Here is a 144179-nt window from a genome sequence, read left to right as displayed (position 1 = left end):
AGTGTAGACACACAAAAATAGTAATATTACAATATAGTTTGCAGGACAAATCTGCAGTCATTGAGAGAAAAATGTGTAAAAATGCCATCCAATATACATGTTAATGTGCAGGAATTTTTCATGTTTACTTTTCTAGTTTTACGTGCATTTAATGCATTGCATAACATGGTATTATTGATCCTTGGATTCATGCTGAGTAACACATATATCAAAAGAAAAAATACTGCACAGCACAAAATATAAAACAGATTGAAGAGTGGCTTCAAACCAGGGACTTGTGTTGTTGTGACACAGGTGCACCAGCGCGTTAGTGCACTATTAAGGATAACAATGATGTTTCGTTACCTTTACGTACAAGTATTTAGGTCATGTACATTTGTGTGTGTTTGTGTGTGTGTGTATAAACGACTGTTATCAGTAACAGCTCAGTGGTGTGTTGGTCGTGCACCTGCCTCACAAAAAATAAGTCTGCTGTTCAAAGCTACGGGTGGGTAGAGTTCAAGTTCTGGGTTACTACTGCATTCCATTGTAGGGCTGAAGGAATTTTTCTGCAAGGACATTATCTGTTTTTCTACAGATTATTTTCCCCAGTCACATTTACAGCCAGATTAAAAATAATCTCACAATCAGACAGTGTTAAAAAATAACAACTTTCTATAATAATCGATAATTGATCAAAGGAATGTAGGTAATGAATGGCATTGTAACTTGTAAACACAGTGGTAGTTCTTCTTACACAAAAAAAGAAACATGAGATTACAGTTTACAGGACAGAGCTGCACTATTTTTATCCAGATTAAAAAAGAATCCCACAAGAAGATACTGATAGATGTTGGCCGTCTGCAATATTTAACAACTGAATAAAAAATATATCAATTCTAACAGTTGTTGGTGGAGTGATGGCGTGGGTGTAGATGGAGGAAGGGTAGCTTCTAAGCAACAATTTCTTATGTATGCCACATCCTGCTACTTGTAACAAAAGAAAATTATAAATTTTACATTACTCTCTACTACCCCTCCCCCCCATTTTTAAAACATATTAAAACTAATTTATTGTAAGAATACAATGATACTTCTCATATATGCTCAAAGCAACATAATATAGTTGAGAAAAGGCTAAAAACCAAAAATTTAGAACAAAATGTTTTTAAAAAATTGCAGTATCTTTATATTACACTGTACATACATACTTAACATACTTCATACTTTAAATACTTTATTGTGATTTTTAAAGGTGCACACGTAGTTGAGTGCTATTTTTATTATTTTTGTACATTTTTTTGTAAATTCTGGGTTCCATTGATGTATTCAAATTAAATGCAATTTTAGTATCTGAAACAATATACACTGTTTCAACAATTTATTTGAAAAAACATTGTTTACAATTTTTATATTTTACCATATAACTACAGTTCACATTTTCAAGATATTTTTAAATTTTTATCATCTTTATTTTATTTATTTATTTACTTACTTTAGCAAAATGAGGGCGGTTGGGGGTTCGGTATATTAATAATGAGTGTCAGCTTTGTCAAACATCATGTCAGTCAGTCTCACGGCACGCCAACACGCCAATTACACATGTAAGAACATTAGACTCAGGGCAAGAGGCACAAGCACATGTCGAGAACAGAGATAGAAACATTCTTAGACAAAGAGGTTCGAGGTATGAATGTTGACAAGAGCAGACAGACAGACAGACAGATTGAAACTCCACTGTTTTGACTACAAAAGTGACATACTGTGGTGTACTCATGTTTGGAAGAACAGACTGAAGTGCGTCATTGTCTTGGTCAGCGGTTACAAAAGTCTGACTCAGAACTCCGAGGTGAAGTTTTGACGGTACCAAATTATTTTTGGAGATTTGTTTTCAACTCTTCCAAAATACTTCTTCTGGCTGACTGCCGTTTGTCGAGTAGTTGTCTCCTAACATGATAAATGTGTCACATATAAACCCACACAGTAGTCTTTTATTTTTTATTTTCCTCTGGAGAAAGATCTTACAACTGAATATGGGGGGAGTTTCAGAAACAAAATAAAACTGTTTCTTGAAACAGTCTAAGAAAATGTTGGAAAGTCAAACTTATCCATGTGGTGTGAAACGCAGAGACGAGGACATTAAAAGTCAAACTGGGATTTTTTTACTTTTAATGAAATACTTTTTTGATCCTTTGCAGTAAACTCTGCATTATCTCAGTGTGTAATGCTTCTATTGCATCACGCATTATCACAAATCAACAAGTGAAATTTTGTGCAAATCCAGAATGGGATCTCGATCTGTTATTATACATTATACATACATTATTATTATTATTCTTTGAAGAAATAGTTTCAAAGCTACAGTCGTGTTGTAATTATGGGGGGATTTAATGTTTTATCATTATTTCACATTTATTTATTTGCGGCTTCGCTAAAAAAAGCAGATGGATTTATGGGAGATAAGTTGGACTATAAACATATAGACCGGGATCCAAGTCCAGGTGTGTGCTTCAGGCTCCCTGTCTGTGTCCTCCGACAAAACACTTAGTCAGCATTGTGCCAGTCCACCCAGCTGTAAATGGGTACCAGTCTTGGATCAGGAAGCATCGTGCGATGGACTGGTGACCCCCCCCCCAGGGGGAGTCGGAGACTCTCATCCACTTCACTCTACAGTATCCGGGGATAAGAACAAGAGCAACAACGGGTTTTGGCGCCTTATAGGACTTATTCGATGTCTTGTACTTTCAGAATGCTAAAATTCAGAATGCTAAACTATTTTCTGGTCAAATTTTCGTGTTTTTTTTTTTGTTTGTTTGTTTTTATCTTGCTATTACTAACCCTACTCCTTCCCCTAACCATAACCCCCCCCCCCCCCCCCCCCCCCCCTGCATCTCTTTTAATTTTGTGCACCCATCACGGAATGTACATATTAGAATAAATTCATGCTCCTGTTACAAAAATTTGGCACTGTTCGTAACAATATCACGAACCAATAGATTAATGTATATTTTGTGATGTTGAATCGTGACATGCCGTTAGATATGGTAGGATTTCGTAGCAAATCCAAAGCAGGTGAGCGGCCTTATGAAATCATTTTGTGGGCCAAATCTAGCACTCAGGCCAACAGTTTGAAACCCCTGTTTCATTTTCAACCTGGTCTCACGGCAAGTTGTGATTCAGCAGCACAAAATATACATTAATCTATTGGTTCGTGATATTGTGACGAAAAGCACCCCATTTTCATCACGGCAGCACGAAGTTTATTCGAATTCATTCCGTGATGGCTGCACGAAATTAAAAGTGAACCGGGGGTGGAGTGGGGGAGCTGTGATGCCTGCTACTATAATCTACTTTAATCTGCTACTGGTATAATCTGCTTGATGAAATAACTTTAACTGTATTGTGGAGAATGTGCGTAAGAAAAGTAAGAACACACAGACATTTCTGCAAACTATTGTGCAATAAGATTAATGCTCATTAAACATATTTCCTTCCAAAACTTAAAAAAGACATAATGAAGTAAACAACAACAACGAAAAGTAATCTGAGAAAGAAACAAATGAGTCGATGCTGACTTGATGTGAGACTTTAATGAGCTGAATTGTCTTCCTCTGTAAATAGTGTCTCTCTGTAGGGCATTGCGTTGGCCTGCGGATAGTTCCTGGCATGTCTGTGAAGTGTGGCGGTGCCCTGTGGGGACGGGAACGCGCACACCAGCCCCACCGGCGCCCCCCTCGCAACAGCTGCCGTGCTGCGGGAGGCAGCCGTACCCCTCGCTGATCAAATCTTGTCCGTCACATTTCCCCTAATTAACAGGCATCTGCTTCCCTCCGTGTTCCCGACACGGCCACACACTTTCCCTCTGTACTTCCAATCATCTGATCACTGACCTTTAACCCCTCCATCCCAACTTCCTAAAAGAAGCGTCGACCCACCGGATGTGTCCCAGCAGAGGTAACATGAGGGCACGCAAACAAACAAACAAATGGAGCTGCAGAACAAACACACTTTTCTACCTTATGACTGCTGTTATTTCTTTAAAATTAATTGAAAGTGTGGAATAAAACAGCCTCACCCATGCTTGTTTTTTTTTTCCCTTCAGCTTCATTTTCCACTCAGCTTTCTGAGGCGGTTTTTATTTCTGAGAACAACCTGATAATTCACACAAAGATGTAAAATCTGAATCTTCACTTTCAGAAACCTGCAGAACACAGAACTAAAAAAAAAAAAATCTTACTCTGAAATGTTATTTATTTTTCCTGCCTTGGTTGAAGGAGGATGTCTTTGGTTTTGATGACTCAAAAAAAAAAAAAAAAAAAAAAAAAAAAAAATGTTTGAGTCAAATTACAAATAAGGAAATCTGAAAGAGTCGGAGGCACAAAGTGTCAAGGTTTTTTTTGTTTGTTTTTTTTTTTAGTTGAGATGTGAATTCAATTTGTAAGAAACTTTACAAAACAAACTGAGCCTATCCTATTCCAATAAATGTTGGGTACAGATAAAGGGGTGGAGTCAGGACACTTTAAGCAAATTTAAAATTGCAGTGTTGGTGTTATAAAATTGTATTTCAAAACCTTCATGTTGCACCTAATATATATATATATATATATATATATATATATATATATATATATATATATATATATATATATATATATATATAATTTTTTTTTTTACAAATCATCCTGAAAAGTTTGAGTGCGACTCAGAATAATGATATTTTATGCTGGGGGGGAACTCTGCATAAAAGGGTGGCACAAGAAAATAAATAAACTTAAAATGGTGAGATTGTGCATTTAAGTGACTGTTCATTTTTCCAACAGTTTAGGTCTAAAGTGGAACAGAAACCTGTCAATTTGGGAGAGGACTGGCAGAAAATAGGAGCTAAGAAATGTAAAACATATACCCCCATATCCCCAGAAAAAAAAAATCAAAAAAATATATGCTAATTTCCATTCATCTCAGTATGAATCTTTAATAAAAGCTGGAATAGAAACCCTAAAATTTTGGGGAGTTTTTGCAAAAAGAAGGGGAGGTGCTTGAAAAGTAACACGTTTTTGAAAGAGTATCCAAATGCGACCAGTTGGAGTCAAATATGGTGATAAGTTTGGATCCAACGTGGAATCAAATTCATTCATTTTGTGGGGGAAGTTCTGCAAAAAGGAGCCAAGCTTGGTTACGCAAAAATGTAGTTGAGAGGTCAAGTTAAAACACAAAACTGAAAAGGTAGTGACACTCGCACTGTAAAAAAAAAAAAGTAAATAAAATAACTTGGATTTGTTTTTTTCTGTATAATATACAAAAAATATTCCTGGATTTTATAAATTCTTAAAGTTTCAATACAATTAACATAGATTGTGAATATACACAGTTTTTAAGAGCTGACATAATGTGAATTTCTCCACTGTGACATCAATAAAGTCTTATCTCTTATCTAATGTGAAAGTTATTTTATGTTGTTGTTTTACAGTATTTATATGGCACAACAGCTGCTGGATTATCCTATGTATTTTTACTTTTATTTTTCTGTGCAGTCTTAATTAACTTCCTGATTTGTGACCTGACCGCATTAAGGCTTCGGGTAAAATCCTGCACTCTGAGTGCTCATTTAGTTCTTATACCTGCTCCAAAGAAAGCCTCCGCTCATCTCATTTCGGAAAAGCTGTCTCTCGGTAATGATTGTCTTGTCACTGAGAGGAATGATGAAATTAAAGCGCGCTCTAAAAACCTGGATTAGCACGAGTCACTCCAAGCCCACAGCCAGCCGACGGCGCGTCTCTGTCAGGAGATGTCTCGTCTGCAAGGTTATGTGGAACGAGGTGGGGTTAGGTGTTATGGAAGAGGCCAGAGGCTGCTGATGCTGATGCTGATGATGATGCCGAGGAAGGTGTGTGTGTGTGTGCGTGCATGCATGCGTGCGTGCTCATGTGCATGCATTCCGTCATTCACAGTGCAGAAGCACCTGAAAAGGCACCAGCTGGCAATGTGAGAGGTGCGCTCTAATTTAGAATGCATCTCATTAGGAGGAAGCCGTAGCCTGTCACTGTAATGACACAGTCTGAATTAATCATTTTTCCTCAAAACTCTCCCGAAATGCTGAACTGTTTCTTTCAATAAAGATACTTGGAAAGAATTACAGTTAATAGCCATGGTTTTTATCCTTTAAAAACAATTTAAAGGAGTGTTTCTGTCAGGTTTGCTGTTGGAGTTTGACCTTGAATTATGTGCATTTCTGCTGAATGGAGATTGAAGGCTTTTTGTTTGTTTGTTGCCATTGTTTAAAACCCATTTCCCATTTGCAGGGAGAAATATACTTAAGAGAAGTGTTTATTCATTTGTAGATGTGGCTCCACCGCCAAGGAGAGAAGACTTGATGGAAGCTCAGATTCATTAAAACTTAATTAATATGCATCATTATGTAAATGAGGGAGCAGTTAATGAGTTTTTAAAAGAAGCATTCCTTAATTAGTTCACTTTTAATGGCATCATCATTTATCTTTTTCTTCTTTGAAGCAGAATGACGCGCTGGATGCAGAGCCACTCTAAAATGCTAATCTACGTTTTATCATCTTATTTTTCTGATTTCCACGCGATAGCCGCGACATCTCCGAATCTTGTCGCTAATGAGGGACGTTTACCTTTTTAATGTCAGATATTTCACTTTAAGACAATGTTCTTAAAAAATAAAATAAAAAAAGTGGGTGAAGGAGAATGACAGAGTATTCATTTCATATCCTGAAAATGAAAATTAAAAATTGTAGCGCTTGTGAGATGATAAATACAGCAGTCTTCCCACTTGTTTTTTTTTTTTTTTTTTTTTTTTTTTTTGCGTGGGGGGGTATATTTCAACAGTTCCATTTCCCAGAGAACAACACTGGCAGGGTGTCAAAAGACTTGACAAAAACCCCGAGACGTCTGACAGCGTCACACTTCGGGATAATTGGTTCCCGGCATTTCCTGCAGAAAGCGACCCAACTTCCTTTACAGAGGTCCCAAATAAAACTTTCTTCAGTGTTGCACCTTTAACAGCACTTTATTATTATTATTATTCACTGTTATTCACCTCACACTTCTGTTTCACCCAAAACCTAACCAGAGCAGGAAGCTCTCTCTATTTCTCTCTCTTTCTTTTCTTGTCAGATTTCAGTCAACATCACATCTTGATGTGCACAGAAGCGTGACTCCATCAGGTTGATGTGCGTTGATCGCATTTGAACACTTTAAAAGGTCTCCAATCAAACTGATGATTATTAATTGAACTTTTCGTGGAGATGATCAGGGAAGACATTTGATTTGTACATTGATGAGCTCAGTCTGGTTCTGCCAACGCGTCCTTGCATCTTCTCTGGTGATTAACCCAGACTGGCATTCTATAGATCACACACCCAGGTTGAGCAGAGCCTTCAGCCACATTCATCTCTCCTCGCACTCAAAGCGTTAGACCGTGTATGTGATTTATTTTGGCTTTATTGAGTTTCATTTGGGGAGCACGGTGGTTTAGTGGTTAGTACTGTTGCCTCACAGCAAGAAGTTCATGGGATTGATTCCTACCTGTGGCCTTTCTGTGTGGAGTTTGCATGTTCTCCCTGTGACCCCTGGATTAGGCTCCAGCCCCCCGTGACCCTTAATTGGAGTAAGCGGTTGAAAACGAGTGTGAGTGTGAGACATTATTAACACACTCTAATGTGAGGCGTCCAAAGATCTCAGTATCTACTGTGATGCTTTTGTTATTTTGACCTTTTGACCTCACATATTCTTCAGGTTGATCCCAACTGAGCTGAGCTTCTAAGCCCGACAGAAGTTTGAGTTTTGAAGATTAACAGGGTCGATTTAAATTTGTGGTCTTGTAAATGTACTTGTGTTTTTTTGTTTTTTTTATGTCTTGGTCTGAACTCTCTTTGGAATCCCAAAGTCTTGGTCTTGACTTGATATAGGTGGTCTTGTTGCCATGTTAGCATGCAGCCATGCAAGGCACCCAACTACACAAAGGGAGCAGCTTGGAGATTAAAGACCTCTGTCAAGTGACCTTAGTGATGTTTCCTGTCTGACCCGAGGATCCTCTGGCCACAAACCCCCCTCTCTAACCCTAACCTTCATCATCTCCCTTTAGACCATCACCTCCCCACGATGTGGACAAAAGTCTGGTCTGGGAGCATGCCAAATGCACCACACTATAGCACCCTTTAGGGTCCTGGATGGTAACCACCCAGACAGACAATTGGTCCATCTGCATCTCCCAAAAATAACCATCTACTGCAGCCAGGTGAAATGTAGGCATCCCACTGGTTTCTTCACCTGCTGGGGTCCTCAAGACTGAATCCAGATCAATGCACCACATAGCCAAAACATCATGGCTGACATTCTGAATCTCATCAGGGCTTTATGACATCATAGAGTGAGAACTCAGAGTGAGAATGAGGGGGGAAAAAGGAAGTCTTATTACTTCCACACATTTTGAGACAGATGCAGAGCAATAATATAATTTAATCCAAAAAACAAATTCTTGATTTGTAGCATCCTCAAACAAACATACAGATCAGGTGATTTAAAAAAAAAAAAAAAAAAAAAAACATGAATTGGAAAATGCAGCATGTCTGCTGACAGGTGAATGATGAACGTGTGCAAATATCACTACAAATTTTTTTCCACCCGTTTCTCTAAATATAAAATAAGGAATGTGCAGAGGTGGTTTATAAATATTCTTTCTCTTTCTTTCTTTCTTTGAAAAACTAAAAATCTTCCAGAGAATTTTGTCTTTTCATAATCGACAGTATAACAAACTTTTTGACCAGTAAAAATTTAATTAATTTGTGGATTTGTCGTAATTTCACAAAGGAAAATAAAAGACAAATAACAATCAATGAATAAGGAATATTATGATAAAACTGAAAGCTCATCCACTCAAAAGAATACAGTTGTAAAGATAAAGTATAAAACAATATACTTATGTTTAAATTTTAAATCTTAGAGCCTTTTATTTGTTTTCATTATTTTTGCAGTGTCTTAGTGGAAAACAGTTTTTTTAGCCGAAATATGATTTATTTATTTATTATTGTATAAGTGTTTTCGTAGTAATTAACAATTAATGCATAAAAATCTGACTTTAACTAAACATTTACATTCGCCGCAACAGTGAAAAATATACTATTATTATTATTATGCTATTGTTGGAATGCCTTTGTTTTGCTATTATTATCTCTCCGCTCCCTCTTCGGGATGAAATGCAGCTGTTTCTCTCATTATTTAGATGTGCATTCCTGTGGAATCAATTCTCATAGACACATATAAATTATTGTTTAACGAGAAGCTGTATCCTATAAATTATTCAAAGCACCTGGGATTACAATATGAGATCAAATGATAGGAAAGAAAGAGCACTCTGCTGGAGGCGGCCCGCACACAAGCCATCACATCGCCAGTTTGATGTTCCACACAATCTGCTTATGCAGGAATAATTGGGGGAGTAACCGTCACCATGTGTACAGACACACCGGCCACAATTTTGCGCACCATATTTGGAGAGAGGTAATTGGGCCGCCAGACATGGTCAGCAAAGTTCCCCCCCCCGACTCGTGTACATGTTTGTCCTTTGTGCCAAGAATGTTATCAAGTAAGCTCTGGAATAACAAGGACGAAATAATCAGTCTGTTCATTTTTATTCCTGCAGGAATCTTTACAAAACATGCAAAAAAAAAAAAAAAAAAATTTTGGGAGAAGCATCTTGTTTCCATCACATATGGAGAAGAACACTATAATAATGTTTTTCATAGCTACTTTTCCCGTCCGGGCGACTTTAAACTGCAGGATTCAGCAGGTGAAAATTCAGAAACAGTGGGATTTATTGGCGTCTGATGTGCTGTAAAGAGGACACTCCAGCAGATAAGCAGAAAGCAGCCACGTGGCACCTGAGTGATCGAGAGTGGGCCTTTAAATCGAGTCCTCAGTCATAAAATAAATAACATGCATGTGCCACCAAAGTGTGTGGTGGTGGGGGGGAGCCAGACAGAAGGCGACGATGTTTGCGCTCTCAGAGGAACCTGGGGCCCTGTAGGCTGTAGGCCGGAAGATGCAGGGGCATTGTGGGACTGTTAGACACATGAGGGATGCAGGTGCACCGTGAGATGAATGTGGTTTTGCTGAGTGGAGATGGGGCTGGTGGGGGGGCACACACAGATGGGTGATGTAAGTGGTGTGTGTGTGTGTGTGTGTGTGTGTGTGTGTGTGTGTGTGTGTGTGTGTGTGTGTGTGTGTGTGTGTGTGTGTGTGTGTGTGTGCATGAGTTCTGCAGAAACCTCAACCAAATAAGTTAAGAGCACACTGTGGGGTGCAAAAAATATATATCCTGCACATTCTACACATACAAATATGTCTGCTGTCTGTGATGGTGTTTTTGACGGTGTGTGACTTCATCATATGACTTCTGTGTCACTTATCATACCAATTCATACCAATCAATCACAAGTATTTTGCTGACCAATATATGCTTTCTTGGTTGTTGAGATATAATATCTATATATAAAGATATAAAGATCTTTTTTGGATCATGTTTTTCTCGACCTTTGACCAAATGACTTTAAAATCAAACCCTCTCTTGATATCTATCCAAGTAATATTCCCACCAAGTTGAATCCATCTATGCTTCTTGGTTGTTAAGATATATTTAAAAGAAAATGTTTTTTTTTTTGTTTGGTTTTTGTTGGACCATATTTTCCTTGAACTTGACCTTCGACCAAACAACTCATAGGCTTCTTGATCATATATATATATATATATATATATATATATATATATATATATACCAGGTCACTCGGAAGGAGCTCAGAGTCGAGCCGCTGCTCCTCCACGTCGAAAGGAGTCAGTTGAGGTGGCTTGGGCATCTTTTCCGGATGCCCCCTAGATGCCTCGCTGGAGAGGTGTTCCGGGCATGTCCCATTGGGAGGAGGCCCCGGGGAAGACCCAGGACACGCTGGAGGGACTACATCTCTAGGCTGGCTTGGGAACGCCTTGGGGTTCCTCCGGAGGAACTGGGGGAGGTGTGTGTGTGGATCGGGAGGTCTGGGAGGCTTTGTTTGAGCTGCTGCCCCCGCGACCCGACTCCGGATAAAGCGCAAGAATATATACACTCAACAAAAATATAAACGCAACACTTTTGGTTTTTCTCCCATTTTGTATGAGATGAACTCAAAGATCTAAAACTTTTTCCACATACACAATATCACCATTTCCCTCAAATATTGTTCACAAACCAGTCTAAATCTGTGATAGTGAGCACTTCTCCTTTGCTGAGATAATCCATCCCACCTCACAGGTGTGCCATATCAAGATGCTGATTAGACACCATGATTAGTGCACAGGTGTGCCTTAGACTGCCCACAATAAAAGGCCACTCTGAAAGGTGCAGTTTTATCACACAGCACAATGCCACAGATGTCGCAAGATTTGAGGGAGCGTGCAATTGGCATGCTGACAGCAGGAATGTCAACCAGAGCTGTTGCTCGTGTATTGAATGTTCATTTCTCTACCATAAGCCGTCTCCAAAGGCGTTTCAGAGAAGCTGGCAGTACATCCAACCAGCCTCACAACCGCAGACCACGTGTAACCACACCAGCCCAGGACCTCCACATCCAGCATGTTTACCTCCAAGATCGTCTGAGACCAGCCACTCGGACAGCTGCTGAAACAATCGGTTTGCATAACCAAAGAATTTCTGCACAAACTGTCAGAAACCTTCTCAGGGAAGCTCATCTGCATGCTTGTCGTCCTCATCGGGGTCTCGACCTGACTCCAGTTCATCGTCGTAACCGACTTGAGTGGGCAAATGCTCACATTCGCTGGCGTTTGGCACGTTGGAGAGGTGTTCTCTTCACGGATGAATCCCGGTTCACACTGTTCAGGGCAGATGGCAGACAGCGTGTGTGGCGTCGTGTGGGTGAGCGGTTTTCTGATGTCAATGTTGTGGATTGAGTGGCCAATGGTGGCGGTGGGGTTATGGTATGGGCAGGCATCTGTTATGGACGAAGAACATAGGTGCATTTTATTGATGGCATTTTGAATGCACAGAGATACCGTGACGAGATCCTGAGGCCCATTGTTGTGCCATACATCCAAGAACATCACCTCATGTTGCAGCAGGTTAATGCACGGCCCCATGTTGCAAGGATCTGTACACAATTCTTGGAAGCTGAAAATGTCCCAGTTCTTGCATGGCCGGCATACTCACCGGACATGTCACCCATTGAGCATGTTTGGGATGCTCTGGACCGGCGTATAGGACAGCGTGTACCAGTTCCTGCCAATATCCAGCAACTTCGCAAAGCCATTGAAGAGGAGTGGACCAACATTCCACAGGCCACAATTGACAACCTGATCAACACTATGCGAAGGAGATGTGTTGCACTGCATGAGGCAAATCGTGGTCACACAAGATACTGACTGGTATTCCCCCCCCCCCCCCCCCCCCCCCCAATAAAACAAAACTGCACCTTTCAGAGTGGCCTTTTATTGTGGACAGTCTAAGGCACGCCTGTGCACTAATCATGGTGTCTAATCAGCATCTTGGTATGGCACACCTGTGAGGTGGGATGGATTATCTCAGCAAAGGAGAAGTGCTCACTATCACAGATTTAGACTGGTTTGTGAACAATATTTGAGGGAAATGGTGATATTGTGTATGTGGAAAAAGTTTTAGATCTTTGAGTTCATTTCATACAAAATGGGAGCAAAACCAAAAGTGTTGCGTTTATATTTTTGTTGAGTGTATATATAATAAATAAAATTTTTGGGCCATGTTTTTCTTGACTTTTGACCAAATGACTCCACAATCTGACCATTTATTGCTATACCAAATAATAATAATATTCCCATTAGGTCTAAAACATCTAGGTTTTGTGGTTGTTAAGATCAACAATAAGTAAATACTAAATAATGTTTTTGACCATGTTTTCCTTGAACTTGACCTTAGACCAAAATACTCCAAAATCTAATCCCCTCTTGATATCTATGTAATATTCCAACCAACATTGAGCCATCTAGGCTTGTTGGTTAAGATATACCCAAAAACAAGAAAAAAAAATATAGACCATGTTTTCTTTGACCTTGACTTTGACCAAATGACTCCAAAATCTAATCATCTGTAGAAATCTATGCAAGTAATATTCCTACAAAGTTTGAAGGAAACCCATCCAGTTGTTTTTGAGTTATCTTGTCCAGAGAGTCTCTCTCACAAAACATACACATATGTAAGTAAAAACAAAAACAATACTCTGCCATTACCACTTTGCCGACATGTAGGGTAAAAAAAAAGTCAGAAACTTCAGCAAGCACAAAAACGTGCATGTCCAAAACAAGCACAAAAGATGTAAATTACATTTCCTGCAACATGCAGTAAGTTTAACAGGTGCTGCAATACCCACAGCAGGACCGCTTTCCTTTGAATCTGAGAAAGAACCCCCCCCCCCCCCCAAAAAAAGCTGGAAAAACTCAAGGAGGAAGAGGGAATAAGATGAAGGAAGGACGGGCTGTGGGGAAGGAGAAAGAAAGATAGATGGGAGCAGATTGAGAGAGCGAGAGAGTGGGAGGGAAACAGGAAGACTGAGATCATAGCGAGGGAAAAGAAGAAGAGCGAGAGATCATAACAGGCAGATATGCATTTGCACACCAGAGAGGGTACGAGGGAGTGCGGAAGACCGTGGGGGACTGTCCCCATTCCTCCACCCCACGCTGAGAGCTCCTCTCCTCGACCGTGCCACTTCCGATCAGCCACACAGACGAGCCTCAGCCCCATGACGGAGCTGAAACTGGTGGTGCCAGCAAAGGGCTGGATCCCCCCTGAATATCCTGATGGGAGAGCGAGAGAGATAGAGACAGAGATGTTTGGGTTCTCAGAAGGAATGTTCCTCTCTCTCTCTCTCTCTCTCTCTCTCTCTCTCTCTCTCTCTCTCTTATTCATTTCAATTACAAGGGCCTTGTATTCCTGCAGGGAAAGGCCACGCCGCGTGATCCGGTGTAATGCCGTGAGGATGACACGGAGGAGACGAGCCACTGCTCCGTTATCGGAATATTATTGAGCTGGGCACAAAGTCCAAAGTGAGCGTTGTTATATAAGAGGATTCCAAGGGTTCCAATAAACTGGCACTGAAACCTTTGTCCCAATTAGACTAGTGATTCCAAAAGTGTGGGTGGTGGCCCCCTGGTGGGAATAAATAAAGATGTCTTATCTTCAAATCTGTAATGTTTTAAAATGATGGAAAATATTTGATTGTTTTTAAAATGTAATCAGAAGTAATAAAACACAGCCAGAAGATCCAAAACTGCAGTGTGTAGGATTTAGTGTCACCTAGTGGTCAGGTTGCAAACTGCAATATGCCATCGCTGTCTATGATCTTGCTTCCCTTTACTTTTTTTTTGCTTCTTTGGCGACAGGGATTCATGCACCCTTGCCTTCTGTTGTGATAAGCAACATGTATGATCCTCAATGTCACAAAAATGAGGGTTCTCAAACTTGTTAGCCCGTGCTAACGATTTATAGTGAAGCAACTGCTGATTTATCCTTTTTTTTTTTTTTTTTTTTTTTTTTTTTTTTAGTTTTCTGGCTGTGATGCAAAATATGAAAGACGGGGAAGTATATCTGTTTTTGTGCCACTCTATCAACACAGTGGCCTCCATGAGGGGGTTTGCTCCTATGTAGATATGAAAGGTTCATGCTCACCTTATGAAAACACATCAGTTTCATTGTTGTTGGGCTTCTGACCAGAAGGTCCTCAGTTCAAATCCCATCAGACCCGCGAATTCTTCTGTCATATCCTTAATTGCCGATTCTTGATTGACTGGCAGCCTGCTCACAGTGTGCTTTGTCTTTCGCCCACTGACCATTGGGATAGTCTCCAACCCACCAACCACCTTTAGCCCTTAATAGGACTACAGCAGGTTCAGAAAAATGGGTGGATGGAAGAAGACTGGTGTTACTCTTTTGTTTCGAGTTGTGAAGAGATTAAAACAAATCTATCTCAAGAAGAGATAGAACGTGTGGCTTGGGATGATGTCAAAGCTTCATCTGTACTGCAAAGCATTGGTGCCAAACTCAAAAACAGCTCCAGAATGTCTTGTAAAATTGGCAACACCCCTGTTTCAGAATATAGTTCCAGAGTCTGCATCAAAAGTAACTGAACTGACTCAGCTCAAACAACAAAAAGAAAATGGCATGGGTTATATGGATCTGTTTAGAGGGTGGCGTGAACCAATCCCCAATTACTTTTCAATGTGAAAGTTTCCACGATAAGACCCCAAACCCAAAAGAATAATGTGCTCCAACCCCATTAAGAAATCAGGCATGCATTCTGCTTGAAAACAAACACGCATGCATAAATTTGCACGTATAAGCACATGCATGCACACGCTAACAGAGTGTCTATTGTAGAGCCTCTTTTGTACAAAAAAAACAACCTAAATGCAGAATCTGTCTTTATGAATAATATATTATAGTGTGATGATTAATCTCCATCTCAGCTTTAGAGGCAGAAATATTCCTCTACCTGAAATCTCTTACTTCCTATAATCTTTACTTCACTTTCAGAGGACTGTTTTGTGGTGTGACTTCCTTTTCAGTCAGAGCTCTCTTTGTGCAGGCGCAGAATGTGTTTTATTTGTATTTATGCATATGAATAGCATACGCTGAATGCCAATGATTAGATGGCTTAAGTTCCCCTTCAGAGTTCATATCCTCCATAAAACTGTCCAATTATCTGTTCATGAGCTGAGAGGTGGATATGTATGCCTGCGCCTGAAAGCATGCCCAACAGTGCCACCTAGCCTTTGAGAGCAGGGGGACACGCTTTGCAACATGCAACTTTTTTTTTTTCTGCATTCATCTCCACTCATCTTTGTGATCCATTCCAGCATTTCTTTATTGTCGAGCACACTTTTAAATACATGTGTTGCATCAACCGACGGTGAGTCATCACTTGCATTGTTTTAAATGATTGGTTTCAGCATACTGATTTGAAAACTTGTAAAATTTCAACGCATCATATAATATGCATACCTTGTCAGTAGTGCAGTATAATACCTCACTGTGAGCGAGTGAGTAATTTTTCGCTGTGTGAGTCTGAGTCTGAGCAGGGGGAGTCATTCTCTGCCTGATAACTGCCAAAATAACAGCAGATAATTAGGCCCTTTAGAGCACTGGGTGTCTCTTAACAAAGGCACCTGCGTTTCCTGTGGTGTTTGCCGTGCACCCCAAGTGATTGTCATTTTTAATCTTGCACTCCCGCTGAGACGTCTTTGGCGGTAGCCTGTTCTGTTGGGGAGGATGGAGGGGATGGGAGGAGGGAGAGGGGTGGGGGGGTCACCGAAGGGACCTGCACGCTTATGTGCATGTATGCTCGGTTGAACTGTGCATGTCGAAGCCTAAAGACTACATGTGTTTTTTTTGTTTTGTTTTTTTTTAACAAAAGGCAAACTTACAGAAAGTTGCCCGTTTATTCGGCAACCTGGATTCACATTGTAGATGTCCGAAATTCATTTTGACTTATTTATAGGGATTCGTGTTGCACAAAATTGTGCGTACTGTTGTGGTTTCACATTAAAAATCCATAATGTCTTGCAGTTATAGTGTATTTGTAGGAGCTATGCTGTTATGAGCAAAAAATTTACACCAGAAGTGTCGAGTTTAATACTTCCGTGACATATGTTACAGAAGTCTATATCTGGACTTGCTCTATGTGATCTTTGCAAAGCGTCCACACCCCCTGTGTGAGAGAGGTGTAGACACGCCCACTCTCTGAAGGGAAATGGGGCGTGGCTTGCAGCAACTCCTTTACTTTCAAGGCAACAGGCACAAAACCAAAATGTTTTTATTCTGCCTTAACACTGGGTACTTTTATGATGCATTACCTCTCATGTGGGGTGTTTTAGGTTAGATAGACTGTAATGCCTATATTTCTTTAATTAGTTTATTTATGATTGTACACCTGCCGTCCTACACTGAAAAGGGTTAGAATATGACCCCTTTAATATTAATTTGAATTATAACCTGTTCGTCATGAAAAGTGATTTAATGTATTAATTTGTGATACTGTCGTGAAATGTGACAGTATCATAAAATATTTCATGACGATATCACAAAATGTTAATGAGTGGGAGTGGCAGGGGGCACCGTTGGGGTTATGGTTATGGTTAAAAATAGTGACTGAAACTTGACTGCGTCACAAAGTGTGACACATTTCGTAACTGGGATGACAGTTCACAATATCCAGCCAAGAGTAAATGAAACAGAGATATAAAACAACATATAACTGGTATCTTTATTAGGAGTTGTTATTACATTTGTGTTTAATTCACAATTTAAAATATCTTAAATGTGCTTTTGGATATCTAAAGCTAACATATTAATAGCCAAAATGTGGTTTTAGATGTGTGACACTAGTTGAAAACATAAATTTTTATACATATTTTTCTTTTTATTTGTTAGCCACAAACTATTTTTAGATCGCAACAAATAAAAGGTGGATATCTAAAAAGGAAACTTGACCAGGCAATAGTTACTTTGGGGAAATTCTAGTAATCTTTAAGGTGATTCAAAACATATTTAGAAATTCCTAAAATGCATGTGCTAAGTTGCACCACTTTGCTGGCTAGTTTGGCGCTCATCGTTCATAGCCTGTTGCTAATTCCTTTGTGTTCAGTAGAAGATAAAAGACATATATAAAATACAAAAATATCACAATTGAAGGAAGCTCATGAATTAATTAAGCATGAGTGCTTTGAAATGTATTTTCTCAGTAGCATGCATGCTAACATTTACTGCCATCGCTAATCCATATTTACTAGAATTTCATGCTAGCGTTGTATGGGAGCGGTAGCATGACCAACTCTTATGAATGGCTAGAATTTAGATGTCCATCTGTATTCATATTTCAAGCCCAACCGATATATCGGTCGGCCAATATTATCGGCCAATATAAGCCCTTTTCAAAGTACTCACTATCGGCCGAAATTTTGCAGATAGAACGACGATAATTTCTCATAAACAGAACAGTTACTGAAATAATGTTTGTGTCGGCAATATAAAATGTCCTTGCACCATTTGTCCAGTAGATGGAGCTCTGACTCTATTCAACTGAGAGCTGCTTACACCCCTGCTTAAATGTGTTCATCACCGGCCCCGTAGTTCATCGTCACACTGCACTGATCGGCTGACAAAAGCATACAAGTAAGATTATAAGGATCTATATCCTTATCCTGAACCTATATCTAAGTTGCAGCAACAAGAGGTACAAGATCAGATGTATTCCACAACTCTTTTTAAGGATATGTATTTGCTAATTTCACAAAGGTTTAATTCTTGATTGCATTTTTTGAACTTGAAAATTCTTCTCTGTTATAAAGTTAATCAATGAGGACAAAGCTTCAACTTTTAGCTCATACCTTTTTTGTTAAGGGTCCAAAATTCATTTAAAAATAATAATAATAATATCGGCTGATTTATCAGCAAATCAGCCGATTTATCAATTATCAGCATTTTTTCTTCTAAATATCATTATTGGCATCGGCCTCAAAACATCCATATCGGTCGGGCTCTATTTATGTTTATAGAAAAAAAGATGCTGTATATTTGTAGCTTAATTGTGAGTTTGCTTGACATGAATTTATACACAGATGCATGTACAGATATGACTGGCAGCATTCCAGACTTAAATGTGCTGTAATTAGCACATGTTAAAATCTTTGCCCTTAAAACTGACCCGATAGCAGAGGTTAACGCCGGCAGTAATGAGCCGCAAAGGAAACTACTCATCTCCATTTATACGTTCTCCACTGTGGCTCGCTTGCGAGTGGACACGGAGGATGTTTGGACATATAAAGGAATGATTTTCAGTTGATGAGAGTGAAATGATTTGTTCCTAATGTCCCCACTTGTCCGACGACGATGACATAAAACACCCCCCCCCCCCCCCCCCCCCATCGCTTCCCAATAAAGAAACACAGAGCCAAATAAGCCCGTTGCAATTCCTCTCCAGCGCAGCCATCCACGTCCTGGACTGTGCCAGGTTGGGGAAATCATTGGAATTGTTTCCCCACCACCCCCTCCCAGCACACACCCCCTCCCGCCCTATCTTCATCTCCTTCTCCCCCACCTCCTCCTCTACAAAATGAGATGCCCGTGTCTGATTGCCTGAGCCAATTTGCAGACCCGTGTGGCACCCTTCCCTTCAGACCTGGGCATTGTGCCGCTCGGTCCCTGGCAAAGAGACGAGGAATTATTTTTATCCCCCAAACACGCGGATATGCACCGATGATTTCGAATGCCTGCCTTGCACATTGTCGGGGATGATTTTGGCCAGGTGCCAAACCTATTATATTGATCTCTCTTTCTCTGTATTTCAATAGCTGCAGACAATGCAGATTTACTGCAGAACATATTAGAGAAATAAAAATCAGTCTCATGCTACAAACTTGCATAAGCTGATGGTATACATACGAGGGCATGAGTCTTTTATTCAAAACTTAGGTAAGAATCAGCACCTTTTTTGCAGACATCTAAGCAAATGTCTAATTACATTCTGAAATATTCTCATCATGTCATTGAGCATTACAACAGTTGAGCCATTATTTGTTCCTGCCTGTGCTTATTGCTTTGGCATCTCGATCTTTTCCCTTGGAGTGTGCTGCTGGCATGCCAGCTCTGGCTTTGGTTAGAAACGATGAGACCTCTGATGTTTGCAGAGGTCCACACGGGAATATTCAAATGTTGAAACTGGCAGGAAACAGGCTGTCAGCTAATGAGCGTGTCTATGAGAAAATGATTTGGTTGTTTCCTGAGAGGGAAATCACAGAGAATGGCTAAATGGGAGCTATCCGAAGAGACGGCGCCGGGGCTCGGTGTGCTGCAATGAAACCGTGTTGGGAGGCCAGTGGATTGGATGAACATGGTCTGTCTGCCTCGGTGCCAATGTCATTAGCGCTGAGGACTGACTGAGAACCACCATCGCATCCCTTTTGATTGCCATTAGAGCCTGGAGCCAAACATACAAGCAAACAAAGGGCCCTGAATGCACTTGGAGTGGAGGTTATGGCTGCCGCAAGGTGGCTTCAACGGCAAAGCTCTTATTGTCTGTTAACCAGCAATTTTCAGGATGTTTGGCACCAATCAGACAAACCAAACCGTCAGCTCTGTGTGGTAATGATCTCAATATCCAACATACAAATGGGCTTTGTAGCAAAGCTCTCTTACGTGACCAAACAATATTTAATCGTGACTCAGTTTTATTCCAAAGGGGGTAATCATTACCTCTGCCAAGGAGGCTGTGATTTCACATCCATTTATCTCTCTGTCCACTAGGATTACTAAAAAAAAAAAAAAAATTCATTAAGTTTTATTGAACTTGTTGGAAGTGTTGTTTGGTGTAAGAGGACACACATACCTCTTGTATCCCATTTAGGCCAAAAGGCTAGAATAGGGATATGGAATTGCTCTCAGTTTGTGCATCAGTCACACATTATTGTGCCCATGATAACTTCATCAAAATGTATCAGATTTTCACCAGTATTCGAACTGGCAATCCTAAATGAGTGCGTCTCTGAAGTCTTCCCATTTTTGCATGATAGTGCCATTCACTTTACTGAGCATAGTATTGATAATTAAGTATTGATAAATAAGTTATTATGCCCCAACAGACATTGAGGATATTTTTAAATATTATCTGGATTTTTTTTTTAAATCATTACCTAAATCAAGCCATCGCAAAATAAACTAATAATAGAAAATGAAAGGCATTATAGGGTTCTACACACCATAATATAAATGTACAAGTAAATATACATCTGTGTGTCATTCATACCAATCAATCACTAATATTTTTCTGATTATTACATGCTTAAGACTTATATCCCACTAGGCTGCATCCTTTTTGAGATATACAAAAAACAAAAAAAACAAAAAAACAGTTATACATCTGGATTTCTCAAACAAAGCAAACATTTGTGAGAGCAACACAAGCACAAATCAATTATTGGGCAAACAAAGAAATCAAGGACAAAGTGGCTGTGAAGAATTTCCAGCAAGCGTACGAACAGAGTTATTTAGTTTCCTGTTTGTGAGGGTTTGACAGCAAGGTTGTCTGGCAGAGAGGGACAGAAAAATAGACATGAGACATTTTGATGAGTGACTGACACGAGATGAAAAAAGTGCAGGTGTTTCTTCGTCTGCTTCCATTTCTGGGTGGTTTTCAGATTGTTTTTGACTACAGCACCATGGATAGCTCCTGTTTACTAGTGCAGGGCTAAATTATTGAAACCCATAAAAGCAAACAGTCCATCGTAATTTTCGGTTTAGCCTGAGAGGTGTGAAACCTACTCCGTCTCACGATTTAGACCAAACAGAATGTCTGATCAGCTGAAAGAAGTGGTTTAACTTTTTAGCAATGTGATTTTTTTTTTTTTTTTTTTTTTTTTTTTAAGTGAGAGAGACCAGGATGGGGGTTGTCGGAATTCAAACTTGCAAGCAGCAAAGCAGGTCCAGCAAAGCAGGCTGTCATCTTTCACCTTCCTGGTCTCTCCCAAAACACAGTGTCTATAGCTTGTTCTGTCTTTTCCTGTTGGCAAGAACACAATTTTTTAAAATGGGTTGTAGGTCTCTTATTTTTGGTGTGAACCTTGGTTCAAACTTTCAGGTGTGAAAACAACCAAAGAATGATTACGCCATGGACTAAACAGGTTTTTGGTACTACTGAGAATCCAGCCGCTGCATGCTGTGACCTACACAAAAATATATGGGCAGCAATTGGCAGGTAGAGGTCAAAAATTTTAAAGAATTCAGTCATTTTGAAAGGTATATCTTATTACTTAGCTAATCATTAGAATTCCAAAATGGTATACTTTGGCCTAACTTTGCCTGAAAGTTTTGGAGTTAAGGGTAAAAACAGCAAAAATGTTGACAAAGTCTGGAGAGGAGTTAAAAATTAAAGGAAAAAACATAATGCAAAATACAGGTTGATTGAATAGGATTTGAAAAAGGAATAGTTTGCAATATCTGTTTTGCTTTGTTATCATGTTACGTGGTAAAATATGTTTTACATCGTAGAATTCAGTGGTCATAGAATCCAATAAATATTGAACTTGTTCCCCCGTTACGTTGGAGAAGAAGCATTCAAAACAGTAAAAACTATTGCTTATTTTCTCTATTAGCTCATACAGTAATTCACATCACATTTTACCAGAATTGGAGCAACTTAAAAATTTTTGCCCCTCAAGCTGACCATATTTGCTGTTTTTACCCCATAACTCCATCACTACTATATATAGACAGCCAAAACTATACCTTTTTGGAATCCTTATGATCAGACAAATATGGCATACTATTCAACATGATTGGAGCCTTTTTAGATTTTGACCATTGTGTGGTATTTCATTGAGCCCTACCTGACTACAGCAGCATCGCTGAGATGATTAGCATACATTTTTGTGTAGCGCTTGATATGCTAAGACTGGATTGGTGGTGATGTTTGTTCACCTTAGGTGGAACCAGGTCAGATCAAGCCTGGGACTCACTCACTGCAAAATCCATCACACCGCGGAGCCACCTTGGGCCCTGAGCGGAAACCACTAAGCCAGACAACCGGTTCAATTAGGTCCAAATTGGTTGCGGGTTCATGGATTAGATCTGAGATTTGAGATCATGACAGCATTGATGACATTTATGTATTTGAGGATCCTCAGGCATCACTTATACAGTTTCAGTCATTGGTTTTACACAACTATTTTTGTGAATGTTTGGGTGATTCTGTTTTTGTGCAGGATCTACTCGTCAATCCCATAAGACTCCTCTGGCAAGGGTCCCATTAGAACCCGTCTCTTGAATGTGAGACGGCTTGATGGTGCTCAGATTGAGAGAGTATTGTCAGAGGAGCTGCATGTGACTAATCAGGACTGGGCTCGGCTCCCTGCCTCCCAAACCGTATTCTGCTGATTCAAAAGGCCGCTGAGATTTGGCGGTAATGGAAAAACATGATGGGGACTATCAGAGAAAGTCAAGAAATATCTTACATGATATTGCTTGGGTTGCTTTGGTTGGTGTCCAACACAATATCAGCAGAAATCCATTATGGGATTCATTATATGATGTAGAAAAACTGATTGATCCACCTGGGTGTCAATAATCAGCTACAAACTACGTTACGAAGCAAACATAAGGGTTACTCACATCTTGTTCTTGGCTGCCATATGCTACCCATCTATCTTTCTTTCACCACCTTTTTATTTCTTCTCCTCCTTCCTCTGGGTTTCTTTGTGGTTCCTGCACATAAAATGGGGAGCAGCATTGAGGCACCAATTCAGAACTCATTTGTAGTGCTGCCGGTTCCCTACCCACTCAGCGTTTGCCGAGGGGACCCAGGGGAGCCCTATCACAGCTCTATATGCAAATGTCTTTGCACCTGGGCAACGGCGTGGGCATGCTGGGACCGCCAGCTTATTTATGTAAATTGTTGGTAGATGGTCGCAACCCAACGCAGAGCCAGCCACAGAAACCGGAGTCTGCAGGTGGCACCAAGTGGAAAAATGGGGAAAACGCTGAGGAGGTTCATCAAATGGGGGACATTTGGTAAGTCTTTCTATAATTTGAGTAACGTTTACGTGTTTGTTCCCCTACGCCTCCAGGTCCTTTGTCCAATTTCTACTAAATATGATATGATGGTCATCTCTGGTATTGCCCTTCAAGTGTTTGTTTTGGCAAAGGTCATGGTCATTGTGGGGTCAGTGGTCAAAATTTTGATTTTTCAGTCCGATGTTCACCAAACCTGGCACATGTTGGCAGGCTGTGAAATTGCCATTTTAACAAATGTCAACCATTTGGGTCAAGGTCATTGGAGTCAAAGGTCAAAATGTAGCTGTTGTTTAACCATTTTAAGTTTTGCATCAATCTTGGCATACGTGGAGGTGGGTTGGAGAATTGCCTCGGTAAGGTCAAATTTGCCACAGGTCAATCCTGAGGGTCAAGGTCATTGGTAACCTACTGTATACAGGCTCTAAGGCCCATTGCTGCTGGTGCTCACCTCCAGAGTCCATAGTGTGAAGCAGATCAGAGTCTATGACTCCTCAACTGAGGCTGGTACCCATTTACAGTAAAGTTGACTACCTACTCACTCATTGGGTTCAAATGTCAAAATGCAAGTTTTTCACTCTGATTTTGACCAGACTTGCCATACATATGGAGCTGGATTCTGGACTTACCCAGGCAAGGTCAAATTTGTCATAGGTCAGTCTTTGGGGCAAAGGTCATGTCTGCCTGTCTGTTTGTTGCCCTACCATTTATATGCTGTTTTGCTGATTTCTACCAAACGTGACATGTCAGTGAAGCTTGACCATGCAAATAGACTGGATTTTTGGAAATCACATTTGTTCAGTTTGAATATCAAAATCTTGGGTCTTTGCCAAAAAAAAATTTAAGGGCAAGTTCAAGGTCAACCTTCATTGATATTCAAATTTGATAGAAATCAGAAAAAGGGCCTAGGATGGGTAGGCCAACAAATATATCCTGTATTTATTTACAACCATTTACCATATATACAGTATATCCATAAATACAAGTTCAGCCAGAAGTCAATCATTTGGATGAAGTTTAAAGTGCCTGGGGTCAAATGTCAGCTTGCCATAGTCCTTAGTGGTATACTTGCATCTTCACATGTAGATATTTGACAAATGTGCTTTGTGTTCAAACAGCCATTGCTGAAAATCCCAAAAGTGAGACTACATGGTTGCGCAGTGTAATTGACGCTTAATAATGGAAATTCAACTTTTGCACGCATTTGTGTTTCTGTGAAGTCGAACATGATAGGAGTGCTCAAACACACACACACGCCCCACAAAGGTGTCTGTTTATTATCACAACACCACTGACAAGAGGCAATAACACTGAATGTGTTAAGGCGCTCCACAGCCAGAGAGAACAAAACCAATCTCAGCGTCTCAGCTGGCCCCGCCTCCCAACTGGGCCGCGCCGCTGTGCGAGACATCACACAGGAAAACGCTTCCTTGTCGCAAACACAACAAGCCACATTAATGTGCAAATGTATGCAAGGAAATTTCAGAAAAGCCAAAATCACCGAGCCAAACATGGTAGCTGTGCACAAATTGTTGGGATTATGAATAATTACTGCACATTCTCTGGAACTTTCCTTTCAAACAATGACTTCAGCGGTTTAATTGTAGAAAACTCAAAAGTGGCGGGCAGGAGGTAGAACTAGCAAAGCTCATTTATGTATGTTAAATTGTTGGGTAAGCATCGGTGCAGAAATCAGCATATTTGTTGTCATCGTCTCCGCCAACATTGTCTATGATGTAAAAAAAATATATATATATTGGAATAGTTACAATTTCTGACTTTACTCACTTAACAAATTCCCTCATTCTTTAAAGGTGTTGTGATCAATGCTTTGCTGATCCACTACTAACAACTTTAAATGAGTCATTGCTACAAAAAAAAAATCAAATTTATTCCCCTTTAAACCCATAACCAGATTATAGTTTGGCCAACTTGTTTGATATGTAGATGTCCATCAACCCCAGAATTGCCTTTTAAAAGGCGTATTTTGGCAAAGATCAAGGCAATTGGGAGTCAGTGGGGAAAATTTTAGTTTTTCCACCCCAATTTGGACTAAACTTTTTGCACACACACACACACGAAGGTAGATTCTGGAATTACCCAGGCGACGTCAAATTTATTAAATGGTACCCCCACATGCAGGAATTAGAAATCGTATAAACATGACCAATCAACAGAATCATTTTCTGAGAAACGCTCCTCTGTTTAACCAGCAAACTTAATTTTCCCTCTGAAATATTTCTGACTTTTATTTCACATTTTATTTCTTCTTTCATATCTCAAAAGGTCAAAATCATTTACAGTGGCTGCTTTGATTAATGAGATAAAAAATACACTGAACAGTTCATCTGAGGTCATGTCAACTTTCTGTTGGTCACATAGTCTTTGGCCTTTGATCTTAAAAGGTCAAGTTCAAGGTCATAACTATTTAACTCTTTTTTTTTTTTTCTGCTTTCTGAAGATGGCTGTCCTGTGTGCTAACCTGACCTTTGCTGTCATAAAACACAGCACGTTGTCAGATCAGCAGAGACGCCTGATAAAGTCTTCGGATGTGTTGTGCACTGTGGGACCTCCATACCCAGCCACCAGCAGCGTGTTTACAAGAATTTAAACAGTATTGGCCACTGAGGAAGGGGATCTGAGAGAGCGCCGTTCTGAGAAGCCTGAGAACGGTACACCAGCCTGATGACTGACAGCTTCGATGCTCAGGATTGAGCCTTTCACCTTCTGGATCAAAACTGCAGGACCAGAAAAGAGGCGTGAGATGCAGTTGTTAAGAATGATAGTTTACGTCTCTTTGTGGTTTGATTGAGGGTGGTAACAAACCCGGGTTTGTTACCGCCGTGACATAAGTTCCTTTTTTGTTGTTGTGTTTTTTTTAATCCAGATGAGTCCATCACAAGGAGCCGATGAAAGGCGGCTGTGGTGATACGGACCCAGAAAGAGAAAATGTCAAGGAAGCAAATGACTTAAAGAAAAGCAGAATAAAGGGAGGGGAGGGGATGAAGGAGGGCTGGGATGGCTGTTGTTATTGTGTTTGATGTAGTGCTTGACAAGAGAGGGAGAGTTTAGAGATGCTTGTGTAGTAGGAGTCAGAGGAGGAGAGGGTTCATTTAAATGCATGCTCACTCAGAAGCATGCAGAGTGTCTGTCTGCTGAGAATTCATCACGGCCTCGCTGATAAAGCCTCGCTCTCTCAGCGAGGGGAACGCAGAGACGGATCGCTCTCTCGAGGTGAGATTGCCTCGTTGTGGACGGACACTTATGTTGAAATAGTACACAAAGGCTGACTGATATTACCGTGGCACTTTTCGTCCGGTCTTTCCTCCATTCATGCAATCCGTTATTTCTTCACGTTGACCAAGAAAGTGTTCTCCGAGGACCAGAAGATGTAGATGAAAGTTTGTCAAAAAAAAAAAAAAATTCAGAAGGTTTTCAGAGAAATTTATGATTTTTCTTTTACAAATATTAACAGGATATAAAGCATTTCAGTCACTTCCATCGGCGGCTCTAATGGAGTGGGCAGATGGGGCTTGTGCCCCCAAAACTCTCAAAGGTGCCACCATAAAGTTGGTATTTTGGATTTAAAATTCTGTTTTCAGCCTAGGTTTTTCACCAAACCCATTCCCAGACTGATCTGGGCTCCATAGTACCAGTGAAACAAACTCATTTCAAGCTACATGTAACTTTAACCAGGTCTGCTCCTAATTTCCATACACGTCATGCTAAGATTATAGCCTGGCAACAATCCCAGACATGTACAGCAGGTGGCAGAGAAATTTATGGTATGTTCCAGAAGCAACATTATTTATTGATTGATTTTTATTCTATTATTATTATTATTATTTCTTGGAGACCAATAAGTGAAATTTTAGGAGTGAATGTGTCATGCTGTGTTAGCTGTCTTTTTTGTTTTAGTTTTTTCTAATTTTCCTGTCTGTAAGTTTCCTAACTGTAAAAAACAAAACAAAACCAATGCATTCATGTTTGAACAATAATTTTTATTATTATTTTTAATTTTAATCCCATTACATTTGTTCCATAAATCTGACTGATTAATTGTGTGAGATTTCCAACCATAAAATATCGCATTGATGGTGGCAAAATATTTGACCGTTTCACATTTGGTATATTACTCTGCGTCCTGACCGCTTTGCTACGCAGATGTCAATAATGGCGCTGTCAGCTGAGAGTGAGAGAAACTGGCGACACTGTTGCTACGGTAAGCTTTGCCAACTGAATTACTTACAGAAAAATAAACCGTGCAAACGATGGAATTGGATTAGAATGGGAACAACCCTGTTGTGTCTGATTTGCGGACATTAATGCTAGATTACAGTTGCAAATAGCTGTTTTACCGTTTTACCAAAACTCAGTTTGCAACTGTAAAATCCAGCATTAACGTCTGTAAATCAGACACAACAGGGTTATTCCCTAAATAACCGCTGGTTTTATTCCTATCAGTTATGATGATTTGAATTAGCATGTCTGTGCTGTGAACCTGAAGCTTAATTTAATGCAATATTTTCACATTTACCACTAAATAGTCAGATACCAACCCTGAAAAAGAAAAAAATAGTGGGGTATTTTGTGATTCATGCACCAGATAGCGTGCGATGAACTGTCATCCTGTCCAGGGTGGACACCGCTTTTCACCCAGTGGTCGCTGTGATAGGCTCTAGTCCCCCATTACCATTAATTGGAATAACTGGGTATGAAAAATGAACGAATAAAGCAGCGAGTGTTCTGATCTGATTGGTTCTGTGCACAAATGCAGGTCATTAACTTTTCAATGAATCCTGGCAGTCAAATGTACTCTGTGACAGAAAATGCAGAACTGAAATTTCCCCCGGATTTATTTATGGTGAATCGTAAAGCTGTTGTACTGTAAGAAGCGGGGCTGTAACTCTGCAGTAATGTTGTTACTGCAAATCCAAAAGTCTAGTACTGTTCAGCCCCTGAGCACTGAGCAGTTTGGGGGCTCACTGACCTTCCTGACACAAGAGCACTTCCGGGTGAGAAATCCACTTCCACTGGTGTCGTCACTGCCCTCCGTGTGTATCCACAGTGGGTGTGATTACTCTGTTGAATAAAATCAAATTTTCTTCACAAGAAAATCTATCATTCAGCACAGTCTCTTTAACAGCATACAGTCAGACAATAACACATCAATTTTTATTTGTTTGTTTGTTCGTTTTTCAGAATTGTGAAAGGATTTGTGAGTTTTCCTGTCGTGGACTCGACACTTTAACATGAAGTACGTAGACGCTGTCTGGGTCTGAACTCGTTCACATGGACCAACATAATTCAATGACGCATCATTCAGCTTTGTAGGAGCAATTAGCACTGATCTGCAAATGCAAACAGGCGAACAATGGTCTCAGGTGTTAAGTGCTGTGAACGTGTGTGTGTGTGTGTGTGTGTGTGTGTGTGTGTGTGTGTGTGTGTGTGTGTGTGTGTGTGTGTGTGTGTGTGTGTGTGTGTGTGTGTGTGTTTAGGTGCATGTGTGCAGCAATATTTTTTTATTGCATTTACAAAAGTCTGCAGAGCAGTTGCAAAGCCTGGCTTTTAAATTTTAGCTTGAATTAAATATTTTATTCTTGACATTCTCTTACTATTGTTTTCTGAATTTCATGGCTGGGACACCTAAATATACACACTACAACACACCTTAAAAGACATAAAAGCGCAACAAAAATTACAACTAAATGGGCTGATCTGTCTAAATAATCAGTTTTCTGTTTATGTTAGGTTGTTGTGACGTCATTATTCCGTGTGCGTGCCGTACGTTAGGTTGTTGATGTGACGTCATTATTCCACGTGCGTGCCGTACGTTAGGTTGTTGATGTTACTTCATTATTCCACGTGCATGCCGTACGTTGCTGCAAAAATTCTTTGAATATTTGGAGTAAAGTGTGAATTTGCCTGTGATACTGGTTATATAGTGATATTCTATTTGCAGGTGAGTTTGTCTTTAAGCTGATTCAGCAAGCGAGGGGTTTGCTTATTCTGGCAACTAACCTTTGACCCTCGGACAGAACTTTCCTTCCTGCCTGCATGCAGAATCCTCCTCACAACCACGACTAGGGTTTTTTTTTCCTCCCTAACGCTCGCTAAAATAAGTCGATCTTCCATCTGCTTCCATTTCAGTCTCCTGAAAAGTTACTGTATTTTTTTTTCTTATTTATTCATTTTTATGTTGCACACCCCCACCACCCCGGGATCTTGTGATAGACAGGGAAACTTTTTCAGAGAGTGCAGGGGGTTTGGGGCTGACGTGGTGAAGTAGGCAGCAATTAGCATTGCGCTAATGAACTCCCTCTCATTATCGGTGAATCAACAGGCCTGTGCTAATTATGGTTAGCAGGACAGACTCCTCTCTCCCACTGCGATGGGCTTCAAGGTCCCTCCAGAGCTCCAAAACACCGGATGGTCTGCCAACAGCCACAGGTGCAAAGCGCTCACTGCCAATGTTAAAAACAGAACACCACACGTGCACGCACCCAAAAGCAGAGCCTTCACAAGCACACACCCTGCCTTCCCGTGCTATAGTCATGGTGGTGCAGATGGCCTTTTTTTGTTCCATATTTGTCAAATATGATGATTTCTCACCCAGTAATGAGCACTTAGAGAGGTATGATGTAATAATGCTGAAACTCACCTGGCACAAAATGTAACTTTAACACACACAATAAGCTCCATTATTCAAATTTAATTGTGCTGATAACTAAAACAAAAAAAAATTGGATTGTTGCACAACCATGCACAACCATGCAATGCTGTATGTGTTTACCTGGTTGTCCACTAATTCTTACAACAATTATCCACCTGAAAATTTCACATGGCTCCCATTTTATCAACATATCACCCATTATTGTCACAATTTTGACTTTTGTGATATTTTTTGATTGCTGTTTTATTGTTATAATGGGTTTTATTGTTTTGTTTTGTGTTGGTTAAATTTCTATTTATTTTATTGTGTATAATTTCTAATGTTAAAGCGTTTTGAATTATGCCGTTCAGTACTAAAAAGTGCTTTATAAATGAAGTTGTTCTTGTTGTTCTTAGTTTTTAATAAAATGTGTAAATTGTGCTACATAAGTGTTTGTAGACATGTTGAAATATAAAAAAAATTGACATTTCTGTATACTAAGAGATGCCTGTATGTGGGTGTACGTCTATATGTCCCTCTCTTGCACTCTAAAAAAAAAAAAAAAAAATTAATCGCTGTCTCAACAAGAAAAAGTGATGTAACAATTTGCATAGATTTTTTTAAATTTATTTCTACTTAACTAAAGTTATTTGAACTTAACTAGAGGAGTATTGTGGCATTAACTCAGTTGAAAGTTGAAATAACTTTAAAAAAATCTATGCAAATTGTTACATCACTTTTTCTCGTCGAGACAGCAGTTCCTTTTTTAGAATATGTCCAAATGGCACCTCGGAATTGAGCCAAATTTGGAACACGTGTACTTTGACACACATGGAGTGACATAGTCTATTGAGCACTTTAGTAGTAGTAGTAGTTGTTGTAATTGTAATATTTAAGGGGAGAGACACTTTAGCGCTACAGAACTGAGCCAAATATAGCACACATACACACTGACATACATTGAGTGACACTGGATACGTTTGTAGTAGTATTAGTTAAGGGAAGAGATACTTTTGTGCTGCATCTTCATCGGCAAGTATGCTAAAAAGTTGGTGTCATACTTTTCTATTCTCTATTTTTCCTTTGAACTTTTTACCTCTTCATTTTTACAAATCGCAGTAGCATAGTAGTAGTAATAACAGCTGTCTCTTCTTGAGGCAGCTTTAGCTGCATCCTAACAGTTCTCTGGAATCCAGCATAGGTGGGAGGTGATAGCTTTGTTGGTGAAGATGAAGTTTTTGTTTCAGTCTCTGAATGAAACCCATCCTGGCACAGGTAATCGGCTAGTATGCAATAAAATACATACAGACTGACACTTAAATATTTGCTGTATAGTACCACTGCACTGCAATGTGTTTCTAAATATTAGAATTTGACATTTCAGACCCAAAAAGGCAACCATCTTGGATGGTGGCGGCCACATTGGATTTGCACTTGGCAAACATTCTTTTATAAATGAGTACCCCATATTGGGTATATGTGCCACTTTTGGTGCTTGTATAACAGTTTCGATCATCCTCCTGATGTTTTCAGTTATCTACATTGCTGGTTGCACTTCCTCTCCATTGTCACTTTGAAGACAAAGTTATAGCCCAACTAATATTTAAAAAAGTCTTTCCAGTGAGGCAATCAAACACCAAAATGGTTGTTGGTGTCAGTCTACACTTTGAGCCATAAGGGGGGACCTGGGCTTGTAAAATCCCCCCCGCCCTGGCCTCCATCCATAACTTAAGCAGAGATCAGTGGCTAACACTCTTAATCCCACGGGGGTGCTTTCTGAGCTGTAATTTAAAAATAGCGTTTTAATAACACACCGCTGCTACAGTACATTAATCTCAGAATTAATTATCTGCCCCACCCCCAGCAGCCTATTTGCTCGAAAGAGGCCCTTTGCTGCATTTCTTCTGTTTTAGTTCTATTTATTTCACAAGTGAGTGCGTAAGGAGATGCACGCCGAGTGTCTTGTGTTGAGTGCAGTAATTACGCAGTTCTGAGTGTATTACGGCCAGTATATGAAAGATAGTGAGCGAATCAGAGCTGCAGGGTGCCAAAAAAACCCCAAAAAAAACAGACTGTAAGGTGAGAAACTGAAACTGCCGTGTACCATAAAGAAGAGACGGGGACACTTGAAATAACTACAAGGACACTCAAAGTGTGTATTAGTGCAGCAGATAACTGAAATAATCCTTCGAATAGTGATGCAAGCAGCAAATTCAACACAAATACTCCCTAAACATTACTCTTTAAAACAAAACAACAACAAAAAATTGGCCACTTGAATTTTCAATAGTCGGCCACATAAGAGTCAATTGAAGAATTATGCAGGAGTCAAAATTTAAAAAATGCTCCATTCATATTTTAAGCTATACCATATTATTTGTCTGATCACAAACATTCCAAAAAGGTATAGTTTGGACTATCTATGACTGAATGTTATGGGGTAAAAACAGCAAGAATGTGACAAATGTCAATTTCAGTTTGTACAGGGGTTAAAAGTTAAAGTCGGTCAAATTTTGGTGAAAAGTGGTGCAAATTATTGCTTGAGCAAATTGGATTAATAAATGGAACAGATTAGACTGTGTTGAATGCTTTATCTCCAAAGTAAAGGTCAAAGGTCACTTTTTAATGCTTAATACTTTTAATGCTTTTTTTTTTATGCCTATTTTGACTATTATTATAGACATCCGGTGAGAGCAGCAAAGAGAATTTCATTGCACAGGGAAATACGTTTCTTACTGTACATATGACAATAAACCTTTTGAACCTTGAAACAATGTTGCTATCCTTTGGATTCTATGACGTGACATATGTTACCCCGTAACGTATCAACTAAGCACGACACATGGTGCAAACTATTCCTTTTTAAAACCCTATTCCTCTGTAAATATTCTGTTATCAGCTGCACAATCCTGGAATTTTGCTTTGAAATTAGAATTATTTATTACAAATTTGTACTGCATTTCTTACAATACAGTAGCTATAAAGTGTCAAGTCTGGTAGTGTGTGCTGGTGCCCCGCGTCGCTGCATCCACAACACCATGGAGACACCTTGGATGCTGGATGGCAACCACCACAGCCATGTGAAGCATAGGCGTCCGGGGATAAGCACGGCCCAGGATAAGTCCTGTATGTGATCTACTTTTGGGAAATTTATCAAAATCTCAAAAGCAAAAAAAAAAAAAAAAATCACCATCTCGCTATGTGAAATAAATGACCAAGAATCCACATTCTGATCAAGAAATTTTAATGTGTTGTTCCTCTTGATCAGATTGACATATTTAATCAAGTTTAATGAAGTTTCATTATTCATGGACACCCCCTCCCCCCTGAAATTCATGGACAGGATATCAAGGTGCAATCAAGGGGAGGAAGGTCTTCTGGTTGGTGGGTTCAGAGTCTCACTGCTTTTTGCAGATGATGTGGTTCTGTTGGCTTCATCAGCCTGTGACCTCCAGCACTCACTGGGTCGGTTCTCAGCTGAGTGTGGAGCGGCTGGGATGAAGATCAGCACCTCTAAGTCTCAGGTCATGGTTCTCAGCAGGAAACAGATGGACTCCGGGTTGCGAATGAGATCTTGCCCCAAGTGAAGGAGTTCAAGTACCTCGGGGTCTTGTTCACGAGTGAGGGGACAAAGGAGCATGACAGCATGGTGCAGAATCCAAATCCAAACACCAAAATGTAATGATATTTTTAAATAATACTAATAACACTGAGATTTGTGGAGGCCACGTATTGCTGTGTTAAAGAAATTTTAACACTTCACATGTAAGTGTTGTTCTGACTGAAAATCATTCGTCTAATAATTACTAATCAATTGATAACTGACATTTGTAAAATTCTTTAGTACTGCCCAATCCCCAAAATTATTAAATCATCTGGATTCTGCATCTGTATCCTGATGAAGACCAAAAAAAATAATATATTTGTCAGCTTGATTATAAATGATTATTTCAAAATGTTTTGCCTGCTAACAGATAGACAAAAGCCAGTAATCACATAACGTCTTCGGCAGAGGGACAAAAGTGAAGCGTAATCAAAATAGCTGTGGTTTGAAAAATAACTTAATGCTCATTTACAGTTTGTAGAAGAAAATGTTTTTAATTAAACGTCACTTCCAGCTACAGAAAATCAATTCCGAAGAGAAATTAAAGAGGACAACGGGACTGGAAGCCAGGCTGAAAGGCAACGCAAATATTCAAATACAATATTAAACTGTGATAAATAAAATATGAGCTTTCTTTGGCAACATAGCACTCAAGCATCAGGGGATGTGGGCACGTAATGCACGTTAATGAAACACGGGGCACCGCGTGGAAACGCCCAGCGATCATGGAAGGTGACGATCGTGTCGGTGAGCCCTCCGGCTGCACGCTGACGTGAAATCATGTTGAACACCAACAGTGATTATTAGTGCACGAGCTACCGATGTTAATAAAGAGACTCCTTCACATTGTGTTGTGCTGATTGACGGGTTGACCTCTATCGTCCGGTCTCCACAGATGACGGCGAACTCCATTCGCGAGCATCGCTTTTTGACTCCTCGGCTGAACAGTGGCAACGTGCGTGAACTCAGGTGTCTCCGGGGTCTGTGTATCAGAGATAACCTTTCTACTGAAGTGCAGTTCCAACCTCCTGACCCACACACCTTCCTGCTACCACATCAGAGGATCTGGATTGTGGTTAAACTCAGAGACATGAGACACGGTCTGAGGTTGACACGCATGATGGATGACAACGGGTTTGTCAGAGTGGATGCAATAAGAGGAGACAATGTAAAGTGTAAGCTTATATTTAAAGAGGATGAACAGAGATATAGGATCAAGGCAAATACAAATTGTCCATCGCTGGGGGACCCACTTGACCATTCGTGCAATCTCACACACACACACACACACACACACACACACACAAATCTATTGACTAATACCAGCATAATCAGCTTGAATTTCTCTAGAAAAGCACCATGCAGGCGGTGCTCCTGAGGTTGAGCCACTGCTGTGATTAACACACTTTCAGTGTCAAAGGTCGCATCCTGACAATCAGCTGTGCACAGTCTAAAGCTAGCATTTGGAGACGTGTCCACCTCTGCTTTGGTGTTTACAGGACACATAATCTAAGCATCGCAGACAATAATCTGATCTTTCCAGGATCAATAGCTACCCTGATTGCAGCACTTGAGAGACTGAGTGAGGAGTCCGAGTGTCCTGAGTCGTGTCTAAGATCCAGACCTTCAATGCTTTCCTGGACTCAGCCGTCATCTGTAGGTGACTAAACATCTGGAAATCCAGGGAAGAACATTCACATCTCCAGGTTCTCAGCCTTTGAGATCAAAAGGTGCCAGAAAAGCATTTATGGCTGCCATGTGCCTTTTATTAAGGCGTGGCTTCCCTCTGGCCACTCTACCATACAGGCCTGATTGTTGGATTGCTGCAGAGATGGTTATCCTTCTGGAAGGTTCTCTCTCCACAGAGGAAAGGCCACCTCCCTTCTACCCCGATCACTCAGTTTAGGTGTTTGGCCAGCTCTAGGAAGAGTAATGGTAGATCCAAACCTCTTCCATTTACACATGATGGAGGCCACTGTGCTAATTGGGACCTTCAAAGCAGCAGAAATGTTTCTGTACACTTCCCCAGGTTTGTGCGTTGACAATCCTGTCTCTGAGGTCTACAGACAGGATGCACCTGAGCTCAATTTTGAGCTTCATGACAGGCTGTGAATACTTATGTACATGTGATTCCTTATCGTAAATAAAAAATAAAAAATAACTTTTTTTCATGTTGTCATTATGGGCGGCACGGTGGCTTAGTGGTCAGCACTGTTGCCTCACAGCGAGAAGATCATGGGTTCAATTCCTGTGGCCTTTCTATGTGGAGTTTGCATGTTCTCCCTGTGTTTGCGTGGGTTTCCTTCGGGTGCTCCAGTTTCCTCCCACATCCAAAGACATGTGGGTTAGGTGGATTGGGATCTTTAAATTGTCCTTAGGTGTGCGTGTGGATGTGTCTGTGTTTGTTTGTCTGTCTGTTTGTGGCCCTGTGACAGACTGGCGTCCTGTCCTGGGTGTACCCCGCCTCACGCCCTATGACTGCTGGGATAGGCTCCGGCCCCCTGCGACCCTTAATTGGACTAAGTGGCAGAAGATGGATGGATGGAAGGATGTTGTCATTATGGGGTGTTGTTAGTAGAATTTTGAGGGGAAAAATGAATTTACTCCATTTTGGAATAAAGCTGTAACATAACAAAATGTGGAGAGAGTGAAGCGCTGTCAATACTTTCCAGGTGCACTGCAAGTGAAACCAATAGGTTGTCCAGCATGGTTGTTAGCAATCATATTCACACAAAAAAAATTAAAAAAAATTAAAATGTCAATCGTTGGCAACTGTTTTGAATTTGGGTTTTAAAATATGGAACCCAGAAGCCAAATTCTTCCATATGACATGTTTGATAGTAAATGTCATGGGCCATAATGTTCGCTCTTGCAGGCCACATCTGGCCTGCGGGCTGCCAGTTTGAAACCCATGTGTTTTTAAGGGCCACAAAAGAACCAAAAAAAAAAAAAAAATCTGGATTTTATTTGTTATGCAATGCTGTAGCCTTACTTTTCTTTTTTCCCTCTCGCCCTTATTAATTCTCTCACATTTTCATGTTTCAATTAACATTTGAGTTATGAAATATACAATCCAAAGCATGACAAAATGACATACATTTGTGCCGTTTGTGACACGACTGCACTCACACTTCTCTGCCTCCTACATGACATCCTATTAATGTTGTTTTTATCCAGGCAGGTGGTTGTCAGTAAAAGTCATTTTGTCAATCAGTTTTTTTTTTTTCCCCGGACTGTCTCTTTTTCAAACGAAAAAATAAGTTGCTAATTTTGTCAGTGCTCTTTCTAGACACTGCAGGTTTAATTGCTAATTGTTAACTGGGAATGAATGCATTTGCATATTAATTAGTTAGCCCATTTGCATTTTTAATTTGCTGCCTTCAAAGGGGGTGAGATAAAAGGTCGCACAATTCCGAATAATTTAAATAATTTATGCTCCATTGGTGAAAAGAAGCCGAACAGAAGTGTTCTGCGGATATTAACCCCTGAGAGCTTTTACCGAATAAAGCACTCCAAAAATTGTTTTAACAAATCTAATTAAACGGAAAAAGGTCTGAACACACAGCCACCCAGAGCACAAGCAGCCAGAGTGTGTCCTCGGGAACAAAAAAAAGCTCGGGAGAGAGCGTTGAAGGGTGTGTGGACGATGGGACTTTCAGCCTTCCATCCTCTCCTCGTCTTTTCATCGTTCACGTTGATCAAACAACCCGACGGGAACGCTGATGGACTCGGTGCACGCTAATAGTCTTTCTCTCTGAAGTTAAGCAGCTCTTTGCAAACATGTTCTATCCCACAAGCAATCAAAGAGATGCATGTAGCGCATCGGATCCTTGAAAGTTATCCGGCGCTAATTTCAACTCTGCATCCAAGTTGTCATCGTAATGAATCAAATACGATAGAAGGATGGGTTACTCACGCTATGCCGAGCATCCCATGCAGGGAATTTGTACGACTGTTAGTGTGATTGCTCTTGTAGATAAGTTAGGACATATTTCCCGCATGTATTTTTTTGTTTGGATACTGTATTCGAAAGTAGAAAAAACTGGGGTGTGTTGCCGACCTATCCGCCCCACCACATTGGGATTTGGTACAACAGAATATTGGCAGTTCTGCTTTGTGTTTAGGCTGATTGCTTAGAGCTGGAATATGAAAAAGTGAGGAAAAACTACAGCTGCAGACTGATAATAATTTATAATATTCAATCATCTGTTCAGGACAGTGGGGATCATTTGAGGTTCTTGGTGAAATGCAATCATGTCTAAATTTAGACTTGTTGGAGAAGCAGTCTTTTAGGATGTCCAGGTGAAATTTGGTGCAAATCAGATCAATCTTTTCCAAGTTATCATGGATACAATAATTACTGTTTTCAGAAAAGTGGGCAATTCTTAGAGGGTCTTAATGAAACCTTATTGCGTTCAAATTCAGAGTTGTTCAAGATACACTTATTGAGGATATTCAGCTTAAATATGGTGAAAATACAACAAATTTTATTTAAGTTATTAACCAGCACAATAATCAATGCTATATTTCGTAAAAGTGGGTGGTCCTTAGAGAGCCTTGATGAGACCTGATCATCGCTAATTTGAAACTCATCTGAAATACACTCATTTAGGGTGTCCAGTTCAAACTGGTGCAAATCAGATATGTTTAATTCAAGTTATCACAGGTACAAGAATCAGTGCTCTTTTCAGAAATGTACGCAATCCTTAGAGGGTCTTAATAAAGTTTGATCACGTTCAAATTCAAAGTGGTCCAAGATACACTCATTGAGGATATCCAGCTCAAATATGATGTAAATTCAACTAATTGTATTCAAATTATCAACCAGCACAATAATCAATGCTATATTTTGTAAAGTGGGTGGTCCTTAGAAAGCCTTGATGAGATCTGATCATCATCAAATTAAAACTCATCTGAGATACACTTATTTAGGATGTCCAGTTCAAATTTGGTGAAAATCCAGTAAATTTTATTCAAGTTATCACCGGCACAATAATCAATACTATATTCAGTGCAGTTGGCAGACAAGATTAGAGGATCTTGATAGCGCCTGCTCATGTTCAAATTCATACTCATCTGCGATACACCCATTTGGGATGTCCAGTTCAAATTAGGTGACAATCAGCTAAATTTTGTTGAAGTTATAAGCACAAGAATTAATACTCAGTTCAGCAAACTTGATCAACTCGATCGTGCTCAAAGTTGACCTCGATCGAGAGACTTTCATTTAGAATGTTCCTGCCAAATTGGGTGAAACTCCAATACATTTTGTTCAAGTTATGTTGGGCGCACTAATATGTGACTCATGCGCGCACTGACATAGTAGATTTCTACTATGGGGTGTTCTGTGCTTGTTCTGTTAGACCTCAGTGCTGCTTTTGATACTGTTGACCATAAAATTTTATTACAGAGATTAGAGCATGCCATAGGTATTAAAGGCACTGCGCTGCGGTGGTTTGAATCATATTTATCTAATAGATTACAATTTGTTCATGTAAATGGGGAATCTTCTTCACAGACTAAGGTTAATTATGGAGTTCCACAAGGTTCTGTGCTAGGACCAATTTTATTCACTTTATACATGCTTCCCTTAGGCAGTATTATTAGACAGCATTGCTTAAATTTTCTTTGTTACGCAGATGATACTCAGCTTTATCTATCCATGAAGCCAGAGGACACACACCAATTAGCTAAACTGCAGGATTGTCTTACAGACATAAAGACATGAATGACGTCTAATTTCCTGCTTTTAAACTCAGATAAAACTGAAGTTATTGTACTTGGCCCCACAAATCTTAGAAGCATGGTGTCTAACCAGATCCTTACTCTGGATGGCATTACCCTGACCTCTAGTAATACTGTGAGAAATCTTGGAGTCATTTTTGATCAGGATATGTCATTCAATGTGCATATTAAACAAATATGTAGGACTGCTTTTTTGCATTTGCGCAATATCTCTAAAATTAGAAAGGTCTTGTCTCAGAGTGATGCTGAAAAACTAATTCATGCATTTATTTCCTCTAGGCTGGACTATTGTAATTCATTATTATCAGGTTGTCCTAAAAGTTCCCTGAAAAGCCTTCAGTTAATTCAAAATGCTGCAGCTAGAGTACTGACAGGGACTAGAAGGAGAGAGCATATCTCACCCATATTGACCTCTCTTCATTGGCTTCCTGTTAATTCTAGAATAGAATTTAAAATTCTTCTTCTTACTTATAAGGTTTTGAATAATCAGATCCCATCTTATCTTAGGGACCTCATAGTACCATATCACCCCAATAGAGCGCTTCGCTCTCAGACTGCAGGCTTACTTGTAGTTCCTAGGGTTTGTAAGAGTAGAATGGGAGGCAGAACCTTCAGCTTTCAGGCTCCTCTCCTCTGGAACCAGCCCCCAATTCAGATCAGGGAGACAGACACCCTCTCTACTTTTAAGATTAGGCTTAAAACTTTCCTTTTTGCTAAAGCTTATAGTTAGGGCTGGATCAGGTGACCCTGAACCATCCCTTAGTTATGCTGCTATAGACTTAGACTGCTGGGGGGTTCCCATGATGCACTGAGTGTTTCTTTCTCTTTTTGCTCTGTATGCACCACTCTGCATTTAATCATTAGTGATTGATCTCTGCTCCCCTCCACAGCATGTCTTTTTCCTGGTTCTCTCCCTCAGCCCCAACCAGTCCCAGCAGAAGACTGCCCCTCCCTGGGCCTGGTTCTGCTGGAGGTTTCTTCCTGTTAAAAGGGAGTTTTTCCTTCCCACTGTCGCCAAGTGCTTGCTCACAGGGGGTCATTTTGACAGTTGGGTTTTTTCTGTAATTATTGTATGGCTTTGCCTTGCAATATGAAGCGCCTTGGGGCAACTGTTTGTTGTGATTTGGCGCTATATAAATGAAATTGATTTGATTTGATTCTATATCTGCCTTCTGTCCTTGTGGCCGGCGCGGAATAAAAATCTTTTCCATTTTTGGGTGTAGGGAGCTGATAATTTCTCTCCCTCATCTTGAACCAGGTCCTGACTTCATTGTGAGACTTTCTCCTCTCCTTTGTCCCGGTGATCTTAATTACAGGCCCCGGGCCCCGAGCAGAGAAGCCCATTTAAATCTGAACACATCCAGCTTTCATTATGGGTTTGGCATTTGGTCTTTGTGCCCATGCCCTTAAATTACATGCTGCCAATCCTAGTGGGCACGGGCAAGATGAGGAGCGGAGGATGAGGTGAAAAGAGGGGGCCACGGGCTGCTCTCCGTTCTCATCGACAGAAAGTGTTCCCCCTGCTCCTCCAACACCACCCTCCCCTTTTTTCTTCTGCCCTCTTTATCGCCAGATAACTTATGTAAAATAGCAGATGAAACCCATTCCCATTCACGTCGGCCTGATTGTCAGAATAAGCTTGCATTCCTTTGAAAAGTGATTGACCGTCTGAAAGGGTACAAATTAGGGGCCTGTTCATCTTTTCTTCTCTGGTCGTGAGGTTTATTTGCGGCAGATTCACCCAGGCCCAAAATTAAGTGAACTCAGGCAGGGATGAATGGGAGAGCTTTGATTGAATAATTGATTTCCTTTGTGCGGCCTGTGTTTAAGAGGGATAACTAGACATCCTTTGGAGTGTAATGATTGTAATTACTGCGATGACTGGTCATGTCAAATATGACACAGGAAAGGACTGTTATTAACCTTTATTCTCCACATAGGAAAAAAAACTAATCCACTCTCCTCTCGTCTCTCCCTGTCTGCATATTGGTTTCACCTCTGGTGAAGGCATGGCTGCAGTATGTTGAATGCATGGATGAACTTATTCCCTGTCTTCTTCTCCTGGTCCATGAACAATAGATGGGTAATTGACTGTGCAGCTGGAGTCACTAGCGTGTCAGTGACTCACACAGCTATTGAGCCTTGGGGTAATTCTCCAAGTACGATGCATTATAGCTGCAGATTTTAAGTGCAAAAGATCTGAGTTATGGCCTTTTTCCTCTGTCAAATTCCCACACGCCTTGACCTCTCACACAGTAAAATCAGAATTGGGCTTTTATCCACTTGATGCATTTGGAGGACTTGGTCAGAGAGACATTTATCACTCTGGATCTTCAGCCTCTGAGACTGGGAGACAGTCAGGAAGAGCTTATTGAGCTTTTTGACAAGTTAGGGGTAAATTAAATGTGAAAAACACAAGCTGGTTGTGCTAAGGCAGAAAACAAACCTTTCAGTTTACCTACGGACTTAGTTTCCAAACCTCAATTTTGGTCATGAGCTAGAGAAAGACCTCAAGGAAGCCAGTGACCAAAAGGCGTTTACTTTGTAAAACGGGTCACCTGATTCTAAGGCAAAGAACACCGACTGGTTGAGTTAGACTGCCGTAAACATCTCATGGGACACCTCGGATAGGTAGAACCTACAACGTGAAGGAGGTGTTAGGTTTCTATCTGGTCTGGGAACCATTTTGGATCCCGCAGAAGAAACAGTAGATTGTGGCTTGGTTTGGAAGGGGGGTGGGTGTGTTATCCAGACTATTTAACCTGCTGTTGCTGTGACCTCTCCATTGATAATTGTTGGAAAATGGATTAATGGTAAATATTGCCAAGCCAGTTTTTAATGAGCATCATTGGGCAGTGCTAACAACTGTCATAATTCAATGGAAATGTAGAGTGTGTAAGTAAAGCAAATATACAGGTAGTTCTGGGTAATGTCTTGGTTTGACTTTAGTGCTGTCTCATCTAAAGCGAAAGTCACATCTAGTCATTTTATGATTAGAAAGAATTGGTATCTGGAGTAAAAGTGATGCAGGCGTGGAGAAAATTTCATGGCAAAGCAGTGAACCCATTGAAATGCACCCAATTTAGAAGCAACTGGTGTAATTGAGGCCTACGGACACCATAAGCACAATATGGAAAAGCACCTGTTCCTGGATGGCAACGTGCCACTGCTCTGCTGCCTGCTGTGGAGGCCATGCTACCCACTGATCAGGAATTAGAAAGTCATTAAGGAACAGAAATAGCAGGATGGTAAAGCTACAAACTGGCTCAGAATTGGAACTGAACCTGAAGTGTGGAAGCTATAGAAAGAAAACCAACATAGGTTACAAAGGAGCACGGTAGCTATTTGTGTTCACTGAGTACTCGGAGTTAGAATGCAGGAAATAATATTATACAAATTCTTAGACTCTTTTGCCAGTGGCTCCAACATCCTGATCAACAATCTTCACAGACTTTCATCTGCTTTATGCAATAGAATCTAGGGATACGCACAGGCACCAATGGACACCACTTGAGACTGGATTTGGAAGTCCAGAGAGGCTGTCAGTGTGGGCGCTGTACAGTCTGCCTTGTTCTTTGTGCAAGACATGTTGAGGGAAGAGATTTGGAGGCCATCTAGCCCATAAACACACTTGCTGTAGATGGCGTCAAAAAGACCAGTCAAGAAAGAAGATGCAATTTGAGTACACTGTGTCCAGTCAAGTCAAGTCTGGGAGCATATCCTGATTCCGCACTTTGCCATACCCATGTCACCACAGAACCACCTTGGGCCCTGGATAGCAGCCACCCAGGCAGACAATCTGTCCATCCCCAGCTCTCAAAAGTAACCATCTATCTGCCACAGTAAGGTAAAATGTGACCATCCCCTTGGCCTTCTCAGCTGCCAGGGTCTTCATTACTAAGGTACCTGTGTGCTGGATCATGCATGGATAACCAAGCCATATGTTCAAATTGTCATAGCTGATGTCCTCTCACCATGCAAGTGATACTCCTCTTCTGACTTCCTAAGTAACCACTCATTTGCCACAGTCATTCCAGCAGTGCCCAAAGATCACCCATGTTCAAAAGACATCCAGTTGTCACCTTAGGTTAATGGTTAGCATTCAAGTCTCACAATCATAGAGAAAGACAGGATGCACCATTACCCCAAAGACCTGGACCTTTAATCTCCTGCAAATGGTCAAAACATTCAAAGTCTTGGTGCTTCTGATCTTTAGGTCTGTTTGTGAGACCTGTATGCTGAACATGGAGCTATGATGACCACTTGATGTCTTTGGTTCTTGGACACCAGAGGCTCCTTGGATGCCACTGCAATGACTGTGTCAAATGAGCGGTTACTTTGGTAGACTGAGTTGAGGTGTACTACTGGCATTGTGAGAGGATGGTCCTTCCAAAAGTACAGTCAGGTGGCACGTTTTCCTGAGCATGATCCAGCGAGCTTCAATGTTGAGGACCTCAACAACTGGCAAATGTCAAGGAGATGATCATAGACAACATAGCTGTGGAGGATTTGCTTTAAATAAAAATATAATCAAATCTTGGGTGAATAAGTAACAAATTGCCATATCGCTTTTTATTGTTCTTCTTCCTATTATTATTCTTTCTATTAAACTTTTAACAAGCGTCCATTATCCACATATGTGTGGCTCTTTGTACGCAAACATGTCAAGTTGATAGAAGCAAATAAATTACTGATCTTACCAATGATTGCCACCACATTTTAGAGAAATTCCTCGAATGATCCTGTTTTTCTCTACACTATTATTACAACTTTTTGTTGATTTGCTGATTTTAAAACATTCAGAGGTTCTTTTTCCCCCCAAGCTGTCTACAGTACCTTTGTGGTTTTATCTTTTGAGTGTAATAACAATGGAATACAAAGTTTTAAAGTAATTTAAGCCCTTCTTCCATGCTGTTCCCCTGAATTAATTAGCATTTTGCCAACTACGTGTATTTTAACTGTCTGAATTCTATGGTAATATTTCCCTTAAATCATTGTTTAGTGGGCTTTTTTTTTGTGAAATATCTTAATTGCAGTCTTGTCTTTTGTTGCATTGTCAAGGGATCAGTTGCCAACTTGTCTATACAGTTCAAAGACGTCAGCGTGGAATGACAGCATTAAGGAATACTCAGGCTCGTGCATGCAAAGGTAATAATAAAAAAATTAAGAGAATTGCCAGTTTCATTGTGACAGTTTGCTGCACATTAAAATAACATTTGGAGATTAAATAGCTTCTATCGTATAGTCTATCCCTAATTAATCTAATGTATTTAATTTAATATATTAATTTAATTGACGTAGTTAATTATATTTTTATTGCTGAGCAAAGATTTTCCCATTTTATTACAAAAAATTAAATATAAATTGCAGCACCAAACTCCACTGATTAACCTCTAACCCAAGTGTAGTCAAGGGGGGTAAAAAACACACATTTTGACAGGTGGAAGCTGCTCAGTTCCTGCAGGAAGAAGCCGACACCAGCTCACATCCCTGTGTGTCCTTCCTGACACGTTTACTCCACCTCACTGGTCAAATCAGTCAGAGCAGCAAAACAATACACATCTTCCAGCCTCCTCTCATCTCAGCCGAGAAAGAGACGATGCTTTCATATCAATACGCTGTCATGTCTCGATGTAGCACCTTCCCCTTTAAGGTTACAGCAGCATTGTTGATGTTGCTCAGATGGGAAACTCCAGCTTTTATCATTGTGTTTTGGGCAGAGAGGAGAGAAGCAGGAGATGAAGGAAACATTTCTTCTTAAAAAGTGGGTCCAACAGCATATTGCCAATGATTGGTCAACCGGGGAACTTCAGACGCCAGTTTACAAGGTTTCATAAAGTCGGTGCAATGATGGCTGCTTTCTTTGAATGCCAGCACACCAGGTTGGCATATATGTGAAGCACACACTGCTTTTCCAGTTAATATCAGAAGAAAAAGTCTTGTGCTGTAAAGCAGCGGTCTCAAACTAGCATCCCATGGGCCAACCAAGGCCATGATCCAATGGATTATGGCCAACCTTGTCGTTCAAAGAAGTCAAATAATAAAACTCTAAGTCTTTGGCATCAGTACTAGGATAGTTAACATTCTCCAATATTTAGATAAAATCACACAATCAGAAATGTTATCTCTGGCAGTGTGTGGTGCAGCTTTTGTCAGGTTTCATACATTAAGATTGCAAAAGATTGCAACAGCTTTCACGCAATCAGGATCAACTTAGATTGCAAAGAGGAATGGTAAGGTTAGAGGTCATTAGTGTTTACTTCTATTTCAGTGTTCATTTTTACACTCAGTTTCACTTAATTTTGATGTGCCATTGTGCACGTGCCTGATTTTAGACCTGGTTTTTGCTGTTCTGTGGTGCTTTCACTTTCTGGTATAATGCACTGGGATTACAAGTAACCACAGCTTATTTTAAGACCAGTACGCCCTTGGGAACGCAGATGAGCACAATCACTCTTGCAACTTACACAACATGAGTGCTAGGTGTGAAAATGGCAGCTGCGTTGGATGGAAACGCACAATGCACGCTGCTTTGCGCCATGTGTACGATGTGGTCAAGTGAGGCTTTCTTCTGGAATTGAATTTGCAGCCAGCTGTAAACTACAAGTCCCATTCCACAGCGGGAGGATCGCTCCTTCCATTAGCCTTGGCATTGAGCCGGCTACAAATGGGAGATCCGTTGTAGTCAGGAAGACCAGTTGGGACAAGGCCCTCTGTCACAAACTCATTGTCTCGCCATCAATCTGGGGACCTAACCACCTCCACAGCAGATGGAGACCCAGCAGGATGACAGGAGTCCATGCCCTGAGTCTCCACCCCACAGAGTCTACATGCTGGGAGTAAGAAGGGCCACCGCTATGGGGGAGCCCGGTAACCAAGACTGGACCTCCTGTGGATGCACCTCTGGATGAAGTCCTAATGTTGTCCGTGATTAATGGGAGACAAATGTAAGTTTGCCGGCATGAAAATAAGCCCAGATTTGACATTAATATTCTATAAAGGTTCTCCATCTCAGCAAGTGCTTTGGTGACCACATTTATCACAAAATAAAAAAGTCTAAAATCACACTTGGAAAACATTCTTCTTACATTTAAGAGTGGAAAATGGCATTAAAGATGGCCTGGAAGGGATAAAGATGACTTGCCTTGAATGAGGATATGTAATTATATTCATAAAGAGACCACCTGCTGGGGGCACAGGAAAACTGTTCCTTAGCAACAACATGCAAGATCTCACAAGTCACATCTTAGGAAAATCTGATCGGATCAAGATCCAAACAGAAATACCTTAAACGACGTCGTGTTATCAGTCTGCTGAGTGTCTCGGTGTCTATCAGTAATCCCTCCCAGACGACAAGCAACGTGTTCATATACTCATTTTAAAACACAGAGATGACACAATATGTGCTGTGAAATCAAATTTTAAAAAGCATCTCATGTAGTCCTCCAGTTAGAAATGGTTAACTATTTGCTTAACTTATTCATATTATATTTTCTTTGTCATTCAAATGCCACGTTTAAAATGTTATTATAAATGCAAATTACACATTCTAACATTCTTGACAAAAAAAATTCTGTCAAACGGATTATTACTTTACTGTAGAATGAATGAGGCATACTACAAAGTGTGCAGTGCAGGTGCAACGTCCACATGCGCTCGTAGTCGTAGTGCACGTAGGTGCAAGATGGAACATTTCAGATGTTCATGCGTGATGATCAGTAAGCATACTTTTGTTGGGTAAATGGTAAATAGATGACATTTGTGGAGCGCTTTTCCATCTGGTGTATATATTCAAAGCGCTTTTCAATGATGCCTCACATCAGCTTCCAGCCTGATGGTGAATTGAATTATTTGAGTTAACCTGGGTCAGATATGGCGTTATTTTCTAATTCAAGACAACTTAAAATGTGTTCCTGTTATTCTAAAACCCATCCTCTGAAGCCAAGAGCAGATAATACTTATGTAGTACTACTGTATATAGTCCCGTTTTATGTGGCACGTCTAAGTTAAATGTGACTAGTTTTACCGAATTTGAGACACGGTTCCTGTTACTGGCCCACTCAGTTGTCCAGCAATCCAATGACTGGAAACTCTCTTCTAACCCTACAGTTGTTTTGAATAAATAATTTGACTGCAAGAGTACAGGTGGGCAGCGCAGTGCCTTAGTGGTTAGCACTGTTGCCTCACAGTAAGAAGGTTGTGAGATTGATTCCCACCTATGACCTTTCTGTGTGGAAGAAATGTTACATTCAGAGAAGGGGGCCAGGGGGGGTGGAAACTTATACATAACCCCTGTGTAAATATGAAGCAATCACGAAGATGAAGTGGCAACATAATTTGCTGTTTTGAAGATAAGTGCCATATCTTCTGTCTATTGTAGACCTTGTGGAGGACCATAGATGATTTACTACAGGAAATCAAGTTTATATTTTTATTGGACATCTCATTATTTAATGTTATTTCAACAATAATACCACTTGGAAAAATGTTTTTCACAATAAAAGTCTATTTTTTGCCACTTAATGACAGACAAGCCTCACCCATAAATCCCATGAATGCTTAACCCGCATGATCCAGTTTCCAAATTAGCAGAATAAACCAGCTAAGAGCACAACTGCCTTTTGTGAATCGGTTAATGAAGACAAAACCACCCACAAGGTTTTGTTATCAGGGAGTCTATGAGCAGCAGTTAGTGTAAATTGTAACCAGGGTGGTTTGGTTAAAGGGCCAACAGAAAGGCTTCATTGCCCTCTTGTGGTGATGCCTTTATGAATCTTCAGTATTTTTGCAGATTCTTGAGGTCATCTGTCTGACTTATTTACATTGTAAAGTATTTTTGGTGTGTCAGACTGACTGAGGTGGAAGGTCATCCGATCCTCGGGTTCAAGTCAACACAGACAATCTGTACTGGACATTATGGTCCACAACTTCCCTGGTTTCATTCCTGACATGAGACATCTTTGTCTTTTTGTTCTGCTTATTTTCTGGAAGTTTATGTGCTTACAAAAGTTTCCACCGCATCCACAAGGGCACTGCACACTTCTAAAATTGATACGAGGCTCTTATACATGTCTAATCTGACCTTGTAAATCACTTTCTCATAACTGGTTTAGGGCTACAGGAAAGATTAGGATTTGCTATCTCTGAAATGCACAAAAGGTCTTGAAATTTAAACAGTAAATCTTAAGCAGTATCAGAATTCCAGTATATTCTGAGTCCACTTCCAAACGTTGAACAGTTCTGATGTCTCTGTCCACATGCACGCCTGCAATAAAGATGAACGGTAACATGCAGAAATGGTACAAGCAGAGTGTCTTCATAAAAGCAGCTTTTAATGTGTAATATTACAGAAAATGGTATTGTGTTTTGCACTGCAGGGTCACTGCATATCACCTTATGGTGTACAACATTGTTGTGTGTTTTAATAGGGTATAATGCAAGTGGCAAATACTTTTTCCCACCGATGTGTTTTTGTTTTGTTTTGTTCTGTTTTGCACTACTTGGCCATCATGTGGTGAACAAAAAAAAACCTTTATCTATGTCTTGTACTGTTCTTTTAGTATCCTTGAATGTTATATTAACACTAGTTTTCATAGGAAACCTTTTTTCAGGGCATGATCATAGCTTTTTTTTTTTTTTTTTTACCCCCGAAATCAATGTTACTTTTATTTGTTTGTCTTGTTTTGCACTGTAAGGCCACCATACTGGGGAACAGGTGGGGGGGGGGGGGGGGGTGCGTGTAATTCTACTGTCGTTCATTTTCATCGTCATTAATTTTTAGAACTTGTTTTAATACCCAGCTGAAGCAATTCTTTTCACATGTTGTTAATTAACGCTTGCAGACTGATAATGAGGACATTTCTTTTTTTTTTTTTTTCTTTTTTTTTTTGCAGAGGAAGGTGAATCTGCGAACCACAATGGAAGTAAGTGCTTGTTGTTAAGTTAAATGTGTTTGTCCTTTATTGTGTTTTTATGGTCATGCTGTTGTATCTGGTTTATACAGTGTCACATAATAATGAATTAAATACGGTCTAAATGTGTTGCCATGTTCGCTGATCCTTGGGCTTTTTCAATACAGATGACAATAAAATTACCTATCTTTTATATTTGAATGGTTAAATATAATTAATAATGCATTTATTTTCTAGTGTAATATAATAGTACAATAATAAAATATATATATATATATTTTTTTTTTGCTTATTCCCAGAAATTTGTGCTTGTTTCTAGCGTATCATCTGGCAACACTGGACGTGAACGCAGCACCAAAGCGAACGGAATCGAGGACATGAAAACAAAAATGGATATCGATTGAAAAGAGCCAGGTGAGTGTGATGAGGCGTCGTCTGTTGTAAAATCATCTGCATATATGTCATTTAGGCAGCAAACAACGACGAAAAATCGTGTAGTGGCTCATGATGACCGCTACTTTGTTAGCTTTGATAGCCTCGCAACGAAGGCGTTCCCCCAAGGTTAGCACGGCGGCAAATATTAGCATTCGTTCGCTGATTTAACTTTAAATGTCAACCTATTTTTCCCCCTCTCCTTTGTGAAGCTTCTCTTAACATTAACCGCCTTTAGCCCTCGTCCGTTAACTGCCCGCGTTGTTCTTTAAAAACTCAAACAGCAGGTGTTTTTTTTTTATCCTGCAGACAGTAAAGTCATTTTGCGATGTGTCATAATAAAATAGAGCAATTTAGCTCCCCCTGTGACAGTACTCAGAAGGATCAGTGTATTTTTATTTTAAAATACAAGGAAATATTGTTTTGAGTTGAATTAGTTGCAATTTCTTCTATGGCCTGTAGTGGTCGCTGTCTTGCAGTGATGTTTACTTACCGGTACATTGCTTATGTGCTTTACTAACAAGTCAGTGTTAATAATATTAAAGACATGGTACATATCACAGTGCTATAGGTTTGAATTTATATTTTCCAGCAGCCTAAGGAAGAGGAAACTAAACACTGGTCAACAAAAATAGTTTTAATTTCAAATGCTGTGCACACTTGTATATGTGCTTTGACGTAACCTGATATACCTGCTCAAAACTGCGAACTGGGTGATCAGTTTCAACGATTAATTGATTAGGGAGTTGGCAGGAAAATAGATACCAGTTGTTTTGATCATCAGGAGACAATTTAATAGCTTTTAAATAAAAAAAAAATACATTTTCCCCTCTCTTCCTCTGATTTATTCCATTTGAAATTTCTCTTTGTTTTTGTTTTGGGACAGTGCGGCAGACAAAACAATTAATTTGAAGACATCACTTATTGTAATGGTATTTTTAAAACACTTTATAGCGGGAACAATTGCCAGCAGTCAAAATAATAAGTAGATGAATCTATTGTGAAAAGTTTTTGTTTTTCCTCTGTGTGAATATAATTGCGTCTGATTTCATGACAGAGCATCCGTGTCAGATTGTGTGCTGACATTCTACTAATGACCTGAGGTGCAAAAGGTGCAGAGGCCAAAGTTCAGAGCTATGGAGGCTTGGTTTGGTAACATTGTGTTCAGCTCCAAGTTTGACTCGGGGAATCTGGCACGTGTTGAGAAGGTGGAAAAGGGCAACTGCAGCCCTCCTGCTGACGCAGTGTCCACTGGAAATGCCCCCTCAGGGTCAAACTTCAGCCCCGACTATGAGTTCAATGTGTGGACGCAGCCAGACTGTGCAAACACTGAACATGAGAATGGAAACAGGTAATGTCACACTCCTGTTGACTTGATTTTGCCCTTTTATGTTTTGTAATTTGCATGAGGCACACCAGCCGTATTCAGTACTATTTCATGGTTTTGTGTGTGTTTCAGGTCGTGGTTTTTCTTTAGTGTGCGGGGAGCAGCACCCGCGAAGATGCTGAAGATCAATGTGATGAACATGAACAAACAGAGTAAACTCTACAGCCAAGGCATGGCTCCTCTTGTGCGCACTTTACCTGGAAAGAACCGCTGGGAAAGGATCCGGGACAGACCCACATTTGAGGTGAGGACACATTCATTTCTTGATAAAGAGACTGTGGATTAATCATCCGTCTGAATCAGGATATGATCTACAGAAAAATTCCTGAAAATTTCACCTTGGTTTGGGACTTTGTCCTTTTACTGATTTTTCTCTAAATCAGATGTTTATCCTTGGATTACCTTCAGTCATTCCACCACTTAGTATGAATTGCATCAAAAGTCTTGGAGCTATTTTCTTCACACAAGTAAGGATGGAAACATGGCCAAAAGCAATACCCCTACATATACCAGTGTCACTAATAATCTCAGAACCCAAAGACATATCATGAAGTAGCTTCTTTTATGAAACTGACACTTGAACATGAAAGATGTTTATCTGTTTTTCATAGCTTCTTTAAACATAAACCATTGTACTATTAAGCTGTAGCTGTTTAAAAAAAACTTTTCAAAAAGTAGCTAATATCTAGTCTAAAACAAGAGTGACATATTTTTAAAGCTTCAAATCAGTCTGTTCTTACTATAGAATGTTTTTCTCCTCGTGGTGGCTCTGTTCAGGAACTTTGTATCAGCTCATCCTGTCTTTTGTTGCTGTCCAGATTGTAGACAATCAGTTCATCCTGTCATTCACTCACCGTCTGTCAGAGGTCCGAGGGACAATCACCTACTTCTCCTTCTCCTACCCGTTCTCTTATACCGAGTGCCAGGAGATGCTGCAGCGTTTGGATGACAGTTATCCCAACGCTGCTCAGCTCAGTTCCAGCAGGTAGAAGGCAACACAGACACACAGTATGTTGTCTTCCAATCCCTTTTGCACAGTTTTCATCTTGCTGTCTTGCTGTCAATCCCAGTGCACCTGCCAGTGTTTATTACCATCGGGAGTTGCTGTGCAACTCCATTGATGGCAACCGAGTGGACTTGCTCACTGTGACCAACTGCAACGGGATGCAAGAGGAGAGAGAGCCTCGCCTGCCGAAGCTGTTTCCCGACACCAGCACTCCAAGACCGCATCGCTTCTCGGGCAAAAGGGTGTCGCATGCATCTAGAAGTGCAGCATTCTTTGATGTGATCTTTGAGTCTGTAAAGGTTCAGGGTGAACTGGAAGCTCACCTCAGGCGCTTTTGTGTGTTTGTAGGTGTTTTTCCTCAGCAGTCGAGTGCACCCCGGGGAAACACCGTCTTCCTTTGTGTTTAACGGCTTCCTCAGCTTTATCCTAAGAAGGGATGACCCCCGTGCTCATGCACTGCGTAACTTGTTTGTCTTCAAACTCATCCCCATGCTCAACCCAGATGGCGTTGTCCGCGGACACTACCGGTATAAAATCCACATAAATTATCTTCACAGCAGCAAAGACGCGGTGAGTGAATCTCTCTCCCTCTGTTTTCTAGAACGGACTCCAGAGGTGTGAACCTGAACAGACAATACCTGAACCCCAGTCCTGAGCTCCATCCGTCCATCTATGCAGCCAAAACACTGCTGCTGCACCACCACACACACAACCAGGTGCAGCACACACACTCCAGTTCCCCAAACACTCAGACTGTTGCCCTCAACATCAAGACCACCAACCAGCATCTGGTTCTTCCTCTCACTGCCCTCGAAGTCAACCTGAACCAACGGAACGCAGAGAAGGATGCGAGTCCTGCCGAGCCGGTGAGTCCCGTGGTGATGGAAGAAAACGTGTGGGTCACCACGGAGACGGGGAAGGAGGATCAGAAAAGCTCAACGAGCTCCTCAGAGACTGTGGCTCCAGTTACTGTGGAGGTAACAAACTCACAGCGGGAGCAACAGGGATCTGTCCCACCTCAGGAGGGGGGCGTGGCATATTATGTGGACTTACACGGCCACGCCTCTAAGCGTGGATGCTTCATGTACGGAAATAACCTTTGTGATGAGAGCCAGCAGGTGAAGTTTATTGAATTTGTCACGTTATTGCAGTTTTCTTTCCATATCTGCATATTCTAATTTAGTGGCCACATCGTGTGGCAACCGTTGTGGTTTCTTTGTCTTAACAGGTAGAAAACATGCTGTATCCCAGGCTGATTGCAGTGAACTCTGCCCACTTTGACTTCCTGGCTTGCAACTTTTCAGAGAAAAACATGTACGCACGAGACAAGAGAGATGGCCAGTCTAAAGAAGGCAGTGGGCGAGTCGCCATTCACAAGGCCATCGGGCTGCTTCACAGGTCAGACGTCAGTCGATACAAAGCGATCTGTTAAAGTAGTTTGTCTTTCTGTCGTTTATTAACAGGTGACTCACCTGAATAGTAATGTTGGCAGATTTAGTCACAACAGTTCGTGTGTGATGTGTAAATATTAACCTTTTGCACAGAAAGCCAATGAAACGTGACAATCAGTTATCTCCATAATTTTCCGTTTAAAAGTGGTTTTATTAGTTTGAACGACTGACTGTGTCTCAGCCTGACATCCTTCTCTTGAGCTGCAGTCAGATGTTGTTCTTTGATAACAATCATGTTGTCGACTGTCCAACAGCTATACTTTGGAGTGCAACTACAACACAGGAAGAACGATGAACGCCATTCCACCTGCTTGCCATGACAGCGGACGGGCAACCCCCCCACCACCTCCAACATTTCCCCCAAAATACACTCCAGAAATATTTGAGCAGGTATGTTTCTAAGAAGAGTTGCAGGGTTTGTTGTTTTTTTGTTTTTTTTACTTCCCCCTGCTGTCAGGAGGGGAGGAGTTTATCTAATTACTCGTGTCTGTTCGAGGTTGGTCATCTCAAAACGTGGTTGAAGGATTTTGATGAAATTTGACCCAAAAAAAAATATTAATAAAAATTTGTGGCAATCCAGATCTGGCTCCCTTTTTCCCCTTTGATCTCTTTCTTTAATGTTTTTACATCATAAAATCATTAAATATCTGACTGCTAAATCCATTAAATGATTAATTGTTTAAGCCGTAGGTATTTGGAAGTTGGTTGTGTAGGTTTTTTTTTGTTTTTAATATTAACCCTCTGACCCCGACAGCCCAACCAGAGAGCTTGGAATGCAGACCGGCTTTAAGAAAGAAAAAAAAAAAAAAAAAAATGATCATGGACAGAAACTGTAAAAAACAAAAATAGTCAGATTTTCAAATTTTTTCCCAGTCCTTGAAATAAACACATGCAACTAAATCTTCCAACAGGAAAAATGAGCAAATCGAAGTTTAAAATTGTGATACAGTATTTCGTCAACATTGCTGTATTTTGTGAACCTCATTTGCGAATTTGCAAAAAAAAAAAAAAAAAAAAACTTTCCTGTATGTAGAATCTGTTAAAACACAAATCAGGGTGATTCTCAGCGCAAATGTGAAGCCTCAAATGACTCAGCTCAAACTGTCAGGTGATTAAAAATTCACCAAAATCGTTGAATATGACTGCACAAAAGGCATTTTTGAGTTCTACTTACTTCTAGCTATGAGTGTGCTGTTTTTGTTGAGGTGCAGGACTTGCAGGTGGAGTGAAAAAATGTGTCCGGAGTTAATAACACCTGCAAACTGCTTGGGGCTCAGAGGGTTAAGAATTTGCAAGCTAGATGTTCTTACTGTGAATTGTGACTGTGGTTCAGGTGGGTCGTGCCGTGGCGATCGCCGCTCTGGATATGGCGGAGTGTAACCCCTGGCCACGGCTGGTTCTCTCCGAGCACAGCTGCCTGACGAACCTGCGAGCGTGGATCCTCAAGCACGTCCGCAACACCAAAGGCCTGAATGCTAACATTCACACGAACGCACACCGCCTCGAACGCACCACGGTGGCGGCAAGGCTTCGCCGCCGAAGAGCTTCAGCCAGTAAGTCTCTCCATGAGATCTCATACGGTCAAAAGCTGAGCTTCTGCTTGGTGTTTCACATGCGCTGATCGGCGTGTTTGTTTAAATGTTCCTGCAGCTGCCTGTCGGGCTCGTCGTCTGAGAACACCCTCAGCTGGGATCGATGTAACAGCCAGAGCAGCAGCAGCAGCCACACACCCTCCCCAAAGATTCCCGCTTCCCCGAGCTTCACATTTGGCTGCTCCCCACCGCGAGTCCAGACGCAGCACAACAGCACACACACCAACACACGTGGAGGCAACAAGTCACTCTGGCCAGTCAGGGGTAAGATGATTTTTTTTTTTTTTTTTTTTTTTTTTTTTTTAGGGTAATTACTAATTTTATCTCTGCGTATTCCTGTTTTCATCTGCTTCTATTTTAGCACTACTATTAAGTAAAAGAAGCTGTGTTGTCTTGCATGAATCCAAGATTTATCTTGGAAGTTGCGGTGGAGATGTAATATCAAGCACAGACGTAGGATCCGTTTGACTGTAGTCAAGCAAACAAATGCCTTCGTGTCCTGGATGTTCTGCATCCTGATCCTTGTGTGACCTCAGGACTTTTGTCGAGGATCTGCACAGTCTAGTTTTATTTTTCCTCTCTATAAATGGTTATTATTAACAAATGTTTTTTGATAGATAGGTTGCAATGACATATGCAACAAAACAAAAACTAGCACAGCTTTTCCTTATTTCTCAGAATCCATCCAGCATCGCTAACGTCCAGCAGAGGGCAGACATGCCTATGAAATATTACACAGGCAAAAACTAAGCTGCTTTTTGATTGATCTGATACATCAAAGTAATGATGAAGGCATGTCTCTTGGAGCAGCTCTTCTTAAAAGGACAGTTTCAACATGTCCCTGCTCTGCGTTTGTTTGTATGTGAGCTTCACGTGTCTGAGCGTGTGTGTGTCTTTCTCTGTAGACACTAAGCCTCCGGAGAAGAGACGCCCCCCTCACCACCGCTCCATCCTCCATTCTCCCAGTAACAGCCACACACCCCGCCCGCCCTCCGCCCTCACCCCCTTCATCCTCGTCCTCCTCGTCTTCGTCGGTGTGCACGGCGGGCTCCTGCCCCCTCCCAGCGTCCATCAGTATGACAGGTCTGTACTCCCTCCAGGCTCCCAGTCTGTCCACCTTGCTCCCCTCCCTGCAGGCACTGCCCTGCCCCGGGCTCCTCTCCAAACTCAGCCCGCTGCTCCTTCAGGGCCTGCCTGCTGCCGCTAACACTCCAACCGGGTCCACCCAGGACTGAGCCCGACCTTGTGTGTTCGTGTGTGTGCGCGCTGAGTGAGGTAAAGCTTGTAGAACTGCCTGGAGTATCAGGAGTGCAGTTTGAGACGTCAGAGTGTCACCTGCCTGATGCCCCCTGCAGTTTAACAAGCGATAATCACTGTCTGAAACATGGTGCTAAATAACTCTGAAATGTCAGCGCTTCTTTTTTTCCTCTCCTGGACTTACATTTTGCTGTGATTTACACTTAACAGTTTCCACATTTGGATGAAATGTTTTCAGCTGTGTTTTTGCAGTTATTGCCAAGTTGTTGCAAAGATGAACTCGCCAGCCTCTCCTGTGTGGGGGGGGGGAGAGATGTGATGTGATCACCTCATTTCCAAAGACGTGTTCCAAAAATAATTATTTAGCTTCGTAGCCGCGCCACACTAGCTTTCTCCAACCCGCTACATACATCCTTGTAAAGTTTTAAACTTGTCCCGTGCTACACTGTCTGTTGTTGTTGTTGTTATTATTATAATATCTTCTTTCGCTCATTGGTGTAACAGTATGTTGAAATGGTATTAGTCTGAAATTGATTACTACAAAATGTTGGTAGGCCAGACATGGTCATGATGGCCAAGGCAGCCAAGCAGGTGGTGTTGCTGGAGTTGACAGTCCCTCGGGAAGACGGGATGGAAGAGGCACAAGAGAGGAAGAGAGCCAGTTATGCCTCTCTAGTAGCAGAGTGTCAGAGGCAGGGGTGGAAGGCTCGCTGTGAACCTTTTGAAGTGGGCTGTAGGGGCTTTGCAGGGCGTTCTTTATACCGGGTCCTAGGACTGTTAAGCATCTGTGGACCACAGAAACAAAGAGCCATCAAGAACATCTTGGAAGCAGCTGAAAAAGTCTTCCAGCATCTCTGGATTAAGAGGGGTGATGAATGGCGAAGTGAGCTACCTGGAAGCAAGTCGGGGCCCGATCACCCCTAGCTGGGTCGCCCAGGCAAGGGTGCCTGGCGATAAGACCCAAAACAGCCGATGATCCTGGCTTCATCACTGACGATGTGTCCAGGTTGCACCGCAAGGTGTATTACTTGACGTTCATATCACATTTTGTGATTTTTTTTTTTTTTTTTTTTTTTTTTTTTTTTTCTGGCGCCAACATCACTAAGCGATGTGAGATTACTGTCCTCTAGGATGAATCGTATATAAAATAGACTCTAGCAGCGTGTGTTACTAATAACACCTGCATCCACACTTTCATGGCCATCAGTCCACAAGTAATATTATTTATCTTGTTACTGCATAAAGATTTTCAAAATCTTATTGATATAGTTAAGTTACTCTAAATTTTAATGGGGCACTGTACTGGTCCCCTCTGTATTTTAACTTCAGCAAAATTCTTTTTTTATTTTTGCAACTTGCAGAAAGGTGTGTCTTGGGTTTATTTATATATATAAAATCTTTTAATTTTTTTAAAGCTACAGTGTGTAGCATTTGGCGTCAGCTCGTGGTGAGGTTACAGATTACAGATCACATTATACTATCCCTGGTCACTTTTGTTTCCTTCTTTTTGCTTCTGTGGCGATGGGGATTCGTGCTCCCTTGCCTTCTTGTGAAAAATGGCAAGTATGTTGTTTTTCAGCTGCTGGTGATGCAACATGACAGCCTCCATGAGGAGGCCCGCTCCCATGAAGAGATGGACAACCCATTGGAAATTTAAAAAAATACATTGATTCATTGTTGCACATTAATATAATTACATATGATTAGTTATTAATCCTATACTTTTGATAATAAATGCAACCGAATCTTACACGCTGTATCTTTACACCCAGCATAGTGCATGTTACAGACGAACCACACAGTCGGATTTGAAGCGTGTAATGAGGTCTGTAACTCTATTCCATGCTATAATTTCTAAGGATTGTTGGTGGAGGGGGCATTTTAAAAAAAGTTTTTACATTATTTATGCATCTTCAGCATTACCGTTAATATTCCAGTGTCTGTCCGTTTTGGTCTTGACATTGTAATTTCACAGAGTAGCCTCTCAGTGGACCATTACTGGATTAAATCCTTCTGAAAGGTAAAACCTTTGAGGTGAATATCATTTAAAATATCCATATAATATACAGTCTTAATGGCTAATTTTGCCAACATTTGGATTAAATCAGAATTGAGGTTTTTATACTTTTCCTGGTGAATTCCAGCATTAGGCTTTAAGTAAAACTTACATTTTTTAATGTATTATTTAGTTACTGAGTGAAAACACTGATTTCCTCACTCATGTTATTTATATGTATATTGAGTGAACCTGGTAGATATGGGTGTAATATAAGGTGGTTAAGTTTATATTTGTGTTTGTTTAGCGTTACAAACTATCCCATTGTTTGGGACTGACAGTGGTAGGCACAGCTAATCTAAAAAATTTGCTTTGTTGACCGCTAATTTGCTAACTGATGTAGCTGGTGCTCCAGCTAACAGTTAACTTTAGTTATTAAACTCCTGAAAACACAGAACTAAGACCTGAGTGTTACATGTTAAGCATAAACACGAGGTTCCCAAAATGTTTGGGAATGCCAAAATCGGATCATAATAAAAAAAAAACATGATTTTAGGGTTTTTGGCTGTTAAAACTTTATTTGAAAAAAGGAAAAATGTTAGTTTAGCTAAATTTAGTGGAAGCTAATTGGTCCGTGAATAGTTTTCAGGATTATCTTAAAAGCTGTTCTAAAAAAAAATAAATAGCTTTGTTAATTAGCGCAGTTAGATGAACTGTGCCCACCGCTGTACTCGTGAATAACACTAAGAATTATACTACCGTAATTATTTATAAATCTGTTTGTTGTCTCGGGAACTGCTGTTGTAGAAGTATGACAGAGGTCATGTCTGTGAGTTGGAGAGCTTTGATGACAAGTAGCTACACCAAACCTTTAACTAACAGGCTATAAGTAGAGTTCAGAATGTGAGTCTTTGTCGTGCTGTCACTCTTCTGTTGTGTTGTTGCACAACATCGTACTTATAGCGTGCTTTGCACGTCTGGTGTAATGTGGTACGTTGCCGCTCACGCCTCTTTGAATGGGATCAAATCGCAATAAATACATTCACTCATAAGATCCACCGAAGGGGCAAAACATATATACTGTGAACTCGGGCTGTGATTAAATGTCTGTTAATTTTGTGATTCATCAATTCTTTGGTTTGTACAGACAGTACAAAAGGTCCGTCACAAGAATAAAACTTGCACAAATAAGCTATTTAAACTCTGTTTGCAACATTATCAAAGTAAAATCTTCGAAATGGCGTATTGCATTTAAGTACTCACTGGCTTTGATAAATGCACAGTCTCTCCAATCACAGCCACTTCAAGCTTCTATGTTTGTCACTATAAGGCTTTAATATCAGTAATTTCACTTTTACACCCAGATGATTTCAAACAAGTCGAGAGATGGACAGAAAAAAAAGGGAAAAAACTTCAAGAAGACACCCGTGATAACACTGAAGGCGTTACAGAATGTACTTGCTGTGATTGGAGAGACTGGGCATCAACAAAGTTTCACCTGTCTCACAATTTGGCAGACTGGAGCCTTGATCTTGAAGCAAAAGTCAGATCTAACATGCACCGTCTCTCCAGTCGCAGCCACTGAGGCTTGTAATGTCTTCACACGTGATGGCTTTAAGACTTAAAAGCGTTTAATCTTTTTATTTTTGTATTTAAAAATTGTCTGAATTCTTTTTCTCACCACTAAGCTGATGGGTTTTTACGGAGCCTATGTCCAGTGCGATCACTTCAGTCCAGAGGATTTACCGAGCTTTCGGTGTAGACTACGCGCTCTGTAATGGTTGTGTGCTCTGATATCCTGTTTGTTTCCATCTTAAAGCTACAGAGTGTAGAATTCAGTGCCATCTAGTGGTGAGATTGCATTATGCCATCACTAGTTGTGATTACATTTTCTCCTTCTTTGGTGGTGGGGATTCATGCTCTTTTGCCGCCTTTTGGAAAAAAAATTAGGTTTCTCAAACTTGTTAGCCTGAGCTAGCAACCAGTAGACACTGCATAGGGGAGCAACCACTGATTCTGCTTTGTTTTTCTTCAGTCTTCCGGCTGCTCTGCCAAAGGCAGAGTATGTGTTCCTTTTGAGCTACTGTATCAACATGGCAGCCTCCAGGAGGAGGCGCACTCCCGTGTTGATATGAAGGGCTCATCTTTATTCTTCAGGGCATTATACACTGAGCATGTATGCTGTTCCATTTTTTGTGAATAAGTGCCCCTAAATCCTACACACTGTAGCTTTAAATCCCCATCCTACAATTACATAAAACAAGCTAATACTCCGTGTGTGTATAGTCACATTCTCTGTAGGCCTCTCTGCACTATGTTCTTCAGTGTGGTGCTAACCTTAACCAGATGGTGTTTCTCTGTGTAACATCTTTCTCAGTGTGCTGCTGTCTTTTAACGCATTTCTGTTTAACCTCTGGAATAAAAACTGTCCGTGTGAAGCAAATGCTAATGTGAATGTTCTGCTCTCTGTTGTCTGTGTAGCTATTAGCTCTGCATTTTCAGGTGAGAAATAAATTGATGGCATGTTGGTCTCCTCTGTCTCTAGGGACTTGGAAAATATATGCTAGCAATCTCAGGGTGGTAGCTATAGCCACGTAGGAGTCCATATTTAAAAATGATCCAATCACATTGAGAGGTATACTACATTATTTGGCTGGATTCTAAAAAGGTATAGCTTGGACTATCTATGACTGAATGTTATGGGATAAAAACAGCAAAAATTGATAATAGTCCAAAAGTTGTCCCATTTGGTTGCGCTAATTACATGTTACCCCATAATCCATCCATCCATTTTCTATAACCGCTTACTCCAATCAAGGGTCACAGGGGGTTGGAGTCTATACCAACAGTCATGAGGCGTAAGGCAGGGTACACCCTGGACAGGACACCAGTCTACCCCATCATGTCACATCTAAATATGTCAAATGATGCAAACATTTCCTTTTTAGACACCTATTTGCCACACATTTTTCCAACTTTGGGGCAACTTTGACCAAAATTGACTGTTGTCACCATTGTTGCGAGTTTTGCCACATAACTCCATAAGATTCTCTCAAACTAAACTATACCTTCATGGAATCTTTATAATCATACAAATACTATGGTATATGTTTCAAAACAATTGGAGTATTTTTAAGTTTTGACTCCCACCTGGCGGCAGCTAGCACCCTGGTGTAACGATCATACATTTTTCGAGTCCAGACAGATTTAGCATAACATTTGTTTCTTACTGAATGATGCAAGTGAAGTCCAAAATATATTCAGAGACTAACAATTTATATAAACAAGCCTTAGTTTGTCCAATTACTTCTGGGCTCACAAAATGGAGGGACAAAGGCAAAACCCCAAAAAATATATCATTGCTGCCCAGATACTTATGGACCTGACCTCATGTATCAAGAGGAAGTGCGGGATCTGATGGAGATAAATACATGTGAAAACTAACTTCCTGTGGGATCAGGGGTAGTGAAGTCCCAGCATGCTTTGCTCTGCCACAAGGTTTTCTCATCTTTTCATGTATTTATTTTGCTGTGATGTCTGGTTGATAGGCTTTAGCTGCCCAGACTTTCAGGACTCGTGGATCTGGATCAGTCGGATGGACCAGGAATGTGTGCCCTGTGGCCCGGACGAGCGCCTCGAGCTCATCACCCTGCAGAGGTCAGCTCACTGTGCTCGAGCTCTTACCAAAACTAATGATCTCCATCGCACCATTTTCACTCCATTGTCTCCATGTGTCTCAGACTGCTGAGACTGTTTACCTGAACGCCTGCTTTCTGCTGTCGAGCTCAGCAAGTGAGATAAATGTCTACATTCTTAATTTTAACCTGACGGGAATCAAGTAAAAAAAAACCTGATAACCTGTTATGGCCTGCACAGGTGGACCTAAAACCGAAGAAAAGCCGCATCCCTGTCTTGAGGGTGGGGTCAACAGTAGCTCTCCCACATGTGACATTAATTTCCTCCCCTTCCCAGCATCAGCTCCACCTCTCCTGGAATCCACACAGGCCACCACTGTGAAGGTGTGGAAGCGGGTCACACTAGGCCAGCACTGCCACCTGTCACTCACAGGCACGTGCACACGCATACCGATAATAGCTCTTTGGCTGTGGACTCACATGACAGCTGACGTGGCTTTAGTCATAGATTACAAACATCCTGAAGGAGGATCCACATGAAAAGATGTCCACCTGGACCCGAACCCCAAAACTCATCCGAAAGGATTTATGGTCATTATTTATTGCTTTCTGCCAGACGATGTCATTACTTTTCCACTTAAAACTTGAAGGTGAGGACCCAATATTTTAGGGGAGAGCCTCAGCAACAAAAATAAAGTGCCTCAAATTTTTTAAAATCTGCATTAACTATTCTTAAGATTTTCCAGTCTCCACCAAAACGGTTACAAATTTAAATATAAATTGGCAAACAGCTAGTAATAGTGTATTTTTTTTCATAATTCCATATCAGTTTTGATATGAGGGTGTGCTTCTATCAGCATGTCAAAATTTTCATATTGTGTACTCTAACCATCAGATTGTCATTCAGTGTACCATGTCCTCTGTATACTGACTAGACTTTACTTCAAGGGTTATTTTTAATTTTTGTGGGATTGGGTCTTTGCATCATTTGTTAGCAACACAGCTGATGCTTCATTTTAAAATTTTACAGCACACAGGAGTCACAGCTGTCTACATATGAGCTACAATGGAAACCGCATCGAAAGACAGAAGAAAACTGCAACAGGTGAAAACTAATGCAGCAGTACATAAGAGGGTACTTCAACAATGTTCTCAGCCTCATCTGGAAACAAAGCTGGAGGCTCAAGCTGTGACCTTCCACCGAGGGATAAAGAAGCTAAAGCACTAAGGTTAAGGGAGACTACATTGAATTTCCTGTGATGTTTTCTGGGTGAAACAGAATTTTTTTTTTTTTTTTTTTAAGTGTCCTCATGCAGTGAGATTGTGACTGAGATCTGTACGCTTAAAAATCAAACTGTCTTTAAAAGGTTGATGGAACTGCACTGAAGCCTCTGCAGGAGCCCATGAACATTTGAGACAGTGACCCTGTGTGGCCAAACCTGACAACTGCACCTCAGCCATCGTTTTTATGTTTAAAGTAATGAATTTAAAATTCTGAAATTAGGAAATATTTATTTTATCAAGGGGGTTATGTCAGTTACAGCCACTGGTGTTATTTCATTTCTGTGCAATAGTAAGGTTAACTCAGTTTTAACATTTATGCATTTTCAGTAATACAACCCCTGGCAATAATTATGGAATCACCGGCCTTGGAGGATGTTCATTCAGTTGTTTAATTTTGTAGAAAAAAAGCAGATCACAGATATGACACAAAACTAAAGTCATTTCAAATGGCAACTTTCTGGCTTTAACACTATAAGAAATCAGGAAAAAAAATTGTGGCAGTAACGGTTACTTTTTTAGACCAAGCAGAGGGAAAAAAAATATGGACTCACTAAAAACTAACACCTGCATCAAACCAGATCTGCTCGTTAGTCTGCATCTAAAAGGAGTGATCACACCGTGGAGAGCTGTTGCACCAAATGGACTGACATGAATCATGGCTCCAACACGAGAGATGTCAATTGAAACAAAGGAAAGGATTATCAAACTCTTAAGATGGTAAATCATCATGCAATGTTGCAAAAGATGTTGGTTGTTCACAGTCAGCTGTGTCTAAACTCTGGACCAAATACAAACATGGGAAGGTTGTTAAAGGCAAACATACTGGTAGACCAAGGAAGACAAAGCGTCAAGACAAAACTTAAAGCAATGTCTCAAAAATCGAAAATGCACAACAAAACAAATGAGGAACGAATGGGAGGAAACTGTAGTCAACGTCTGTGACCGAACTGTAAGAAACCACCTAAAGGAAATGGGATTTACATACAGAAAAGCTAAACGAAAGCCATCATTAACACCTAAACAGAAAAAAACAAGGTTACAATGGGCTAAGGAAAAGCAATTGTGGACTGTGGATGACTGGATAAAAGTCATATTGAGTGATGAATCTCGAATCTGCATTGGGCAAGGTGATGATGTTGGAACTTTTGTTTGGTGCCATTCCAATGAGATTTATAAAGATGACTGCCTGAAGAGAACATGTAAATTTCCAGAGTCATTGATGATATGGAGCTGCATGTCAGGTAAAGGCACTGGGGAGATGGCTGTCATTACATCAATAAATGCACAAGTTTACGTTGATATTTTGGACACTTTTCTTATCCCATCAATTGAAAGGATGTTTGGGGATGACGAAATCATTTTTCAAGATGATAATGCATCTTGCCATAGAGCAAAAACTGTGAAAACATTCCTTGCAAAAAGACATAGGGTCAATGTCATGGCCTGCAAATAGTCCGCACCTTAATCCAATGGAAAATCTTTGGTGGAAGTTGAAATGGTCCATGACAAGGCTCCAACCTGCAAAGCTGATCTGGCAACAGCAATCAGAGAAAGTTGGAGCCAGATTGATGAAGAGTACTGTTTGTCACTCATTAAGTCCATGCCTCAGAGACTGCAAGCTGTTATAAAAGCCAGAGGTGGTGCAACAAAATACTAGTGATGTGTTGGAGCGTTCTTTTGTTTTTCATGATTCCGTAATTTTTTCCTCAGAATTGAGTGATTCCATATTTTTTTTCCCCTCTGCTTGGTCTAAAAAAGTAACCGTTACTGACTGCCACAATTTTTTTTCCTGATTTCTTATAGTGTTTCTTAAAGCCAGAAAGTTGCTATTTGAAATGACTTTAGTTTGTCATGTCTGTGATCTGCATTTTTTCTACAAAATTAAACAACTGAATGAACATCCTCCGAGGCCGGTGATTCCATAATTTTTGCCAGGGGTTGTACTTTAGTGTATAGGACCTGTTAGACACACTGGAACAGATGGGGAAGAAGTGCCTTGCTTAAAGTCCCACAGCAGCTGTAGAAGTACATCATTTTCCCAGCCAAGTTTCAACCTTACTTTGAAAACTGATTTTAGTCTGTCCTAAACTTTTACCTGTAGACCTTGTTTTAGTGCAACACGTTAGTGGATGCAAGAATTTTACTTTTCCTCCCCAGCAACACCTGAAACCTTATTTCATTGTGACTTCACAAACTGAGTAAAAAGTGAGGATATTACAGATGGCTGTTGCAGTACTTTCAAATACTCTCCTTGCATTTAATTCCAAGAGGTTTTCATAAAATCCCACAACTTATATAGGGCTTGATAAATTTCAATTTTGTTGTACATAATTTTAACTTTTAGGAAAGCTTCACTGACAGTTAACGCTGGAAGTAAAAATTGCTTTTAAGTGAACAGTTTTGAATAATGTGCCCATGGTACAGTCTTATAATCTGTTGTATAGTAAAATGTTTCCAGGATCTTATTGTAGAAGGAAGACTGATTTATCGGGGGGAAAAAAAATCCCTACATTTTAGCTTAAGAAGTTGCCATTGTTCATTTATAACAAATTTATTGAATCACGGTTAAATGAAATTCACACATTAGAAAACACTTGGTGCAAGTCAAACAGAAACTGGTCTCTTGTAAAGAGGACATTAAGAGTACAGGGGTTCCAGGGTGGTGGTGGTGTTGATTTTCATGTGACCTGTAGGAAAGAAAGTGTTTAAATGCTTTCACAGCTGCCAAAACAGAAATGATGTAAACTACAGGTTACAACTACTGAATCATTCAATTAAATTCTGATCATTTAATACTTAAACACTTCTAGATTTGCTAGTACAGCAGCTTTAATGAGCAATTTAACAAAAGAGCTTCTCCATAGATTGCCCGCACCTTTCCAACTGCAGCTGGGTCCATCCTGGGAGATGCTACTCCTGTTTCTTTGGGTTATTGACAGCAACATAGTGGTATAACACAACCAGGAGGAACAATGAGACACCAAGCATGTTGGCAAATATGGCCAGCTGCACATCCGTTACCATTCTGCAAAGGAAGAAGAGCAAAAGTGCAGCAAGTGGAAGAACTTGCAGTAAAGGCTCATTTGGAATCATGGGCTCAGTTTGAAAGATACTTCACATTTAGTACCATTTTTAAGATTTGTTATGAAGTTCCAATGGGTGCATGAGCATGTTGCACACAAATCAGCTTTGACCTTTCAAAAGCACTCACCATATGCATTCATGAAGTTCACTAAACTTTAGTACGCAGAAATAACAGACTGTAGTAGTACTTTCTAGCCTTTGGCCTGCAGCTAACTATTAGAGATTAGGTCCAGAAAATGGAGTGTTCCCTACCGTGGGGGAGACTAGTAAAATAAGTCAGAAGATACACACATGGAAAACGGCCAAAAAAAAAAAAAAAAGACAACGTGGATATATATGACTGCGATTAAGTCCATTAATCGACTAACTGTTGAAACTCTATAAAACAGTGAAATAAGTGCAAACGTAATGGATTTATAAAGAAAATGGAAAAAGAGGCCATAGCACAACTACGTAAAAATTTAAAAAAGAAGCTAAACTCTAGTTTCGGTAAAATGTGATTAGCGTGTAACAACAAAATTAGCTAACGAGGAGCTAAAATATTGTGGGACACTCCCTATGAAGTACCTATCGCTTTATATAAAATTTAAATGAGTGCCAAATTAAACCACCGTTCTTTTATTACTTACTTTGTTTTTAAACTCAATATTCTCTCTCTCTCTCGTCGAGTTTTTTCTCCCCCCAGAGCGGTAACAACACACTTCCGCCTGCTGCAAACGCCACGTCACTGTCTACACTGCGCATGCGCTCTATAAATAAGCACAGCGCGTTAATCTATTAATAAAAGCAGAACACTAAAACAATTGGCAATGCTAGTTTTCGCAGTGGTAACCGTAGCGTTGAAAATATAGATTTTTTTTTTAAACCAATTAACGTTTTGTCATTATTTTATTCAATATCTACAAACAAGAGGTGGCGGTATTGAGTCTCATTTACCTCTGAGCAGTAGGCGTGGCCCGACATACGTCATCTCACCCGACACCGGCGTGAACCAAAGAGGCTAAAGAGCTAAACGCTAGCTTGTTGCGGCTGCCGACTCGGAATTTAGATTAAATAAAACAGGAATATTAACATACGTTACCGTAGCGCCGCAGTGCACCGCCATGGGTCTATACGAATATGTCACTCAGGAGCAACTCGCGGGTTTCGACAAATACAAGGTATGTCATTCATAGCTGTTAGCCTGCTAATCGTTAGCTGGTGGGATGGAGTGCAGCAGCGATTTGTCGCAATCTGTTTAATGTTGACTTTTTTATCTGACCATCAGGAGACATTGAGTGTTGTTAATTTCACCAGAATGGTCACATCGGTGTATCTTCTCGAGAATGTGGGAGACAAAAGTGGCGAAAATGTCCAGGATCTCACTGTTCACAAAGCAAAGATGTTGCAAAAATGTGAAAAATGTGTTTGTCATTGACGAGGCTCTGATAATCTCGGAGATAAGTGTATTATTGTGTGTCTGCAGATATGACTGAAAAATGTTGATGTGGATTGCACAAAGTTTGTTCACATCAAGGCAGTTCTGATTTGAACCAAGATTCTGCTTGTTTCAAGAATCAGGTTAATGTATACAAATAGTCCTTTCCTTGCCACTACTTTGCACCAGATATTTCTGGGTTCACATGTACCTAAATACCTGTTCCTCTCCAGCAGCAATTCAGCCAAAACTACTCATTCTTTAGGACACACCTGTTGTTACAAATGGGAATATGTATTTATAGACTCAATCATTAGTTGTAGAAATATTGTTGATTTAAGCAGGAAGGAATTTTTATTATTGGCCTACTTGGCTGTAAGTTAAAAATGCAGTAGGCCCAGTACTCAATTAAGTCAAACAAACAAAACAGCAAATATCCCATCATGAATGTCTGTCTAACTGCATGGACTGTTCAGGACTCTGGATGTTGTCTGTATCTGTTGTGATGGTTCAGCGCCGTTTTTATTTGAAAAAGATGACAAAGACACCCCTGCAGATCAGACATTTATGCTTGAATAAAATTTTGGAGCATGCAGCCATGTTTGTTTGGCTCTGCAGGAATGACAGCTGCGCAGTTTGTCCTCAAGTCATTATACAGTCTGTGGATTTTGTTTGTGATCAGATAACACCAAAAAGGAAAGAATCTTGTTAACTTGGTTTGGAGCAACACAAATTAACTGTTGTCATAATTGTGTAATAATGGTAAGTTGACTGGAATTGTTTGTCTCTGTAGTACAGCGCAGTGGACACAAACCCGTTGTCTGTCTATGTCATGCACCCTTTCTGGAACCTTGTGGTGAAGGTAAGGAAAACCTGTTCAGGTGTTTTCAGGTAATAAAAATGTTTACCATCAGTCTGTTAACAATAGTATGTTCATGGAGCCGCCTTTACCTGACGCATTATGTGCACGTCAGGTTTGTATTTTGTTTTGTTTTATTTCCCACTCGGCATTATGTTAGCCTGCCAATAATATGTGTCACGTAATTCCACTTGAAGTTACGCAAAAAGTTTGATAAGGGCTTGTTGTGAATTGAAGAGGATGTCCAATGGCCAGTTATATAATAGTTTATATTTATTTTGGCAACATGGCTGTAGTTTGTCCTTGCTACTGTCTGTTCTGTCTGTTTCTCTGCCCAGTTTCTCCCAACATGGTTGGCCCCAAACCTCATTACATTCACAGGCTTTATGTTCCTTGTGCTGAATTTTCTTATGTTGGCCTTCTACGACTTTGACTTCAATGCCTCTGGTAGGTGTTCTTCCTGTCTTTTTATTTATTTATTTTATGTGTGTGTCTCTGTTTACCACACACAGCATTGTAACACCCCAGGTCCTAGTTTAGTTTGTCAAAGAGGGGAAGAGGAGTTCGTACTATGTTTGTGAGTTTGCTGAAGAATGACAAAGTCCATAATTTACTGACACACAACTGGCTGTGGTTGGTCAGTTACAAACCATTACAAACATAACACACTGCTGTGATGTTCACATGCATGAAATAGCTTTTTGAGAATAAATAAAACCCCAGAATGCACTTGTTAAGTTTAAGGGTTTGCTCTTTGGGGCTTGTAGAACTTGCAGACATCCAGTTGATTAATTTCAATGAGATGTTTTGTTGAAGTGAGAGAGGTGTAAGCTCAGTAGAGCCGTCGGTGGCCTCCAGTTGTAACTTTGAGTCTTTGCTAAGTGCTGTGTTTTATTTGTTTCAGTTGTAGGACATGAACACGTGCCTAGTTGGGTTTGGGTTGCTGCGGGGATTTTCAACTTCTTGGCCTATACACTGGGTGAGTGTCACCGTCTCACAGTTGCACACCAGTCGGTGGTGTTTGTGAGCCTCTCTTATTCCCCCCCCCATTATTTTATTTATTTATTTTAATAGATGGTGTTGATGGGAAGCAAGCACGTCGCACCAGTTCCTCCACGCCACTGGGGGAGCTCTTCGACCACGGCCTGGATAGCTGGGCTTGCGTCCTCTTCGTAGCCACTGTCTACTCCATATTTGGCAGAGGGGAGAGTGGCGTGGGTGTGGTCACGCTTTATTATATCCTGTGGGTGGTGCTGTTCTCCTTCATCCTGTCCCACTGGGAGAAATACAACACGGGGATTCTGTTCCTGCCGTGGGGATACGACATCAGCCAAGTGGTAAGAACTCGCACAGGAACCGGAAGGAAGAAAATAAGTGGTGCCTCGAAGCTTGCTGACTTTTTGTGTCCTACCAGACCGTCTCCATCGTTTACTTGGTAACAGCTGTGGTCGGTGTGGAGACCTGGTACCAGCCGGTCGTGTGGCACTTCCTCTACAGAGACCTTTTCACTTTTATGATCCTGGGTGAGTGGTGATTGGTCGTTTTCTCGTCTCATTTAATATTTTAAATGAAGAGTGTCTGTAAAAACTTTTGTGTGTTGATTTACAGCCTGTTCCTTCACTGTCACATTACCCATGAGCCTCTATAACGTGCTGAAGTAAGTGTCGCTTTAGTTTTTTTTGTTTGTTTGTGGCATTACTGGGCGTGGTGTTCTGATGTTGACGTTGTAACGATGCAGGGCGTATCGCAGTAACACCCTGAAGCACAGCAGCCTGTACGAAGCCTTCCTCCCCTTTCTTTCTCCTGTCATCCTCTTTGCCCTGTCCACCACGTGGGTGATCTTCTCGCCATCCAACATCCTCGAGCAGCAGCCCAGAGTCTTCTACTTCATGGTGGGGACGGCTTTCTCCAATGTCACGGTGCGTTTCGACTCCTTTTCCACACATAGGAACCAACAATAATTAGCTCAAACAAAATAATCCAGTTTTGCCACAGCTGTTAGTTATTTCATTAAAATCTGCCTTTAAATGTCAAATCAGAGTGTCATCTAGTGGTGAGGTTGCAGATTGCACTGTGATGTTACAGGTCATGTTTTCACTTCTTCTCCTGTGGAACCAGCTCCCAATTCGGATCAGGGAGACAGACACCCTCTCTACTTTTAAGATTAGGCTTAAAACTTTCCTTTTTGCTAAAGCTTATAGTTAGGGCTGGATCGGGTGACCCTGAACCATCCCTTAGTTATGCTGCTGTAGACTTAGACTGCTGGGGGGTTCCCATGATGCACTGAGTGTTTCTCTTTTTGCTCTGTATGCACCACTCTGCATTTAATCATTAGTGATTGATCTCTGCTCTCTTCCACAGCATGTCTTTTTCCTGATTCTCTCCCCTCAGCCCCAACCAGTCCCAGCAGAAGACTGCCCCTCCCTGAGCCTGGTTCTGCTGGAGGTTTCTTCCTGTTAAAAGGGAGTTTTTCCTTCCCACTGTCGCCAAGTGCTTGCTCACAGGGTGTCGTTTTGACCGTTAGGGTTTTTCTGTAATTATTGTATGGCCTTGCCTTACAATACAAAGCGCCTTGGGGCAACTGTTTGTTGTGATTTGGCGCTATATAAATAAAATTGATTTGATTTGATTCTTCAGTGACAGGGATTCCTGCCATACCTTCTCTTCTGATAAGCAAAAAGTCTCTATTTCATAAAAATGAGGGTTCTCAAACTTGTTAGCCTGCACGAGCAACCAGTAGACAGTGTATAAGGAAGCAACCACTGATTCCTTTTGTTTTTTTAATTCAATCTCACACTGCAAAAAATGCGAAAAGCAAAGTGTATAATTTAAATGCTATAAACGCCCCTAAATCTTGCACACTGTAGCTTTAAACTTCATATTTTTTGTGACTGAAGTGCTGTTATTTCAGGCACATACATCTCTACATCATGTGTGTGTCTTTGTGTGGCAGTGTGCGCTGATTGTGTGTCAGATGAGTAGCACACGCTGCCAGCCTCTGACCTGGTGGTTGCTGCCCATGACAGCAGTGGTGTTGTTAGCCGTGTCCGGGCTTGTTCCCAGCGAGTCACTGCTCCTGAATGTGTGGACAGCCGCCGTCTTACTAGCACACATCCACTACGGCGTATCAGTGGTAAGAACACACACACAGAGAAAGTAATACACATCTGTTGGTTTAACACTCGCAACTGAAGTTTGTGCAACCAGCAGCACTAATGGTGCAAAGTTAGCAACAGTCCACATGCAAAATTATTATAGTTGTCATGAAGCCACGCCTTTGATATCTTGGCTGTGTGCTCAGGGTTTTATTAGAACACAGCCGTCCATCCACACATGCATTTTCTAAAACTACTATGATATCAATCATCTGTGGGAAAAGAAGGTGTTTTGTGGCTTTATGATCTGATTTGCAGCTGTGCTCATTTCCACTGCAAATTTCTGACTGATTACTTTTTATTTTGTTTTGTTTTTTTCCTACTTCTAGGTTCAACAACTCAGCAGCCACTTCAAGATCTGTGCTTTCTCTTTGAAGAAACCCAGCCGTGACTGACAGGAGGAGGAACAGATCAGCCTGAAAGGAGCGGAGGTTTAAGCTCCTCCCATCGGCATGTTAGCAACAATTTGCTCTCCATCACCACGGAAACCTCATCCTCTCCCCTCCATCCATAAGAACACTTGAAGTCAAACAAACTGCACATCTGCACCCATGTTCCTACCGCAGCAGATTCTGGTCTCGGCCTCGGTGGGTGGGGCTGGTGGGGGGTCTCTGGTTTCCGCCACTGGTGATTGGCTAACGTGGTTGAGCCAATGAGATGCAACTGTTTCCTACGGAAATGTGCTTCATTCATGAGAACAGGAGCCCAGACGATGTAAACACAAACACACATATTCTGCGTTCCTGCAGATTAAAGGTATTTCAGACATGCTCACTGTTGCACTCACACACTAATATGAATGTATCATACAGCTTGGGGGAGTTACTTCAGATTATTATTATGTTAACAGGCATGCCTCAAGCAGTGAAAGCTCTGAAATGTGGTTCACGTTTCAAAGGTTTGGTGCAGTCAGCTTTTTATCGCTGTGATGTGTGTTAATAATTGTGTGTGTGTGTGTGTGTGTGTAGGGGTTCAGGACCTTTTTATTGACAGAGTTAAGTATGTTTAAAACTATAAACTTCCAAACAATGAATTCCTGATGCTGCTCTGTGACGACAGTTATATCGAGTTAGATATCATCTAACCAGGGCATAAATCAACCCAGGTAACCTCTGACCTTTTGATTTCTGCTCCCACTTCCTCTCTGAGCGTGCACCGGCCTCCCGGCTCCCCGCCTTTCTGAGGTGTTGTATCTTCATGTAGGCTCATTCTTATTTTAATTGTATAGACACTTTTGTTGTTGTTGCTAAGGTTAAAGGTGGGTGGTTTAGTTGCACAGCGCTTGAATGAAGAGTGTTTCCAAAAGCCAGTAATGGAGTGGACTCACTCTGAGGGAACAAGCCGTCGCACTGAACACTGCAGTCACCACATCCTCGCCTTATTACTGTCTTCATCGCACAAAAATGTAGTATTTTTGTTTTAGTCTCATTGCTCTTTTTCAGTCTTTTGAAAGCTGAGTTTGTTTGTTTTTTAAACTTACCTGTCTTGTACCTTCCCTCTGACTGCTACCTTATTTTCCATGCTACAACAAAAAGACAGTTGTAGATTTTAGGAAGTTCTCTGGTGTACTTTCTGGTATCATCCTGTGCTTTTCACCCTGTTTGAAATGTAATTACCGTATTTTCTGGAGTATAAATTGCACATTTTTTCTGTATTATCTGTAATTTGGGATTTTTGTGCATTGTTGTAGTGTACTTCTGTTCTGGTCATTTATTCTTTTATTATTGAAGTTTTGTGCTTTGATTGAAGCGTCACATCAATAGTTGTTACTCTTGGTGTTATTGTCATTACACATAGTTTTTCCATATGTGAGTCGCATGGGATCTCCCAAATTTGGGGGGAGAAAAAAACAAATCAGTGATTTATCCTCTGGAAAATACGGTAATTTTGTCTTCCCAGTGTGTCCGTTGTCATAGGATAGAATGTAAGAAAGCCCTCAAAGTCCCAGTGATCAGAGTTGGCCTTCTTGGAACCTGAACAATCTAGGACCAGAAGCACAGCTGTGTTTCATTACCTCAAACCTAACTCAAAGCATTATGTCGGCCATGTAATTAGTTGATGATTTGTGTCAATAATAACCTAAAAACTAGAAATGCTGTCATCTTGAAACTCATTAAATTAAAAGAGCACATGACAAAGATATTGTGGTTAATCATAATGCACTGAATGTATTGAAAAAGCAACTTTTTTCCTGTGTGAACTCTCATAGCTGTGTCTGCCACCTGCTGGATGGTTAGTGGATGCTTGGAAGTTTCCAAAGATCTGTGGTTGAATTTGCATGCAATTTGTCTACCGCTAGCCCGACAACAGGCCCAGAATTGGGGCCTGTTATCGGCCGGTTTCAACGAGTAATGGCAAACAAAACACAGTTTTAAAACATTTTAAACCCTGAGCAGGATTGGCGTTTGGTTATGTTTTTCCAGACTCCGTATGGAAGAAGAGACACCACAGGCTGTGCAAATGTGGCCTCATTCATTACCAACTGCTTCACAGCAAATATTTTGAAACATTTCAGGTGATTTACGCCCTCTACTGGTGAAACGTAATAAATGAGTGAGTGAATAGCGACAGCCAGAGTGGAGTCTCTGTAGTCTGTACTTGAGTGATTCTTAGACTACGGGCACTTATTATGTCCTTTGATCATATTGTATGAAAAACAGAAAAAAGGGGAAATTTCACACTTTTATAGTTATCTTTACAATGAAAGTGTTTTAAGAAATTTGTTCTAGTAGTCTATGATGACTTTCTCACCTTTTTTCAGCATCATTATATGCAAATATTGCCGTTTTGTGCTTGTCCCACACCCAGACTTTTGATCTTCAATGATAAAAATGAATGGTAAAAAAAAAACGTTTTTTCTAATGTTTTAAAATATCTCTGAATAAAATATCAGTTAAAAAAAAAATCAAAACATAATTGGGGTATTCAATGTCATACAAGGGTTGTGATTTTTTTAAACAAAATGTAGTTGTCCCACACTATTGCCATAATTTCCACAATAACACTGTAATGTCCCTTTAAACAGTTTGTATGAAATTGTTTGGGTAGTTTATATGGAGATAAACAGTGACATCAGAGCACATGTATACAACCCCTGGCAAAAATTATGGAATCACCGGCCTCAGAGGATGTTCATTCAGTTGTTTAATTTTGTAGAAAAAAAGCAGATCACAGACATGACACAAAACTAAAGTCATTTCAAATGGCTACTTTCTGGCTTTAAGAAACACTATAAGAAATCAAGAAAAAAAGATTGTGGCAGTCAGTAACGGTTACTTTTTTAAGACCAAGCAGAGGAAAAAAAATATGGAATCACTCAATTCTGAGGAAAAAATTATGGAATCACCCTGTAAATTTTCATTCCCCAAATTAACACCTGCCTCAAATCAGATCTGCTCATTGACATTGACCCTATGTGTCTTTTTGCAAGGAATGTTTTTGCAGTTTTTGCTCTATGGCAAGATGCATTATCATCTTGAAAAATGATTTCATCATCCCCAAACATCCTTTCAATTGTCCAAAATATCAACATAAACTTGTGCATTTATTGATGATGTAATGACAGCCATCTCCCCAGTGCCTTTACCTGACATGCAGCCCCATATCATCAATGACTGTGGAAATTTACATGTTCTCTTCAGGCAGTCATCTTTATAAATCTCATTGGAAAGGCACCAAACAAAAGTTCCAGCATCATCACCTTGCCCAATGCAGATTCGAGATTCATCACTGAATATGACTTTCATCATCCATGTCATCCACAGTCCACAATTGCTTTTCCTTAGCCCATTGTAACCTTGTTTTTTTCTGTTTAGGTGTTAATGATGCCTTTCGTTTAGCTTTTCTGTATGTAAATCCCATTTCCTTTAGGCTGTTTCTTACAGTTTGGTCACAGACGTTGACTCCAGTTTCCTCCCATTCGTTCCTCATTTGTTGTACATTTTTCGATTTTTGAGACATATTGCTTTAAGTTTTCTGTCTTGACGCTTTGATGTCTTCCTTGGTCTACCAGTATGTTTGCCTTTAACAACCTTCCCATGTTGTTTGTATTTGGTCCAGAGTTTAGACACAGCTGACTGTGAACAACCAACATCTTTTGCAACATTGCGTGATGATTTACTCTCTTTTAAGAGTTTGATAATCCTCTCCTTTGTTTCAATTGACATCTCTCGTGTTGGAGCCATGATTCATGTCAGTCCACTTGGTGCAACAGCTCTCCAAGGTGTGTTCACTCCTTTTTAGATGCAGACTAACGAGCAGATATGATATGATGCAGGTGTTAGTTTTGGGGATGAAAATTTACAGGGTGATTCCATAATTTTTTCCTCAGAATTGAGTGATTCCATATTTTTTTCCTCTGCTTGGTCTAAAAAAGTAACCGTTACTGACTGCCACAATCTTTTTTTCTTGATTTCTTATAGTGTTTCTTAAAGCCAGAAAGTTGCCATTTGAAATGACTTTAGTTTTGTGTCATGTCTGTGATCTGCTTTTTTTCTACAAAATTAAACAACTGAATGAACATCCTCCGAGGCCGGTGATTCCATAATTTTTGCCAGGGGTTGTATAGCGCCAAATCACAACAAACAGTTGCCCCAAGGCGCTTTATATTGTAAGGCAATGGTGTGGTGGAAATTACATTTACAAGGCCAATAGTGCCCGTAGTTAAAGAATCACCCACTTGTGCTGGCTCATGTGTTGCTCATCTGTAGTGTCATGAAGGACTTACCGTCCAGTTGTGTAGTTTGGAAAGTGATGTGTGTCTCAGTCTGTAAATTGTTTTATGATGTACTGGCACAAAGTCCAGGAGGTATTCAGAAGATGTCTAATGCTTAAAGGATTGGAACTTACAATTAAAATGTTCAAACCTCAACTGGCCGCACTCATGTAGCAGCCTGCGCTGATCTTACAATTAGTATATTGGTCCAACTGTCAAAGAGACTCTGTCTACTTCTACCCAACCTGCACATCAAGGTCTTAGATGACCCAGGACATCATCCCAGAGTGTGGGCAGATGTTCAAGTCCAACAACTCTTTGAGGAAAAGTGTGTGTCTCTTCATGGTTGCTGGGAAAATTTGGCACTCTCATAGAAGGTTCTAAGCCCACTTGATGACAAAGTTTTCTTCATCCCTGTGGCAGTTATGTCACGATTCCTCAATTAAGGAAACCAAGACATGAGCTGCAAAATAAGTAATTGCTAATATGCATGAAGCGCTTGTGGTACTCTGGTAGATTTTCTGTTAGGGGATGTCTTAGACGTTATGAAGTTGTGGGTTCAAAACTTGCACAGGCTGCAAAATTTTGTCTGCCAGTTTTCCAAGTGAAGAGATTAAAGCACCAGGAGAAGCTCTGTTATTGCGAAGGGCTCGTGGTGTTGTGGTAAGGGTAGTGTTTGCGACCGCAAATGGTCAGTGATGCTGCGTCTGGTTCGAGACCCGCAGTACCACTCATGTCTGGATCAGTGGATCAGGCGGGCTGCGTCCCTCCTGAGTTTCAGGGATACAGAAGGCAGGGGTTATGCTGCAGAGTGATGTCACCGGCTGCTTTTTTTTTTTTTTTTTTTTACAGAAAGGGATGGAATCATTTTATTATTTGCTTCCCTTTGATGCTAATATAGCATATACGTTTTTGCATAATATCATGCTACTAACATAATACTGATGCTACTACTAATCTAATATAATGTTGGTGGCATCCATTATAACAGTTGAAGAAAGTGACTCAATCTGTCAAGAAGATTTGAACCTATAGCTTTATGATGCTGAATTCTAACTCGGCACCAGACCACTACACCAACAGGTTTGGACACCTCTAGTGTCTCTCCCGGTTCTTTTATCTTTTCACTTGTTAAGTTGGACCCACAACTTGACTGAGCGTGTTTTCTACCTTCACGTTGCACTGTGAAAGTCACAAGATAACCAAGCTACAACGGTTTTCCGATGACCCCATTTGAGGGTCACCCGGCTGTGGAGGTGAAGCCGACACCGAGCCGACTTTTGGGGAATTAGCTGGTGTTGATCCTGAACTGACAGTTAGTCAAAGGTGGCATCAACAGCGTTGGGTTCAGGTTGCTGCCCCGTGTTGCCGGGCGTTTTGTGCCCTGCTGACCCCCGGTGAACAGCCGGGGGCTAGTTCACCACCATGCCACCCTGGAGCGCTCCCCCGGCAAGGTGCCACTCAATTATAGATGACCGTCATTAGAAACCAGACACGCCGGAACACAGGCACCGTGATGGACACGGCGATTATCCTCAGAGACACCCAAGATTATTTAAGTGCTAATGGGTAACGTCATCTATGTTGGACACAAGCGCCTTCAGAGAGTTTTCCAAAACACCGCCGTTATTATATTACAGCACAACACCAATTACAATCCAAGGTGAAAAGAGCATCATTTAAAATACTGCCAGGAAACTGTTTCTGAGGACAGCTGGAGCAAAGCGGCTGCTCTCGGTTTGATAAAAGAAAACAAAGGATGTTGTCAGACGTCAGTGATTGACATTTCATAAACAATCATTTTCGGGGGTTTCAAAATGCCAATATTCATTATTTGAAACACTTGGCTCATCCAGCACAGTGAATTTCTTTACGAAGCAGTTGTTTCATTTAGTGTTTCAAAACAAAGTGATTTCTTGAAGCAGTTTTACGATTTCATACTTTTCAAAAAAGTGAATAATATCCTATATTTCATTATTTCTTTTAATGTTGTGTGTTTGATTTTGTTTTTTGGATTCATGAGAATTCTGCCGTGTCGTATGTACGTTGTTAAGATGCCACTTTCAGCCAATCAACACAGCTGCCATAACATCATCAATCATTCCCTGAAGCACTTGCCTAAAACAGTGACTCATTTCTTAAGACAATAAATATTTAAATATAAATATTTCATTTTGCGTTTCAAATGATTCAATACAGAATCAATATAGGAAGTAATGATTACATCTAGATTTTTTTTTTTTTTTTAAGCGTTTCAGTGCATCAAGTCAGATCCTGATGCAGTTGTTCATTTAGTTTTTGTGTGTTTCAAAGCAGTGACTCATTTTCCGGAGCAACAGTTTTCATTTAGATTCTTGAACATTTCACATGAGCATATATATATCAAATTACTTCAGATACTAATAGATAATGAGTCACTGCTTTGAAAGTGCCCAAAGCATTAAATGAACCAATTCCTGAGTCACTGCTTTGAAAGTGCCCAAAGCATTAAATGAACCAATTCCTTTAGTGACTCATTTTCCGGAGCAACAGTTTTCATTTAGATTCTTGAACATTTCACATGAGCATATATATATCAAATTACTTCAGATACTAATAGATAATGAGTCACTGCTTTGAAAGTGCCCAAAGCATTAAATGAACCAATTCCTGAGTCACTGCTTTGAAAGTGCCCAAAGCATTAAATGAACCAATTCCTTTAGTGACTCATTTTCCGGAGCAACAGTTTTCATTTAGATTCTTGAACATTTCACATGAGCATATATATATCAAATTACTTCAGATACTAATAGATAATGAGTCACTGCTTTGAAAGTGCCCAAAGCATTAAATGAACCAATTCCTGAGTCACTGCTTTGAAAGTGCCCAAAGCATTAAATGAACCATTGGTTCATTTAATTAAATGAACCATTGGTTCATTTAATGCATTGGGCACTTTCAAAGCAGTGACTCATTATCTATTAGTATCTGAAGTAATTTGATATATGTAAAGTATCAAAATGTGCCCCTCCGGTGTGCACAAACTAGTTTCTACTTTCGCAGGGGAAAGTGTTGTCACATTTTGTCCGTGTTCCCTCTGCATGCTGACATCTGGCCTTTGAAGCTGCTGTTCTACGTTTTCTCTGTAAATGTGTAACTCATTCGGCCCAATGACATATCGATATCTTTGCAGATGTGAAAATCCACAGCGGACAAGTCCAGGCATGTTTCTTTCTTGGCAATGATCTCCCAGGTATAACAGCACAGAGGTCACGTTTACCGTTTCCGAAAAAGCAAAGATTAAAAACTAGTATCAAACGCTAAATGATGTGTTTTCTCACTATACTGCAAGAATATCTGAAATGTGGGAAATGTCTTCAAAATGGGTTTGGAAATTAAAGTATGCAAATACAAAGCAACAGATCATGAAAGTACATACTAGCAAAGTACTTTCTTTGCTAGCAAAGTCAAAAACATTGCTAGCAAAAAAGTAACACGTTCTCGAAAAAAGAAAAAGTGACACGTTCTAGAAAAAAATGAATGCCTTTTATAAATAAAATTAATATTTTACTAGTAAAAGGTAAAAGACAAAAAAGTAACATGAATAACAACAGGTATTGATTAAAAAAAGTAACCACAAAAGTAACAGCTCATGCTGCACAAGTAACAGATTATAAAAGTACAGAAATAAATAAACTTTACAAGGGAAAAAGTAACAGAAAATGCAACAGATTTTTGTGAGTTAAAAAAGCAACACATTTTCTAGAACAAAAATAAGAGGAAAAATTAACAGATTTTTCTAAAAAAAAAAAAAAAAAAAAAATTTTTTACAAAAAAATGTTTTACTAGTAAAAAGTAAAAGAAAAAATTAACATTTAGCAATAATGAAGTACGACAAAAAGTAACACTGCTAAGAAAAAATAAGACAAAGTAACAGATTTTAGTAGAAAATTAAATATTGACAAATGGCAACGGACCTGATGACTGAATAATGTTTTACAGCACAATTGTGTTTTATGTCCATTAATCTCCTGGAAAACTTGAACCTCTAGAAAGGATTTCATTACACATTTTCATAAAATAGAAAAACATGTTTTGAATATTGTTGCAGATTCCACAACAAATGGACCACATAAGTTGCTGTGCTGCCACCTTATTTTAATTTAACCTTTATTTAACCAGTTTAGTGCCATTGAGATCATATCTTTTGCAAGGGAGACCTGGGCAATTATAAAGTTTCCAATTTACCTAACCTGCATGTCTTTAAATGTGGGAGGAAACCCACACAAACTCAACACAGTAAGGCCACAGGTGGGAATCAATCCCATGACCTTCTTGCTGTGAGGCAACAGTGCTAACTACTAAGTCAGCGTGCCGGACATTTCATGAATGTGCATCCATATCTCATTATGAGGGCAGTCTGTACATGCACCATGTTGCTTGGAATTATTTTCACTGCCTCACAGAGATATATACCGGAATTTGACCCTGACAACACAGAATGAGGAGAAATGTTTTATGTTCTACAATATGCCAGAAGGTGGCGTCTTTTGCACTCACTGACAATTTAAAGTCATTGTGCAGCTGCATACTGTCCAGATTGGCACACTGACTGATAACTGACCGTTGTTGTTCAGCGTAATGCAGCAGTTTGGTATGAATTCACGTGTCACTGTGATATCAGAGTGCACTGTAAATGTAACTGGAGCGGTGATGTGTCCACTTCACTGAGATCAATCTGTCCTTTTGGGCAAACACAGGACACACACACAAACACAGATTATCAAGTAACATCCACTAAATTATTAAACAGACAGAAAAAGCACCATGAACAGCAACCAGATTCCACACAGCTCAGTATTAATGATGTACAGACTATCAGACGGGCAAACAAAGGACAAGGACGGACTCAGCCAAAGGCAATTCTAAAATGTCTGGGACATTTGTATTATTTGTAAAATAATTTTCACAAATGTGTATTTTCAGGAGTTGAAATTCATTTTCATAAAGAAAAATCTTGAGTGTATCAAAGGATGGCTGCAGTTTTTATTGATTCACAACAGCAATTAAAAAGTACTCAACCTCAACTTCAACTGAAGAAAAAGACTGAAAAGCACAAGTTAGGTGACGGATACAAGACGATGTCCAAGTCACTGAACAAGACTTGGAGTTCAATCAAATGTACATTCAAGAGATGGACAATAAATCTCTTGAGCGCAGGCTGTGACTAGGCTGACTGTGCAAACAAAAACATTCAGGATTTGTTCTCCTACTGCTCCCAGGTCCATTGGCATCTGTAGGTGGACTCTAGAATTGTCCAGGTGAGATCCAGTTTGCCCTCAGTCAGTCACTGGGGTCAAGGTCATTGGAGACAAAGGTCAAATTTGTGAGTTTCACAAATTTGCCCCAAACGTGGCCACTTTGGAGATCAGTTCCAGAATTGGGCAGCAAGGCCAAAGGTCGATCGCTTGGGTCATGCTCCCTCCTCCCAGGTCCTTTTGCTTATTTCTCCCAAACTTGCTATGTCAATGAAGGTTGGCCCTGAAATTGCTCTGAAAGAATACCTTTTGGCAGTTGTCAATGAATGTGATTTTCAACCTGATTTGGGCCAAATGTTGTAGATTTAAGAATTGCTTTCACAAGGTCAGCCAAAGGTCAATAATTTGAGTGAAGTTCAAAGTAATGGGGGGACAAATGTCGGATTGTCCAAGCATACTATTACCCAGTTACAAAAAACAAAATGTTAAAATCTTCCACAAAAAATAACAGCTGTTGCATCACAGCCATTTAAAGCAGTTTTTATTTTTATTTTATTTAACGTTAACATTATACAACAATAAAAGAAACTAGGTGTAAATACTGCTGGCACTCTACATGAATTCATGGGTGCTTTTGTACCTTGTCAATATGGCATTTTTTTGAAGGCAAGAATGTAAATAATATGAAATACTAGATAAATGTCCACCAGGTGGTAATACTGCTCCATTTCAAGAACCTTGTGTACAGGCTGCTGTGGGACATTTGTTACCAACCTATCTTGTAGTAGTAGATTATCAATGAAAAGGTCCTAAAAGGACATTTTATTGCCTGAGGACCGCCTCTCCAAAAACTTTGTCATGTGGATGTTATGGGCGGTTCTGGGGGGGAGCAGCAGGAGATTATATAGTAATTATTAAAATTATGATTTGTGACGACTCTAAAGCGGAACTAATGCGCGTGGCTCAACATTCTAGTCGGGTCCTTTAGTGGGTTGCGCCACTGAAACCGGAAGTTAGTTTTGTAAATATACGATGAAAAAGACGAACGACAATTACCACGAGGAGTAGTATTGTATTATTACAAGGTAAGACTTCTGGTGAGTAAATGTTGTTGGCTAACTTTATGAGTTATAACAGCAGCCTGCCAGACCAGGTGTTACTATCAGCTTGAGTTGACTGCCTGCTTGTAGCTAACTTAGCATTAGCACAACCCAAAGCAAGCAGCCTGTTATAATAAATGTTATATATATTCTGGGTTGCTGAAACGTTGTGTATTCTATTCTATTGCTTTTACGTCCCAGTTCTGCACCAAAAAGACTAATGAAGCAGACACAGATGGAGCCAGATGATGGTGTTGAAAGAGTTGAAGAGAACCAGAGGACTTGGAAGACACTCTGGCTCTCAGAGATCCTGAGAGTGAGAAACAAATAGATTGTGAGACACAGACAGAGAATATATGTGCATCCACAAGCGCTGGACCATCAGGTTTGTGATGTTGAAAAGAACATTTGCCTGCTTATGTGTGTGTATTACTTTTTATTTTAATGTTTATTTAACAGGGATGATAAGTACAACATCACCTTTAAAAATGGGAAAATGTGATGCATGTAAGACATCTACAACCCCTGGCAAAAATTATGGAATCACTGACCTCGGAGGATGTTCATTCAGTTGTTTAATTTTGTAGAAAAAAAAGCAGATCACAGACATGACACAAAACTAAAGTCATTTCAAATGGCAACTTTCTGGCTTTAAGAAACACTATAAGAAATCAGGAAAAAAAATTGTGGCAGTCAGTAACGGTTACTTTTTTAGACCAAGCAGAGGGAAAAAAATATGGACTCACTCAATTCTGAGGAAAAAATTATGGAATCACTCAATTCTGAGGAAAAAATTATGGAATCATGAAAAACAAAAGAACACTCCAACACATCACTAGTATTTTGTTGCACCACCTCTGGCTTTTACAACAGCTTGCAGTCTCTGAGGCATGGACTTAATGAGTGACAAACAGTACTCTTCATCAATCTGGCTCCAACTTTCTCTGATTGCTGTTGCCAGATCAGCTTTGCAGGTTGGAGCCTTGTCATGGACCATTTTCTTCAACTTCCACCAAAGATTTTCAATTGGATTAAGATCCGGACTATTTACCCTCTTTTAAGAGTTTCATAATCCTCTCCTTTGTTTCAATTGACATCTCTCGTGTTGGAGCCATGATTCATGTCAGTCCACTTGGTGCAACAGCTCTCCAAAAGGTGTGTTCACTCCTTTTTAGATGCAGACTATCGAGCAGATCTGATTTGATGCAGGGGTTAGTTTTGGGGATGAAAATTTACAGGGTGATTCCATAATTTATTCCTCAGAATTGAGTGAGTCCATATTTTTTTCCCTCTGCTTGGTCTAAAAAAGTAACCGTTACTGACTGCCACAATTATTTTTCCTGATTTCTTATAGTGTTTCCTAAAGCCAGAAAGTTGCCATTTGAAATGACTTTAGCTTTGTGTCATGTCTGTGATCTGCTTTTTTCTACAAAATTAAACAACTGAATGAACATCCTCCAAGGCCGGTGATTCCATAATTATTGCCAGGGGTTGTAGCTTCAGCTAATTTGCAGTCTTAGTCCCTGGTCAGGCTTTAGAAGCCAATGAAAGAATGTACTGAATACATTAAAATAATGCAATTAATATATACCATTAATAAATAAATACAGTAAAGCAATTTAGACAATATTGTGTGTGTGCGCGTGTGCTTAAGCAGTGTCAGTGTAATTGCAGTGTATATGCTGTGTCCATGCAGAATATATATTTATTTAGTTACATATATTCAGTTTGTCTTTCTCCACAGACATCAGCACATATAAAGAAGACCCACCAATGCGGCAGGACCTAAAGACGTTTCCAAGGACCTTGATGGGGAACAGGAGAAGGAACTTCAAGGCAGACTGGTACCACACTCTTGTTACACTCCATAAAGTGTTTGGAGAAACAAAACTTCTCTCTGACTTGCTACAGTCTTTAACACTTGACATTTCAAAAGCTGTAGATTTAATTGAGGTTTTACAGACATGGAATGATTTTTGGCAGGAGTCATTTTTTGATGATGTGGGATGAAGTGCTGAATGTTTTTGGGCGGTGTGATCCAACACCACCAGCTGCAAAATGACCAAAAAATTCTAAGTTCTAAACTCGGCAAGCACTGTGTGCCGACCACTGTTGGGTAGAAAGCGTCAGAACGGGATAAAGACTGGTTTTGTACAAACTTTTTCTACTAAGCCATTGATTTAATACTCATTGACTTTGAAAGATGATTTTCTAGGAGAAACTGTGACATAATGAATAGCATCCAGGCGCTAAATCCCCCCCAAAAAAGATGCATTCCTGAAAGAGACAGCTCTGTTTTCATTTGCTTGATTGTATGATTCAAACATTGACGGCCTGGGGCATGAACGACATCAGTTCAGAAGGATGTTAGACAGGAAAATACAGACTGACATACAGAGACTCTCCAATACAGTAGAGCTAGTACAGTTCATTAAGCCATAGAAGTGTTTTTGAGCTCTACAGACTCTGTAAAATAGCAGTTGCGAGTTTTTCTAAGTTAAAGCTTATGAAGACATACCTCAGATCCACCATGAACAGCGAGAGATTAAGCAGTCTGGGTGTACTGAGCATCGAGTCTAGGAGGGCAAAGGTGTTGAGTCTTGACTCATTTGCGGATCATTTTGCCAGAAATCACCAAAACCTCAGAATACAGCCAATGTAATTATATAATTTTGGCTGAGAAACTGAACCAAGGCTGCACCTGACAGTTATTTTCATTTTCACTTCATCTGCTGATTATTTTCTCAAGTCAATACAGTCTGTAAAATGTTATTTTTTTATATCTGTGTCTCAAATGTGATATTTTGAAGCATTCACTTTAGTTAGAATGGTTATTCTCTAGTTTTATGAAAATAAATAAGATTTCAAATCTTTGCCTTTTTTCCCTGGGCTGAATGTGCCCCTCTGGAAAAACTCCCTCAGTAAAATTGGTCTGGAACCGCCACTGGTGGATGTGTGTGCAGGTTGGACCTCTGTACAGTAAGCCCAGATTCCTCTTGAAAGCCTCAAAGAAGCAAACAGCAGGAAAGTTTTGTTTAGCTTTTAGTGCCAGTACAAAAATAAGCAAAATCAGTACAAAGAGAATCGTATCTGCATCATGCACTTCACAATGAGGTGGGTGGAAATCAAACAGGTAAACGTACAAATCCAGAAATCAGCTCATTTCATTGTCCCAGAAGCTTCATAAAAGCCGGACTTTTTGGCACTGAGGCACATGGATGGTGTGTTTGTTGGTCCTGCCGGTGGATTAAAGGAATAGTAAAGGTCGTGAAATACAGTACTTACTATCAGCTGCCATTTACGCCTGCAGTCACTACAGGTCGGTAGTCTGTCACAGATTTTGGGTTCTTGTGCACGTCCTTCTTCACCGTCTTCTCTCAATAATCCATATTGTGTAGCTGCTTCTTCCTGTCCGTCTTCCCCTGCAGTGCGGCGGGAAGCAACGGCAGATTCAGATCCGCCACCCGACGCTGGTCAGAGGAACGGAACTGAACAGAGTTTCTCTTGGCCCCGCCCATCAGGCCTACAGCCTTTCCCCTCTCTCCTCCCGAGGCTGCCAGCTCTCGTCTCTTGCCCCTGTCCTGCCTGAGGCTCTTCATGAGTAACGTGTGCTGTTGCTGCGAGGGAAAGGTGGGAGGTTTAGACCTGGTTACCAGGAGACTTGGGGGCTCGGGGCAGGACAGCCCCACCCAGGTCATCTTCCTGCTCTGTCTGTCTTTCAGCCCCACATTGCGAAGGCGAGGCAGGGGGGCAGATGGTGACATCTGTGCTGTCTCCATGCCACCTAAGTGTCCTCGGTCCAAAGAGTGGACCGTGTGAGCATCGGGATCCAGCATTATTTTGGGAGGGGTGCTGTTCTTCTCTGAGGTATAGAATGTCTGTAACTTCTCTGGACTCTCGTTAATGCTCAGGTAATGAGAATGGTCATCCTGGATGTGGTTGCCAAGGAAACAGTCTGCTCCACAGTCTGTCACCCCGCCTAACGGTGTTGTCCTGAGCTCGTTTCTGTGTCGGCTTGGCTTTACCGTGTTGCTATCTCCAGCTGAATCAGCAGGTATGGGAACTTGGCACAGGGCTGAGTCACACAGCGGAGACGCAGAACTTTTAGGAGGTGAAAGGTGGACGAGATCCCCGTCTCCAGACACAGACACTGGGACACAGACATCATGCATCGCATAGTAAGCATGGACACAAGCTCATAAACTTTGACTAGAAGTGTCCAAAGATGTGACCCCTGGCAAAAAAAAAAATTAAATTTAAAGCCTTTTTTCCTGCATTCTAAGGCAATTTGTGAAGCCACTCTAGTCATCTTTTTTTAATATACAGTCTTTCTTTTCAACACTGGAAATGTTCTAATTCTGCATGCAGCAACGACCATCAATCAGCCTTTGTTTGTGCATGACCTTTCTTACATTTTTGTCTCACCTCTGATCAGCAGCTCAGAGGAGAGCTGCAACCCCCTCAAGCCCCCCTCTGGAGCCACCACTGGATTTTAATGTATGCATAAATCCTTACCTTCAGGAAACAGTGCTGCTCTGGTGTCCAGCGTAATGGTGATGTCCTGCTCAGTGGTCCCTTCCTGTGGAGACAGAGGTGCAGGGGAGAGAGAGGGGAGGCAAAGAGGGATGGCGGGTGAGGGAGAGTGGGGAAGTTGGGGAAGAGAGGCAGAGGGGGGTCGGTTCTGATGGTCCTCGCAGCACTCCTTTCTGTGCAGGACGTCACGTCTTTTCCTGCTCTGACAGTTGCTTGTGTGCAGCTGCTTACATTGGTTCTCATTGGTTGACTGGTTAAAAAAATATATATGGTCATGAAAATAAATATGTTATGAAACCAACCTTACTCAGTTCCTTAAAACAGTCCTTCTAAATATACCTTGTCTATGAGCATGGGGTCAAAGCTTTGACCTTGGCCTCTGACCTTGATTTTGATCTGACTCTCAAAATCAAATCACTTTTTCTTTGGCTGAATCTCGATCATTTCACCAAATCTGATAAAAATTTAGCCATTTTGGCCACAGTTAGATGGACGGAGAGGACTGAAAACAAAACCCTGCACATCTGACTGCAGTGTACATGTACAAGCAGTCAGCAAAGAAGCTAGTTTTGGGTAGATCCAAAACGTTTAACTATAATGGTGACTTAACAGACACTTTTGCAAACCTTTCCTGGCTGCTTTTTGATTCCGTTCACTATTAAAATCAAGTTGCTGCTCTTGGAGATGCTGTTGAGACCCCTCAGGACCACAAGTCATTTGTAAGGGGGTTTTATCTGCATCAAATCTAATGTTCTGCTATGAAGAACTGACAACACAGTTTCACATTCATATGCACTGTGAAACGGCAAAAAAAAAAAAAAAAAAAAAAAAGAATCCTGAATCAAAAAATGATTCAGGAAAAAAAAAATTATTATTATTATTATTACATGTTGAGTATTTGTTTTTATCAAAATGATTACATTGCAGCTGCATATGAAACTCTGTTGTCCATTTATCACAGCAGCACATGAATGCATCACCAAAAATATACCTATGCACAACTACTGCAACAAAACTTTAAAATCATGTGACCTTGGGGGGGGGGGACCCTGAACAGACAGGTTTTTTTTTTTTTTTCTCTGATGGACAGCTTAAACCAAGATTGTTAAAAATTGGCAAAGTGATTTTAAACAGTGCAGCTCTTTGCCGTGGCTGCCTGTGACGTACTGACTGTTTCTCACTGTATCTACCTGTTGCTCGAGGTGTGATTCTATGTTACTCTTGTCTTTCATGGTGGTGTTGCTGAGAAAAGTCCAGTCGCTGCTGTTGAGCATCTGCAAATAGAAACAATCCTGAGGTTAATTTTATTGTAGAATTGTGTCATGTTGCGTTTCAGGTTCAGGTCAGCGTGTGCACCTTGCTGGTTTTGGCTGTTTTGTGGCTCCTGCTGAGTTTCTGGAGCAGGAGGTGATAGGACGCCGTGATGGCGGAGGGTCGGTTGGTGGTGAGAGTGTGTATGATGTCAGAGTGGGAGTAGCCCAGAGACTCCGTCATGTAGGCCAGCACACAGGAGTTAAGCTCCTCTGCACACAACCTGGGAAATAATGGGGGAAATTGATTTAATTATTTATTTGCATGGGTGCAACTGTGCGTGTGTTTGCAGGGGACCGACCTGTTTTTGTGTGAGTCGCTGTGCAGTGGTTTTTTGGCATGTCCCTCGTTGAGCCATCTGTCCTCCATGGCAGCTCTGATGGTGGGTCTCTTGACTGGGTCCGGCTCCAGGAGAGACAAAACAAAACCTACTGCACCTGCAGAGGGATGAACGCAACCATCACCCACAGCAGAAACCAACAAAACACCAATAAAACAAGAGCCATAAGCTGGAGAAAAGCAGAATGTGCAAACTGTCTTCAGTGATGTTCACCCTGTCATTAATGTTAAAACTACAACACGCATAAACAGAAGCACTTAAAGGCAAATTTGTCTGTAACAAATCCTCAAGTCACCATCATTATTGGGCTTTAGCCGCACACTGCAGATGAATTTCCTCATTTCTACAGTAGTACACAGCTGATTAGAGGCTGCTCAGTTTGGTCATTCTGCACATGTGCACATGTATGTGCACAAGATGGATTAAGAGCAATAACAATCTCAACAATTTAAGAAAGTTCTGCTTCAGTGAGGTTTTTGGCAAAATGACTTTGAAGACACACACGGACGTGGATTCTGGAGTTGCCCTGGCAAGATCAGATTTATCAAAGGTCAGTCAAGGTCATTGGGGTCAAACATCAAAATTTAGGTTTTTCACTCTGATTTGTACCCAACATGACACAGATATGGAGATAAGTCTTGGAATTGCCCAGGTGAGGTCAAATTTACCCATTTTCAATCATTGGGGTCAATGTCTTGCCCATCTGTCTGTCTGTCTGGCCTCCTCCTCCCTTAATAATTCATTTCATAAGTCATGGGAGGTAATTTTCAAACTGGCTTGGACCAAATGTGGAACACACTTAGATGGATTCCAGAATTGCCCTGGCAAGGTCAACCAGAGGTCAATTGTTTGGGTGACATTATCGAGGTCATTTGGATAAAATGTCAGATTGCCGTTGCCTTTAGTGACTTCATTTCTGAAGGTTAAGCCTTCATGAAAAACAATGTGGCTGTGCAGCTTATTCTTGAATGTTTGCAGCAGAATGTGTGCGGCTGACGCGTTGCCTTGGAGACGTTACAGCTGTTGGATTGTAAGAATGCTGGGAAATAAAACGGAGAAGAAAAGCAAAAATCAAACATAGATTCAGAAGAAAATCAGAGGATCTGTCTATGACAGTGAACTCATCAGACAAACATGATGAAAATATTAACTAATATAAAGTAAATCAATATATAAGTCCAGATGTTAAATCTATGAACTTACGTTTTAAAAAAATGTATATTGTGTTGTGATTAAAGTTGCAGTTCTTTTAGTTTGTTTATGTTAAATCCTGGATTGTACGAAGAATGTTCAGGCTTCTGATCCTGAAGTCACAGATGCCAAACTGTGGCACGGCTGCAGCCATTAATCAGATCTTATCGCCGTTTGAGAAGATCAGAGACGGACTTGTTTTGTCCAAAGTAACATAAGACATGTTTGTGTTGTCATTGCGCCATGACAGAGACTGTGTGTGGGTGTGGGTGTGTCACTGGCACTAAGGTGAGCGTGCGCTTGGCACACAGCAGCGGTCACCAGCTTCTCTGAAGCCAAGATCACTTTTCGTGTCAGACAAAAAGCAAACTTCCACTGGGTGGATTTAAGGCGTCTGATCAAGATGTTTTCCCACACTTGCCTTAAATTTTAAGGGGGAGCACCAATAAAAACAATATGCATTACAAGTTATTAAAATCTGATTAATTTTGATGCATCAGATCAACAGAAAAAGCAAGTTTGCTTTCCATATTTTATATGCCATATACCTCCACCTGGATGTGTCTGGGCTTATTACAGGGAATCACTATCACATGGAAATTAGGAGCAGGTCTTGCTTTAATCTGTCTTGTTGAAGTAATATATAGCTTATCGCTTTCTTTCATTTCTATGTCTGGTGGCCACCAAGGCCACCGCTGTTTGAAATATTGCAGTAGTTTCATATTAAAAGTGGAATCTGTAGGATTGGAATATTAGATTATACAATACTTAACTTGTACACAAAAAATACAGATAAACTTAGTAATTTCTCTGTGTGACCTGCAAGCAAAATACAGACATCATTGTTCATGTGTTCATCTATGTGTTTGCATAAAGATGCACAATTTAAAACGTTTATCCACCGTAGATCAGATTAGAGCCTAATCCTATCTGACAGCAAATTATTTTCCATCTCCTCACTGATCTCACTCCAGATTTTCAACGTTTGTCTGTCATTTAATATCGTCTTAGTCACGCTCCAGTTACACACGTAAGTAACCTGGGAAAAAAATGGCAGGGTATCTAGGTATGAGTGCCATCTGAGTTCTATCAGACTTGATATGTGGGTGAAGGTCAACCCAGCAGGATCTTCTGAAGAGTTTGTTTTGGCAGAGGTCAAGGTGATTGGGATCAAAAGCCAAATGTTTGAGTTTTCATTTAGATTTGTTTCAAATGTTGCACACATATGGAGGTGGGCTCTTGCCCAGGTGAAATCAAATTTGCCAAAGGTCATGTCTGCCTCTCTGTTGATTTATTCCTCCCACATCCTTTAGCTTATTTTGACCACACTTGGTATATCAGTGAAGTTTGACCCCAAAACGCTGTAAAAGAATTCATTTTGCCAAAGGTTACGATCAAGGAATTGGATTTTCAACCCTATTTGGAGCAAATATAGCACACACTGATTCCCACTGGCAAGGTCGACCAGGGGTCAGTTTTTGGGTAAGGTTCAAGGTCATTGGTGTCAAATGTCAGACTGATGTCGTCCTTAATGTCTTATAGTGCACACGGGTACTGTTACCTAGTACATAAAGAATGCTGAAATTATTCACAGACTAGCACCTCCCTATTTACTTGACCTAGTCAAGCCCTATGTATAGGCCTGGGTTCTGCATTCTCAGGGCACAGTGCTACTTTGTGACCCTCGGGTGAATAAAAAGTCTGCGGGTCACAGAGCTTTCTGTTGAGACTTTCAAATCCACACTTAAGATGCAATTGTGTTCCCTTTTGTATGGCTTTCATACTGGCATAGTATGGTACTATGCTTCCTACCCTTTTAAATTCATTTTATTAGTAAACAGAGCAGGTCGCGGCCTCAACTTTATCTAAAGTCTGGGTCTGTTAGGTGTGCAGAAAGTGATTATGTATGCTAGTAGTTTAACACAAACTTGCACAAGACGGTACAACCTGAAGAACACCCAAGTTTCATACATGAGTCATGCTTGTTTTGTCGCGTATCGTCTTGTTTACCCGTTAGCCTGTTGGCTCAGCTACCTGATGTGATGACGTCAGTGCAAAGGCAACATTCGTTTGCCTGGAGGTACTTTGTAGCGTTACCTTTGCTGATGTCACTGGGGATGCTGCTTATCTCTCTGGTAACCATCTTCTGATGCAACTGTTTGATGTTGAACGGTTCCACGGTGAAAGGCAGCTTCGCCGTCAGCATGGCAAACATACTCACACCTCTGCACACACGCAAGACAGGACGCTTGCACGGAAACATTAAACAGATTCATCACAAGACAATGAAGGAGCAGAAAACCAGGTCATGGGATAGAAGCTGCTAATTGTTCAAATGTTACCCTAACCAGCTGTCTTTTGTCTCTGATGTTCTGTGATGCTGTAGAAGAAGGCATCAAAGTTAGATGGAACACTACCCTGCATTCAAAAAGTGGTCAGTTCGCTTCCAGGCTGACCAAAACAATGTTGCCAATGATCTACACGTTGATCAGTTATTGACTGCACAGAGTGAGCGAAGTGTAAATGCTGTAGAGAACTTGGTTAAAAATGGCAGACGTGTGTCTGTCAGATACTCTTTTGTCTCCAATCCTTCATGATCACCTCAACATTTTCAAGGTGATGGTGAAGTGGGTTCCAAGTTTGATGACCTTTGAGCAGAAGCACACATGCAAGACATCCCACAAAATCTTGAGGCCCAGGACCTATATCCCGAAAGCAACATTAAATCTTTGTGGAGACAGTGTTGAACTTCATGACTTACATGGACCAGACGTCCACTTTGGGTCCGTACTTTCTGTGAGCGAGCAGCTCCGGTGCGGCGTACGCAGGACTTCCACACTGAGTGTTCAGCAGCTCCGAAGACAAAGACTCCCCCTTCAGAGTGTTGCTCAATCCAAAATCTGCACGATACATCATCAGTAGGTTTTTAATGTTTTCATTCTTAAAGAGCTTATAATCTTTTCATGCATAGAAAACAAAATTCAGTATCAATAAATCTTTCCTCATCGACATGTCGCTGGACTGCATGGCCTTCTAACACTCAATTCATGTAAGCAATGAACAGAGAGGGAGCCATAACACATCCCTGATGAACACCAGAAACCAGAATTCACTTGGGAAGAGTGCATGCAGTGCCTATGTAGAGGCTGGCCCTGATGCCCAGCAGCTTATTAGGGATCCGTCGAATCCACAAATTGCCCCACAAAACAACTTTACAAAACTGAGTAAATAAATAAAAAGATCAGTATAGGATATAGTTAATGGTTGACTTCTTGGTTGTGAAACCAGACTGCTCTGTATGCTGAGCAGCAAGCAGCTGGCACTGAATCCTTCTGAGAATAGCTCTTGTAAATGTCTTGGTGCAGCGAAAGCTCATTTAAAACTCATAGGTACATTATAAAGTGAACAAATAATAAGAAGATATGGTGTGCTTTAATATAAAGCAATGAAAGTGGCATTGTACAAAATAAAAGAGAGGGAATTGAACACAATCTCACATTAAGATTTTTTTGTCAACATCATTCAGCAACATTTATAATCGACTCTTATTCTGACTTAACAAGTAACAAGATCAGGTCGGGGGTAGACTTTACTCATGGATGGTGTTTTAAGGTAATTTATGTCACAGAGTCACCTAGAGGGGGTGTTGAAGGGGTTGCAACTCCCCACGAGCCAGAGACCAAAGGTGTGATAAAATATGAGAGGTTTTACATAAACAAAGGTTGATTGATGAACGCTGCTGTATGCAGAATTAAAAGATTTCTCGTGTTTTAAATAATAATTGTGCATTGAACATTGTGAGAGTCAGTATTTAGCTTCCCAGATTCCTGATTTCAGGAAAAAAGTGATAGAATTTTGTCCAGTACAGTGGAGTGCATTCATTCCCCCTGACCCACCCCCACCCGTTTCACCAGAAGTTACATCCGCCCCTGCGTTACAGTGTGCCGCTGTACCACATTATAAATCTTGCAGCAATAAAAAGCAAGAATGTGAACATACCTACAATCTTTATGTTGTTGTGATCATCCAGGAGGAAGTTTTCAATCTTTAAATCTCTGTAAAAGGAAACAGTGACAGAAGAAAGTACTTTGTTATTATGCAAACTCATTCTAACAAAATTCTGCAGAAACACATTATGGAGTGTTGAATTTTGGAGTAATTTTATCCAAATGATTGAAATGTTTTAATGGCACGTTTTATGTTAGTAATTTGGAGTTTTGGATGCAAAAAACAGTTCACGTTCAGGTTTGCATGCAAATCTTTCATGCCACATCAGATCTAAAACTACAGGCCCACATTTCCATCAAAATCACATCACTGTGTCAACCTGGATGAGTTCCATCACTTCCCTGAAAGCACCTTAAGCTCAGCACTGGACACGGCGCCCATGTGCTCCAAAACTCTGCAGCTAAATGAAAATCTGTCCCCTGTAAAGGATTTGGGAATCTGCCACAGTCCTTTCATCTGCCTTCATCTATCTAACAGACGCTCCGGGTCACAGATCCCGAGAACGAGCCGGGAAAAGTTCAAAGTCAGACGGAGGCGGAAAGAGTGGACATAAATAGAATTCCTGCGGTAAAGCGGCGGCATGCGGGTGGCAGGAGGTGTGTTTTTAACTCCAAAGTTTACATTTATTCCCAGTTTAATGGTCTCGGTGTATGACCGTGCTGCAGAGGTCTGACTTTGGTGCGTGTACGACATAAAGACGTGCTATTGAAGGCTCGGGTGAAATGTCGTTGAGGGACTTCATTAGAGAGGAAGTCTATGATGCTGTGATGATGTGTGAATCATGGCGCCGGCGCAGCCTGATGAGGTCATTGCCTGGTAATCACATTCCCACCTTCAGAGGAGCCAAGGTCTTAAACTAAAGCCCAGCGATGCGCGCATGCAGTGGATGTGCGTGCACGTAACACCTACAGCGTAACTCCCACAGTGCACTGGGATACATGTCACCATTCTTGCAGCATTTCCTCCGTTGCAGGCTGTTAATGCCCTGAAAACTGCTCTCTGTGCTTGTCCAAGTTTGACTGGTTTGGGTGTGATGACATTGTTTGCACAGAAACGGTGAGTTGCTGCACACAAAAGACTTTTTGGAGGGTTAACACTGGAATATGGATAAGTAGATGCGCAAAGCGCTTTACCGTGATGCCTCACATTCACACACTGCTGTGCAAGACACTCAACGATACACTGGGAGCAATTTAGGGAGTTGAATTATGGAAATCTCTTGGTTGTGAGGAAGCTTGTCCCTTGATCACTTCCCGGACAGGATGGTGGATGCGGAGAGTCAAGCTAGAGACGCCTGTGCGTGGGTTGGTTTAACATGTAAATGTTGTTGCACGCTGACAAACACACAGCCCTTTACAGATCTTTCGCCTGATCCGATGGGCAGGAAATCCCTGAAGATCAGGGTCTGAGGACCTGCTGCAGCCTTCATCCGCCTTCACAGCCGTTGGGTTACACCAGAGCCCCTTTAGCTGTCTCGTGTTTAGGGTTCCTGTTACATATTCATGGTTACCGTAGCGGCCACAGGGGAAAGAAGGTCCCCACCGTATTCACAGGCAATTCCCTACTTGATCCATTACCCAGATGTCGCAATGCGGATGAGGGGTTGGATTTTGACACCCAATTTAGGAAGTAAGGACCTTGCACATGGGACCTTAGTGAGTTTCCTGTCAGACAGGAAACTCTCTCACGCACACATATAACTGACATCTAATTACTATTTATGTGATCAATGAATGAAGTGTATACTTTTAAAAATAAAAAATTACAACAAAATTATTTCGCCCCAGACCTGGAATTAAAGCAAATTCCAAACTTACAATAATTTCTACTTAGAGTTACTAGTATTTACAACAGATGAATTCCCAAACTATGAGCAAAGCTGCTGTATTAAACATGTTACCACATACTCATTAAAAAAAAATGCTAAAATACCCTCGGCTTTATAGGCATAAAAATAGGAAACAAAATGTGACCTTTTGACCCCTTGAATAGGTCAAGGTTAGCCATCTTTGAACTTGTCCAAGGTCTGTGTCCCAAGAATGTTTCCTGTGAATTTGAAGACCCTGAAGGACTGGACTTATGCTGAGCACAGATGGACGCAAAGTCTTCGCAATACCCGGCGGCCATATTTTGGTCGTGGGTAAAATACAGTAGATATGCTGAACCAGACCTTCATGGTGAAGAAGAAGCTGAGCCAGAAGGCAAGGCTCCCAATTTACCAGTCCATTTAACTCCTATCCTCACCTATGGTCATGAACTTTGGGTAATGACAGAATAAGATTGAGGATACAAGCAGTGGAAAGGAGATTCCTCTGTCGTGTATGTGGGCTTACACTCCTGGGCAGGGTGAGAAGTTCATCTATCCAGGAGGGACTCAGAGTAGAGAAGCTGCTTCTTTGCATCGAAAGGAGCCAGTTGAAGTGGGTCGAGCATCTGGTGAGGATGCATCCTGATTGTCACCCTATGAAGGACTTCCAGGCACGTCCAACCGGGAGGAGACTGTGAGGAAGACCCAGGACACTTTGGGTTGGGAACACTTGGGGATCCACCAGGAAGAGTTACAGGACTTAGCAGGGGGAAGTGTGGGATGAGCTGCTTAGTCTGCTGCCTTCTCAACCCAGACCCGGTAAGGAGCAGAAAAGGAATGAATGAATAAATATACAATTCCCAAAGTGTCCTGAAGGCCAAAGTTTAGTCGTCAGTGGCTCTGTAAAGGGGCGGAGGAGGTCTGACCTGTGCACGATGCCGTGTTTGTGCAGGTGTTCCACAGCGGAGAGGATCTGTCGGGTGTAGCGCCGCACCTCCCTCTCCTCCAGCCTCTTCCTCTCACAGATCCTGTCCATCAAATCCCCTCCAGCACAGAGCTCCATGGCCATGTAGTAGCTGTTCTCTGTCTCCAGCGTCTGCACAGAGACACTGCGTAAGCGTTCACATGCATGCAGCTGGATCAACCAGGCCTTGTTTCGTTTTTAAGATTTTTTTATTTTTATTTTTGATCTTTACCTCCAGCAGGACCACGATGTGAGGGTGTCGCACCATCTGATGGATCCGAGGTTCTCGCTTCATGTTCTTCAACACGTATGAGTCCTGCCGGGCTTTCTTCTTGTCAATCACCTTAATAGCCACCTACGCAATCAAAAACACACAACCAGAGAAAAATTCAGCTTGTGCATACAACCGTTATCACTACAAACCCAAAATGACATGGACGCTGAGGCCACCACTGAAATAACTGAGGCCATACTGGTGTGTGTTTGCACGTTTACAGCCTTCACCTGCACAGGGTGAGAGGCTAATCGGAGTTGAGAGGACCTAACACCCCCATGAGATGAGTTTGGGCGGTTACTAATGGCAACCAGGTCAAGTACATCAGAAGCAGGGTCATGGACTCAGTGAGTGATGAAAGAAAATGCATGAATGCGTGTGCACCTGGAGCTGTGGTACCACAGAACATAAACACTACTTATGCAAGCATGGGCTGCCCAATGTGGGGCCTGTGAGCCTCTTATGGCCCGCCCTTGATATGGTTCAGCCCTCCATAGCAACTGACAATCACCCTGCAAATGAATAAAATGCTTTTAAGCGTAATAAAGCACATGAAGGACAACAATCATCACTGAAATAGTTAAAAAGCATTTAATAACTAATAGTGCAATTAAACTAGGCATTAATTAACTAGTTTGCATATGAATCTATAAACAGACTAAATTGTGAAGTAATTATTAGACATTTTAATGGTCAACAAAAAGAGGAATTATGAAATGAAATGTATGGCAGCATCCTGACATCGGGGTGAATGTGAGGCATAATTGTAAAGCGCTTTGAGCATCTGATGCAGATGGAAAAGCGCTATATAAATGCAGTCCATTTACTGATTATTCAATTGTAAAAGTAACTAAGTTAGATTACTGGTTACTTTTTTAGTTACTTTCCCCAGCTGCCCACAACAGCCCTCTGCCACCTCAACATGACAATGATACTTGTTTTGCCAAAACTCACTTTATAGTCACCCTTTCTTGACTTCAGTGAAAATAAATACTTGTTTATAAAAAGTAAAATAATTGTTCTTGACCTCATATTTAACTGTTGACAGCACTGTAACAGTAAAACTTGCAATTTCTAACCTACATTGTTTATAAATGTAACTATTAAATTCTAACATTTAAATTCTCTATAAACATTTTACTTGTCAAAATTATTATTATTTTAAGTAGTATTAGTAGTTGTAGTAAAAAAACGGCTTCAAAACTGGACCTTTAATCTAGGGGTGTTGTGGGGGGGGGCACATCCCTGCCCCACCCACCCATTCCATCTGGATTCGCCCCTGCTTTGGCGTTTGAGCACAAAGAATGGATAACATTTATTTATGCAGAAAACATGACCAGATTTACAGGTAAAAAGTTTTATTGTGTTTTCACATCATGTGGTCCTCAGAAAGAGAGTTTAGGTGCATTTGAGTGGAAAATAGTGTTAGTTGTTGACACGTCACGGAGGATCAGCTGTTTTTAACGAGACGATACGGAGCGGCTCAGCTCAGAATTCTAAATAAAGGAGAAAAATAAAGCATAAAAATGTCTTTGTAAAGCTCAGTGCAGGTGTGCTGTTGTCACCGCGCTTTAAGAGGTGAGGACGAGACGTAGCTGATGAAAAGCTCACAGCTCGCTTAAAGTGGGCAGTTCAGTCGAACCCCGACCTCCTGCCCACGGACCAAGTTTAATGCTGCTGTCGACCCACAATGAAAAAATAATAGTAACGCACAGTGACTTGGAGAAGTAACTTTAATCTGATTACTCATTTGGAAAGATTAACGCGTTAGATTACTCGTTACAAAAAAAAAAGTGGTTAGATTACCGGCATCACTGGTAATAATGTAATAATTTCAACACATTTTTCAGTCAATTGGAGGCCCTGCAAACTAGTGCAACATGGTTGGTGCCCCACGCAGGGTGCGTAGTCTGCTTATGCCGAACGGCGGCGCTGTCTGCACATTTCATAAATGACTGACAGCAGACGCAGAGAAAACTGACCTGATGACTGTTTTCTTCTGAAGCCTCCCAACTTTGAAATGATGTAATTACAGCTGTGTTTTTATACCGGCAACATCCCTAATAACAGGCCAGTGAACAGGTGGAACATACAAGCTGTGACCTTGTAATCTTGTTTAAACACAGACACACACACACACACCTTTTCCCCTGTGCTGATATGCAGCCCCTCCATCACTTTGGCGAAGGAGCCCTTGTTGATCATTTTGCCCACCAGGTAGGATCCCACGCGTTTGGAGTGAGGGAAGCTCCTGAGCAGCTCCTTGGGGACCTTCAGAGAGGGGAGCCGCTCTCCTTCCCCGCCTCCCTCTTCTACCATATCATTCCAGAGCGGGCTTCACTGCAGGCACTGGTATCCTGGACCTGTCCCGGACCCCATGGGGGCGACCGCCCGCGTCACCAACAAGCAGTCAGTAACGGGGACTGGGAAGTGCCCAAAGAACGCACATACCAGCTCACCGAGGGAGACTTCTGCTGTCCAGAACACGATATTCCACACACATCCGCTGCAGGTGTGCAGGTGCAAGACGGATCTGTTTGGCCCGTTCAGCTCGCTGCTGCTCTGTCGCTCTCTGCCGGTTAGTAAATGATTAACCGCCATACTCTTGGTTTGACTCCAGGGTTGAGGATGACATTCTACACCATAATTACCCCCCACCTCGCCTGCACACACACACGCACACACACTCACATTATACAGTAACCATGCAAACTACCTCCACAGCCTCTATCTGAAATTAAACTTTTGATATATTCTGGATCCTCTCATCAAGACCCTTATTTTAATGTATTATATGACATGTTTTACTTAAATCTGAAATTTGACCTACTTTAGGTCACCTTTAACATCAAGGTAAACCCTGAAGGTCAAGGTCAATCACTTATCCCAGGTAATAGCTTATGGGCAAAGTCAATCACTATCTTCATGACACGTTTGGAGGCAAAATTTAAAAAATTGTGACCAGGAAAGTTGTTTTGGTGATTTTAGTGTTTGACCTTCTTCTGACCTTGACCTTGAGCTTGATCCTTTTGTGTGCTGAAAGGCTATAAAACTTACATTTTAATATTAAAAGCTTCATGACTTTTTTTTTGGTGGAAATAAACTTTTGTAATTGCATTTAATTGGTTGAAGCAGACATCAATCATAATATCCTGAATTTCTACCACAGTGTGCCTGAAGGTGGCGCCATTTTCAAAATGACATGCTCAAGAACTGGAAATATGAAACATTTCCTGTTTTGGATAGAATACTTCCTGGAAAAATGCCTGCACTGAATAGTGTTTAATATTGTGTTGAAAATGTACTAGTTGCAGTACTTGTGGGTACTACATTACACAGTAAACTCCACAGTACAAGTAATAATGAATGATAGTGGAAATAGTTGACCAGAACACACATTATGAGACTCTTGGTGGCTTCCCTCAGCCCACACCAGGATCCACTAAAGCCAGAATCATCCTCAGGTAGGACAAGACGTTAGAGAAGAATGTGAGGGGGTGCAGGATGTGTATGAGGACAGAGTGACAAACCCAACATGACAAATGTAATTTTTACTGAAACCGATTGCTGCAACCCAACAACAAAATCAGGTTACAAATGTTTTTAAGATGAGCTCTCAGGCGTCACTCACTCAGACTCCACGAAATTCCCAAACTGTCAGAATTCTTTATTCCTTGTCTATGGTCTTTATCCATATCTTTGTGTGTGTGTGTATATTAATTTGTGTCTGTTATGGGGGCATGTCCCCAGTTCCACATGTGGACCACAGTTCTTTTAAACAAAACAAACTTGCTTTTCTTCAGCTGCACTTTTCCTCTTATATTTGTGAAGTCGACAAACTCTAATTATCTCACTGTGTTTGTTGTTTTTGTTTATCAGCACCTGGATGGTATAAAGCACATAACCCCCTGAAGTAAGTCACACATTTTTGGGCAGAATCTCACTGATCCACATTATAGAACATCGACTGAAGCAGTTTGTTGTCACCTAAACCCTGTGTCAAAACACTTGAAATGCTCAATGATGCAGCTGCATCAGAAAATGGTTCACTGTGTTGAAATGATTTAAACAGTGAATCAATTGTTTCATGAAATGATTCAGTTTGGAAACACTGAAACACTTAAAGCAAACTGTTTCAGATTTTTTGAAACAATAAATGTGCAACTACTTCAGAAAATGGGCCACTGTGCTTGAAGCATGAAGTGAAGATATTCCTTAATGAGGATCACTGTGTTGAAATAATTGAAACATGAAGTTTCTTGAAATGAGTCAGTTTGAAAACACTCAAAGCAACATCAGTGTTTCATCCTTTATGACTCACTGAATGAGGAATTGCTTTAGAAAATGACTGAAACATGAAGCAAAGCAATTGCTTAATGAGAATCACTGTGTTAAAATGATTGAAACATGAAGCCAAACAACTAGTTTGTGAAATGTTTCACTGTTTCAAAACACAAACAAACTCAGTGTTGCTAACTTTTGAAACAGTAATTAAGCAACTGCTTCAGAAAATGGTTCACTGTTGTGAGAATGTACTACCCACAAGTACTGCAACTAGTACATTTTCAACACAATATTAAACACTATTCAGTCCAGGTATTTGTTTTCCAGGAAGTACTGTTTCTAAAACAGGAAATGACGTTTCACATTTCCAGTTCCCGAGCATGTCATTTTGAAAACGGCGCCACCTTCAGGCAGACTGTGGTAGTGCAAATGACAATTTTCCTTCATTTTTCAAAATGTTTTTGTGCCGCCCGAGACCTTAAACCCGCCCAAAGCACTTTCAACCAATGAAATGCAGGATATTATGATTGATATCTGTTTGAACCAACTAAATGCAATTACAAAAGTTTATGTATTTCCGCCAATTTAAAAAAAAATGTCGTGAAGCTTTTAATAATAAAACATAAGCACACAAAAGGATCAAGGTCACAAGAAGGTCAAACATTAAAATGACGAAAACAACTTTCCTGGTCGCAATTTTTTACAATTTTGCCTCCACATTTAGCATGAATATAATGATTGACTTTGCCCAGAAGCCATTACCTGGGACAAGCAACTGACCTTGACCTTCAGGGTTTACCTTGATGTCAAAGGTGACCTAAAGTAGGTCAAATTCCAGATTTAAGTAAAACATGTCATATAATACACCAAATTAAAGGGCTTGATGAGAGGATCCAGAATATAAAAAAAGTTTAAAGTTATGTCAGTTGTGATGTCATCACAATTGACATCTTGCAAAATTTTGATTTTTTTTTAAGGGTGTGAAAAAGCGTGCAAATCGTCATTGCAGACTCTTGTAACTTCACGTATAACAGTCCTATGGAGATACCGTTCACCACACAAAAGGGTCAAAGGTCAATGTCACATGAAGGTCAAACACTAAAATCAGCATTATAACTTTCCTGTTTGCAATTTGTGCTTTTTTGCCTCCAAATTTGGCATGAACATAGTGATTGACTTTGCCCATAAGACATTACCTGGGATTAGCGATCGATCTTGACTTTCAGGATTTACCTTGAGGACAAAGATCACCTACAATTAGAAATAAGAGCAACATGAATGAATGAATGATTTAACTTAACTGCTTGTTAAGAACATAATGAATCACTGGAATGAGGGAACAGAGTGAAACGCTGTAAATGAGCAGCAGCCATCAGTACAGTGCACGGCCGCGTGCACGCCTGGGTCGGATTACTGCTTGCTGATCATTCTCACTGAGCTGATGAAAGGAGGGATCGAGCGATATATCCACCATGTAACCTTATATACTTGTGCACTGAATTGTGCCCACAATCTGACAACCTTTAAGTGACTGTAGTCGTCAACTGAAGCGTCTCCAGTTACTTTATCTTGTTCGGGACTTGTTGATAATGTGTCCTTTCAAATTCAGAGTTAACAGGTTGCAGCGGCCGTGACATGTTGTGAACGTCCTCGTGAATCAGCCCATTCAGATCATTTCAGAATGTTACAGCAAGTTACACAAAATAAAAATTATTGAATGAGTCAGTGTTTATGTTTGGTGAATATGTTCACACTCATTATGTGACCTTTGACCTTTTGTGGGAGTGCACTGGTGTGGCATAGTGGGTATGCTAGAATAATGGGAATAATAATCATGAAAGAAACACGCAGTACAAGGCCTCAAACTGGCATTCAAAAACCAAAAAATGTAATAAATCATTTAAATCGACAATACCCCGTGTGACCACTAGAGAGCAGCACTGGAGTGAGACGAAAAGGGAATCTATTGAAGGAAAGATTACAAAAATATTAGAATATTTGTTGAAACTTTAGTCTTCTTGAAGCTATAAATAACATTTTGTTAGTAAAGACTAAAGTCACACAGTTTAACTAGATGAATAAAATTACCATGACACAGATGAGACAGATCTAAGTTTAGATATTTTTCTTTTTTATACTGTTTTTTGATAGATATTATCATTGCAAATAAAACACAACAAAACGCTGTTTGTTGCATCACTCCCACTGGCAACATTTAGTAATGAATATACATAAATACACACACACATACACACATATATATATATATATATATATATAGGAAAGTAAATGTAACAACATCCTAGATAACTTTGGAATATCGTTAGTGATATTAACATGGTAAAACAAAACAAACCACCAGAAAAATCAGGAATGTTTCTGGCCTTCATTTGAAATACAGCAGCGGACAAAATTTAAAAAAAAATCTGGTGCTAAATATAGTAAGTAAAATGTGTGATCAATTTTCACCTTTACAATTTGTTTAAGGTGGTCTATCAGGTTGTATTTCATGAAGATTTTACATACAATCTGTTCTTTATTATTGCTAATGAACTTTGTGTTTTCGTGCAGCTGGAAGAAAACCCAGAAAACAGGGTTTTTATTTGAATTATTTCTTTAATGGAATAGAAAAAAATGAGATTTGATTTTTATTCCAAAATGACCATTTGAACATTTCAGATCTGAGTTTTTGTTGATTCTTTAAACAGAAATAAAAGGCAGTGTTTGTGGGAGCAAATCTTACATAGTTGGTTCTCAAGACCAGGCACCTAAGTGGCTCTACTCTACTCTTTTCTACTCTCCTATTTTACTCTTCCTTTTTAGATATTTAGATATACCTTTGTATACTGGCATAGTTCCACCTTAGAATTGGAATATAATATATAAGATATACCTTACTGAATTTTCACGATAAGGATTCATTTTTTAAAGCTGTTTCAAGCAGTGATTTATAACATTATTATCTTTATCGTCGTGTTTTTAATCACCAGGTGTGATCATCTTCTTTTTGCTCAGTTTCTACAGATCTCACATCCATATTTTTGCTCATGTCAGGGTGAGATTCTTCTTTCCAAATTTTGGACTGGGCACTTTCATACTCAGATTTTTTATGTCTTATTGTTATAGTTCTTGTGAACCATGGATTAGTTTTTTTATTTTTATATATATATATATATATATATATATATATACTTCTTAACTTGTTTATGGGAGGTCTTACTTGTTAATTATTTTATTTCTCTGTTATATGTTGTTTTATATGTATATAACTTTCAGGATAAATACATTTCAAAGTTCTTTACAATAGTGAATTTAAATAAAAACATCACAGGTTACAAAATTTACACAATAAAAATTAACACCATAAAATACACAAACATCAGAACTGAAATTAACCATAAGGCAGGTATAAAATATTTTTCAAAAATCAAGTAAAAATAAACACTAATTATAAACCACAGTCAAGACGTGTTTTGTTTTTTTAAGACTGAATTTAAAGGATTCTACAGAACTTGACCTTCTAACCTCCAGCAGATGATTAGTCCACAAGACTGGAGCAGGATGAGTAAAAGGTTCAACATCTTGCCGACTTCTTCTTAACCTCAAAAACACAGAGTAATGAAATGGAACGTAAAACGTAATAAGTTCCACAAGATGATCAAACCACAAATGCCTTAAACAAAGCATGAGCTTGAAAAAAAAAAACACCTTCCTTATAAAATGCAGTGAATCAATGAATAGATGGATAAATGAATGGCTCCTCCCTTCCAATAAACATTATCATCTTGTACCCTTCAAAATTAAAAGGTCATTTGATGAGGAGAAACGGGCTCAAGTTTGGTGAACTTTGATGCACCAAATCAAAAGAAAAAGCAGGTTTTGTTCATTTAAAAGGCCATATACCAGTCTGCCACCTGCTGGACATGTCTGTGCTTGTTGCAGTGAATCACCTCATCATCACATTTGCATGATGGAAATTAGGAGCAGGTGTGGCTGGAGTTTTATGGAGCTTGTGTGTCTTGTTAGTTGGTCTACTGGTCACAGAAGCCCCACTGCTCGTTAAGAAATGATAAATTTAAAAAACAGTGCACGTTATTTCCTGAATGCAGGATGAAGACGAGGCAACGATCTTCACTGAAAAACAAAAGGTGGCATTTCAGCAAAGAGGTTTCATACAGTGGACAAGAAGAGGAGTCTGTTCATGATTTCATCTGATTTCAATTACAGATTTAAAAAAGTGGCTCAATTCTTGTTTGAGGACTGGACCGTGCGGTGATGATGTCATTGTCTGTGCCTGCATTATCGCTTGTCTAATTGGGCTGAGGGGAGGGGGGGGTTGGCTGTCACCCGATGATGAGTTCATCTGCGGCCATCGCCTCCTCGCGGTGTCATCATCTGCCGCCATCACTTCCCGATGTCATCAGTCAGGGAGGCGCAGTATTTTTCTGAGCATGTCATCAGTCGGCGGCAGCGGCGGCAGTGTGGTGCTGCGGTTTGAAAAATCTTGTGTCTCTGGTTGGCGGTAGCTTCCAAACAGACAAACGGCCTGCTGAACCCTGCTGCTGTGCATCTTCCACATAAGGCACGATGAAAGCACGAGTCAGGCCGGACTCGCTCATTTGTTGGCCGCAGAAACGTTTGGAGCATGAGGTCAGATTCCCTCCAGCGGACACGGCGCTCAGTTACCTTTTTAAACAGTTAGAGACGACTCATCTGCCAACAAAAACTACTACAGGGAAGGAAAAAACCCTACTGACACGAGTCGTATGCTTTGATTTAATGGCGTCTTGAACACTTTAATCAAACATACACAAGCACGGCACAGAAATCCCAAACTGTTGAAGCGTCGGCTTATTTTTCCAACAATTCAAATCCAAAAGAGCTGCAACTCGTTTCATCTTCCTCTGGAAATTTGTTGAAACTGTCCGTGTTTGTTTCAGGTTGAGGTTTAGACAAGTAGGAAAGAGAAACTTCTTAATCCCAGTTAAGCTACATCATATACATACATAATTCCTATTCTGAAATGTAAAGAACAAACTATTGTTATCGGTGTGCTTATTTATGTGTCATCTCTGAATCTACCCAGAATGCACTGGTTTGCACAGCACCCCAAGCTCCGCGTCAAGTTTCATACGACGTTTTGAGATAAAATGAGACAAATTTCACTCTCGGCACAAAACCTGCAACACCCAAAGTAGACTTTTGTTTGTTGTATCGGTCTAAATCTGCTCTACAACTTCAGTGATTATAAAATAAAAAGGGGATGTTCGATTGATGTCAAAGGTCAGAACACAAATTCCTGGTCTCCTTCAGGAAGAAAAGGTTAAATGGATCAAAAAGAAACTTGGACTGTCCAAGTAATTTAAGGCTGACATCTGCTCTATAGCGTCAGTGATTACAGACACAAAGTGAGAAGATGTTTGATAGATGTCAAAGGTCAAAACAGGTTGTTCTGATTATTTTCAAGTAAAATCTTTTGTTGGATCAAATATAAAGCTTGGGGTCTCTGAATAATTTGAAGCCAAAATCTGCTCTATGGTGTCAGTGACACAAGGTAAGAGAGGTCATTTCACTGATGTCAAAGGTCAAAGCAGGCATTTCGGGACAGCTTCAGGAAAAACATTATTTGGATGAAATATAAACTTGGGTCTCTGAGTAATTCAATGCCAAAATCTGCTCTATAACTTCAGTGATTACGAAGAGAGTGAGAGGTCATTTCATTGATGTCAAAAGGTCAAAACAGCATTTCGGGACAGCTTCAGGAAAAACACATTATTTGGATGAAATATAAACTTGGGTCTCTCAGTAATTTAATGCCAAAATCTGCACTCTATCCACAGCGGTACGCAATTTAGATTAGTGTAGTTGGTAAATTCTGTTGATTTCGGCTGTTACCATGGCAGTGACCACATTTCTGACAAAATGGCAGATTACAGCCTATAAAAAGTGTTGTTTTTTTTGCAAATAATTTGACAAACCAAAATTGAGACTGTCTGAGCAGTCATTGCTGAGATATGACGTGACATCCAGAGCAGACAGCTGCACCACGCTGACTTTTTTAAAGTACTTTTTATTATTTTCGAATTTTTGCTCTAGTGTCGTTGGGCTGATGAACCCGTTTGGTTTAGTTGCGTCAGTACATGGGATATACTAAACTCCTGGCTGGGCCCCTTTGTGCAGAACAGCCCTCAAATATAATTATTTGTATTTCAGGCCACAGACGCTCTTTTCACCATGTTTTGTGAAAAACCGCTTCATTAGTTTTGGGTAATCCTACGAACATACGACAGACAGACGTGGATGAAAACAACCTCTTTGGTGGAGGTGAAAATGTCTTTTGCAGAGCCTCAGTCCATCACACGCCGCTAATCCCACGCAATCCTAACCCAGCCCCAATCACCAGTTTGTGTCACACGTGGTTTCGAGGTTTTCTACTGTCAACAAAACACTGAGAAAGTAGTGTGTATGGGGGGGGGGGGGGGGGGTGGCATCTGAGCAGAGAGGCTGCAAATAGAACACTATAGCACCACAAAATGCATGCCTACGGTCACTAACGTGCACCGTGTTAATGCCTGCTTGGTTGTGCAACCATTTGTGCGCTGGAATGGCATGCTGCGCTGCTCCCAAATTGAAACGTGAAAGAAACATGTTAGAAGGTGATGACAAGCGTGAAGTGAACCAGTCGTTTCCTGAAGGCCCGGGCCAGATGTGTCACACACACACACACACAAACCTGCAGCACATTTCTGTTTAATAACCAGGATACTGAAGCAGGAACTCGGCGTGCACATTGGTGTGCACGTCTGCCTACCTATGCATGTGCACACGTGCATGTATTGGTGTTTTCAGGGAGATGAATGTGAGTGTTTTGGGGTGTTGGATGGATGCAGAGGGTAGCTTTTTTACTTTAATTGGAGTCGTGTAGGAGAGCTGCAGACAGTGAATGAAAGAGGAGGAGGCAGGGGAGGAGCTTGACAGCCACACCCCCCAAAAACCATTCACATGGGATCTCCTCCGTACTGTACTCAGCTGCTGACCACAATGCCCACCACTTCCTCCAGGAGCGAGCCCTGGCGCCTAGAATAACAAAGAAAATATTCAGTTCCATGCCGTCTGATGTCTTAATATTTCCAAATCGCCCGTTATAAGCATGATTCATGGATTATAACTTAGAAATACAATCAGATCCTTTTCCACTGATCCTTCAGCCAGTTCAGTCAAGTTTTCAGTAATAGACTGCATGAGGAAACAATAGAGTGTGCTAAAGCCAGCGTTCAGTAAGAAACATAGACAGACAGCAGATATACTGTAGGTCAGATCACAACGGAGCGGGCGCTTCCAGCAGCAACTTCCCACCTGAACTGCTAACCACCATGCTACTGTGCTGCCCGCCAAATGACTATCAAGCTAACTGAACCTGAAAAATCTAAATGAGTATGTTATACATATTGAAAAATAAAAATATAAAAAATAATAAATAAATAAGCCAATCTGAGCCTTTCATGAACATACTGGAATTATCATTCATGTTTACAGACAAGGTGTTCTTTTGATTATTATTATTATTATTATTATTATTATTTGTCATTCAATCCAGTGCTTACGAGCATTTTTGCAGTGCAGAAAAGATATACAATTTTGTTTACATTTTAGGTTAAAAATATTTATTTTCTTAAGTTTTTATACATTTTGTTAGAATTGTGTTTTATAGTTATTTATAATAAAGTCTATGGTTTAACTGTAAAATATTTTGCCCCAATTACATTTCTTTGCCATGAGAGTTTAACAGCATATAAGGAATCATGACCAAATTCTTAAAAGCATATAGTCTGATATATCGGCATTAGCCACTAAAACCTCCTCTGGGTCTATATAAACTGGTATAAACCTCCTATGGGTAGATAGAAACTGGTATAAACCTCCTATGGGTAGATATAAACTGGTATAAACCTCCTATGGGTAGATATAAACTGGTATAAACCTCCTATGGGTCGATATAAACCGGTATAAACATCCTCTGGGTAGATATATACCGGTATAAACCACCTATGAGTTGCTATACACTGGTATAAACCTCCCTTTGGTCAATTTAAACCGATATAAACATCCTCTGGGCCGATACAAATTGGTATAAACCTCCTCTGGGTCGATATAAACCGGTATAAACCTCCTCTGGGTAGATATAAACTGGTATAAACCTCCTGTGGGTAGATATAAACCGGTATAAACCTCCTGTGGGTAGATATAAACCGGTATAAACCTCCTGTGGGTAGATATAAACCGGTATAAACCTCCTGTGGGTAGATATAAACCGGTATAAACCTCCTGTGGGTCGATATAAACCTCCTATGGGCCGATATAAACTGGTATAAACCTCCTGTGAGTCAATATACACTGGTATAAACCTCCCTTTGGTCAATTTAAACCAGTATAAACCTCCTCTGGGTCGAAATAAACCGGTATAAACCTCCTCTGGGTCGAAATAAACCTCCTCTGGGTCGAAATAAACCGGTATAAATCTCCTCTGGGTCGAAAAAAAACAATATAAACCTCCTCTGGGTCGAAAAAAAACTATATAAACCTCCTCTGGGTCGAAAAAAAAAAAAACGATATAAACCTCCTCTGGACCGATATAAACCTCCTCTGGGTCAATATGAAACCAGTATAAACCTCCTCTAGGTTGATATAAACCGGTATCACCTTCCCATGGTTGGGCTCTGGCTGTTCTGTTTGCTGCAGCTCATCTTCTGCAGGTTCCTGTGACGTGCTAATTTCACATTCAGTTTGCTGCTCCAGGACAGTGTGCGTGGAGAAGAAAAGACCTGCACATTGTTCCAGCAGGAGGAGGCCGCTGTTTTGGACGGGGACCTGTGTAACTGCTGTGTTTGTGCACGTTTGTGTGGAGTATACAACACTAACAGGCCGTTCTTAACAGCGCTGCTTTAATGCATCTTGTAAAATATTCCCGACACCGTGCCAAATGCTCACTTCTAATTCATCCCCTCTTTCCATTCGCTCGCTACCTCTCTCCACCTCCATCTGCCTCACTCTCTTTATCCCTCACCTCATTTGTGGGGGAATTTATTTAACTCATTAAAAACAATTCGCTGAATATTCCCAGCTGAGTCACCAGGCTTCCGGGGTTGCTTCCCCCCCCACCCCCCTGCGCGCCTCATTCGTTTTCCGTGTTCACTCACTTACACATTGTTTTTTTTTTCCCTCTCTTAAAGTAACCTGTATAATTTTGTCAGAACTGCTTGAGAATGAAGTGCTAAGTGTTGCTTTTTTATGGGGAGGAAACAGAGTGGAACAGCGGCTGCGTGTTTTTTTTGATGCCCGCAAGGCTCGAACGCACCGACGTACATCGTTGAGCAAACTCAAACCCAGGCCCATGTGAAAGGGGCCGAGACCAGACGAAAATTTCAGTAGCATGTACTGAGTGAATGAATGAGCCCATCATCTGCAGATAATCCAAAAACAATAAACACAATCCTCTTCTAACTCTCCAAATTCAAATGGCAAACAATGATGAAAAACAGATTAAAAACTAGTTCACTTTGATGCAGCTACCAAGACAAAAAGCTACTTTGTTTTGCATATGTCTATGTAACGTATAATAGAGCTGTCTGCCCCCTCATGGACGTGTCTGGGATTGCTGCAGGGAATAATCTCATCACATGCACAATGAAAATTAGGAGCAGGTGTGAAGTTACAGTTTGACATGAGCCTCGTCTCCATGACAGATTTCAAATCTGTGAATTAAAATTAAGTTAAGGAGAGAGTTTGTACAATTACAGTCTTTATTATAGAATACTTCAATCTGTATATTATCATAACAGGGAAGCCGGCAGCCAATATGAGAGTTATTGTTAATATATAATTTGGTCTCAAACAAACCAAATCTACCAAAGAAAAAGAACATTTTTAATCTGGTGTGGGTTGATTAAAGATTCACTTGCAGTTAGACATCCATGGGAGAGAATAGTGCAAAATTTTTAGGCACCTTGGAATTAATGGTTCAACAGAAAATCATCTAATTTGAAATGTTCAAAAGTTCTGATTCAAACAAAAATATTCAAATGTGAAACTGTACACATTCCGAGTGTCTCAGAATGAAAAAAAAACATCCCAGTTTGTTACAGTAGACAGTAGAACCTGTGGGTATGACGACAGTAAGAGGTATGGCACCCCAATAACCTTGACTTGTACCCAATTGACTGACCTCTGACTGACCTTGCCAGGGTAATTCTGTAATCCGCCTCTTTATGTGTCACATTCAGTCCAAACGTAGCTGAAAATCTAATTCTTTGACCTTTGCCTAAATAAAACAGTCACCTTTGATCCCAATGATTGACCTTAAGGCGTCACTGCCGTACCAGGTTTAGGAGAAATCAGCGAAAGAAACTGGCAGGAGTAGGTCAACAAAATAAGCTTCCTCCATATGTACGCCAAATTTAGTGGAAATCTGAATGATTTTTTTTTTTTTACCTTTAATCCCAGCGACCTTGAACCCACTGATTGAGTTTTGACAAATTTGGTCTCTCCTGGAGAATTCCAGGAGTATCCAACTAGATTTGTGAGCCAGGATTATTAGACATTGAAGTGAAAAATCTAAATTTTGACCCTTGACTCCAGTGACTTTTGCCAGAATAATAATCATTTAAGGTCACTTGTGAGCTCAACCTTCTTAGACACATCACGTTTGGTGGGAGCTGGATGAAGGACCTGGGAGGAGCTGCCCATCAAATATTTTTTCGAATTTTCGTGTGATGTTTGTGTGTGTTTGTGGGCTAACGGGGTGGACGGGATCGTTAGAGCACTTTGGTGAAAATCTGTTCTCGATTGTTCTCGTGATTTCTGTTCTTTTAATTTGGACAGTGGAGGCGCTGCCAGTTTCTAACCCGCCATGATGCTGTGACCACTCAGCAATGTTCACTTCATTCTCATGCAAACAAAATCCCACAGCCTCAGCACACACTTTTGTTTTACGCACGGCTTCCATAAACATTCAAACTCGTAATTTTGCCTTTTCCAAAAAAACCGTGATGCATCATGAGTGAAAAACCTTTGTTTAAAGGGTGCGAATAATTACACAAAATTCGCTTTCAAAGCACTGGAAGGAAAACCTGATTTCCATCTGCAACATCAGCATTATGGAGTCTACTAATGCAGCTCTCCCCCCCCACGCCAACCAAATAATAAAGTGATTTATTCAAAATCCTTTTTTATTGACCTTTTTTCCCTGCTTTTCTCTTTGGTTCATCGTACAATAATTTGAGCACCATTAGTCTGTGTGTCTGTTCTTCTGACCCCTCCCACATCCTTTCAGACAATAACCACCATATTATATATAGATGATAAACAAACCCAAAATTGCCCTAAAATGGATTGTTTTGGCAAAGGTTAAAGTTATTGGGGTAAAAGATTAAATTTGATGTTTTTCACTTTGATTTCCACCAAACATAGTGCACATATGGAGGAGAGTTCATGCCTACCAGGCTAAAGCTACCACCCTTGAATGGCTATCATACATAAATATTAATGAGGGATATTCACCTAGTAAATTATGGGCAGTACATCTTTCCATGCTAGGTGGTAATGGCAAGGTCAAATTTACCAAAGGTCAGTCATTGGCCTTAATGTTGTTGGGGTCAAAAGTCAAAATATCTGTTTCTTTTTTACTGGAGTTTGGACCCAACTTGCAACATATGCGTATATATCAGCAGGTTCTAGAATTGACCTGGTGAGATCATATTTATCAAATCCAGGCACCAAGGTCATGGGGAGTCAATGGTCAGAATTGTTGTATTTGACTCTGATTTTCACCAGACTTGGCACACGTGTAGGCAGGTTCTAGAGTCACATATGCAAGGTCAAATTGGCCAGAGGTCAATCATTGGGCTCAATGAAATTGGGGTCAAAGGTCCAAAAAAAATGTTTTACTCCAATTTCTAACATATTTGACACACATATGTTGGTGGGTTCCAGAATTGTCCACGCAGAATCATATTTAACAAATGCCAATTTGCAACAAACTTTGCAGATATGTGTAGGTAGGTCCTGGAGTTGGACAGGCAAGATAATAGATGCCAACAGTCCATCACTAGGGACAAAGGACAAAATGTAAGTTTTTTTGCTACAGTTTGGAACAAACTTGACACACATATGGAGGTTGGTTCCAGAATTACCCAACAAGGTCAAATTTTCCAAAGGTCTGTGCGTTGGCCTGCTCCCCCCAGGTCCTTTTGGTGATTTCTACCAAACTTATATCAAAGAATATTGGCCCCAAAGTTGCCCTTGAAGAATTAATGCTGGCAAAAAGGCAAGGTCAAGGAATTTGATTTTCAACTTGATTTGGTCAAAATATGGTAAAATCAGCCAGAGTTCCATCATTTGTGTGAAGGTAAGTCTCATGTCATAATGAACACCAATTGTTTGAAAGCTGACTTGAGACTTGACTTGGGACTTGTGGACTGATGACTTGAGAATGACTTGACAGTGACTTCGTCCCACCTCTGGTGAAGGTCAAGGTCTCAAATGTCAGATTGCCGTAACCCCTGCTGTCTTCATACCCACGGGTACATGAATTAACACCACCTAGTCCAAAGAAAACAATCTTTTTAATTTTTTTCATTGTCAACTGTGTTGTTATGTCTTTATTGTAATTTAGACAAGCTCAGTGCAGACAAACCTCACACACCCCCTGTGATCTCTACCTCCCCCCTTCTCAAGGGGACTTGGACCCCAGGTTGGGAACCAGGGTTCCACCACAAAACCAATTTGAAAAACAATAGTTAGCTACAGAGAGAGTTGACGCTTCAGAACAAACCCATGAACTTTTCAGCTGGCCTGTGTGTGCCTCTATTTGTGTTTTTGTACAGACGTGATTAAGTGTGCAGGGTGTTGCCTGTTAAACAGCGCTAACGAAGTCTGTTCTCTTTCATTACAGCCTGCGTGACTTTGTGTTTTTGTGCATGTGGTTTTGAGTGTGTGTGTTTGTGCGTGCTTGTCCGGGGTATTCATTAAGCATGTGTTATGTTGTTAATAGCACACCTCGTTGGCTCGGCAAAATGAGGTCGTTAAATTGCTACACAAGCGATCTGGTGTACTCAGACTTAACAAAGACGGGCCTATATCTGGCCAGTGTAAAACTGTTTGTGAGATTTGCCTCCACACAGCTGTGTCGTAATATGTCAGATGCAAACATATGTTTGCAAGTCTGTTTGAAAAAAAAAAATTAAATAAAAAAGCTGGTTTTACACCATTTTATTTGTCTCTTTAACATCCAGGCTGGTTTCAATCCATCAATTACAATGAATTTGGTTTCAAAGTCTTTTCAAAAATAGGAATGTCGGCCAACCTTTGATTGTTTGGCACAAGATAAAGACTTTTCCTCAGCCGAGACCGAGCAGACCTAAGTTTTGGATGTGACAAAACAAGCTTATTTCAAGATGCACGTGACCTCAACCACACCTCCTCCTAATTTACATCTTTCATAGCATAGGATTATTCCCTGCAACAATCCCAGACATGTCCAGCAAACCAGCCAAAGGGATTTCAGTGCAGTAGTACTGGGCTGGTGGCAGAATTTGTCACAACGGGCATCTTCCGATGTGTGTAAAAGTGGATTTCCCAACAAGTATTCCATTCAAACAAAAGCATTTTGTGTTTGTGCGTGCAACATCAAGATGCTTGGATACCAAGTAGAAAAGCTCCAACCATGAGTCCAAAGCTTTACCATCTGTTAATGAAGGCAAATCAAGTTTGCCTTTAATTTAGTGCAACTTGAATGTCGGTTTTTAATGAGTTGTGCGCCCCATGTGTGCCAGTGTCATATGTTCGCTTGGGTCTTTCCTGTGGTGTCGGCCTGCCCGTCTTCCAGCGCTAATGTGCTAATCTGCTGTTTAGTTCATCCAGATGGGCTTCATCGCCCCCCATCCCAAAAACAGGAAGATGTGAAGTGGTGAGAGAAGGAAGGAGAGGAAGTTACCTGCAGAGATCCTTCCTCATTAAAAGTCCTCAAACCCAGTCTCACCTTCCACACGTGATCCCATCTCCAGCTAACGACACTTAAATTCGCTCCCTTCTGTCCGTCCACGTGCAACCGTCGGCATTCTTTGATTCCATTATAAGTCAAATCTGACCATTTGACCGCGCGGCGCTGTCATGCTTTGGCATTGACATCACAAGCCTGTTGGCATATACAGGCTTCACATAAAACTCACACATTCCTGTTCTCGATGAGAAGAAAACGAGAACAGGAGATGAAAGGGAGCGAGATCTAGGGAGTGATACTGACACGTTTGCTGAGAAAACAACACATGTAACCCAATCAGGAAGACCACACGGGGACGACACGTGCACCCATTAGCCAAAGCATGCTAACAGCTCTTTAGCTAGTGCGCTTGGAATGCATTACGTTCAAACAATTACGTCTGAACAAAGCAGAAGCACAGAGGTCAGTGATGGACTGTTGGACTGTTCATCCTGGTACGTGGAGTTATTGAGAAGTTTTGAGCTTGACCCAGAAAAAGTAGGGCGTGGTTCTCCTTTTTTTTTTTTGCATTCTGAGAAACCAACATTTCTCACCATTGCATCCAGTGAGTTAAGACTTCACACATTCTCAAGAAATGTTGGTTGCTCAGAATGCAAAAGATGGAAAACCACATCCTACTTTTTCTGGGTCAAGCTCAAAACGTCTCAGTCGCTCCTCGTATATGCTGGGAAACAGTCTCCAGCACAGGTGCAATGATCAACTTATGTAAGAAGGTGGATTGAGAAACAGCCACAGCAGCAATTTAATCAGTGAGGCCTTGGTTGTAGTTTTGCCCAAGTCTAGCTTGAGTGTCAGATGGTATTTATAATGCTGCCATCAGTGTTGCAATATCTTCCAAAACAGCAGGTGGCAGTAAGCACACAACACTCAAGAAAAGACAGAGAGACGCTCTTTTCAGAAGGTGCATGTGTTCTGTGCAATGTGTGATGGTTTATCTTTTGACCCCTGTACAAACTGAAATTGAGCTACATATGTTTTTGCTGTTTTAACCCATAACTCCACAGTAATCCGTCATAGTCCAAACTATACCTAATTAGACAATTAATGTGGTATTCCTTTCAAGCTGATAATGGCATTTTCAAATTCTGACTACTATGTTATCCTTCATTGACACCTACCAGGCTAAAGCTACCACCCTTGAATGGCTATTATACATAAATATTAATGAGGGATATTCACCCAGTAAATTATGGGCAGTACATCTTGCCACCCTAGGTGGTAATGTCATGCTCACATCCAGGGGTTTGGTCCAAGGTCTACTGCCACACCTCATATTTTCATGGATCTTCTCAAGACTGTTGCAACAGTCTTAAAAGCTACACAAGTCTGTCCCTTCATTTGCATGTTTCTAGTCCTGTCCTGTCAAAAGATGGAATATTCCCTGGCTGGTGAGCATGTACAAAAGGGTTGCTATGGATGATCGTGCACAACAAACACATTTAAGGTGTGAGGCCAAAAGTGGGAGGAAAGTGGGATGGAAGTAAGTAGGAAAAACGTTTCATAGATGATTATTTAAAAGCCTGATTAAAATTCTTATGCTTTCTTTCTTTTGTTCCTCTTTAAATGGGCTGCTGAGATAAAAAAAAAGACACAAAAAGGAAGGACAGAAAGAAAGCCGAGAAAGACGAAGCCAACTGGATTGCAGAGTCATCAGCCAAGTCGGAGTCTAAAGGGGCCATTTAACAACGGAAACTCCAATGAGCTTGCTCAGAAATCCCCTTGTATCACGAGAGAAGAACCCAAAGCGGAGCCGAAGCTCCTGAAAACCTTTTATCGATTTAGAAGCTGATGGAGGAACACGTGACTGAGGTTAACGGTGGCTCCAGCTTTCATCACGAGACAATGATCTCTTTTCCTGGGCCGTTGACACACAATCGCACTCAAAACCAAAACCACGAGACTAAAAAGTGGCTCGGTGTCAGAGTCTGTTAGGACTAAATCTGCTGTCTCCACAGAGTTTTGTTTGGCTGTATTTGAAGCTCTCGCTGACTCGTGGCGCTCAGTTTCCTAAAAGATTGAACAGTCGGCGTTATCCTGTTAAGATATAAATGATTACATTTCTTCATCTGCCAAGGACGTACATCACGGACCTGTTAAACCAGCTGGACGTGACGAGTCGTACCGCGGTACTACAACCTTTTCCCAACAGGCCCCATCGTGAAAGAACAGACTATTAAACCATTGACACCAGCTGTAACTTCTTCAGTTAAACTGTTTTTTGTTTTTTTTTATGTGTGCTATGTCTGTATAAAATAAGAATGAGATTGATTAATGTCGGCTAAATTAATAAGAATATTTTCTGACTTGGGCATCGGATGAGCCTATTTCAATTCTTTTAGCACATCCAAAATTAATCCATACTTAATGACCCAATACTGGTATAAAATTTTATAAAATTCTTTCTATTACGCTTCATTATGTTTTGTAAAAAAAAATATATAACAAAAACATAACTATGGTGCACCATAGCGTCAGGTTGTCCAAAATATTTCTAGTTCACGGAAAAGCCTAGACATGTACCCTGTGAAATGCAGTTATTGAATACAAATTAATCTAACACCGCCGGTGTATTAACACAATAACTCAAAAGTAATGACTTGTGTTCGAATTAAAAGCACATATGTTGACTATAAACATTTTGAATGACTGTGACATGTGATGTGCCACATCAATGCAAAAGCTGTTTGATTTGCTTAAATACTGTATTTTTGGAGTATAAGTGGTGTTTTGTTTTTGGGGTTTTTTTTTTTACTAGTTTGAGGGGGCCTGTGACTTATACAGGTGCAACTTACATACTGAAAAATCACGTGTTTGTTATTTACAATAATAAGTATAATAAGTATTTATATTGGACTTTCACAGGAATAAAAACACGAAACAAAATGCACTACAATAGATGCCAACAATAAGAAATACACTACAGAAATGCACAAAAATCCCAAATTAAAGATCTGATAATGCGACTTATATATGCTTTTTCCTCTTCAAGAGGCCTTTTTTTAAACAGGTGCAACTTGTACTCTGGAAAATATGGTACCATACCTAATACCTGTCTGCCCCCTGGTGGACATGTCTGGGCTTGCTGCATGGAATTGGAGCTGCAAAAATTAAGCGATTAGTAAATTAATCGCCAACTATTATGACAATTAATTATAAGTTTGAGTGTCAGTTCTTCAACCAGCATCCTCAAAAATTTAGAATTAGTCACGTTTATTTGAAATGGGACAATGCATATTAATGAACATAGTTACATGTAAATATGCCGGATTATAGCAGGATGCTAATTTCCATCCGTAGTCCCAGTAACATAGAAACAGACTAAGAACACACAACATACCAAAACAAATCAATCATGACAGAAAACAATTAAAACCAAATATACATACAAATGCAACTGCGCCTCACCCCAGTTTCTTGCACGATAAACCTTTATATGTATCAGTTGCTGAGACACTTGGTGGCGTGTCATGGTATGCTGAAAAGGTGCGTATAATGTGACCCCTGTGAGGAAATCGCTGACCCGCAATTCAGGCGAGTCTGCTTCTTAAGGGTGTGGTGACATTTTGATTGGAATCCTGAGCGCACCACACCAACTGAAGCTTTATTCAAGGGCATTTTAGAGCGACCAGTGTGCCTGTGAGAACACTGGATCAGGCAAAGGCTGGAAATAGCTCGCTTGTCAGTAAGCTCGGTGTGGACGTCACTATAATAACCCAAACACAATGAGGTTCCAACACTCATGTCGGGCTAGTAAACACATAATCCTCCCTGCATAACCCAGGAGGCCGCCTCTTGTAATTACCTGCTGGACTCTGAGCCCAATCTGGAAGGGAAACAAACCGTCATATACACCGTTAACTGTTCCAGCAAACCCCCCCAGTAACACAAATCTGCGCTTAATACAAACTATAAATGCTGGTTACATACCAAGAGAGTCAAAGAACATGGACGCTGATACTCACTGACAGTAATGCCTGCTGCTAATCTCAGTGTGTCTAACCAGCCAGTCTTGGCTTAGTCACACTGGGAACCTCTGAAACAAGGCTTTCATAGCTCCACATCGTCAGGACCAATTTGGAAGACAGACGTCCAATTCTGCCCCTTAATGCCATGGCTTCATATACTGAGTCATTTTTAAAGGGTGTGATGCACAGGCACTGTTCAAGCTCTGCTAATCCATCAAAAAAAAACTTTTTTCTCCTCAATATAATGTTTCACCAAAAAGATGAGAATGAGTACAACAATGGCCAAAAAATACTGGAGGCATTAAGAAGCAACATGCAAACGTGTACTCTCAGATGTACAAGACCATATTGCAAACATCTCTCTGCCGCAGCTTGGCCTCTTGGTCCTCAACACTGATGCACCTGTACGCACGGAGAAATGTGGCCCATCACCAAAATGTCCTTTTCTGAGTCTCCCTCTAGAACTATTCCTTTGACAAAAAGTAATTCAAGTGATACCCAACAATGCTCTGAAGAGGTCTACTTCCAAAGATATACAGTCACTCATTGGTTAGCGTATAAGTCTCATAGCGATACACTAAGACAGGAAGTACCAAGAAACTAAAAACTTGGACCTTCATTCCCTTGTAAAAATATCAGCATCACTAGACACTTCTGTCCAGTGACCTCATGAATCTGTAAGTTCTTCCCAAACATCTCCTCATCCCAAAGACTGATGACCAGATACTGTAAGTGGATCTCTACATGTTCAACACTTTCACCACATACAGATATACTTCTGGAGGCCAAGTCCAAGAAGTCACTGAAATGCTGGATCTTAGTCTTGATCCAGGAAAATGACAAATCCAGACACAACTCCACCAAATATTGAATCCATGCAAGTAGTATTGTCCAGCAGGAGACCCAGAATGTATCTCTGAGGAACACCAGAATTCCCAGTTCTGTAGAAAAGAATCTTTTAAAAGTAACTCCATGTGGCTAAACAATACCCTATGTTTTAGCTTGACATGGTGGCGTGACCTCAGCGGGTGTGGTCAGTGCCGTCCAGCTGCATTTGCCTCAGTGGGGTACTGAACATCATCACCATAAACAAATCATAAAAACCTCATATGGGCCATGTGCGGTGCTTAACTGGAAAAGAAGAGAGTTGATCAGAGAGATGTCATCCTGCCGATGAGTGTGGTTACGTAAATGCACACAAACAAACACTTAACAACTTAACGAAGCAAAAATGTGCCGTTTTCTGGAGCTCTGATGTGGATCGAGTGAAGAGCTGCCAGGGTCTGCGCTGGTATGTAGGGCGCATAAAATCAGCAACTCTTTATTCTTCAAAATTCACTGATGACACATAAGAAAAAGACAGATGTTGGATTGATTCACTGATAATTGACACAAGTATGACGAGTCAGATGGAAAATCCTGAACGAACACAGAACTTTTTAACACAGGCTTTGATCTAAGGCACCATCCACCATGTTGCCACTCCCTTCAAACCACCTGTGCAATGAATTTGAACTTAGAAAATCCATTCAACATAAAATACCCAAATTCCATTTGAGCCAAAAGGTCTCAGCTAAAGATGCTGCTTAAGCCACCTTCAGTATTTTCACACACACATGTGAAATCTTTGCTCCGCCTCTGCCTTCATAGTTGCATTAAATTAAAAGAAATTATAGCAAAAACCTGGACAAATACAACCATATCTTCTGAAAAAAATGGCAGGACTCCACATAAAAAACATGAATAGAGACCTTACACCTTTAAGCCTGACATATTATTAGTAGTAGTAGTAGTAGTAGTAGTAGTAGTATTGTGACTAAGTGATACCGTAATACATGATTCTGTGTCACCAGGACATTTGGTCAAGTGTGTCCAAAATCAAACTCCTTTATTATCTCTAACACACAAAACCTTCCACCACGTTTAACCACACTGGCGCCAAACTGTTTGAATTAAACAGTCATGACCTTGAGTTTGACCTTTTGAGGTCATTTAAGGGCAAAAATGCCCCATGACCAATAGAAAGCTGATATATGATGTCATAATAGTGTTTAATAGTAATGACAGGTGCATCTCTAAAATCGCATCATTTTGTCCTTGGTTACACCAAGTTTGGTCCAAATAGCATCAAATTATTTCATTCACATGCAGATGGACTGAAAATGCGGGTGCACGGGTGCAGTCTCAACACTCAAAATAAATGATGTATTTTTAAGATGAAATGAGACGAATTATTTACATTTCTTTCTGAATATTAGACATTTAGAAGCTCTTTGTTATTTTTAAATTGCCAAAGACTGAAAAGATTCATGGGTACTAAGTGCAACATTTGCACACTGCTATAAATAATACAGTTATTTGTTGTGAGTTTGCACATATGCAAGCGTTATAATCCATTTTGCACTTTTCTGTCGTTTTATGAATTCTGAAGCAACTGTGGCTCTTCGGTCCAAGAAACTTTCTCCCATGTGGTCATAAAATATATCGGATTGCATCGTTTCATTTCACAATAATATTCCGCTCTATAAACATCAGCCCAAACCACATTTTTCTGCTTTTTTCAGCATTAACATCAAACTTGAATATTGTTTTTTGTGTTGTTGTATGTGAGCTGTTTGATGTCCACAATCTGTTAAAAGCACTCAGCATCGATTAGGTTCAGTTGGAGACACGACTGCGCAGTGCTGCATTGCAAAGATGAAAATATAATATACCCGCCGGCTGTTAATATATGGTGGAGGTGTATAAGTCATGGAATGGAAGCGGGTACGTGTGCGCGTGCATGAGGCTGTAATGGATTTGGACAGAGCAGGATGCCAGGCTGTGCCCATTAAAGGCTCTAATGTGGCAGTGGTTTCATGGTGGTTGGCACAGATCAGCAGGAAGAGGGCAAAAAAGAGGGATATAAAAAAAAAAAGAGGGAATGAGGCAAGCGGGGGGGTGTGTGAAGGGAAGAAAAACTAAAGAAAGAGGGCTATAGTTACACAGGCACACCACAGGCATCAAACAGTGGTGGATAAATGAATTCTCTTTTCTTTCTCGGTTTTTTCCTCTTCTTTCTCCATCCCTCGCTCTCTCTCGCTGGCTCGGCCTCAGTGTGGTCCCGGGGTGATCAGAGTGGATCCTGCCCTCCTTCGCTCCTCTACTCTTTCATCCCATCTTCTTTTCTCTTTTGGCCACGAAGAGCGAGCAGGAATCAAAACACTCATACTTCCCCTCAACTCATCTTTTATTAATCAGACCTCAGCAAGAGTGTCGAGACGAGAGGGACGTGCACGGTTCACCAGCACCTCGTGCACACACATGCACACCAAGCGTGCGCTCGTGCAGCTGACTGCTGACAAATGCCTCGGGGTGTTTCATATTTCCCCCCCGTTACAAACGGTGCCGTGGCAGAAAACAGCAGAGCGCTCGCTTTGTGCTTGAGTATGTGTCAAAGAGAGACGGACAGAATGAGCTAAAGTTTATTAGAGAGACAGATGACCTGACTGCACCGCACGACCTGCTTTTCTCTGTCATCCGTAAAGCCTCTCCGACTCTTTTTTTCCGCTCGCCGCCACTGCACAGCGGAGCGGATATTCTGGGTGGTGTTATTCCAGGTGTGGAGTCGTCGAGGTCTCCGTGCTGTGACCCTGTTATCCTGGGAAGGAGGAGAGTATTAGAGGCATGCCGGGAGAGGAAGAGCGACTATATCAAAAACACATTTCACCCTCAGGCTGTATCACTGCAGTTACACGGCTACAAACACAGAGACGTGCGTCAGCAGACACATGTTTGCACACATGAAGTGATGGAAGACTTTCCCAATCTCAATTTAAGGAAATCAGGTTCTTCCAGGTTCTTCCAGTAGTAACCAAGGATTCTTGGTGCTGCAGACATCCATTAGTCAGTTGAAGTCACTGAATGCACCAAGATTCTGAAAATTTGGACCTTCGTGTTGCAAGTTTGCAATTGTCTCGGATGAAGATGAAGATGAAGATCCAGGTTTTTACTTACTTCCTGGTCTTGATCATCAGAAGTGTATCTGCATGCAGTGAACATGTTGAACTTCAAGACATATTCACGTTTCCCTGCAGTGATGTTCATGTCTTTGGGTACTTGAACTTTCATACCAACGGAGGCCTGGAAGTAGGAAAAGCTTCCAGAGTCATGAGGACATTGGAGAGAGGTGTTTACTGTCTTTGCAGCAGAATGAAGGCCCAAGTCTTTCAGGGTCCTGGAGTTTCCTGTCTTACTGTATGGTTGTGAGTGTCCAGTGATCTAAAGCAATGACTAGATGTCTTTGGTTCCAGGTCTCTTTGGAGGATACTTGGGAACACTTACTTAGGGAGACTCAGATGACTCAGATGACATCACCTATGGCATTTTGGCCATGCAGGGTGTTTCTCTGGGCATGATCCAACACATAGGTACCTCGGTGTTGAAGACTCCAGCGGCAGGGGAAGGCCAATGACACATCCATGTTTCACCTGGTTGCAGCAGGTAGATGGTTATCTTCTAGAGGTGGGGATGGACTGGATATGTGCCTAGGAACCCAACATGGTCAAAACATCAGTTATGTGCTGGATGTGGCGACGCAAGACACCAGTGCATCTACCCAGACCTGACCCTTTGTTCTGCAAAAGTATTACTCTTGCAAAACACCTCTGTCCAGTGAATTCATGACCCCATAAACTCTTTCCAGGTAGCTTTCAACCTCATAAGCTCCCAGGAACATGAATGTCCCTGCTGGGATAATCGAGTCTCTCAGTTAGTTTGACATTTTCACCACAAACAGACATTAAAAAAAACTCAATTTTGATCTTTATCCAGGACATTCAGAAACCAAGACACTCATACTCCTTGCTCAGCTTCACAAAAGCTCCAACCAGGACATCCATGAACTCCACAAAGATCACAGCATCATCTGCAATGTCAAGGTCAGGGGACTTTTCCTCATCAACAAATTCGTTCAAATCACTTGACTCCACAACTCGACCTAACACAGGAGGCTTTGAGTCCTGTCTCTTGATGATTTATAGTGTCCGGTCTAATGCATAGAGTGCAAGATCTTTGATAGTGTTTCAAAAATAGCTGTTTTCCGTAACGTTGGCCTTTGACCAAACTACTGCAAAATCCACTCACCTGTAGATATTTGAGTAATATCCCCACCAAGTTTGAAGGAAATCTGTCCAGCCATTTTTGAGTTACCGTGTCCACAGACACGTCAGTGAAAACAATATCCAACTATCACTGCTTCACCAACGCGGAGGGTAAATATTAAAGTATCTAAAAACTTTCCACCATGCAGATGTGTGATGCCGTTCATAAATGCACAAACCTGTTGTGTCAGTCATTAACAGATATTTGACCGGTGCATCGTGCACAGATCGACTAAACAGTGACCAAGTTTCTGTGCATGCGCGTGACTGTTGGTGGACTTCCAAGCTGGCGTCCTTCATATGGTGCATGCATGGAAGTCTACGTGCATTCCCGCTCCCGAAAAGCTTTGGCATCATTCTGACTCAAACCTTTAAAACATGTCATTGTGACTAATTAGATAACCCCAAAAATCGGAAGTCAGGCTGAGTCTTTATTGTCGTTTTTGGATTACGGTGATTAAACTCTGTATAGAAATAAGCATGCATTTTGCACACATTTGCACTGAGATTCTTTAAATATAACAATAAAACAGCATTCCTTAAGCCTGTGCTAAATGTTAGTTAGCACTGAGCCGGGGGCCAGCGTATGGGACGCCTTCACTGCCAATTCTCAAATTTAACGACTTCGTTCTTTGATTAAAAAAAAAAAAAAAAAAAAAAAACTAAATGCTTCCAGTTGAGCCAGAGAAAGAGAAAATATATAAAACGCCTACATCTGAGAGATGAAAATAACCATTGTTCTCCAGTTTTAAGAGGCACGTGTGCCGGGGAAGGCCTGAGATGTCAGTTACGAGCTGCAGATGTTTGCATGGGTTCTTTTTTAATGATTGTTGTTATTTTCAAATTGTGGTGTTTCGGTGATGAGTCGTGCACTCGTTAGGAGAGTGTGTGCATGTGTAGGTGAAAACAGTTGAGAGCGCTTCGAGCTTCATTAGGCGTAGTTCTAATCTCTGTGCCTTTTAGCAGCTCATTATGCAGCATAATCACAGGAAAACCCTACGAGCGATTACACGCAATGCCTCCAGGTGGTGCCTTCAGGAATTCCTTTGCAGGAGGGAATCAAAACCTCCCTTCTGATGAGCTCATGCACACAAACGCGGCGCTCAGATGGCGTCTTCATGCGGTTTCACAGGTTATGAGAGGGAAAAATGTTTTCACCTCTTCTTCACTCGACGAGGAATCTCATAAAAGCAGCACCTGCTCGCTCATTTTTCTCACACACTGCCTGCTCCTCTCTCCTCGTCCTGCCCTCTGGGCTAATGACATTAGCTCTTTAGTAATCATGTGAGATCATAATGGACATTATGTTTGGATGTTCCTGTCGGTGACTGGGCCCGCTGAGGTTTGGCGCCTAGCTCGAGAGTACATTTTGAGGTCTAGCGTTCAAATTTAAAGCAGCAGCCATCAATCATCTCCGAAATCACTCCGGTGGACCGCAGGAGGTGATGAAACAAAGAGCCCACCTTGGCAGCAATGCAAAGAAAACCATTTATACCAAACGGATGCACCTGAAAGGATTAACAGCTCCGAAGGTGCCAATGTGTAAAAGCCGACTTCTGCAACGTACAGCTCAATTTTACAATGAGCAGACCAAAGATCAGCCACAAACTGTGCAACACATTCTCCTTTTTCTCCAACATCCTACCAAGAGAAGAGCCCATAAACCTCCACAAGGCCAAAAAAACAAAGAAAGCAAACGGAAGGACATTTGATTTTGTATCATTTTTAAGTTATGAAATAAAAAAGAAGACCTACACATTGTCAGGAGGAGTGTCGAGCAGGATTTACCCACCTCCTCCCACGTCGTGACCCTCAAACAGCATAAACACAAGCGGCTAATGGCTGGATGGATAATGACACATGTGGTTTGATTGTTCAGCAATGGTGGTAACGTGGCGAGCACAGATCCTCTGGAGAACCACAGCGGTTCAAGATCACCTGCATTGTTGGATCAGCCGCCAGTATACTCCAGCCACCGAGACCGAGCTAGTGCACTTCTGGAAATGGAAACGTTTTCCTCACACACTAATGTTTTCAGACCCCAAACACAGAACCAATAACTTGGATAATACCATTATTACATATTACTGCAATATTTCACTTGGAAGACTTGGAAGTTTCCATTTTCTCTTGACGAATGGATGTTAAAATAAACAGCGGTAGAATTGGTAGCCAGTAGACATAGGCTTTGAAAAGAAAATATATATATAAATAAACCTGACAAACAAATTTCAAATTACATGTGACTTCATTCACACCTCCTCCTAATTTCCATCATGCGTGTGATAATATGATTATGTCCAACAAGCTCAAACATGTTGATGTGGCAGACAGGTCGGAGATATTTTAGCTAAAAAAAAACAAAATTGGCTTTTGTCTGGTGCACTAATGACAATTTGGGGGTGCATAGAATGTTTGCATAATAATGCATGTGCATTTCAAAAGTCAAAACTGCATTTCCGATTAACTGCAAACTCAAGTGCAATCATTTAAATACTTGGTGAATGTGGAGCAAAACACAGGATTCAGAAAATGCTTCACTATTTCAAAACGTTAAATGAACTAGTACCTTTATAAACTAATAATTTCTAAAAAAAAAAAAAAAAAAAAAAAAAAACTAAATTAAGTTTTTTTTCTGAAAAAATGCTTTATTGTTTCAAAAGACATGAAACATGAAATTAACCAGTTGTTTCAGAAGCCAATTGACAGTGTTGAAACACTAAAAGAAACTGTTTTGAAAATGAGTCATTGGATTAAAATGCTGAAAATACTGAATGAAAACAGTCTCAGAAAAAGACAGATGTGGTTACAAATGTGAAATTAACCAAATGTTTCAATTAATTGTGTCAAACCACCTGAAACACTGAATGAACCTATTACTTGACCAAATGATTCACTGTTTTGAAATGCTGAAAACCAACAAAATGACAGCTTCACAAGAGGGCTCCTTGTGTCAAAAGGTTTGAAATGTGAACTTAACCAATTGCTCCAGAAAACAGTTAACTGTGTCAAAAGTGAATTATATTTTGAACCAGTGATCCACTTGAAACACTTTATTCCTTTGGAAAAATTACTCTGTGTTTTGAAATGCTCAAAGCACAAAATGAAACAAATGCTTCAGAAAATCCTTCACTGTTTCAACAAGATTTGGTTCAGAATATAATTCACTGTTTTTAAACCCTCATAAAACTAAATGAAGCAGATGCTTCAGATACTGAGGTCTCTACTTGAAGCACTAATGAAAAGAACTGCTTCAGAAAATATTTCATACTTCCAAACCACTTGAAACACTGAATGAACCAATTACTTCAGAAAAAAACCAATTTCTGGCGAAGCTGGTGGCCTGAGACATCTCCCTCGCTGTCTGTCTGAATGAAGAAAGCACAAGTTCAACTTGAAAACAGCACACGGAGAGTGAGAGGCGTCACAGCCAGAGCAGAGTTGTTAAAAACGAAAAAAAAAAAGAATCAATAAATGTCACAGATCCATCAATTTCTATCAAGCATGTCGGCAAATACCACGTTTTCAATGGAAGGTTAACTTTATGGAAGAGGTCAGGGGTCACTTGACTGAGCTGACGAGAGACTCAGAGCCAGCGTAAGCAGGATGTGCACGCGGGGGCCCCGGCGCTTTGCTCTGCACTGTTGGCACAACTGCACATGAGCACGGAGTTAAAGTTATGACTCCGCTAATGCACCCATACGGAGTCCGACATCTCGCGTCTGGGACCAAGCCTCCCAGGACAGGATGGACCGGAGACGGGGGGGGGGGGGGGGGGGGGGGATTGTGCAGATGGCTCATTTTGGCTGCTTGACCGTCTCTTTATCTGCAAATCCGGTTCCAAAGAGTAAAATTTGTGCAACGTAATGCAACAAAAGCACGACACGACACCTGTCTGTCATAACCACAAAGTCTCCATTTCCTGCTCCACGTAGCCCGACTTGTAAAATTTATGAAAAAGAATAATCATGATTAAAGCACGCAAGCAATCTTATTCCCACCATTTGATGGGAACTTGACAAATGTGACTTTTGAAAAGGAGCAAGCAAATAAATAAATGGTCATCTTATAGTGAATTTTGCCAAATCATAAAATGATCATGGAGTTAGCGAGCACAGAAAATGGATGGATGGATAGATGGATATCATGAAATTGCAGAATGTGCCTGTGGAAAGTGTATTATTGCTGTAATTCTTTTACAGGGACAATTTAATAAATGTTTAAGTGGACACCACACCTCAAATATTAGTTGTTTTAAAATGGTACATTTTCAGTACAAAAGCACTATAGGTGATTTTTTTTATTATTCTTCCATTCCACCCACCAACACACACACACACATGCACACACACATCTCCTGGTATCCCGAGGAGGTCTCCCATCCAACGACTAACCAGGACCCACTTGGCATAGCTTTAGGATCAGACTGGCTATGGGACTCCATCAATCACTATATCTGTTTTATTTTTTTTAATTATTATTATTATTATTATTATTATTATTTAAATACTGTTTTCAGCTGTGTCACTGGCTGTTTTACATCTCCAAAATCAACATCTGCTCCCTGGTTTTGCAGCCAAAAAAACAGTAAAATACTGTTAAAAAAAAAAAAAAAAAAAAAAAGTAACAAGGTTAGAAATATTATATTGGATTTCTTGTATTGTTAAATGAATAAAAAAATAAATAAATTCTGAGAACATAAAAGTCAGCTGAGACTGTCACAGAGAAGCTTTTACTTTGAAATAATTCCTCCACAGTGTGTGATTGGTGAGAAATACAGACGAAAAATAAATAAAATAAATAAATAAATACTGAAACCTGTTTTAACTTATGTGCTAAATCTTAACACATTTCAAGATATGTGCCTGTTACATGTTGAAACCGTGAACAAAGACAGCTTGATGATGACATGACAAGTGTCATAAAGAACGTAACTTCTTTTACTTACTTTAATTACTTCTTTTTCCTTTTTTGGGAAGTAGTGTGTGTATATATATATATATATATATATATATATATATATATATATATATATATATATATATATAATGGGACAGCATCAAAAACAGGGGGTAGATTGTAAATATAGTAATTTACTATTTGGTAATAAATCAAATACAAATCAAATATTAAATACACTTTTTTTTAAATGACGTTTGACTCATTTCACCTCTCTCTCTCTCTCTCTCTCTCTCTCTCTCTCTCTCTCTCTCTCTCTCTCTCTCTCTCTCTCTCTGCCACTTCCGCCATAAAAGCGCTGGCAGTGGTCCACGTGCCCATTAGCACGCGCTAAATAACTGTTAATGTATTACCCAGACTCCCCTGCTCTGCCACTTGGAGTTCCCTTCAATAGTTTTAAGAAAGAGCGCGCGGCGGGCCACGCCCCTCCACAATGACGAGGTGCGATTACAACATAAAGGTGCGGGGCTCTGATTGGCTGAATTAAAACCGGTAGACGATTACATGCGCGTGACACAACAAGCAGTCCACATTTTTATAAGATTAGATCATAGAAAAGAAAAAGAATATTAGTATATATAAACAATTTGGACTCGTGTGCAGTTTCCAAAGAAAAAATATTTTAATTACTAATGTGCAATAAATGCAATGTGATAAATATAATAAATGTGATTTCGACCTTATATATAATTAAACATTTAAAAGAGTTCATCCAACAACATTATAATGTTGAAAAATTGAAGGAAACAAAACAAAACAACAGCAAAGTGAGGAAAGCTGCTCAAATGAAAAGATATACTCATTTTTCCAAATATATACATGAATGGAAAATACATGAGACAGGCGTGTGCATGTGTGATTTAACTGACAAAAGCCATCAGTACATACTCAGATAAAGTTACGAAAGAAAAAGACAGAATGAGAGAAATGTAAGGTGTTTATTTTCCCAAGGCTTGTAAGTTTATCTGCCGTTTGTAAAGCTTCAAAATACTGTCAGTTCATTTTGGCTGAAATAGAAATGATGGATGAGCAGGTGAAAGGCTGAGTCCAGTTCACCATAATGTGCAAAGATGTTTCTTCTGCAAAAGCATTTGAAAGTATGATTTGTAATCCAAAACTTCATATATATATATATATATATATATATATATATATATATATATATATATATATATATATATATGCACACTTTTTCAAATCTTATACCAAACCTATGAAAATTCACACTCAGTATCATTTAATAAAAAATTTTTTCCCAAGTTAAGACTGACTGAAACTTTGTTTCATCGAAATTAAATTTACTGTTTGTTTACCATTGTGTTATTAAAGTAATAAAGGCTTAAACCTCTTTGAAAGTGATATGCATAAATCGCCAAACTAAATTTAGTAATTAATTTAAAATTATATTTTTTTAACAAAATAAAATATATTTATATTAAAGTCTGTTTCCAAGATAAATGAATTTGAAATACTACTAATATTATTATACAATTATTATTTAAACCATATAGTTTTTATGGTAACAGCTCAATAAATCTCGCATTTACTTATTTTCCATTTTATTTATTTTATGTTTTAATGCCAAAAAGAAGCAAATATTTACTTTAAGTAATACGGTAGTAATTACAATTTACCCCACAATAACCATAATAAAAACAAATCGTATTCTGTATACATACATATTAATAATTAATGCATTAATTCTAATCACAAATACGTTGCGGACTCAAGTGAATAAATTCCGACTTTGTCACATTTCAGTGAAGGGGATTAACACGGATTTTAAACTAAACTGGTCTTTTAAACGTTGTGTTGGCTAACTGTAAAACACGATTTGAAAATGTATATAAATCATCTGTTTTGCATTGTGTATAGTTAAACATCTAACACGCTTGTACAAGTTTCTGACACAATTCATTTGTGCAAAACTAAACCTGAAATCATTGAAATTAACTTCGATGGAAGATAAATCAACAAAATTCTCAATAAAATTCACAAAATGAAACATTCTGTTTTTTCGCTCAGGCCCACGGGAGGTAAAAATTTAAATTTCACTGACACAGAATTTACACTAGAATTTAACAAAAACAGGCTGATTTCGAACTACAAGAGGAGAGAAAGAGACGTCATGAGAGGATGAGCTCATCAAACAGAAGAGAACAATAATGTAACGTCATAAAGGCGTCATTATGACATGCAGGTTTTTATCTGTAATTTTGTGATCTGATCAATTCGAAGCACGTGCACGCGCTGCTACGGATTGTTGACGCTTGAAAAAACGCGCGAAAGAAACTTTTCACGCCAGAATTCCATTGCAGTAAACAGTTTACAGTTTACACAAATGGATAAATAGCAAATGAAAAGTCGGCCTTCAAATTAAAGGATGGTGCGTTTAAAGACAATCTGTTGTTTGCGCACCAGATTGATTCATTGCTTTATTATCTTAAAGTTTTGATGACGTTAATGTGACCACAGCCTCATATTGGTGTGAAATTAATGATGGTTGTTTTGGGGTGTTTTTTTTTTTTTTTATTGGGTAATTTACATTTCAAAGATTTTTCAGTCAGTTTGTCATTTACAAAGTTCCCCCTCATTCTTTATTAGATATAAATGTTCAGCCAGTGACGGACTTTTTGCACAATATGAAGCCGAATCAGGCCCGTGCGTTTCCACTTGTGTTGAAACGCGCACAATGCTTCGCGTTCCAACACGCATTCACGCGCTCTCCGTTTACCACATAAGGGCGGCACGAGCGGCCCCCACAGCGGGCGGGACCGGGGAAAAAGTTCCGGAGGGCTGTGATTAGTCGTGATTGGTGGCTCTGGGCTGTGATTGACAGGTCCCGTCCTCCGGCTCTCCTCTAAGCTCCGGTTGTTGACGCTCTCCAAAAAAAAGCCCGCACGGCGCGCACGGATAACGGACACGTTCTTGCAGCTCGTCTGGGTTCCGCGTGGGACAGAGCAAGGGGTCCCACACCGAAAGGCACGGCGAAGCGTGGGTCTGGGAGATCTCCTCGCTCCTCCGCGAGCTCGTGGCCTCCTCGCTTTCAGACATGGCAGAGAAAAGGCGCTCGCCGTGCGCCCTGAGCGTCAAAGCGCACGCGTTCTCCGTGGAGGCGCTGATCGGCGCGGAGAAGAGGCGCAAGACGGCCGCAGAAGTTGCGCTGTCCCCCAGATACGAGCACGGAACGGACGTGACCGAGATCAACGGGAGTCCGGGGCCGCGCACCGAGAGGGCGTGCACGAGCGAGGCCGAATGTGCAAGCGAAGGATCCCGTAAGTATACTGCTGCTATACTACTAATAATAATACTACAAGTTATCCTGCTGTGGTTGGACCTGGAGTACTATTAAACAGTTATTTCCCCCATTTAATTGCCTGGGTTTGCATTTAAAAATATAGATGCATAAATAAAATTCAAGATCATTTCATGACATCACTGTGCAAAATGCAAATTATCTTACAGCAACAAAGCATACAAAATATTCACGTGTTTAATGTTGATGAGGTTGTACGTGTGCATATTATGCACAAAAAATATTAACAAAACTTTATATTTTTTTTTACTGTGGCTCATAATAAATTCTTAACAATACAATGACAACACCAATAATATATCATTAATAATCAAATTTGCAACTGCATGATGTTTTAATAAAATATAAATAATAAATAAACAGTTGTTTTAGTCTTCTTTTAAACTCCTAATGGGACCATTTTCCTGTTTGACTTGTTGCAGTTTAGTTGAGACTTTAAAGATGACAGAAGGTGCGGGATTATGTCTGATATGATAAATCTGTGCTGTGCTCCTGTAAATATCTGAGTGGAGTGAGTGTGACTAATGTGAGGCTCTTTATGGGTTGTGTCGCAATCATAAACACGCCAATTAGCAGCGTAATAAAGGAGGGAACGTGCCAAAGCAGGCCGATTCAAGGTCTGTAGAAAAACACAAACTCCACTTTTTAAAGGGGGAGATGTGTGTGTGTGTGAATATTTTTGAACAACATAAATAAAAACAACATCTAAGTTCTACTTTATTTAATAACTCTAATTTGCAAGCAAATTTAAAAAATCTATTCGTATCGTCAGAGAAATTTAAGCAGCTATTCGCACTGTTTTCCTGCTTAATTATTTCTCCCTAAAGGAATGGAATTTGTCAGCTGATGAAGTTTATTTTGCATTGTAATATCTGAACATTATTCCAACAATGTATTACAAATAAATTCAGGGCATTTTAAACAGTTAATTTTAAATATGGAGTGATTATATGGGGGAGTCGTGCCTGTAAAGGGGGCTCCTGTAATGTTTATATTGTATATGCAAAATGTGGAAGAGTTTTTAAGCACAATAGGATTTTAAAAACATGCTTTTTGCTGTTGTTGTTGGATGCATCAATGTGTTAACAGAAAATCTTATTTGCAATGCTCAAAAAATGATATTATAATTAAAAAATCTAATGTGATCATTTAAAATGTTTTTATTAAAGCTAATCTCTGATTATTAATAATAATGTTTTCTTTGTAAGTGCACTGCCCTCTTATACAACACAGAGTAGAGTTGCGTATGACCACTTTATTAAAATGTTCATAAAAACTTTATTAATTCCAACTCACTGTCCTTATAAATTGTAGAAAACCACCTAAAATGAATGACGTATTTTAAAGCGAAATTTTGTTTTATTTTTTAATTCATTTATTTGCATATACTAACATATATTTCACTGTATATTTTCCTTTGCTCCGTGATATATTTTATGTAAATTTGGATAGATTATTTTTCTTCTTCTTTTTTTTTAATTTAACGTTTAATGTCAATCTTGCTTCGTTCCGGAGCAGCGGACAGCGAGGACGCGCTCTTGGAGAGCCCGCAGCCCGCCGCCCTGTGCGCCGCGCCGCTGACCGGAACCGGAGAGGAGGCCCGGGTGGATCTGCAGGGATCCGACCTGTGGAAGCGCTTCCACGAGATCGGCACGGAAATGATCATCACCAAGGCCGGACGGTAGGAACAGAGCAGAGATGATGCGGGGAGAAAATCGAGAATTACGCACAACGTCAGAGAATTTGAGAAAATGCGTAAAATTATTTTGAAATGTTGGCGGATGAAGCAGAGCAGAGGTAGAATGATGGCAAAGCGGCTTTGAATCAGTTATTGGTGCTCTTATTCTGTTGTTTTTTTTATGCTCAAAGCCAGCTCTGAGGATTTATTTGCTCTTCCTGTCAGGCGGATGTTCCCTGCTATGCGCGTAAAGATCACGGGTTTGGACCCACATCAGCAGTACTACGTGGCCATGGATATAATCCCCGTGGATAACAAACGCTACAGGTGAGACTGGCACATACTTTGACTGTCCTTAATTCACTTCAGGAGATAATGGAGCAAAAGTGAAAGGTCATGATGACAGGGCTGTAACCACAGAAAAGACTAAATCCCTCAGAGAATCTAAATATTCCACTCATTTTCTGGTCTTAATTTAGATTTCGCTGCGCCTCAAGGGGGAAAAACAAAAAGTGCAGCTCCACTTGTGTGTCCACAAATGGCGCTTGGCAGCGGTGATTTGTCACGGAGGTTTTGCGTCCCTTTTGGATGTGTAACCTCTCCACCCAGTGGGTCAAACTAACAAATGTCGTTATAACGCACGAGGAAACAGGCTGTTATTACGAGGGCGCAGACGTCTGCACACGCTGCCAGGTCTGTCATTGCAAACGCTCACAAACTGCTTTTTGGTGCACACATTGTGAGAAGAACCCGGCTGGTTCTGCGTGCGCGCGCACGCGCAGGGCGCACAGCTGCGGACACGTCTGCACGATTTTATTCAAACCGAACGCACTAAACACATGACTAATTAAATGTGGTGGTGTTTTTAGCAGAGGCCATTCGTCAGACCTAAATCGTGTCCTTCCAGCATGCTGCAAAGTTTCACCGCAAATCTGTGAAAAACTAACAGAATCTGCCATAACAATACACGTGGCAGAATAATGATAATATAGAGTATGCTATAGAAAAAAACCCAGCCAAAATATATAAAAAATAAAATAACCACAGCAAAGGAATAGGTCAAAATCAGTGGATTTTGAAAAATAATGGCATATATGATAATTGTATGAATAGTGCAGATACAAAAGGGGGGGGGGGGGGGGGACAAACACACATATATGTGTGTTAGACACATGAAAAATCACCACGTGAAAAATATGTTTGAAGGCACGTGATACTGTGAAAATGTCTTGGTTCAGAACATTTCTGTAAAAAAAAAAAAGAAGCTTTGGAATATTTACATGTGATAACCACTAAATATGAACCAAAAATCAATATCTTGCATGACATCTTTAGTATAGAATTATTTTAGGGTTTTCTAAGAATGTCAGACTAATCGATTGATTCTTATCCACATTTTCTCACCTGATCTATCTGAGCTCTAATCAGGTTTTTAGTGGTGTGAAAAAGTCTGTTACCTTCTTAATGAAAATAGAAAGCAATTCTCTCCTTTTTTTTTTTTTTTTTTTTTTTTTTTTACTTTTTTAATTAACATCAGATGTTTTTAAAAATGGATTTTTAGTAATGTACCAAAAGAAAAAACATAAAAAAAAAAAAATATACTGAAATACAAGGGGAGAGTAAGACTTTTGCACATTTGGCTGACTTTTTTTTTTTTTTGAGACCTACATACTCATTTCTGTGTGGCTGGGTGGATGGATGTTTGGTTTAAATCCTCCATAATGACATTGTTTCTGAAGCATTTAACTAAATGAACAATTTGCTTGAGAAACTGATTCACAGTCTTGAAAAACAAAATCAAAGTAACCAGAAAAATTCACCTCCTTCAGAAAACCGCTGTTGTTTTGAAATGTTTGAAACACTAAATGAAACAATTACTTCATAAATCTATGCATTGTTACCCTTCGCAGCCTGGTGTCTGTACGTTTGAAGCCTCCTAACTGTATGTCTGCCATCTGTGTATGTTCTGTGCACGCCATGTGATGACTATTTAAAGTTTTGAAAAAAAAAAAAGTATCTGGAACATCAGCTGGAAAGCCATAGCAGCACAGCATCCATACGTTTGAAGCCTCCTAAATGCATGGCTGGTGATCTTCAGTGGCAATATAAATTTAAGAATGCTTAACCTTAAATGCAAGTTCTGATCATGCCATATTTTATCTTTCATAATTAAAAAAAAAAGCCTCTGGAAAATCAGCTGGAAGCCCTTAGATCTGCTGTTTGTATATGTCTGAAGCCTGCACTGGCAAACATTAATGGCAGCATACATTTACATGTTCTGTGCACATAATGTAAAGTCTTGACATTAAAAAAATGCTCGAAAAAACTTTGCATGTTGTATTCACCTTCTTTGAAGGTGAATACAACATGCAAAGTGTGATAAATTTCTTTATCATTTATTTATTTATTTATTATTATTATTTTTATTTATTTATTTATTTTTTATTTATCATATATTCTTTATCATATATTTTTCTCTTGCTTGGCAACAAAAGATGCTCACTAACTCTGACAAAAATCCACGAATGTTTGATCGATTTTTAATGTAAATAGTCCGCAAGGCTCACTGGTGCTGAAGCTTACGCCTGCACTCAGATTTTTTTTTTTTTAAATGGGTACTATATTAAATAACTACATTTTTGCAGGAATTTTAATTTGTATAACAGCAAACACATGAGGAGGCCTTTGTGGTTACCATCCTTTGCCAACTCCAGCTGGCAGCGTAGTTGTTCGTAATTCATTGTTATGAAACATTGATGTGAAAGAACAATGTGATATTTGTCAAATGTGAGCAGGAGGAAAGGAATCGCAAACAGAGTTCATAACTCGTGTTTCATCTGTGAAGGTACGTGTACCACAGCTCCAAGTGGATGGTCGCGGGGAACGCCGACTCCCCTGTGCCGCCCAGAGTGTACATCCACCCGGACTCGCCAGCCTCAGGAGAGACGTGGATGCGCCAGGTGGTCAGCTTCGACAAACTCAAACTAACCAACAACGAGCTGGATGACCAGGGCCATGTAAGTGTCACGATAAATGTTCATGAATCGTATCAAGTTGGCGCACTTGGAGAGCGCATATCTCCACTACAGTAACAAGGCAACTCTTGGACCAAATTATTTTGTGCTTCTTCACAAAGGCATGCCAAGCCCACATACCAAGTTTGGTTTTTATACATCAAAGCATGAGATGTGACCTCACTTCCTGTTTTCTAGCTTTTACACTGATTTCAATTGGCTATGATGAATGGACACTTTTAAAAATCCAAAATATATATATTTAACTGAGGTTTTGGTCTGATCTGTGCTGGGGCACGGTAATTTTAGATGAGACTATCAAACTTTGTGCAGCATATGTACAGTGCTTTGTGACATCATAAAGGTGGTGCTTGAAACCACAGGAAAGACCTCAAAAGAAAAGTGTGCAAATAATCATTTCTGCCTCCAGATTATTCTCCACTCCATGCATAAGTATCAGCCGCGTGTGCACATCATCCTTAAGGAGTGTGGTGAGGAGCTGTCCCCAGTCAGAGCCATCCCTGCTGGTGAAGGCACCCGAACCTTCTCCTTCCCTGAAACAGTGTTCACCACTGTCACAGCATATCAGAACCAGCAGGTAAACAACACAACCTTAACACAACAGTATCACGTGTTGATGCAACATCCTTTATCCTGCAGGAATATTGTGGCAAAAATAAAAACATACAGGATATATTTTGCCAAAGGGCTCCACCCACTTCAGTTGACACCTGTTGTGCATAAATCTTCCAGTTTTTCATAATTTTTTGGAATGCACTATGGGCTTAAGCTGCAGTGCTAGAATCCAGTGCCGATACCTCGAACAGTCCCTCTGCGGGTCACCGCACTGGGCCTGAGCACCACCCACAGACACACACACACAGTGCATTATTTGCATGATATTAATACTTACCAGATACACAGTTAAAATATATGAGACACATCTGCATCGTAATGTACAATGTTGATGAAAAGTTCACAGAGAAAAAGAAGATTTGTGATCCGATGCATTGTGTATATTGTCTTGGATTGTGTAACAGCTTCAGATACCGCATGGCCATAATTATTGTCTTGTTTTGCTCTTCAGATTACACGGCTGAAAATTGACAGAAACCCATTTGCCAAAGGTTTCAGGGACTCTGGTAGAAACCGGTGAGTTCAGTTTTATGACAGAAGACTTCCCATGATTGTGTGTAGAGGTCACAATCTAGCGGCCCGCGGACTGGATGTGGCCCACCAGACAAAGATTACGGCCGACGGCTTGTTTTATCTGGCATTAATAAATACAGCCCATGTGATAGTTTTTGGTCTGGGTTGTCGATTTAATCCTTAAAAGTAGGATGAATACTGAATGCCAACCAAATCATCTCCAGAAGTTACAACTGCTATAACATGTAACGACTGTGAGCAGTTTAGTTTAACAAGATTCTCTCTGAAAGTTGTTGATTTTTAGTTTTCGTCCATGTCACAAACACATAAACAGAAAAAAAATAAAAAAAACAGCCCACATGATTCCTGGCGTCCAGTAGATTTGTGATGCATCATTTTCCATACCAAGAAAAGTGCTTCTTAAAAGCTGCGGCTTAGCTGTGATTCTCTGCCATCATTTTGTTCAGAAATCTCAGCAGCACGGTGAGAGCAGGAATCGCAATAACCGCTCAAACGAGCATTGCATGCTCGTTAAGACAGCTTGTGTTGCTTTCCAATCCCTCGTGATGACTTTGCAGAGCAATTGTTGCAGTCCACTTTACTGTTGTCATCTCCATTTATTTTATTAAAGCATGTCCAAACCACTGGCTTCCCTGCAAAGAATCGTTTCTGCTCAACATTAAATACAAATGTGGACGGAGCCGTTTCTGCACACTCTGTTCATTTCATCCATATTTGTGTCCATTATCTGAAAGCCAATGGAGCATACCTCAATGAAGTATTGAGGTATTTAGTGGCATTGCCCTCTAGTACATGTGTTGCTTAACATCCATGCCAGTGTAAAAGATATATGGAAGTATGTTGGACGGTGACAGTTGCATCCCTTGAAATACACGGATTGATTTACATATGTAAATGGAGCATAAATGAGCATCATCATAGATTAGATTAGACAGAACTTTATTGATCACACAAGGCAAAAAGCACACAAAGTATCAAATTGAAAGTAAAAAAGGAAAACAGTTTGCAAATATAAATATAAATACACAATATAAATACCAAACATACAGCTTGCTACTGGTTTACTGGCTACTACTCTTCCTCTCATTCCAGTCCCCTGTCTTCCTGTTACTCCTCCTCTTCCTGAGTGAGGACTTGTACAGTCTGGACAAAGCAGTTTTTCAGTCTGTTGGTCCTGCACTTGGGAAGGACCGTCTGCAGTGTCATTGCTGAAAGCAATCAGAGTACAACTGCAGGAGGCAGCACCCGGACAAAATTCTCGACAAGAACATCGGCATCAATGCGTGCGGATTTAAAAAAGGTCAAAGCAAGCAAAGATGATTGCTGCAATGTACACAGCTGTTTGTAAATGAGGTTGCTAATTGTAATATGATTGTTTGACAAACAACGGGCCACATGTAACAAGCTCAACCAATCACAGCTCACAGTGTGTGGGAGAAATATTCAAACTGTGCCTTTGTTTGGGGAATGCTGGAAGAAGGAAATTCCGATCTTAAAAAAAATTCAGCAAAATGCTATATCATTTTAAATTTTAAAATGTTATATTAGTCGTGTTGAAGTGGATTCATTAGATCCAAAGGATGAGTTGATGGCATCACCAGTTTTGTGGTTTTCTGGAAAATTCAGGCAGAACGATGACAATTGTGTAACTGACATGATGGGTCCAGTTCCTCTCAGATTGTTGACTGAGACGACTGATGTACTGCATAAAGGGTCATGTGGTGTTGATGCGCGGGTTTCCATTACTCATAAAACTCAATTGAAAACATGGTTAATGGAAACGTGTCTATTTTGCAAAAAAGAAAAAAATTATGCTTGCATAAGGTGATTTTCCAAACAGTTTGACAAAGCCTTATTTTGAAAAACCACAATGGCAACACTTTTTCCACTGTTATGGGTAATATGATGTAGAGAAAGAGTCACATGATAAAATACCTGACACAGTACTGTGGATGAAGTAAGAGACAGAGACTTTGTCTTGTTAATGTTATGAGATGATGTTATGGCAACATTGGATTAAAAAATGAAATGCCAATTTTTAGTGGGACTGGGTGAACCATCATCATGACTATTAGAATTATGGAAAATATTGCAATATGACAAAACCCAGCAGTGGGATTCAATCACTCAATGGAAATACTGTCATTTTGCAATTGTTTTTTTTTTTTGGTTGACATTCAAAAAAAAAAATCACAATTTTTTTGTGTTAAAACCCTTCTTGTGGCAGGATTATATTCTGGATTGTTTGTGGTTTCATTATGGGAGAAAAGCTGAATTCTTCTTCTGTGTCCTTATTATTATTGTGAAAAATTTGCAAAATCACATCAAAAATACTCAAAATCTACTGACACGTTATGGTTTCCACATATTAATCAGTGCTGTATTTTAATTATATGTGCAGACATTAAAGGCGCATTAATACGAACAGTTGCAGAGTTGCAGGCAAAGAACCCCGCGAGGGGAAAAATGTAACCTCGGCAGCAAATGCAAACGGAGCGCCAGATTCCAGCCAGCCTCGGAAACATAAACAGCAACAGCAAAATAATAAAAGTCAAGAGCGTCCCGGAGAAAATCAATATAAACACGTTTCTCAATATATATAAACACGGTATTAAAACAACATGCCAGTAAAACGTCGACGGTCTCCAAACAGCCACTCCCCCGAGGCCTCGATGAAACGAGGGATGAAACAGGGGAGAAGCAGAGAGAAAATCTGAGAGGGAAGAAGGTAGAAAACGGCAAACTGGATAACCGAGGGACCTTGACAGTTGACCCTATAAACGTTAAACTCAGGAAGGCAGAAAAAAAAACCTTCCCTTTAAATATTACAGGAAGAGTTAAACAGTTTGCTAAATAAACTTCTGCTCTGATAGGCTGCTTTGGAGCGCACAGAACCGCTCCGGGCACCTTGTCTAAATTATCACCGTGGCTACAACCCTGCGGGGGGGAGGACTTTTATCCTCACGCTAACGAGGGGTAACACAGCACTCGCACTGCCCCACCTAGAACAAGGGGGAGGTGCGGATTGGGGGGAAGGGGAGTCCCACCTCATAAATCGTAGCTGCAGCTTCCTGCTTCTTCGTCCTGATTCGCCCGTAAAAGCCGTGTGAAAGCAATTACCTCTGAGCACCCGGCTGGCATCAGCCAATAGCTACGTGGCGTTTATGCCCCTCATTACCTGCGGTCTCCATGGAGACAGGGAGAGAGGCCCCCCTCAGGCGGCTAAGATGGCCACCAGGTGGCTGGCGTAATGTACAACGAGAGCGCCGCTGCAACTGCGCCTACGATGAAAGATCGTACTCAGTGTTTTTTTGCCTGCCGTGTTTTACAGGATGGGCCTGGAGGCTCTGGTGGAGTCTTACGCCTTCTGGCGCCCGTCTCTACGGACCCTCACGTTTGAAGACATCCCTGGCATGGCCAAGCAAGGTAGCTTTTTTTTTAATTCATCAACAGTGTTCTGGGTCAAATTAAGTAGCTCAGAGTTTGACATTTTTGGTTTTTCCTTCCATAGGAGTCCCTGGGGCCCACGGAGGTGTCGGAGCGTCTCCTCACCTGCTCTCCACTTCCCCATGCTCCTCGCCGTTCCAGGTCTGCCCTCTCAGTCCACCTGACTACACCTGCAGCCGCCCTACGCACCCGCTTCATCGTTATGGCAACCCCCCAGAGCCGTTCCCCGCAACCAGAGTTCCCCCAACATACGATGGCGAAGGATTCTGCTCTCTGCCGCTGCCTGCTGCACAGATTGGCTACCTGTCAAATGCCTCCTCGCAGAGTTATGCTGGTCTACGCCTCCACACACCGCCCTACAGTCTCTACGGCTACACATTCCCTCAACTGCCGCGCCTCGCTGCCAGCCCTGATAAAATGGCCTCCACCGCCACTGCTAACCACCAGAGTCCCTTCCTTGGCTCGTCTCCGAGCGGGACCCTAACGGACAGTCTTGGCGTTGTCAGCGAAGGCCAGCAGGGCTTCCTGTTTGACTCTCGGACTTTAGGACTGGCCGGGAGCCAGCCGGGTGGTGGGACCTCACAGGTCAGCGCACACATGGGCTGAAGTTGACTCCAGATTTGTTGCAGGAGCGAGATGACACCCAGGACTGAGTGCGTCTTTATGCTTCAGAAGGTTCGACAAATAAAATTGTCCGCATGCTGACCTGTGGACAAACACAAACCAAGAAGCAACAACTCAAACTTCTGCTCTAGTGAGCATAAACAGATTTAAATCGAGGGATTATTAATCTGTTCTTTCAAGGGATTCATCTGGGACATCCAGCCTTGGGGAGGCTACGGTGCAGCTTTGGCTGTGGATCGTACCGAGACAGAAGTGTGGACAGTAACCGGGCTGGCCCGGATACTAACCCCCTCCCCCTACAGGGATGTTCTAACACGCACTCCAGACCGGACGTCTTTACCACTTTCTAAGAAACAACAGCCTCTTGCATATTGGCGTGATGCCGTCGTGAATCCATTTTGATGTCAGACTCAATCAGTTCTGACTCATGGAATGACTCCGCCCCTTCTGTGACATAACTGCTCTGTAAATAGCAGAAAGCTGTGTATATAAAGAACCGCGTGACCCCCCCCCCCGGCACTTAAAACACTCACGCAAGCCTGCGCCGGCTCTTTAGATCGGGTCATGTGTGTCAACCCCGAACTCGACTGAAACACTTTTTTTGTGAGCACGCAGCATCATCACCACACACCTTTTGAAATTTTGAGCCAAATAAAATATATCTATTCATGTCACAATGTTTATATGTAATCAATATCTGAATAATTTAATTTTCTATGAATTAGTTATGCAATTGGGAGTGTACCTGTAAGCATTCTTACCCATTGTTTTGTTTTTGATAAAGCAATTAAAAAGCTTGAAATATGTCTTTGTGACATCATAGAAGATTGTGTCATGTTATTTGTTTGTGCTTTGAGGGTGATTAAGCCAGGGTTTGTTTGTTTTTTTAAGTATATAAAACAAACAACTTTGAGCCGTTAAAACAGATATTATGAATAGCTTCTTAGTGTCACACGATGGTGATGAAAAATTAAACGTCACAGAGCGGCTGAGTGCTGTGGGAGTGA

General features: G+C 40.6%; 5 protein-coding genes and 1 long non-coding RNA gene across 9 annotated transcripts; 4 read left to right on the top strand and 2 right to left on the bottom strand.

Moving 5' to 3' along the window:
* The first annotated feature begins 49767 nt into the window (after positions 1-49767).
* agbl5 (ATP/GTP binding protein-like 5) lies at positions 49768-62671 on the top strand. 2 transcript variants are annotated; one of them, XM_034162769.1, is made up of 15 exons: positions 49768-49898; positions 50988-51267; positions 51376-51547; positions 52122-52288; positions 52374-52551; positions 52658-52836; positions 52911-53427; positions 53538-53707; positions 54015-54150; positions 55094-55313; positions 55411-55616; positions 56258-56435; positions 62154-62262; positions 62346-62397; positions 62482-62671. In XM_034162769.1, exons 2-14 carry the CDS (start codon positions 51053-51055, stop codon positions 62365-62367), a joined length of 2469 nt encoding a protein of 822 aa, XP_034018660.1. In that variant the 5' UTR covers positions 49768-49898; positions 50988-51052; the 3' UTR covers positions 62368-62397; positions 62482-62671. The 2 variants fall into 2 exon arrangements, with proteins under 2 accessions (XP_034018660.1, XP_034018659.1); XM_034162768.1 differs by lacking the exons at positions 62154-62262; positions 62346-62397; positions 62482-62671 and having other exon boundaries at positions 49796-49898; positions 50974-51267; positions 56258-56627.
* A 3371-nt stretch (positions 62672-66042) lies between these two features.
* Positions 66043-85498, bottom strand: ost4 (oligosaccharyltransferase complex subunit 4 (non-catalytic)). Of its 2 annotated transcripts, XM_034162774.1 has the most exons (5): positions 85486-85498; positions 71030-71032; positions 67238-67283; positions 66400-66549; positions 66043-66211 (listed from the first exon to the last, which is right to left on the bottom strand). In XM_034162774.1, exon 4 carries the CDS (start codon positions 66546-66548, stop codon positions 66435-66437), a length of 114 nt encoding a protein of 37 aa, XP_034018665.1. In that variant the 5' UTR covers position 66549; positions 67238-67283; positions 71030-71032; positions 85486-85498; the 3' UTR covers positions 66043-66211; positions 66400-66434. The 2 variants fall into 2 exon arrangements, with proteins under 2 accessions (XP_034018665.1, XP_034018664.1); XM_034162773.1 differs by lacking the exons at positions 71030-71032; positions 85486-85498 and having other exon boundaries at positions 67238-67368.
* selenoi (selenoprotein I) lies at positions 67527-73131 on the top strand. Its single transcript, XM_034162771.1, has 10 exons — positions 67527-67768; positions 68819-68887; positions 69223-69331; positions 69789-69863; positions 69959-70221; positions 70299-70407; positions 70493-70541; positions 70623-70803; positions 71838-72017; positions 72369-73131. The coding sequence occupies exons 1-10, from the start codon at positions 67712-67714 to the stop codon at positions 72474-72476; spliced, it is 1200 nt and encodes a 399-aa protein (XP_034018662.1). The 5' UTR covers positions 67527-67711; the 3' UTR covers positions 72477-73131.
* LOC117503512 lies at positions 82937-85477 on the top strand. Its single transcript, XR_004558582.1, has 3 exons — positions 82937-83075; positions 83292-83475; positions 84835-85477. It is a non-coding gene; the product is annotated as an uncharacterized LOC117503512 (long non-coding RNA).
* Positions 85491-100024, bottom strand: LOC117503509 (hormonally up-regulated neu tumor-associated kinase homolog). The gene is made up of 11 exons (XM_034162770.1): positions 99661-100024; positions 97477-97599; positions 97207-97376; positions 94465-94520; positions 93227-93365; positions 92563-92690; positions 89236-89371; positions 88980-89157; positions 88814-88897; positions 87606-87873; positions 85491-87240 (listed from the first exon to the last, which is right to left on the bottom strand). Exons 1-11 carry the CDS (start codon positions 99835-99837, stop codon positions 86468-86470), a joined length of 2232 nt encoding a protein of 743 aa, XP_034018661.1. The 5' UTR covers positions 99838-100024; the 3' UTR covers positions 85491-86467.
* A 32601-nt stretch (positions 100025-132625) lies between these two features.
* On the top strand, positions 132626-143974 carry tbx18 (T-box transcription factor 18). 2 transcript variants are annotated; one of them, XM_034162431.1, is made up of 9 exons: positions 132626-133198; positions 134758-134920; positions 135143-135244; positions 137763-137934; positions 138362-138529; positions 139019-139083; positions 142433-142527; positions 142613-143165; positions 143219-143974. In XM_034162431.1, exons 1-8 carry the CDS (start codon positions 132976-132978, stop codon positions 143152-143154), a joined length of 1530 nt encoding a protein of 509 aa, XP_034018322.1. In that variant the 5' UTR covers positions 132626-132975; the 3' UTR covers positions 143155-143165; positions 143219-143974. The 2 variants fall into 2 exon arrangements, with proteins under 2 accessions (XP_034018322.1, XP_034018321.1); XM_034162430.1 differs by having other exon boundaries at positions 142613-143974.
* The last annotated feature ends 205 nt before the right edge of the window (positions 143975-144179 follow it).

Source organism: Thalassophryne amazonica, chromosome 21 (assembly GCF_902500255.1).
Source record: "Thalassophryne amazonica chromosome 21, fThaAma1.1, whole genome shotgun sequence".
Taxonomy (NCBI): Eukaryota; Metazoa; Chordata; class Actinopteri; order Batrachoidiformes; family Batrachoididae; genus Thalassophryne; species Thalassophryne amazonica.
The sequence above is the reverse complement of the archived record's forward strand: the minus strand, read 5'-3'. Positions and strand labels throughout refer to the sequence as shown.

Excerpts from the sequence above, each read along its gene's own strand:
- agbl5 (XM_034162768.1), top strand. The coding sequence starts at position 51,053 with ATGGAGGCTTGGTTTGGTAACATTGTGTTCAGCTCCAAGTTTGACTCG. Across the intron at positions 51,548-52,121 it reads GGGACAGACCCACATTTGAG|ATTGTAGACAATCAGTTCAT; the intron begins GTGAGGACACAT and ends GTTGCTGTCCAG. Across the intron at positions 53,708-54,014 it reads GCCATCGGGCTGCTTCACAG|CTATACTTTGGAGTGCAACT; the intron begins GTCAGACGTCAG and ends ACTGTCCAACAG.
- ost4 (XM_034162774.1), bottom strand. The coding sequence starts at position 66,548 with ATGGTAACGGATGTGCAGCTGGCCATATTTGCCAACATGCTTGGTGTC.
- LOC117503509 (XM_034162770.1), bottom strand. The coding sequence starts at position 99,837 with ATGGTAGAAGAGGGAGGCGGGGAAGGAGAGCGGCTCCCCTCTCTGAAG. Across the intron at positions 88,898-88,979 it reads AAACAGCCAAAACCAGCAAG|ATGCTCAACAGCAGCGACTG; the intron begins GTGCACACGCTG and ends TTCTATTTGCAG. Across the intron at positions 87,241-87,605 it reads AGCAGCACTGTTTCCTGAAG|TGTCTGTGTCTGGAGACGGG; the intron begins GTAAGGATTTAT and ends TCTGTGTCCCAG.
- tbx18 (XM_034162431.1), top strand. The coding sequence starts at position 132,976 with ATGGCAGAGAAAAGGCGCTCGCCGTGCGCCCTGAGCGTCAAAGCGCAC. Across the intron at positions 137,935-138,361 it reads AGCTGGATGACCAGGGCCAT|ATTATTCTCCACTCCATGCA; the intron begins GTAAGTGTCACG and ends TTCTGCCTCCAG. Across the intron at positions 139,084-142,432 it reads AGGGACTCTGGTAGAAACCG|GATGGGCCTGGAGGCTCTGG; the intron begins GTGAGTTCAGTT and ends CGTGTTTTACAG.